The sequence below is a fragment of the Pituophis catenifer genome, unplaced genomic scaffold (genome assembly GCF_029215685.1).
Source record: "Pituophis catenifer annectens isolate HBS135680 unplaced genomic scaffold, rPitCat1.0.hap2 SCAF_12, whole genome shotgun sequence".
In the NCBI taxonomy this organism is placed as follows: Eukaryota; Metazoa; Chordata; class Lepidosauria; order Squamata; family Colubridae; genus Pituophis; species Pituophis catenifer.
In genome coordinates, this window is record NW_027256892.1 from 13297347 (window position 1) to 13439971 (window position 142625).

The window sequence follows — 142625 nt, forward strand, 5'->3', positions numbered from 1 at the left end:
GGGAGTGGAGGAAATGGATAGAGTGGAATAAGTGTTAAACTAGATTTGACGGGGAAGGCTGCTTTGAAATGTCATAGTAATATACATAGAAGATTAAATGTTAAAGTAGGACTTATTGTATAGTTTTAAAGTGGAGAAGTTATTTTATAATGTCATAGTATAATGTCTTTTTTTTTTCCTTTTTTTCCCTTTCTTTTCTCTTTTCTCTTTTCTGAAATGTATGGATAAAGGGGGATGTTATAATATTAATAATATTTCTAGTAGGTAAAGGTCAATATCTAGAGGAGGGAGTAAGTAATCTGTTATGAATTAGGTTTTTTTTTGTTATGAAGAAGCCACAGGGGGGGATGGGTGGGGTGGGGAGGGGGGGTTAGGGAGGGGGAGGGAGGGGGGGGGAAAGGGGGAAAAATCTGTATTTGAAAACTTTTTCAATAAAAAAAAAACTCAGTATGACCATATCATAGCTTAGCAATCAGAATTTGTAAACAATAGTTTATTATCTTTTTTTTAGTAACCTTGGTTTAGCTCTAAATTAGTATAATGTGTGAACAGGCAACATATTCCACTTATAGATTATAGATAAAGGATGGGTTCCAAGTTAGAAGAGAAACTTAGCAAAGGGCTATGTGGTAGGAAGTCTATTCTGCATTGGCACATTTACTAAGGAAACAATGGGAAGTCATTTAAATTAAAGTCATAATGCTCTCCTGTGATAATCTATGAAAGCATCATGGGTGATGAATATAGTGACTTTCTGACCAAAGACCAACTCTGGGCTTTGCTAGCTGTTAAAGATACCAAGTGTTCACTTGACAGCTATTCAAAATTAGAGAAAAACAAGGACAGGAAATCTGTGACGAATCCAAAGAGCCATCAGAACATCAACAGGAATACTAGAAAATATTATAGTTCAACAGGCATCTGTCCTTGCAAAAGGTCAGCCTTCTCTATGCATTTGCTACTCAAAACTTCCAAATAAAAGTCAACTTTCCCCTGGTAATCATCATGCTTAAACATTTCTCTGCTCTTTATCTAAGATCATTTGACTGTTTCCTTCAGGTTTCCCAACTCCACGGTAACCATCTGGCCTTCTTTTCTTCTTGGAAAAACTCTTTTGTCTTTAATGAAGTTGCAACAAATAAAAACCTCCTGACGTTTCTCACCAGCAAGCCAAAAAGGGAGTTGCTTGATAAATTGTTTTCCTTCCACTAGTTAATTACATTTGTGAGGCCAAGTATTTAAAAAGGAAGATTCTCAGTTCATACCCTGTTCTTCATTCCTTGTAGAACTTTTGTGTAATTTGTCACTGTTGGCTTTGGTTAATTGTATGTGTTTCTAAACTTTTAAATAGGCATGTTTTGCATATTCTGTTTATGTTTCTCCCATTGTATCCTATTTTGTATATTCTTTTCTTTTCCTTCCTTCCTTCCTTCCTTCCTTCCTTCCTTCCTTCCTTCCTTCCTTCCTTCCTTCCTTCTTTCCTTCCTTCCTTCATTTTGCTATGCTACTTTTCCCAAATGTACATACTGTATCCATAATTTTGCCTAATTTTGGTATATTAGAATAGGTATTTTAAATACCGTATATGCTTGCTTAAAAATTGTGTAGCCATCTACTAGATAGAAAATAGAAAAAAACAAAACAAAAAACAAAGGCCAAAGCTGAAAACCGATAACATATAAAAAATCATAGAGGAGAATATGGGCTTGGAAAAGAGACCCAGATTATTCAGCTAAGTGTAACACCTCACTAATTTTCAGAAATGGGTCTTTGGCTTTGAAAATTGATGCCACAATGTCCCTGTTCATCTTTCAGGTGCCACATAAACCTTCCTGGCTTTTAAGGAGATATAATGAGTACCAGCATCAGTGACCCATTTTTCTGCCTCCGTATTGAATAATTGAGAAGTAGATACTTGAGATGTGCTCTGAGAATGTGTCAGTCTGTTTGATGATAACATACGACCTTCATCCCTCAATGGAGTTAAAGGAAAGCTGTTTCCAGTTTCTCGTTGCCTTGTCCTTGGCTCAGCTTCTTCAGTCCTTTGTAGGCACCTTTACTCCATTCTCACTTTGTGGCAAGATTTTCAACAAGCCCCAACTTTCAACTGCTATTAGCTAAAGGCTGTGTTTTACTCAGTAAAAGCTTCACTTGGTTAATTTTTTCCCCCTCCAAGAACAGCAGTGGATCTCACCGGTTGACAATCCTTCTCTGTGGTGGCACCTCTGCAATGCTAGTTCTAGATGTTTGGAAGTCCTTGGGCAGGATGTGAAGTGGTTCTTCCTTTGGGTGAGCCTTACCAGGTGGCCCAGACAGGAAACACACCAGATAAGCTAATTCTATTTTATTGTAAAGCTACATTAACAGAATCTTGTGAGTCTGAAAGTCCAATTCTCCTGCTCTCACAAGGTCCCTTCTGAGCTTCTTGTGCTGCCCATTATGTAGCTATGGGATATGTTTCCTCTTATCTGACCTGTGAGTTGTCAGTAGAAGATGAAGGAGGAGAGTAGAACAAGATCCTGGACAGTTTTGCCCCTGACATATTCTGCCTCTGGAAATACTGAGCCCATGGGAATGTTGCCATTACTGTAGACAATGTTGGAAAATTGAAGCAAGGAAGCACCAGGTTGTGTAAAAAGCCTCCTTAGGTAGGATGACTTGCTTAAGAGTAGACTGTTCCCAAGCAATTAATCTCCTGTAATCAGGATTTACTGATATCAACTGTGTCTCAGTGAAGATCTTCACTTGGTCTACTAGGGTTCAGGGTGAAACAAAGTAACTTTTATGGCAGCCCAGCCTGTCTTTCCAAATCACATCAGTCTGCCTGGAATTCTCAATCATTTCCCAAATGTTTCCTGCCTTGCACTTTGAACCAAAAATGCTGACTTTTTGAACTCCAGGTAAACTGGGATTGCAACTTTGCTTTCTCACTTCAGCTGTGAATGACATCCACCTTGGGGGGAAAGACTTTTAGCAACAAACCTTAAGGCCTAGGACTTCTCACCTTTCATCACTGCTAGCAAGCAAACAGAATGACTCCTCCAATAATTCAAACTTTACTTCTAACTTTCACCCACTATGGTTTGCTGGTAATGCATTACTTGGAATGACACACATTATTCAAAAGGGAAAAGAACTGTCAGCCCCTGCTAATGGGAACATTCTCCTTTCCTTTTGAAAAACCAGTACTGAGCTCTGAAAAGCAGGACACCAACTTCAGCTGGTGGAGGGCTTCATATAGCATGTCTTTGGCTGAGAAACAACCCATTTGTGGTGTGGTTTCTAGGAGTTTCAAGGGAGAAATGGGTAGTTAAGTATCTATAAGACTCCTTATACATCTCTCAGCCTGCCCCTCACATGCCAAAAGATTTGGTTCCACCCAGTCTGGATAGCTTCTGGGGGCTTCAGGAGAAATGTGGATGGATAGCTCGCCTTATTCGTTATGTTCCAATAACTGGTTGCAGAAGAAATGTGGGTGCCATGAAGACAGAAAAGGGCATGTCTAGATTAGAAAGTAGGTTTTCTTAACCCTGTTCCCTGTTCTCTCTGACTTGATCAGGTCTTCAGCTTATCAAGTTTGTTTTTAACTTACTAAATACTGGCAGCAGCTGACAAGGAGGGCTGGGAGCTGCTGTCCTCATGAAATAGGCTTTGCGCTTCTGTTCCTGATAGGAAGCCGGGGAAGGTAGGGTAGCTCAGGAGCCAGACATCCCTAACCCACCTTCACTCTTGAATGCCACTCCAACTTTACAAAGGCCTAAAGGTACACCAAGACTGCACCAAGTTCTGAACTCTGCAAACATGTGGGCCAGTTTAATCTGAATACAGTAACAAGAGGTCTGCCATCTCCCAGCTGAAATACTCCCAAACTTCTAGGAGCTGGAACAGATGTGCACCTTATCTGGCTTAGAAAGCTAACTTCTGGCTTTATGATAACTTCATGGACTTGGAAGAATTACTGGGTCAAGGCATTAGCAGGGAGGTGAGCTTTCTCTTAATAACTATGCTTTTAATAGATGAGAACAGATTCATGGCATTCCATTACAAATACGCTAACTGGTACTAAATAGAATGGGTGGACTCTGCAAATATTTCTCTTTTCTTTTTGAAACATGTGAAGTTCCCATACTTTTAAACAGCTGAATAACTTGTAGGTGTCCTCTGTGCTTTGGCAGATTTCTTCTAATATGCCAAAGCACAGAGGACACCTGTTAAAAACAATGGCATAATTGGCATTTGACTCCTGGATCTTCAAGAACATATTCAAGTAATAGCAAAATGGTTTATCTTTGCCTTCTTGCAATGGTTCATTTTTCAACTTTCTAGTTTAATTTATTGCCCTGTTTCCTGGTTGTTGACCATCTACATTTTGTTCAATGCCAGTCCTGCATGGGTTTTTTGAGATGGGCCATCTGTCTCTCAGAGGGATAGGAAACAACCAGTTATATTTTAAGAGTCTGTTGCACATGAATTAATGCAGATTTGAATGATGGTGCAAAGAAGCATCTGCCAAAGTCAGGGAGGTCAATTTCTCTTATCTAAAACATCCTTCCTGTGTTATGACTGCTTCTTACACGCTGACCTGACCAAGCATGGCTAGAAGGAGAAAAACAGTCATGGAATGTCATCCTCTATTGAAACAGAGCAGTTCTGGTCATTATGCAGATTGAGCTCAAAAGGAGAGGTGGACATTTTAGAAGAAGATCTGTGTTAGTCTAAGGTGGCAAAAAAGTCAGGAATCTGGTCATTCCTTTTCTGGCTAACAATTTTTATTTACTTTTTATGAGCTGCAACTCACTTCATTGGAACTGTAGGGGAAGAGAGCCAAACATTTCTTAGTGATTCTAGCATTCCTTCCAATTGCTGCTTGTTCCACCATCATCTCCAAGGAGCAAACAACCTTTGCATGCTTTCCTGTTCTCTCTCTCTTGGATGCTCCTGAGCAATAGCCATTGGTACAGAGATGCCCAATCATTCTTCCTGAATGAACTTTTATTTGTTCATGGCTGCAGACCAATAGGGAAAGGACAGAAGTAGCCCTGGAAAATCACTGGAGCGGTACAAGGGAAGAACCATCAGTGATAAAATTCTAAGTATTCCATTCGTGAAGTAGGGAATAGAATGGGAATGGGAATGGGAGTGGGAAGGGGAGGGTAGAATAGAATAGAATAGAATAGAATAGAATAGAATAGAATAGAATAGAATAGAATAGAATAGAATAGAATAGAATGGGACATTGGAGATCTCCTAGTCCAACCCCCTGCTCAAGCAAATGGTTGTCCAATTTCTTTTTGAAAACCTCCAGGAATGGAGCACCTACAAATTTGCAAATCATTCCACTAATTAATTGTCCTAACTGTCAGGAAATTCTGCCTTAGTTTTAGGTTGGTTTTCTCCTTGATTATTTTCCATCCATTGCTTCTTGACCTGACCTCATGTGCTTTGGAGAATAGGTTGATCCTCCTCTTATTTGTGGCAACACCTGAGATATTGGAACATGGCTATCATGTCTCCCCTAGTCCTTCTTTTCATTAAACTAAACATACACAATTCCAGCAATCATTCTTTATATGTTTTAGCCTCCAGTCCCCTAAGGTTGGACAATCCCTAAGGTTGGACAAAACAGAACAGAGTTGTAAGGGACCTTGGAGGTCTTCTTATCCAACCCCCTCCTCAAACAGGAAACTATACTATTCCAGACAAATAGTTGTCCAATCTCTTCTTAAACACCTCCAGTGTTGGTGCACCTACAATTTCTGGAGGCAAGTTGTTCCACTGATTAATTGTTTTCACTGTAAGGAAATTCTTCCTTAGTTGTAGGTTCATTCTCTCTTTAATTAGTTTCCATCCATTGCTTCTTGTCCTGCCTTCAGGTGCTTTGCAGAATACGTTGACAATTTCAAAAGCCATCTTAGTGAAGATTGGGGCATAAAAGCAGCAGTCATAATTGCAAAGGGAAGTAGATGGGGCGTACCAAGGGCATTTGCACAACTAGCAGGCTAATATTCAGTTTCTTGATGTGTGCTCAGTGATAGGATGTTTGGTTTCTGGTTACATCATAGCCATTTATTGTATGCTGCTTTTTAAATATTTTTTCTTCCTTGTTAAAGATAGCCTAGGAAACTGTAATACTGAAGCTTCTGTATCCCACAGTACTGTACATGATCCACTACTTAAAACTTATGACAGCAGCTGCCGGATGTTTTACACAGTAAGCCAGTACTTACATGCATGAATTTATATCTATATGATGGCTGAAAGGAATCCGTTCAACTAAGCAGAGATTTGAATGAACGCCAAATCGGATCTGGCCTAGCAATTCGGATGTGTGAAACTTTAACTTGACATTCTTCAAAGCAAAGATGATCTGGATAAGTGGGAAACGGGCATGGTTGGCATCTCCAGAATAGTTGGCATCCTTTAACCTTCTACTTCACCAAAAGTATGAGCTTACTTCTTCCCCTCCCAACTGGGAATGATGAGAAGTGTAGTACAAAACATCTGGAAAGGGCCAATCATTTGCACCTGATCTGGAGTTCTTCCAAAATGCAAACCCGCACATTGAAAAGTCAATCATTCAATCAATCAGAATAGAGCTGGAAGGGCCCTTGGAGGTCTTCTAGTCCAACCTCCTGCTCAAGCAGCAGACCCCATACAATTTCAGATAAGTGGCTGTCCAGTGTTTTCTTAAAAACCACCAGTGATGAAACCCCTACGACTTCTGAAGGCAAGCTGTTCCACTGGTCAGTTGTGCTCACTGTTAGGAAGTTTCTCCTTATTTCTAGGTTGTTTCTCTCTCTTTGATTAGTTTTCACCCGTTGTTTCTTGCCTTACCTTCTGGTGCTTGGAAAATAAGTTGACCCCCTTCTCTTTGTAGCAGCTCCTCAAATACTGGAATACTGCTATCATGTATCCCCCTCCCCCCGGTCCTTCTTTTCTCTAGACTGTCTAGATAAAAGAATATGTCCCACTCATCTAAAATAAAGTGTTTTAATTTCTTTCCTGTTTTGTAAGATGGAAAAAGGATTCTTAATCCTGGTCCTCTAATTAACAGGGGCTAGGATACGCTTCCATCTCAACGCCCCTTGCAAAAGAATGTTGCTGCTTTTTCCTCCTCTTTCTCTCTCTCTTTTTCCCCTCTGTAGCACAGGAACAGAAATTAGCAACAACTCCCACACATAAACTAAGAGTTCTGTTGGCCCTGTTGTTATTTCATGTTTAGCGCTCCAGTAATTAGAAATGTTTGTGCCAGGCAGAGATGCTGACTCTCGAGATGTCAAGAGGGTCGGGGAAGGGGCTGAAACAGTTTAAAACAAAACACTCAACCTACATTAATTTGGAATTACTACAAATGAAAAAAGCTGGTTGAATCCAATAGTTCTAAAACAAATCAGTCTGTCTGTCTGTCTGTCTGTCTGTCTGTCTGTCTGTCTATCTATCTATCTATCTATCTATCTATCTATCTATCTATCTATCTATCTATCTATCTATCATCTACTTTTTCATGGATACACATCTTTCATTCATTCTCCAAAATGTCAGCAAACTCAAGTAAATACAAAAAAAGACCACCTATGACTCCCACTCTCTAATTTCCCATGTCCCATAAAGGGCATCATAGACCCATAGCCAAGGTGGAGAAGTCTGCTTTTTAGCGACGTTAAGGAAAAAGATTCAGCCCTTAACACCCCCTACAGTTTTGCTGGAAATCCAAAGATTGTTTTCATTAATCTTTTGTCAATGACAATAGCAGCACTGAAAAATCCTGGCTTTTGTTCCTTGACTGTAGTTGTTTGTCCCCTCCTGTGCAAAATTTGGTGCTACACAGTTTTTCTTTTTTAAAGTATAATATAATTTGTACATACATTACAGCAATCCATCCTGGGAGATTGATAGGTGCTCGGAAGTCTGTGATCCGCTTTCTGCTCCACTTCAAAGAAAGAAAAGCTTGCTTTCTTTTCTCCTCCGATTGTCTTCAGATCTACTCTTCAGCAGGTGCTTAAGTTGACTAGAGCTTCCTGCCTGTGGCACCCAGGACAGCTTCTCAAGTCTAACCAGGCAGCTCTGATTCTTGTGCTTTTTAATTTCTCTCTCTCTTTCTCTCTCTCTCTCTCTCCCTCTCTCTCTCTCTCTCTAGCTTATTTTACAGCAACTCCCCTTGCTTCCAACTAACACCCGTAAATACTTAAAGAGACAGGCACTCTAGCATCAAGAGCTCTTTGCCATAGAAACAAGGCAGTGGGGCAAAAACCACACCCAACATTTTAGGGCCACCTCAGCAGGTCACTTTTATTAGTGTGTTGAGACCCATTTATGGCTGGTTTATATTCCCTACCAAACCTCATTCATAATGGACTTATTGGTCTTAGTCATTAACATATGTGGTGTGAACACACATAATAAAGCAGCTTGGTTGCAACATGGAATGTTACAAACATAGGTGAAAAGTGACTTGCAGATGATGGCAGATCTGGCCTTCACGATGGACAGTGAGGCATTTGTCCTCTCTCCCCCCATCCTCCATTGTCTCCCAGAATTGGCACAAATTCATGTTCATTGTGTGAATGGCGCTATCTAACCAACTCATCTTTGCTGTCCCCTTCTCCTTTTGCCTTCAGTCTTTCCCAACATAAGGGTCTTTTTCAATAAGTCCTTTCTTCTCATTTGATGGCCAAAATATTTCAGCTTCAGTATCTGTCCTTTCAAAGAAAAGTCAGGGTTGATTTCCTTTAGGATTTACTGATTTGGTCTCCTTGCAGTCTAAGGGACTCTCAAAAATCTTCTCCAGCAGCATAATTTGAATGCATTAATTCTTCGGTGCTCAGCCTTCATTATGGTCCAATTCTCACACCCATCTATTACTACTGGGAAAACCATAGCTTTGACTATATGGATCTTTGTTAACAATATGATGTCTTTGCTTTCATACTACCGTGTTTCCCCAAAAATAAGACCCTGTCTTATATTTTTTTGAAACCTGAAATAAGTGCTTGGCCTTAATGCCAGGGTCTCAAAAGACCAATTGGGTTTATTATCAGGGGATGTCTTATTTTGGGGAAAACAGGGTAGTTTATATTGTACCCACAGGGTCACATTCTTATCTCATCTAGTTAAATCATGTTCATCTAAGGCCTAACGTATCATCCAAAACAGTAATAGCTATTTCTGGTTTACAAGAACCAAGGACAAGCTTTGGATTCAAATTTTAGTTTCTGCAAAGGTAAAATAGAGGACATCCTTGATTCAGATGGCACACTAAGTTCATCCGAAGACTTCATCCCAAGATGCTGGAGTATCAGGGATGAAATCCAGCAGGTTCTGACAGGTTCTTGAGAACTGGTAGCGGAAATTTTGAGCGGTTCGGAGAACCGGCAAATACCACCTCTGGCTGCCCCAGAGTGGGGTGGGAATGGAGAGTTTTCAATATCCTTCCCCCAGGAGTGGGGAGGGAATGGGGATTTTGTAGTATCCTTCCCCTGCCACACCCACCAAGCCACGCGCACACAACCGGTAGTAAAAAAATTTGGATTTCACCACTGTGGAGTATGTCTATTAAGCAGGCTTCTCATATTGTGTCAACTCAGTCATCCTTTCTGAATTCTGCCAGTTTTATAAGCTTATCAAGAGGAGGCTTAATACTTCACATTATTTTAATGTGATAAGAGAAGTAAATTTTGCTTTACCATCAAACTGTGAAGACTACTAGAATTTATTTCTTGCCAGTTGTGCTGTTGAGTGTCTGTCATGATTTCCTGAGACTCCTGAGTTCATATATAGCATATATAATTAATCACTTAAAGGTCTTGAAGGCTTGTCATCTCTTAAGAGAAAAGTGAGATATAGATATAATAATAAAACAAAAACTAAAATTTCACGCCCAATCTGTGGATAGATTTAACTAATTCTTTCCCCCCTAACTTAAATGAGGCATGGATCAGATGGCATGCCTCAGCAATCCAAAATCTCATTAAGATTGTGCAAGACTTTAAGGAAAGAGGGGAATTCTGTCTGAGTGTGAGCAAAGTGAGAGGGTGTGAATTAGTGTGGCTCAGCTGTGTGTTTTCTTTCTCCCATCTGAGCTGCCTGCCTACATTAAAAAAATGTGCTTCCATAAAATAATGGAAGCAATTGGACGTTGCTATGCAACCTTAGAATTCTCCCACTCCATCTTGCAACTTGTCCTTGGCTTGTCTTAATGTGTTGTGTGTATGCATGCACTCATTAGCAAGGGCTTTAAAAAAGTTTTTTTAAAAAAAAACACGCACAAACAACTGACCATCATGTCTTGAAACATATTTTAAGCACATGCCATTAGTTGTCCAAACTAATGTTTGGACAACTCAGTTACACTGAGACAGAGGAGAGATTGCTGTTATATTTTTCAGAAGGGACCTGTTGAATTAAATCAGGATCCAGTTTCTTCAACATTCTGTTTTCCAAAGTGTCAATCCTGTGTTTATAGGAAATCCTTAGCACGAAGAAAGCAATATATATTTACTGCTTCCCAGAAACTGATACGCAGAAGGAATAATTTCTAGTAAGATGCCAGAAAAAAAGAACTTACTAGTTTAGTTAGTTTAGTTTATTTGATTTGTATACCGCCCTACTCCCGAAGGACTCAGGGCAGTGAACAGCCAAGCAATAAAATACATAAATACACAAAATTTAAAAACCAGATAAAATCAAATTAAATCATTTTGGCCCGGACAGATGAAAACACCCCAATAATTTAAAAACAGATTAAAATTTACATATTAAAAGAGGGAGGAGATTAGGCCAAGCCTGCTTGATGGAATAAAAAGGTCTTCACAGCGCAGCGGAAGGTGCGCATATCCGGGATCCTCCGTATCTCTGGGGGGAGCTCATTCCAGATGGTAGGTGCCCCCACAGAGAAGGCTCTCCCGCAGGGGCCGCCAGCCGACACTGTTTGGCTGACGGCACCCGGAGGAGTCCCTCTCTATGAGAGCGTACTGGCCGGTGGGAGGCTATTGGTGGTAGTAGGCGGTCCCGTAGATAACCAGGTCCTAAGCCATGGAGCGCTTTAAAGGTGGTAACCAAAACCTTGAAGCGCACCCAGAAGACCACCGGGAGCCAGTGCAGCTCGCGCAGGAGAGGTGTCACATGGGAGCGCCATGACGTTCCCATTACCACCCACGCGGCCACACTCTGCGCCAGTTGGAGCCTCCGGGTGCTCCTCAAGGGGAGCCCCATGTAGAGAGCATTACAATAGTCCAGGCGGGAGGTGACGAGGGCATGAGTGACCGTGCGTAACGAGTCCCGATCCAGAAAGGGACGCAACTGGCGAATCAGGCGAACCTGATAAAAAATCCTCCCAGTCACGGCCGTCAGGTGCTCTTCTAAAGACAGCTGTGAATCCAGGAGGACGCCCAAGTTGCGAGCCCTCTCTGTGGGGGCCAATGATTCGCCCCCAATAGTCAGTGATGGCGTCAACTGACTATATCGGGACATCAGAAACCACAGCCACTCGGTCTTGGATGGGTTGAGCCTGAGCCTGTTCCTCCCCATCCAGATCCATATGGCCTCCAGGCACCGGGACATCACTTCAAGGGCATCGTTGGGGTGATCCGGGGTGGAGATGCACAGCTGGGTGTCGTCAGCATACTGATGGTACTCCACCCCGAAACCACGGATGATCTCGCCCAGCGGCTTCACATAAATGTTGAACAGGAGAGGCGAGAGGACCGACCCCTGCAGCACCCCACATATGAGGGGCTTCGGGGTCGACCTCTGTCCCCCTGTCAAAACAGACTGCGACCGGTCAGAGAGAAAGGAGGAGAACCACCGCAACACAGTGCCTCCCACCCCTAACTCTTCTAACCGGTGCAGCATGATACCATGGTCGATGGTATCAAAAGCCGCTGAGAGATCTAACAGGACCAGAACAGAGGAGCACCCCCTGTCCTGAGCCCTTCAGAGATCATCAACCAACGCAACCAATGCCGTTTCCGTGCTGTACCCGGGCCTGAAGCCCGATTGGAACGGATCCAGATACGTCGTTTCATCCAGGTGCTGGGGGAGCTGTTGTGCGACCACACTCTCAACAACCTTCGCCGCAAAACGAAGGTTGGAGACCGGACGATAATTTACCAACGTTGCCGGGTCCAGGGAAGGCTTCTTGAGGAGAGGCCTCACCACCGCCTCTTTCAAGGCGCCAGGAAAGACACTCTCACCCAACGAAGCATTTATAATCCCCTGGAACCAGCCTCGTGTCACCTCCCGAGAAGCCAGCACTAACCTGGATGGACACGGGTCCAATAAACAAGTGGTCGCATTCAGTCTACCCAGAATCCTGTCCATGTCCTCAGGGGTCACAGGATCAAACTCATCCCAGATAACATTCTCAAGACCTGCCCCAGTCCCTCCCCCTGAGACTACCCAGTCAGAGTCCAGATCTTCCCGAATCTGAGTGATTTTGTCATACAGATATTGAACAAAATCCTCGGCTCTACCCTCCAAGGGGTCCTCCCGCGCTTCCTGGTGGAGCAGGGAGTGGGTCACCCTAAAGAGGGCGGCCGGGCGATTATCTGATGACGCAATAAGAGCAGCAAAGTAACTACATTTTGCTGCTTTTATCGCCACTAGGTAATTCCTAATATGAGATCTTACCAGTGTCCGGTCAGATTCAGAACGACTGGCCCTCCACCTACTCTCTAGGCATCTTTTCCAGTGCTTCAACTCCCTCAGCTCCTCAGTAAACCAAGGAGCTAAATGAGATCGGTGCCGGGTCAGAGGCCGCAAAGGCACGACCCGGTCCAGAGCTCCAGCGGCCGCCCTATCCCAGGCGGCCACTAGGTCTCCAGTTGAGGCGTGTGCCAGAGCCTCAGGGAATGGCCCAAGCTCCCTCTGGAACCTATCAGGATCCATCAGGCGCCTGGGGCGGAACCATCTTACCGGCTCCGGCTCCCTGAGGCAGGGTGTAGCGGTTCGAAGGTCGAGACGAAGGAGAGAGTGATCAGACCATGACAAGGGCTCGGTGACTATATCCCCTATCTCGAGATCACTCAACCACTGTCCAGAGACAAAAACCAGATCCAGCGTGTTTCCCCCCATGTGGGTAGGGCCATGAATTAACTGGGTCAGGTCCATAGCTGTCATGGAAGCCATGAACTCCCGAGCCACCTCAGACGCCTCGCCCACAGACGGTAGGTTGAAATCCCCCATGACCATAAGCCTGGGGATATCAACCCCCTCGATCCCGCCCGCCCCCCACCGTGCTTCGCGGCCAGACCCTCCCCCTTGTGGGTTTTCCCCCAAACCCACAACCTGAGTTCTAATTTGACCCTCCCCCTCCTGAGACCCCTTAAAACTTTAACTAAAAAATTTGATAAAAAAGCCCTCAACCCCCTAGTTTTCACATGCCACCTCTCTGGGTCCCAAAGCCCGTCATTGAGTGGGCCCTCGATAACGATGCGGGCCACATCTGCGAGAGGGGGGAATCTCACAGCGCAAGAAGATCCGCAGTCGTGTACATCTCCAAGATACAGCGATGGAGGCACGGAGCTCAAACAGGGGACTTCACAAAAGATGTAACACAGCCATTTGTTCATTGATGTACTATTGGTATCTCTACTGTCCTCCCACGACAGTAGGAGGGTCCTGATTATCTCATCCAATGGGAACGGCCTCCGGCCCACCCTCTCACGGCAGGGCCCCCAAGGGGCCGTAGATCGAAAAAACTTCTCCGACAGACGAGACTCATGATGTAATAGAGGACCCCTCAACAGTTGCATCAATTGGCTGACCCATGGTCAGAGGAAGAGTTTATCAGTCTATCAGTCAGTCAGTGAGTCACTTCAGGGGCAAAGATGGGAAATCCTTGGCATAGTCTTATACTCAAGATCACATCTGAGTAACTCCCGATGAAAAAAGGGGGGGGAGAAAGGAGGGGGAAGAAGGGAAAGGGGGGGAGAGAGAGGACTCACTCAGGGCAAATAATGAGCCCATTTAGGCGGACACAGTACCCAGGAGGGGGAGGAAAAAGGGCTGGTATCCATACGAGGTAAAACCCTCTGTCACCCACCAGCCCCATTTTCCTCAGTTCTTCCAGACCCCAGCCTCCATTAAATGTCACAGGAGGCCTCCAGGTCCTCTGCAGCCACCAGGATATTCCGAGGGGGGTGGTCTCTCTTCTCCAATCCCAAGACCCGTTTATACTCCTCTCAGTTTCTGAGTGGGTTGGTGGAAATTCAACGGGCTGCCACCACTCGCTGCCCCAAAGCCATTCTTCCTCCTTCATCTTCTCTGCCAATGCCTCTGGGCTTATCCAGAGACGAGGGAGGTCTTAAAAAACCCTTGCCCCGAGCTCCACTGACTGAGCCCGCCGCCGCGATGATAAGCCACCATATCTCCACTCTCTGCGCTGCTCTGCTCTCTTTTCTCACCCTTCTCCACTACTAGATCTATTGTCCATGAGATTCTCTGCCAATAGGATTTCGGACAATATCTGTATGACAAAATCGTACAGATTCGGGGGGATTTGGACTCTGACTGGGTAGATTCAGGCAGGGTGGCGAGGAATAGTCTTGAGAATGTTATCTGGGAAGAGTTTGACTCTGTGACCCCTGATGACATGGACAGGATTTTGGGGAGACTTAGTGCAGCCACATGTTTAAGAATTACCTAGTGGCGATAAGAGTAGAGAAGAGTAACTACTTTTCTACTCTTATTGCGTCATCAGATAATCACCCAGCCGCCCTGTTTAGGGTGACCCGCTCTCTGCTCCATCAAGAGACACGGGAAGACCCCTTGGAGGGTAGAGCTGAGGATTTTGTACAATATCTGTATGACAAAATTGCTCAGATTCGTGAACCGCTAGACTCTGATTGGATTGATCCAGAGGAGATGACAGGGGCAGGTCCTGAGAATATTATTTGGGAAGAGTTTGATCATGTGACTCCCGAAAGCGTGGACAGGATACTGAACAGACTAAATGTGACCACATGTTTATTGGACCCGTGTCCATCCTGGTTGGTACTGGCCTCCCGGGAGGTGACACGAGGCTGGCTCCAGGAGATTATAAATGCTTTTTTGAGTGAGGGTGTCTTTCCCACCGTCTTGAAAGAGGCGGTGTTGAGGCCCCTCCTCAAGAAGCCCTCCCTGGATCCAGCTGTATTAGCAAATTATCGTCCTGTCTCCAACCTTCGCTTTGTTGCAAAGGTTGTTGAGAGTGTGGTTGCACAACAACTGCCTCAGTACCTGGATGAATCGAATTATCTAGATCCGTTCCAGTTGGGATTCAGGCCCGGGTACAGCACAGAGACAGCATTGGTCGCATTGGTTGATGATCTCTGGAGGGCTCGAGACAGGGGTTGCTCCTCAGTCCTGGTCCTATTAGACCTCTCAGCAGCTTTTGATACCATCGATCATGATATCATGCTGCACCGGTTGGGAGGGTTGGGGGTGGGGGGCACTGTTCTACAGTGGTTCTCCTCCTTTCTCTCTGACCGGTCGCAGTCTGTGTTGACAGGGGGGCAGAGGTCGACCCCGAGGCCCCTTATATGTGGGGTGCCACAAGGATCGGTCCTCTCGCCCCTTCTATTCAACATTTATGTGAAGCCGCTGGGTGAGATCATCCGTGGTTTTGGGGTGAAGTACCATCAGTACGCTGATGACACCCAGCTGTACATCTCCACCCCAGACCACCCCAATGATACCCTCGAGGTGATGTCCCGGTGCCTGGAGGCCGTACGGATCTGGATGGGGAGGAACAAACTCAGACTCAACCCATCCAAGACCGAGTGGCTGTGGTTTCTGACGTCCCGATATAGTCAGTTGACGCCATCACTGACTATTGGGGGTGAATCATTGGCCCCCACAGAGAGGGCTCGCAACTTGGGCGTCCTCCTGGATTCACAGCTGTCTTTAGAAGAGCACCTGACGGCCGTGACCGGGAGGATTTTTTATCAGGTTCGCCTGATTCGCCAGTTGCATCCCTTTCTGGATCGGGACTCGTTACGCACGGTCACTCACGCCCTTGTCACCTCACGCCTGGATTATTGTAATGCTCTCTACATGGGGCTCCCCTTGAGAAGCACCCGAAGGCTCCAACTGGTCCAGAATGCGGCCGCGCAGGTGGTAATGGGAGCAATGTGGCGCTCTCATGTAACCCCCCTCCTGCGCGAGCTGCACTGGCTCCCAGTGGTCTTCCGGGTGCGCTTCAAGGTTTTGGTTACTATCTTTAGAGCGCTCCATGGCTCAGGACCAGGCTACTTACGAGACCGCCTCCTGCCACCAATAGCCTCTCACCGACCAGTTCGCTCTCATAGAGAGGGACTCCTCAGGGTGCCGTCGGCCAAACAATGTCGACTGACGGCCCCCAGGGGGAGAGCCTTTTCTGTGGGGGTACCTACCATCTGGAACGGGCTTCCCCCGGAATTACGAAACATCCAAGACTTACGCATATTCCGCCGTGCCCTGAAAACATTTCTATTCCAACAAGCTGGTCTGGCCTAACTCTCCCTTTTTAATTGGCTTTTAAACTGGCTTTTAAATTGGGTTTTAAACCTCTTTAGATAAATTTGGATGTTTTTTTTAATCTTTGAGCCTAAATTACTTAATCTGTTTCTTAATAGTTTTTAACTTCTATATGTATTTGTATTTATTATGGCTGTTCACCACCCTGAGTCCTTCGGGAGTAGGGCGGTATACAAATATGAAAAATAATAATAATAATAATAATGTTTGCTGGACCCATGTCCCTCCTGGTTAGTACTGGCTTCCCAGGAGGTTACACGAGGCTGGCTCCAGGGAATTATCAACGCTTCATTGAGTGAGGGTTACTTCCCCACAGCCTTGAAAGAGGCAGTGGTGAGGCCTCTCCTCAAGAAGCCTTCCCTGGACCCGGCAGTATTAGCCAACTACCGTCCCGTCTCCAATCTTTGCTTTGTGGCGAAGGTTGTTGAGAGTGTGGTCGCATGACAGTTTCCACAATACCTGGAGGAAACATCTTATCTAGATCCATTCCAGTCGGGTTTCAGGCCCGGGTACAGCACGGAAACGGCATTGGTCACATTGGTAGATGATCTCTGGAGGGCTCAGGACAGGGGTTGCTCCTCTGTTCTGGTCCGGTTAGACCTCTCAGCGGCTTTTGATACCATTGACCATGGTATCATGCTGCGCCGGTTGGAAGAGTTGGGGATGGGGGGCACCGTGTTACGGTGGTTCTCCTCCTTTCTCTTGGACCGGTCGCAGTTTGTGTTGGCAGGGGGGCAAAGATCGACCTCGAGACGCCTCATATGTGGGGTGCCTCAGGGGTCGGTTCTCTCACCCCTTTTGTTCAACATCTATGTGAAGCTGCTGGGTGAAATCATCCGTGGCTTCGGGGTGAAGTACCACCAGTACACTGATGACACCCAGCTGTACATCTCCACCCCAGGCCACCCCAATGATGCTCTTGAAGTGATGTCCCAGTGCCTGGAAGCTGTGCGGATCTGGATGGGGAGGAACAGGCTCAGACTCAACCCATCCAAGACTGAGTGGCTGTGGTTTCCGGCATCCCGATATAATCAGTTGACACCATCATTGGGGGTGAGTCTTTGGCCCCCACGGAGAGGGCTCGTAATTTGGGCATCCTCCTGGATATGCAGCTGTCCTTGGAGGAATATCTGACGGCTGTAGCCAGGGGGACTTTTTATCAGGTTCGCCTGATCCGCCAGTTGCGGCCCTTCCTAGATTGGGATTCCTTGTGCACAGTCACTCATGCCCTCGTCACCTCTTGCCTTGACTACTGCAACGCTCTCTACATGGGGCTCCCCTTGAAGAGCACCCGGAGGCTCCAGCTGGTCCAGAACGCAGCAGCGCGGGTAGTGACGGGAGCAGCATGGCGCTCCCATGTAACACTGCTTCTGCGTGAGCTGCACTGGCTCCCGGTGGTCTTCTGGGTGCGCTTCAAGGTGTTGGTTATCACCTTTAAAGCGCTCCATGGCATAGGGCCTAGTTATCTTCGAGACCGCCTGCTGCCACCAACGACCTCCCATCGACCCGTGCGCTCCCACAGAGAGGGCCTCCTCGGGGTGCCATCAGCCAAACAGTGCAGGCTGGTGACCCCCAGGGGGAGGGCCTTCTCTGTGGGGGCACCTACCCTCTGGAATCAATTGCCCCCAGAGATAAGGAGAATCCAAGACCTCAGTGCCTTCCGCCGTGCCCTTAAAACCTTCCTTTTCCAGCAAGCTGGGCTGGCCTAATTTTTTAAGTGTTTTTAATTGTTTTCTTTATCGTTTTTAATTAATGGGGCCAAATTTATATATATTTTTAATTGTATTTTAATATTTGTACTTGATGTTTTATGCAGGACTTTTTATCAGGTTTGCCTGATCCGCCAGTTGCGGCCCTTCCTAGATTGGGATTCCTTGTGCACAGTCACTCATGCCCTCGTCACCTCTCGCCTGGACTACGGCAATGCTCTCTACATGGGGCTCCCCTTGAAGAGCACCCAGAGGCTCCAACTGGTCCAGAATGCGGCCGCGCGGGTAGTGACGGGAGCTGCATGGCGCTCCCACATAACACCTCTCCTGCGTGAGCTGCACTGGCTCCCAGTGGTCTTCCAGGTGCGCTTCAAGGTGTTGGTTATCACCTTTAAAGCGCTCCATGGCATAGGACCTGGATATCTTCGAGACCACCTGCTGCTACCAATGGCCTCCCACCGACCTGTGCGCTCCCACAGGGAGGGCCTCCTCAGGGTGCCATCAGCCAAGCAATGTAGACTGGTGGCCCCCAGGGGGAGGGCCTTTTCTGTGGGGGCACCTGCCTTCTGAAATCAACTGCCCCCAGAGATATGAAGAATTCAAGACCTCGGTGCCTTCTGCTGTGCCCTGAAGACCTATCTTTTTCAGCAAGCCGGACTGGCTTAACACATTTTTAAATGTTTTTAATAGGTTTGTTATTGTTCTTTTAATTCTGGGGCCAAACGCATAAATATATTTTAACTGTATTTTAATGTTTGTATCTATGTTTTTTTACTTTGGCTGTGCACCGCCCTGAGTCCTTCGGGAGAAGGGCGGTATATAAATTTGATAATAATTTTTTTTAAAAAAAAATAAAATTCCACTGAAAGCCACTCTTTCAGTCTTGTGATCATGAATTGTGAAGTCCTTGGTGCTCTCTGGGCTTGATGTTTTTCCTGCAGATGTTTTATTACCAAACTAGGCAACATCATTAGGCAGCAGCAAGGACTCCACAGATTAATTTAAACTGGATTACTGCCAAGTGAATACTGGAGTTGGGAGGATATGAGTTAAACTTGTAGCCCTACACTGTTTAACTGATCCAGAGCAACCTTATCAAAACCTGTTAGTTCTATTAGGGGGGAAGCCCAGTGGGATTCAAGTAATTTAACAACCGGTTCTCTGCCCTAATGATTTCTTCCAACAACCAGTTTGCCAAACTGCTCAGAAAGTTAACAACTGGTTCTCCCGAAGTGGTGCGAACTGGCTGAATCCCACCACTGGTTATGCCTCTTTCTTCCCCTTTTTAGTTCAGAGTATTTAGGGGGGTAGGGCTATCTTTAAAATCAGGAAACCGATATGAAAGGAAAGGGTTAATCTTCTCTTATGGCTTCTACTCAGATAAACACAGTGTATTAAGTTCTCAGAACTTGCTTCTCTTCCTGCAGACATTTCATCACCAGACTAGGTAACATCATCAGTGAATGGGGGAGTGAACTTTGCCATGCACTGATTAGTTATCTGACCGGATAATAAAATATCTCCAGGAAAAAAGTACAGTAGCTTAGAGAACACCAAGAATCCAACAATGCAACTCTAAGTTGCATATATTCTCCAATGTTGCAGTCTACCATTAATCTAGCCTCTACCTTTGCAAGTTCATTTTCTTCTGATTTCAATGTGATCTATTTGCATTCAATCCCATCAGCCACTCCTGGCTGAGCAAGAGCCATTTAAAACTGTGGTTCTTTCGGAGCGAAGGTGCCGATTGTTCAGTTGTAGCACATGGCTGAGACAGTTCTCTAGTTCTTCTACTTGGAAGAAAAAGATGTTGGCCTGTAGCCACTCTAAACATCGGGGCAATTACTGTCATGTTGATTACAATACTTGTCAAGTTTTGTTTGAATTTATATAAGGCTGAACAGCATGGCGTGTTGCAGTGGTGAGGATGTTTAAAGACTAAGTGTTGATTTTTCTACAGCAAGCAGATCGCAATAAAGAGAGAGGTTGCTAAGAACAGTTACTGCACCAGCTGTGGTGGATTTATAAGAGATTAGACCAGCCTATATCGATGTTTGGATCCACAGCAGTCTTTCCTCAGCTAGATTTTCTTCCAGATATTCAAAATTACTCCTCTCAGACTTTCAAGCCAAAATCTGGAAAGCAAAAGGCTGAGGCAAAAGAATTGTGCCTAATTTAAAACAAAAATTAAACCAATCTCATTCAAGTGATGAAACCAAAATGTTTTTAAATCCACTTGCTCCAAAGAAGAAGCTTTCTCTGAAATTCTTATGGTTTGGCTTCTTGCGTTAGCAAGCACGACTGCCAAAGGGGATGAAAATGTTCTGCCTTCAAATGTTCTGTCTCCTTTCTAATGGGACTTAGCCTGGTTTCCTGCATTCCAGTTAAATGCTATAGTGATGAGTTCAGGGGTGAAATCCAGCAGGTTCTGACAGATTCTGGAGAACCAGTAGCGGAAATTTTGAGTAGTTTGGAGAACCGGCAATTACCACCTCTTGCTGGCCCCAGAGTGGGATGGGAATGGAGTTTTTGCAATATCCTTCCCCCTGGAGTGGGGTGGGAATGGAGATTTTGTAGTATTCTTCCCCTGCTATGCCCACCAAGCCATGCCACGCCCATCAAGCCATGTCCACAGAACCAGTAGTAAAAAATTTTTGAATTTCACTACTGGATGAGTTCCATTTATAAAGCTTTTGCAGACCAGGAAACAGAGACAGACCAGCAGACTAAAGAGACAGAAAATTTGAAAAATAGAATCATCGTGTTGGGAGAATCATGGAAGTCTTCTAATCCCACCCTCTGTCCAGGGCAGGAGTTATCAGACCATCCAGACAAATGGTGGTTCAACCTTCTTTTGAAAACCCCCAGTGATGGAGAACACCTAACTCCATGACGTTGACTGTTCCACAGTTTAACAGTTATCACAGTCAGGAAATTATTCTTTATCTTAAATTTAGATTTTTTTTGGGGGGGGGGTCTCTTCATTAAGCTTGTGTTCATTGGTTCTTGTCCTAACCTTGGTTCTAATTAGAACCCTTAGTTCTTGTCCTCACCCTACCTTATGCAAAATAAATACACCCCCTCTTCCCTGTACAACCTCTCAAGTGTAAGAAGACTGCTATCATGTCTCACTTTTGCCTTCTGTTGGCCAAATATACCAAGATCTTTTAAACAAGCATAATAGGATTTACCCTGTAATGCCATCTTTATTGTTCTTTATACTTTTTCTTCAGCATCCTTCTTGTTTTAACTAAAACTCAGAACAGTATTTCAGGTAGTCTGACTAGTGCAATATAAAGCAGAATTATTATTCCTCTTGATATTATACCTCTCTTGATGCAAGCCAAAACTACATTGGCTCTTCTGCCAACTGCAGCACATTGCTGGCTCATGTTTAATCTATGGTTTACCAGGATACCCAGATCCTTCTTATAAATCATACTGCTGAGCCAAGAACTGTCTATCTTACATCTTGTGTGTCCCGTTTTTCCTACCTGGGTTAAGAGCCTTTCATTTCTCACCACTGAACTGCATATGTATTTATTAAACATCTGGACAAGGTGATATTGTGGGACAATATCAAATCTAGCTACTGTATATCCCTTTGAACCCTGAACCTTTCTTCTGAGTTCCTAACAATCTGTCCCACTTTTATGATCTGCAAATTTCCTGAGAATAGAATAGAATAGAATAGAATTTTTTATTGGCCAAGTGTGATTGGACACATAAGGAATTTGTCTTGGTGCATATGCTCTCAATGTACATAAAAGAAAAGATACGTTCATCAAGAATCATAAGGTACAACACTTAATGATAGTCATAGGGTACAAATAAGCAATCAAATCATACTAGGAAACAATATCAATATAAATGGTAAGGATACAAGCAACAAAGTTACAGTCATACAGACATAAGTGGGAGGAGATGGGTGATGATTTCCTGAGCATTCTTTCTCTCACTTTGTCAAAGCCATTGATAAAGATATTGAAGGCTTTCATGCCTAAGGCAGGACTAGAACTCACAGTCTCCTGGTGATTGGCTCTAACTCATCCAGCCAGCTTTCATGCTTAAGGCAGAACTAGAACTCACTGTCTCCCAGTTTGTACCCTGATGCTTTCACCACTGCAACAAACTGCCTCTCAATGCCCGTCTTAATGCCCATCAGTATGAATCTCCAATCACCCAGTTTAGAGAGAGACTTTTCACCTGAAAAGGAGGTCCATGCTGTGATTTTTACTTCTTTTTGGTTATTCAGACAGCAAGTCGTGATTCTGAAATTAGAGGTTTTTATAGCCCTTCTGAAATCCTCATTGTCAACAGATCGCTGGTTGCAAAGGTTTTGGTTCTAACTCTTCCAAGAGTCATTCTCCCCTCTGCATTTTTGTCTTGACAATGTTTTCAAGAATATTCATATTAAAATTGGCTTCTAAATAAAGGTTCTTTCATTTCTGTGGCTCGAAGCCCAACAAAAAAAAAAAGGAGAGGTTTGTCTTTCTTTCAGTGGGTGTTATAAACTCTGTTGATAATCCTCCGCAGGGAGTGTGTTTTCTGTTTGATCTTAAGCAGATGCTCTCGCAATTCAGTTTTGGACGTTTCCTAGATTCCTCATTGCTCAATATCTAGTTTCTTTCACAGCTAGATTTCCCCCCTGTTTTTTGTTCAGTGTAAAAACCTCAAGTTCATATTAGGTTGAAGGAAGCCCAAGAGACTTTAATAAAAGAGGACAGTTTTCATCCTCCAACAAAACGAACAGTGTCCTTTTGCCACTGTTTATTTGCATATAGTTCTTTAGTCCAAATGCTCATAAAACAGGAAACAGATCAATGCACAGTTAATATACATCCATAGAAAATTTTGCTGGACTATCCCAAATTTTCCAGGAGACTAGATGTCATTTTATGTTTGGAATTTTCCTGTATCTTCCCACTGCTCTTCTCTTTTTCTTGACCAAAAACATGTGTTGTGAAAAGGGAAATGCTCTCCTCTTGAAAGTTCAGTGTTGTTCAGCAGCCTTATTCTGCATGCATAATTCTATTGCTTTTGTGGCTTTATACAAAGGTGGAAAGTTTCTGGATCTTCTCATGGGGCTAAACTACAACTTCCAGCTGCTCTCGACACTGACCATGTAGGCTGGATGCTATGAGTCCCAGATAATTAGAAAGAATTGTTGCTGGTATCCTTAAGATTTATATTGACTGTTTGCTAATATGATTTGATTGCTTATTTGTTCCCTATGACTATTGTTAAGTGTTGTCCTTATGATTCTTGATGAATGTATCTTTTCTTTTATGTACACTGAGAGCGTATGCACCAAGACAAATTCCTTGTGTGTCCAATCACACTTGGCCAATAAAGAATTCTATTCTATCTGCCCTTCTTTGCAGAGATAAAGTCTTCTAATCTAACTCAACATCTGGTGCCTACGTGTACATTATTTCCATGGATTGTCATTGCCATCTTATGGCATGTATTTTTCAGCTCTATCTAGCTTTGTTGGCTTGGGCTTCCAGGTTTACTTCAAAGTACTAATCAGATCTAAACCTGCTTAGATTTTCAAGATCAGACAGGTCAGATAAGTACTAGTATAGTAGGACCTTTGGAATTCTCTGAGCTTGGTGGTTTTCTTGCAGACCTTTCATTACCAAAGTAGGTAACATCATCAGTGCATTGGTAATGAAACATTTGACCCCACAATTCAATCCTGAGCAAATATTCTCTTCTATCAGTATTACCATCACAGCTAGAGCTTTTTAGTAGTAGATAGTTCTCTATTTAAAAGAATCTATTTTTTCCAGTCCAGGTGTGGTTGAAAAGGAGGACAGACATCCCAAAAGAAAGTAGGGATCTTAATTTGTCCTTCTTTAGCTCAAATCTGGCTCATATATTGGCTGACCATAAACTATGCTACAATGTGTTGTATTTCTATTTAAATCTTAATTATGTCTAGATATTTTTCACCAGCAGATTAAAATTATATGCAAACCTTGGTCCTCTAATGACTTATTTTTAGATATTATTTTTAGTATCATCACCTTAGCTGTGCTTTTAGTCTATTTTACCATTGTGAAGCTACAGCAAACCTTAGGAGGCAAGACATAATTTGGCTGGGAAAGGGTGAACTCTCTCACCATGCAACCTTTTTTAATAGTGAACTATAGGTGACATGTTGCCATGAGAACCACATAACTAGCCAATTGCTTTTTTATACTCTCAGAGAATGTTGAAATGTGAAAACTGAGCTGAGCTGTTGATATAGACTTCCTTCCTTCTCTTCTCAGTTAAAGAAGAAGTAATTCAAGTGTTGCGATGGTTTGTGGGAAAGACCTTGGAAGATATGGAGAGGAGATGCTGCCTAGGGAACGGTTAAATAAGAGGGAATATAGCCTGCAGCTGGGGCAGTGGGTGGGGCAACTCGGAAGGGACCCTCCCTAGTTTCTCAGGCTGTAAAGGGGATGGCAGGAGAAATTTTCAGACTCGTAAGATTCTGTTGATGTAGGTTTACAATAAAGTAGAATTAGCTTCTCCGGTCATGTTTCCTGTCTGATCTACCTGATAAAACCGGCAGGTATTTAACTGCATTTAGAGAGAGATTAATAGGGATATGGTGGCTCAGTGGCTAAGACCTGAGCTTGTCGATCGAAAGGTCGGCAGTTCAGTGGTTCAAATCCCTAGTGCCGCATAACGGGGTGAGCTCCCGTTACTTGTCCCAGCTTCTGCCAACCTAGCAGTTTGAAAGCATGTAAAAAATGCAAGTAGAAAAATAGGGACCACTTTGGTGGGAAGGTAACAGTGTTCCGTGCTCCTTTGGCATTTAGTCATGCTGGCCACATGACCACGGAGATGTCTTCAGACAGCGCTGGCTCTTCGGCTTTGAAACAGAGATAAGCACCACCCCCTAGAATCAGGAACGACTAGCATATATGTGCGAGGGGAATCTTTACCTTTACCTTTAAAGAGAGATTGAACTGAGGAAAGAGATTCTGAAACCTTTGGGAACTTCATCCTCTTAGGAAATAATTGATGGAAATGTGATCTGGGGGAGTTCAACTACCTGTTGAAACATAAGCAATTTCACCATACATAGTTGGTCCCATCCATCCATCCATCCACCTATCTACTTAGTTCTTTAGCCATATTATATGTAAATAACTCTAAATGAATATAAAAGAAATGCCAATTTATTTTTAGGGAGCTCCTTCTCAATGGAGCCAGTCTTGATAATGGTGATGCTCTGGACCTTCTCACTACTCAGAGAAGATAACACATACAAGACAGTGAACATTTTGCACACATCCATTCAACTTTAAATGGAGGACACTTCCAAATGGCATAGCTCCTTAATCCTTCCAAAGTAACGTGAAATGGCTGTGCTGATCATCATATTGATCTGAGAACCTGATGGGATCACAGTGAGTCAGTCGGTTTTCTCCTTCCAGATGTGACAATAGGTGTCTGCAAAAAAAAAAAAAAAAACTTTAAAATATATTCAATCCATGCTATGTCCATGTTGGGACAACAAAAGAGGTTCACCTCCATTTGCATTTTTCTCCTCCATGTTTTCACTACATGTTGTGTGGGCTGGTTTGACTGGGTACAAAACATCTGAGCATTTGTAATAGGCTGAGGAAAGTGGGTACCCAGCCATCGTTCCTTCTGTTTTGAAAAACACCATTTGAAATTGTGAAATGGCAAAGGATCAAGTCCTTTTGTAGCCAAAGGCTTTTCTCAACACCTCCACCATACTTCTTGGAGGTTTTGGCAGGAGTGGGTGAGTGGGGGTGAAAAGTTCCAAACACAGTGTGTACTTTACAAGCTGTAGGAACTGGAAGTAATTGTAAAAACAATTCTACGCCACCACTGATTTTGTTGATTCTATTTGAATAATCCAAACCCCTCCTGGACAAAACCCTTGTCAAGTTCCCCCTTGTTGATCTCAGCCATTATTTCTCTTATAGGACAGGTGAAGTTTAAGAGCCAGCAGGACAGGTGAGACAATAATTCTCTTTGGTGGGCAAATGAACTGCTCACAAGGCCTTTGAGCTTCACCAGTACAAAAAGCAAGATTATATTTTATAATTTTTTTTTTGGGTGCCATTTGAGTAGGATTGCAGTTGAGACAGAAATAACTTGTCTCAGCTGCTGAATTCCACAAACAGCTTTTGAACTGGCACAGAATCCTCTGCGGAAGTGCCCTGAATATGTACCAGCTCCTTTAGTTCAGCCCACATTCTCGGATAAAGTTCCTACTAAATTCCTTTCTGCCCATCTGTAATGGGGTTAATGCCCAATTGGACAGAATGCAGTTTTTGACCTGGAACTACATTTCCCATAATTCTGAGACAGATTATAACCTCAGCCTATTTGGGGTGACCCAGATGAGGTTGTCTGGTTTATTCTGTTCTTAGTCCGTATCAGTTTCACAGATGTTCAGTTTGGCTAGTTTTGATCTGTATCTGTGTGAACAAAAATGTGGAATGAAATATTTAAACAATCAAAATCTAACTGTTTTATTTTCATGTATGCCGTCATAAATGTTCTTTATCCTAAATGATCCATTCTTCTGTTTTAAAATATGCATACTTTTTTGAGCCAAATTCACTGCAAAATTTGAAGACATGAAGAATCCATGAAGGAGTTTTCAGATCTGCCCAGTTCGTATAAAGATCTGGAACGACTAAATCCTCCAAGCATTATTTATGCATCCTTTATGATTTCTACCCATCCCAAAAGCTCTGATAGGATGGGCATGATCTGGAGCTCCTTAATGGAACAGAGTAACCTAGTAGGACCTTGGAAGTATGGCTTATCCATTTCATCTTCCTCATGGAATAGTCTCCCCCCACCCCCAAGATATTTGAAGAGCCACAATTCTGTAGTCCTTCTGGAAAGCTGTTAATATTGTACTGATTTTTCTCCCAAACACTGGAACCAGAATGTTCCAGCATGTGTTATATTGGTAAGGAGTTTAAAAAAAAAAAAATGATGGCCTCAGCTTGGTTCTTCTCATTGATAATTGTGCATCATGTTTTTATTTTCTGTACATCATCCAGAGTTTCATTGGCTAGATGGACGGCCACATACATTTATTTAATATATAGTAAATAAATTCCTGCTAATAAGTCAATTATACAACCATTAACTCTCTGAAAAATGTATTGGAAGCTAAGATCTTAATAGAGCTATGGCATCCTTCACAAATATGGACTTCCATAGAATGATAGATGAACTTTGACCTATGCTAATTATTTGCTGGCAATATAGTCAGGGCACTACTTTGAATTTACCAAGACTGAATTTTCACACCCTATCTTTGGTGCCAATTTCTAAAATTGCAATCTAAACCCTTTTAGCCTTATTATTTGATCTTCTGAATCTTCTGAGATTGAAATTTCCTTTGATAACCCTTCTTCTACCTTTGATGCAAGATTAGCTTAACGTACAGCATAATTCAGAAAGACATCACTATAGAAACCTAATCAAGCACTCTCTCAGCTGAGGGAGGAGGACTTGGACAATGTAGTAGCTGGAGGCAATATGAATTAAGCCAGAATAAGGAAGGAGCAGTGGTGAAATCCAAATGTTTTTACTACCGGTTCTGTGGGCGTGGCTTGGTGGGCGTGGTGTGGTGTGGCTTGGTGCGCGTATCTTGGTGGGCATGGCAGGGGAAGGATACTGCAAAATCCCCATTCCTGCCCCCCTCCTGGCGGAAGGATATTACAAAATCTCAATTCCCACCCCACTCTGAAGCCAGCCAGAGGTGGTATATGCCGGTTCTCCCAACTGCTCAAAATTTCTGCTACCGGTTCTCAAGAACCTGTCAGAACCTGCTGGATTTCACCCCTGGGAGGGAGGTAATTTAGCTAACTTAGAAGATGAGTTGAACTCTCAGCAGCCTTGGGGTTAGAATCGGTACCTAATTTATAAAAACTACATAAACTAATCTTGAAAGTAAATCTTTAAACTTAGACTTTGAATAACTTTATTGTCACTTTGAATGTACACTAATTGGCATACATTAAAATGAAATTTCGTTGCATACAGCTCTCAAAGGGTCTCCACCTTTGACAATGACGGTACTATTGTTTTAATTGTGTCTCCTTCTTGCTATCACCTATTCATTCTTTTCTAGTAAGTTATTTTATTCTGCTCATCCTACATTGACTTCATGTGCAATCCAACCCAATTGCCTTACTTAGTCAAATCACACTCACAGCGAAAAGCTCCTTGTGACCATGTCTGCTCAAAATCAATGACATGGTTTGTTGCTAGCTTGAAATGTAAAACATAAGTTAAGATAGGCTTAATTACAAACAAAACCAAATCAAATGCAGAAAATTCTGGCCACACCTTCAGGTAAGATGGTATCGTCCACTTTTCAGAATCATTCAACTATTATGACACTCCTTCCCCCCCACCCTCTCACATGTTAGATGGGATTGCCATGGTTGGAAAGGTTGCTTACTATTTACCTACAGTATAGTAGGTGTTCAATAATAGGTGGCAAGAAACATTCAGATTAAACTTCAATTTGTTGATTGCTTCTGAAATACACACACACACACACACACACACACACATTCCTATACTCCAATCGTTTGCCCTTCAGTTGCCTTTTGCAATGGAAAAGGAAAGTCAACATCAAAAACCTTCTAATTTGCAGGCTCTGCATGAGCTTGTTGCAATGTGTACATTTTCTGTTATATTAGTCACAGTGATTATGTGGTAGATGAATTCCTACTGAGCAAGTTATTGTTATGTTGTTTGAGGAGGGGCCCCGGAAGAACAAGTCCTGCTGAAACCTCTTTGTCTCCTTAATCCAAACTATTTCGGATTCACTATTAAGTTAATTCCAATTTTCTGTGCTTGCCAAAGAACGGCAAGCTTCCTTTTGTTAAGATCTACTAACAAGGCAGATAGATTAATCCCAGATAAACCAAGATCCTTAAAATGGGGATGTCTTTACCGCTGTCATAGAACACATGACTAATATGTGACTGTCATCTCCTTTATTTCATGGCATAGCATCAAAGGTAAGAACTGGCTGACTTCATATTTCACTTTGATGGCACTAGAGAAGGACCCACATTTCTAGTTGCTTTGGAAAAAGACATTTTCTGATGACTCCCAATCTTCCCTGTCACCTGGGCTATTAGCTTTACTAGCAGTGTTACTAGCTAGAGTTGCCTGAAGAATTCGAATTGAGGGTCCAATATGTCTGGAACCCTGGACAGAAGGGTGAAGTTCAAGGAGTTCCCAAGTACAGTTGCCCTGAAACTATGAGTTCCCCAAATAAAGAATAGATGGGGGAAAATATGGTCAATGATTAGGAAAGAGTTGGAGGTTTCTTAGGGGGTATCTTATACATTGACATTTGCTAACATTACAAATGAAAAAACATCATGTAGTTCTCATTTCTTTCCCTCCAAAAAGAACTTCCTGTACTATGAAAAAAAGATGCAAGGTAGGAACACACAATCATTATAAATATAAGACCCTGCTGTGTAAAACCCTCTATGCAATTCCAAGAAAGAGGCAGGGGGATTTCACAATTAATCATCCTTCTGAAAGTACTTTTGAGTGTCCAGGATATGCAAAGTGATTGTCTCAGTACCTACATCTATTTTTTGGTTTCATTAAGCATTAACATTTCTTGATTCTTCCATCGTTCTGCATTGTTGTTTTTATTTTCACTGTCATGCATTGCGTCTGATTGATGCAAGATCAATCTTTTTAAAACCTGTTGAAAGTGCTGGGTTAGAAGGAAGCAGGACGCTTGGAAAATAAATGACTTCTGATAAGTCGCTTCTGCTAATAAGAGCATATATAATCTGTTTGTTTTCCTTCTGGAGAGTTTCGCTCCATGCTTATTAAAGAGGAATGTCTGGTCCTTCATCCCTTTGGGACAAAGTTATGTTTCCACCTTAGAAGACATCATCTCTATACATGCTCAGAAGCCTTCTCTCCATCTTTCCTCCTCCTCTCCCTGTAGTATTTTACTTCTTTCCATTACATATTCATGAAGCTTGAGATAATAGCAGATGACTTGTTTTTGCCTCAAAAAGAGCTTTAAAAGCCTCCTGGGATGCTAGGAAACTAAATTTAGAACTGCAAGTATCAGAGAGAGAGGGGGGGGAGAGAGAGGGGGGGGAGGGAGGGAGGGAGGGAGGGAGGGAGAGAGAGAGAGAGAGAGAGAGAGAGAGAGAGAGAGAGAGAGAGAGAGAGAGAGAGAGAGAGAGAGAGAGAGAGAGAGAGGCAGATCATTTTTCTCGCACTTCCCCTAGCAGGACAAGGCTCTTCAGATAAGAGTACAACTGTTCCTCCTACCCTAAATAATGAAGCTCTGAGTAAGATCGCTCTCTCGTGCACGTGCTCTCTCTCTCTCTCTCTCTCTCTCTCTCTCTCTCTCTCTCTCAGGTAATCATGAGTAATAATTAGAGAGGCCTCAGGGATATAGCTAATTATTGGTGGTAATTTATTAAGTTTTCATTAAACAAATGTTGTGATGAGCCAATCTTCTGCCCCAAGAGCCAAGGAGCTCCTTTGTTACTCAATTATTGGTTTAGAGACAGACTATTCTGGGGAAAAAAATGGAAAATGATTGTTACTCTTGAAACCTACATCCTAATTTCAGACAGTCTGGAAAGAAAATATCGTGCAGACAAGAAAAAAACAATAGAATCCCACAAAATCTGCTCATTTTTGCTTCTGCCTATCAATTATCCGCATACGATCTTGCATACAATTTCAGAGTGAAACTTTTTTTAAAAAAAAACCAGGTTCAAAATAAGGAAGCGTAATTTCTTCAGAGTTAATTGTGTCTGCTTTTCAAAATGACATTTCCTTTGTTCCACATTCCAGTTATTACCAAACTTCTCAGAGGAATATAATTAAGACATGTTCTGAAAAGAAAAGTACAGTATATGCTGATCTTTTAATTCAGACTGCAACAACTTGAACACTCAAGATGGGGCGAGGGAATAAACTACTCTGATACCAATGAAATGTATTTTCAAATATATGGGCAAAGAATCAAGCTGCAAAATTCTAAAGAAGCAGAAGTACATCTTATAAGTAACATTGACTTCCTTCAAGATATCCTTAGGGAATGAAATCTAGAGACTTTGAAGAAATGTATAAAATAAGGCTGACAAAAGGAGACAGGTTGCAAAAATGGGGACGAACATTGGAATTCTATGCACAAAAAATGTACAGAGGTTTAAGTGTGAATATTTTTTTCTTCAGATTTTTCATTCTCTGTTGGTGTTGTGGCTCCGTCCTCCGAGCCTATCTTATCGGAGGAATAAGGCTCCGAACATGAAGGAGAGGAGCCAGCCAGGCCTCCCTCTCCAGGCCCCTCCTCTCTGGCAATGCCTCAGGTGTCTGCCAAGGGAGAGGAGATTGACCAGGAGCAAGGTGTCTCCGATGACAGTGATGAGGGTGATAAGTCATTCCTGGATCCACGCCAACGAAGGCGAGATAAACATTTGCAGCAGATGAGGAGGCGTGCCAGGGATTAAGCTGAGTCACTGGACCACACCCCACAGGCTATATAAGAGAGTGTGGTGGCCATTTAGACTCTGTGACGGACAAAGCTAAATTCTGGCTAGTCACTTTGTACAACGCCAAATCTGCTGAAGGTTTCATGTTTGAGCTGGACTGTTTTGAAAACTGTGTGTATTCGTTGGTGTTATCTGGTGGAGGAACACTCCCTCTTCTTGTAGTAAAGCACTTGGCAGACGGTTATCGTATTGCTGCCAAGTTCCTGATAACGAACCTTGTGTGTGCCGAGTACTTCTTTAATCCCTGGCTGGCTGTTTGTGTGTGTGTGGGGACGGGGACAGAACAGTTGGAAAGAAACCTGATGCATGTGTATGTTACAAACTGAAATAGTTGAAGCAGCATTAAAAGTGAATACAGTATGAGTGTCTGTACCACTGAATATACATGAAGATAGCATTTGGGAGTGGGGATCAGAGTACACATATTCCCCTCAAAAATGATTTTTAAAATCTGTAAAACAGATTCAGATGTTTATCTCACAATGTATCAAACACAAAAGATTCCCAGTCCAGCTACTGAGGTATCAGCATTGTGGAAACTAGCACCAAAGGCTTTGTTGGAACTCTGTATAGGTAGTTGACTTATGACCACAATTGAGCCCAAAATTTTTGTTAAGTGAAACAATTTGTTAAGTGAATTTTGCCCAATTTTACAACCACAGTTGTTAAGTAAATCCTAGTTGTTAATAACATGGTTGTTATTATTTTGATCACGTGACCATGGGGATATTGCAACGGTTGTGTGAAAAATGGTCATAAGTGCACTTTTTTCAGTGTCACTGTAACTTTGAATGGTCACTAAATAAACTGCTGTAAGTGGAGGACTACCTGTATATGATGCTGTTCATGAGACAATGTTATGATGGCCTGGTGTCATACAAATAAGTCCTAACCAAATTTTTTTCTTATATTGGCAAGGATTAACTAATTTAAGACTCACTAAAGCCGACACCAAAAAGAAAGTGCCCATTACATCAAAAAGTTCTTTCCGCATGAAAACAGGGTCAGTTTATTGATCCGCTGATGAGCACCAAGATTGCATGCAGCTTTAAACTGTATGGTTTATTTAATAAACTTGGCAGGTTGTTTCTAAGCAGACCAGTGGGACTTCGCCGTACGCCTGTTTGAAAATGGGACTCTTGATGGAACTGGTGAGTCTGATTACTGTGGTCCTTTATCAGGCTCACTTGAGACTTCCTCCTTCCCAGCTTCTTTGTCTGTCTCTCCAGGTTCCTTCCCTTCTTCATCTTCTCCTTCTTCTCGGCCTTTAACTTCTTTTCTTGCTTTGTATCCTCGGAAAATGGACTGGATTTTTACAGCAGCTTGTTCTTCCGATAAGGTCCCTTGAATATCCACCTCTGGTTTGTCTTCTTCCTCCTTTACAATTTAAAAGAAAATCAAGTTTACATTTCTCTCCTTTGCATTTTGCCCACCGGGTTTCAAAAAGGGGTGTACAAAGGGAAGAAAGAAAGGAAGAAAAAAAAAATTAAGCTACAATAAATGCCAATCAAATTTGTATGTATGCATAATTTAGAAGAATGATGCTGAAGCTAGGTGGGGAGTAAAATGCATCTTGCTTTTGTTCGGTTTTAAAATATATATTCTCCCTACTCCCTCCCCCCAAAAAATCAGTAGGGCTATTTTCAATATTAAACTCTGCAAATACCACTTAAGCAATTTTTGCTCGGTTTTCAAAGAAAGTTTTGTCTGGTACAAATGCCCAAATTAATGCTTAGATAAGACCAATTGTTCATCCAACAGCAAACGTATACTATTTGGAAAAATAAAAATGCCAATATAAAGATTCTTAGAGTGTACTGGTCAAATTAACCAGTTTGTCCATTCACTGCTATGGAAACTCCCTGCTGAAGCTGAGCTTCATTACTCATCTGGATGGCCAACAAAATCTCTTAATATTGTTTGGGATGAAAAATGGGAAGAGGGAGCACTATTTACATTGCCTGCACTGCTACAGCAAGGATAATATAAATCATAAAGATAATATAAACCTTACAACTACATAAAAGTATATTTTATACTTTTTATACATTTATACAGAATGAATGCAAAGGGTAAAACTGACAAAGTTAATATAGTTTTAAGTTGTGATAACTTCACTGGGTAAATTTAGCAGTGCTTAAGACTGCTAAAATATGCACAGGATTTTGCAATGTGTCTTGATGGTTAAAACTGGTGGTATTTAAGAAACAATTTAAAGTGCTCTGAGTGGGCACCTCTATTCTTTGTTCATACATATTTTCACTGGAAATTCATAGAAAAAGGTGTTGTATTCTCAGCTATATTTTTTCTTTATTAAATCTAAGTGTAGAGTATGAGTAACTTAGAAGAAGCAATTTAAGTCTTCAGGGAATATGTACGCATTTCTTTATGCCAAACAGTTTTGGAGATAGAGTTTTTACTAATTTTACTGAGATAAATTCTTTCAATTGTTTAATTTCAAATGGAAAAATTGCTAATGGGCCTTCATCAATTTGACCCTTGTTGGATCCCATATAAAATTAATGTTGGCTCCTATGATAGTGGACAACCTCACTGCAACTTTTTAGGCACACCAAAGTCAGCAAGTACTATCTACAACAGCTTAGATCTGGCCCGTGAGGCTGCCCTGGAAATAGCAAAGGACAGGCCCGCAGTGCCTCTGCCAGCAAAAACAGAGCATGTGAGGGAGCCTTCCCAAGCTCCGTTTTCACTGCCAGAGGGCTGCAGGAGGCCATCACAGCCAAAAACAGAGCTGGCGGAGTGCTTGGGCCACCACAGGCGTCCCCAACATGAATGAGCTGGCCATGCCCATCCCGGCCCAAACACAACCCTGATGCAGCCCTCAATGAAATCGAGTTTGATATCCCTGATCTACAACAAAGGCTAGTTTAGAAAAGGTATGCAATTAATCTCTGGAAAAATTACTTACTGGTTTTCCAGTAGTTTCTTCTTTCTTTTCCTTTCTAACTCCATCTCCTGGTGGCACAAGTTCCTGAAAAAGCAGGAGGGTATTATTGATGCACAAGAGCCTATTGGTACAGATGATTTTTCCCCCACTGAATTTTGATGCAAGCAAAACCCTAAAGGCAAATCATTGGAGTGGTAACTGAGTACATGGTGACAAAATTACTAAATGTATGCCAAGCTCTCGTTAGGCTTCATATAGAATCCATTGAAATGATGATGTAAAATGATGTTGTAGTAAGGCACTTCTTAAGGAAAGAAGTGATTTCATTCCTTTTTATGGGTACACGTATGCATGATGGGATATTTTAATGCCATAGCAGTCATAGGATAAAGCGAGTGAATCTGAATTTCAATAGTAGGAGAAATTTTAGATTCCCACTCATCATTTTTCAAAATAAGCTTTTCAAAAATCATTGTTGTATGAATTAATTATTGTAAGCTGCCCAGAGTTGCATCACAGTGAGATGAGCAGCAAATAAACTTAATAAATAAATAATCCACATTCCTTTGAAAATATGCCAATGATCCTAATTAACCTCATGGCTATTATTTTTAATCTGGATTTTAATCTCCTATATTTTGTTTAGTTTCATTCAAAGGTCTGCTTGTCAAAAGGGGGGGGGAGTCATTCACTATATAATAATACTTACATTGAAAGCACGGTTATTGTAGAATCGGTCCTCTAGTTTTGCTCCCCATTCAGTTGGATCATATCCGGTTTCTAAAAGACATGACTTTTTTTGAAGAAAAATTACTGACTTCTCTTAAAAAAAATAAAAGCTTCCTAGTCAAATGGTGCTTAATTAAATTGGGAATCATAATGACACTGACATTCCTTTAACAACAGTTGAGATTTCTTAACTGAAAAAAGGTAAACATGCACATGTAGCTCAACAGCTTTTCAATTATCTGTAATAAAGAGGAAAAAATAGACAACTGGCCCTGGCCAACTCACCACATGACAATTCAAAGTGGGATAACTGAAGAGAGGAGGGACAAATGAGTTTCTGGGACTCTACGCTCTGGCTCAACCCAGCCTCAAAGACTTCTAACCTGAAAAGGTTCAAACCTAAAGCAAGACAAGATCTGCTGAAATTCAATTTTCCCTACTGTTGAGTTATCCCATGTTGAATAGTCCCACAGCGAGTCAGCTAGGGTGGGTGGGCCATGGCAAGATGACCATGGCAAGTCAGCCATGGCGAGTTGTCTCATTCAAAGGAAAACAGGTGTAACACTCTTTATAGTATGCAGGATAATAGGTCAAAATTAAAATTTAAATTTAAAAGAAGTGATATATGTACCGTATTTTTCGGAGTATAAGACGCAGCTTAATTTTTGGGGAGGAAAATAGGAAAAAAAAATCTGCCTACCAGGTATTCATCTGGCTAGCATCCTTAGTCTGGTCAGCTTCAGCACATTAGTTTGCTGGTTTTTTATCTCCTGCTTGGGGATAAAAAACAGCTTCTAAGGCACAGCTGAGAGGAAGCAGCAATGAGAAAAGCAGGCAAAGCACCGCTAGCCCCTAGTTAGGGCTGAAAAAAACAGAAGAGAGTTGGAGCAAAGCATGGAGATCACTTCACTCGCTAGCGCCTCATTAAAGCACAGTGGAGAGTCAAGGGAGCAGGCAAAGCTGGGAAGATCACTCACTAGTGCCTCATTAGGGCTGAAAAAAAGCTTCGAAAAAGCTACATTCAGAGCATAAGACACACCCAAATTTTCAGCCTCTTTTTGGGGGGGGGGGAAGGTGCGTCTTATACTCTGAAAAATACGGTATATAGTAAAAAAGGTAACTCAAACCTACCAATCTGAGCATAACAAAAAGAAGGCACTGAGCATTTGAGAATAGCCGATTTCAGAATCTACATAGTGGCTAAACTGGACAGCCCTTCCTCAGTTTTAACAGAGAATCCTAGTTACTTTCTGGATGGTGCAAAAACATTCCTGAGAAAGAAAAATGCCACATGATGGATACCTAAGTGAATAAATAATGGTTTCTTGCAAACCAGATGAAGCCCAAGAACGCAAATGTATGTTAAAAACCTTAAATATAGTCAATTGAAACTTACTTTCTCTTTCAATAAGGAGAGATTCAAAATACTTGGCTGCAAAAGTTGGTATATCATCAGGCTGGTTTCTTAAGACTTCCCTGGCGAGCCCTTCAAGCAGATTGGCAAATCCTGGAGGAATGCGTTGAGTGGTGTTCGAGAACGGAATAGCCATTGTTTCTGGAAAAGTTTCTTTTATACCTAGAGTTCAGTTTACAAGAACAATTAGTGAGATATATAATCTAAATAAGACATTAAATGGTGGTTAAAAAGATAAGGTAAAGGTTTCCCCTGTCTAGTTGTGTTTGACTCTGGGGAGGTGATCCTCATCTCCATTTCTTAGCTGAGGGAGCCAGCATTGTCCGAAAATGCTATATATCTACCTGACAATCTGGTGTTGTGGCAAAAGTATGAGGAAGAAGGAGTATTATATATTCTTGCCACCTTGAGTTACAAAAGGCAGAATAAAAGTATTAATAAATCTGAATGTCAAGCTCACACTATTTAATATTTTTAATTACTACAAAGTATCTAATTGTAACAACATTTTAAACAAGGAATTGCTTTGTTCTGAACCAGACTACTAGTCCACTTATCTCAGTATCACCCAATCCAATTTCAAACAGATAGTGAATTCTCTATATTCTTTAATTTAATTAAGTTTTTTTTTTTTAAATTGACTCTCACATAAACATGTTTAAGTTTAGGCTTTACAGCAGGGGTGTCCATCCAACCTTGGCAATTTGTGGACTTCAACTCCCAGAATTCCCCAACTAGAATGGGGATGGCTGGCTGGGGAATTCTGGGAGTTGAAATCCACAGATATCCAAGTCCCCAAGATTGGACATCCCTACTTTACAGTATTTTACTTTGCCCTTCTTAGCAACATTTACTATTGAATAGACTCATCAGATTTTCCATGAAAAACATGGCACAAAGCAGGGGTACAAAATAGGAGCCTGCTTAAAACACTGAAGCAAGAATTCCCAGCCATGCTTGCTGGGAACGATGGGGCCTGTATTCCTGTACCTGTAAAAGTTGGGGAAGGGAGCAGTAATGGAAGCCTCTTCCTCACGGGGAGAAATACAGATAGCCTTTGACTTATGACCACAATTGAGCCCAACATTTCTGTTGCTAAATAAGACATTTGTTAAGTGAGTTTTACGACCTTTCTTGCCACAGTTAAGTGAATCACTGCAGTTGTTAAGTTACTAATATGATTGTTAAATGAATCTGGCTTCCCCATTGACTTTGTCAGGTCACAAAAAGGGACCACATGACCCCAGGACACTGTGACCATCATAAATATGAGACAGTTGCTAAGAATCTGAATTTTGATCATGTGACCATGGGGATGCTGCAAAGGTCGTAAGTGTAAAAAATGGTCATAAGTCACTTTCGTCAGTGCCTCTGTAACTTTGAACGGTCACTAAACGAACTGCCTGTACTCTGGCAGGGACTACTTGTAGTCTGCCCATGCTCAAAAGCGCTCTTGTTCTGATGCAGTCAGGTTCCTGGCCTGCCTGCGCCTCTTCCTTCCCAGCCTGGAGCTATCAACACGGGGTGAGGTGCTTAGCGCCCCCACGCCGCCGCCCCCGGCCTCTTCAGCTCCCCGGCCCGCCAGGAGGATAATTCCCAGGCCTCCTTTTACCCTTTTACCGCAAGGACAGAGACCAGCGTCCTTCCCGTTGCTTAGCAACTCCAATCAAGACGGCAAGCGTGGAGGGCCAATAGAGCGGAAAATCGCGCGGTTGGCTTCTCAAGTCAGCCCACCCCGTTTGCTGATTGGCTGCAAGCTCCACCCTTCAACGACCAAACCTTTTCCCCTCCTCCTCCTCCCCCCTCTTGAAGCCCGCCCCCAAATAAAATCTCGTCCCGCCCGGTGCCTCAGGGAGGTTGGTTTCTCCTAGGTCGGCCCACTCCGTCTGCCGATTGGCTGCCAGCTCCGTCCTTCAGCCACCAAACCTTTCCCCACCCCCTTACCTCCCTCTTCAGCCCGCCCGCAATTAAAATCCGTTATCGCCCAGGGGCCTCACCGCGTTCTCAGTTCTGTTTTCGGGCGCCGGTGAAGGAGGCGATGGCGCGGCCGAGGTTTTAAGGACCAAGCGGGGAGCCTGCGCTCCTAGTACGTCTTCTCAGGGCCCATGGAGTTGGGACTCTGCGGGCAGGGTGGGCCTGAGGCCGCGCTTTAGACGGGTCCCGGGGCGGTGACGTCACAGAGAGCTCGCGGTGACGTCACACACCGGGCCTCTTGGCAACCTGGCGGGGTCTGATGGCAGGGCCTCCGCCCGGGCAGCTCTTCCATCCCCCGTGGCTTTGCAGATGGGGTAGGCTGCGAGGGCGCCGGGGATGGGCACTGAGGGCCACGCAGCATGGACTTTGTAATACTTGCCATATGGTTCTTGTAGTAGTTACACTGGCCAACTTACGTGGGTTTTCTTGTCTTTGTCAATTTTCCCTTTTCAAAATGTGTACCTCATGATTTGCCCTGCATATATAAGCTTTATAACCTTCAAGCAAAGCCTCCCTTTTAGAAGCCAGGAGTGGCAAGAGAGTATTCAAATGCTTTGTAGATTTATTTATTTTATTTATTTAGTTTGTCAAGCATGTATGAGAAAGCAAGTATAAGTATGAACATACATAAACATATAAACAGATATAGGTATATACATAACCGATACGAATAAATGGGGACAATAGGACAGGGACGGTAGGCACGCTGGTGTGCTTATGCACGCCCCTTTACAGACCTCAGGAATGGAGTGAGGTCAACAGTAGACAGTCTAAAGTTAAAGTTTTGGGGGTTTGAGGATGTAACAACAGAGTCAAGTAGTGCATTCCAGGCATTGACCGCTTTGTTGCTGAAGACCGTAGGTGGCGTAGTTCTAGGTTGTTCAGGTCCAAAATTTCAAGCCTAATGGCATAAGGTACTCTATTGCGAGCAGAGGAGTGGAGGACTCTTATCGTGAAATACCTCTGGACTCACTCAATTCTGTTAATGTCCGTTATACAGTATGGATTCCAGGCAGATGAGCTGTATTCGAGAATTGGTCTGGCAAAGGTTTTGTATGCCCTGGTTTGCAGTACAATGTTTCCGGAGAAGAAGCTTCTCAAAATTAGGTTAACAACTCTTAATGCCTTTTTGGCAATGCTGTTACAGTGAGCTCTGGGGCTTAGATCTTTTGAAATGAGTACTCCTCGGTCCTTGACAGTGAGGGTCATCTACGAGGTCATAGTTTCATTTTCAGCCGTTCTCAAGCCTCCATGAACAAAAAAGAGCAAGTATTGAGGCTCAATGATGGGAAGTGTTGAATCTTACCTATGTCCATTCTGACATTTTTCTTTACAAATGTTTCATTTGCTTTTATCCAGAGTACAGTGCTCCTTTGGTAGTTGCTCGCATATGTTTTAATTCTTACGAACTAACTAGACAGATAATTTTTCCCTACCCAATCAAAAAGCTTTTTATGTATGCAAAGTATAAAAAGGGAAGGTGTGATTTCTCACCTTTCTTCTCTCTCTGGTGAAATCAATAAGAGAATCCTTTTTAGTTGAAATGTTTCAAATAAATCATAAATCAATGTTTCTGGAGGGGGGCACCAGGTTGCTGAAGGGGATATTAGAACAAATATTAGAATGCATGAGGCTGGATTCATCCATCAAGGCACCACAGCATATCCTAAAACGGGTTCCCAACCGGGGATGGGAGACAATATTACAGGAGGTGCAAAAATGTGGGTTTAGAAGTTTCAAAATTATAGTGTATATGCATAATTAGGTGCATATAATTATTTACTTTTGTAAGGGGTGCAAGAATATATCAGAAGTGTTCTAGAGGTGCGGGGTATAGAGAAGGTTGGGAACCCCTGACCTAGAATGTTGTGGGAATCCCTCTGTCATTTCCGTATTAAGCTGCTGGGCAGGTTTAGCCGCTTGGGGCTTATTCCAAAATAAGTTCTTTTTTTATAAGAAAAATATTTTTGTATAGAAAATTAAAATACAAACTTCAAAGGAAAAAATGTTTTTTTTCTCCAGCGTATTTTTATTTTTTGAATAGTTCAAACCATGCATGATTTGTCATTATGTATAAACCCAACACTGCAGATAATAGTGTACTGTCATGGCCAAAAATGTGTGGTCTTTCTCACCATCCTAAGCATTTGCTATGGCTTTTGCCTAGGATGTGTTTTCTGTCTCTCAATCTATCCAGCACTCCTGGGGTGTTCTGGTGGTTGCCACATGAGTTTGCACACATGTCCTTCCTTGAAATGCTTAGCTGAGCTTTCAGAATACTATACAAGCCATTCTTTCAGAGTAAAAAGGGTAAAGTTTCATAGAGGGGTGTCAGGGTGAAGTTGCAAAGAAGAAATGGGCAGGAGGCAAAGGGTGGCTGGTTTACACACACAAGCATTATGTGGTTTATGTGGATTGTATACAACTTGACTACCTAGGCTTAGTGAATAAGCTAGGATTTTTTTAAAAAAAAAACTTTTTAATTGGGGAACCCAGCCCCCTCAATGTACTAAGCCAAAGTTGTGGCTTTGCAGAGTTACAAGTGCCAATAATGTAACACATTTGAATTCAAAATAATTTCTCAGGAGGTATTGGGAAACATTCAGCTGCTTTGCTATCCTTAACAGCCTTTTTTTCCTGCTTCAGAGGCTATTTTTCCTCAAATTCAGGAAGCACATTTTCAGAAGAGGGAGAAGTCATAAAGAGATCCTGTAGGTCAGATTTAGGATACAGTCAAATAGCCTTTTCCATCTCAGCCTAACAGTTGAAATTGTCTGGAGCATTATTAAGGATTCATATCTGCTGGGTGGTGACAAGGTTGCCATACCTATGAACAGCTATGTTACTTTCTCCCTACCAGCCCTATGTTACTTCCTGGCTTGGATCAGCCCAGTGTGAGGTCACAAGGAGATTGATGTCTTTAAGATACAGACTCCGGACATTCTCTGCTCCCAGAATTGCATGCTCTGACTTTCTGGCTTCATGTTATCAAAAAAGATGATGGAGGCGTCCTTGCTATTCATGTTGCTCTTGGCTTGCACAGCAGGTGAGTGAGAAGAGACAGTTCCTGCCACTACTTGTGAATGAGCACAGGCAAATGCAATATGGAGAAAACAGTATCTTGAAAATACAATAGCAGCATTTAGCTAGTAGGAACTTGCTTCCCTTCCACGATGCTAAGCTTCGACCAGATGTTTTTTGTTTGTATCTTGTACAGGCTGAGCTTCCTTGAGCAAAATCCTGAACAAAGTTTGGTTCAGTGTTTGGTGAGGATAAGTCAGTTAATTAGCTCATCTCAGTAGAGGAATAACTTTTAAACATTTACAAAGAAAGTCCCTTGAGTTCAGTGCCCCAACAGAATTTACTCCTGGGTGCATTCAGGATTGCATCTTTTAAGAGTTTTGTTAACAGTTGCTTAGGTTTGTTGCCCTTTGATAAAGGGTTTATTATATTTTCTTGCAATTTTCTCATTGACTTTTCCAATTTTCAACTTTATGTTGTATCCTGAAAAGCAGCATGCAGTTGTTCCTACTACACAACAGTACAAGGAAACTACTTGCTTGGCATCCTGCCCTAGCTCAGCTTCTGTTTCTTATATTGCATATCTACGGTGGCATATATTCTGTAGCATCTGCAAATGTTATAGTAGAGTATGAAACAAACCAGGCTGTAACTCAGTTAATTACTAAAGTGATTCTTGCTAACAGAGATTTAAATGACGGGAGAAAGTTCCTGGAGCCTTAATTTAAATGTTTACCCTTCAATATTTATCAATCTGTATTTCTAATAATCCTCTCAAAACATAGCTAAGGTAGCCTCAAATAAAATATAAGAGGATCAATTCCTCTCCTTCAATTATTCAGTGTTAAGGATATGATGCTATATATGTATCTCTTTGTATTGGTGACTTTCAAGTAAATAAGTATAGGGTTGCCATAGCTGTAAGAAAAGGAGGGGTTTTTTAAATTCTTTTTTTTATGTTTTTGCTCATACAATATGCTGAGCCAAGTTATTTAAAGACTTAACAGCTGGGTTTGTACAAGATGCTAGACTAGACTAAATTGAGGTGTTTGTGTTCAGGACATTGTAAAAACCTAGGTAGGCATTGTCTTCACATGTTAGTTAATCAAGCAGTCACATTAAGCTGTATTTGCTTAAGCATTGTGATAGGAGTACACAGGAAGTGTATTTGATTAAGCTGGGTTCAGCATATTGAATGAAGACTAACAATGCAGTATTTAAATCCATACAAATAATGGCAAGAAGGCAAAGTGGCCTCTGTTTTTCTCCTGCATCTCCTGCAGTGAGGAGGGAATCAGGGACAGACTGTAGACTCAAGTCTCCTCAGTCATAAAGTGACACATGGCAGAAATGGTCTCTTCTCAGAGAATTGGGCTGAAAAACTGTTCACTCATAAAAATACAGACACATATTCTATGTCGTACTTTCCTAAAAACTAGTGCTATAAAAGTGAAATTCCAAAGTTCATACCAGATAGAGAAATCGGAGATTGTATGAATGTATGTATGGGTGGGGAGAGCAGCAGAGAATGGCTTCAGTTGAAAAAAAAATACATGATCACGTGAAAAAGCAACAATGAAAGTAGTTGTGTAATCTTCAAAGATTTTTAATGCATCTGAGATGTATTCTTTCTTTCTCAGTAATATGCTTCCTTGACAATCTCTAATGAATTGCCAGCTATTTTTGCTGTTCAGAAATGTCTTAAGAATTGAACGGTTGTACTCTAGCATAGGCATTGCTGGAATATTTTTGAGAAGCTGAAACCGTAAACCGGATTGTTGTTCCTTTTTGTCTGCCTCAGGTGCTAAGTTTCACTTTGCTTCCTATTATGCTGATCACATGGTACTCCAGAAGGAACCAACTCATGCAATCGTATGGGGCTTTGGAGATCCTGGTTCTAAGGTGATGCTGACACTCTCCCAGAATCATAGTGTTGTGACCAAAATGGTACAGATTGAAGGTAATCCATAATATTAACAATATGTACATGGCTTCCTTGTTCTAATGCCCATGCATAGAATATAGAGTAATAGAGTTAGAAGCAATCTTGAAGACCTTCTAGGCCAACCCCCTGCCTGTGGCAGAAGACCGTACACCATTCTGGACAAATGGCTGTCTGATCTCTTCTTAAAAATCTCCAGTGATAGAGCACCCACAACTTCCAGGTAAACTATTCCACTGATTAATTGTTCTCACTGTCAGGAAATTTCTCCTTAGTTCTCAGTTGGATCTCATCTGTTACTTCTTGTCCTTCTCTCAGGTGCTTTGGAGAATAGATTCGCCAGTTGCGTTCCTTTCTGGATCGGGACTCGTTAAATACGGTCACTCATGCCCTCGTCACTTCACGCCTGGACTACTGTAATGCTCTCTACATGGGGCTCCCCTTGAGGAGCACCCGGAGGCTCCAGCTGGTCCAGAATGCGGCCACGCGGGTAGTTATGGGAGCAGCATGGCGCTCCCATGTGGCTCCCCTCCTGCGCGAGCTGCACTGGCTCCCTGTGGTCTTCCGGGTGCGCTTCAAGGTCTTAGTTACCACCTTTAGAGCGCTCCATGGCTTAGGACCAGGGTACTTACGAGACCGCCTTCTGCCACCAATAGCCTCTCACCACCCAGTACGCTCCCATAGAGAGGGGCTTCTCAGGGTGCTGTCAGCCAAACAGTGTCGACTGGCGGCCCCCAGGGGGAGAGCCTTTTCTGTGAGGGCACCCACCATCTGGAACGAGCTCCCCCCAGAGATACAGAAGATTCCGGATCTGCGCACTTTCCGCCGTGCCCTCAAAACATTCCTGTTTCAGCAGGCCGGCCTGGCCTAACTTTCCCTTTATATTGCTTTTTTGATTTTATTTTAAATTGGGATGTCTTGAATTATCTAGGACCAGAGTGTTTAGTATATTTTAATTGGTTTTTTATTAACGTTTGTATTACATGTATTTTTATCGTTCGCTGTTCACCGCCCTGAGTCCCTTAGGAATAGGGCGGTATATAAATTTAATTAATTAATTAATTAATTAATTAATAAATAAATAAATAAATAAATAAATAAATAAATAAATAAATAAATAAGTTAATCCCCTTGTCAGGTTTTCAGGCTGTCTTCAAATAAATTGCATCACAAACAAAGTCTTTTATAAAACAAATTTCCATTTTATTAAGCACAGCACTTTTTACACTGACTCGTTGCAGCCGGCACTGACATGTTGACCCAAAACCCCTCCTCTTCCTTCCCCCGCTCCTCTGCATTCATTGGCCATCTTCCCAATCATTCACCCCTAATCTACTGCTCCAATTCAAAGAATTTCCCCCCTCCCATCCATCTCCTAGGGGACATTATCTCCAGAGGAAATAAGTAGGTGAAAGGCAACCGTCCCGTTGCAGACGCCTGCATTCTCCTTCTTATGTCAGCATTAGGATAAATGCATCTTGACATGCTGACACCCCTCTTTTCTGTGCCACTCAAGTCCTGGAAGACTGCTATCATTTATTTTTTTTATTTTATTTTATTTTGAATTTGTATACCGCCCTTCTCCCTGAGGACTCAGGGCGGTGAACAGCCAAGTAAAAACATCAAGTACAAATATTAAAATACAATTAAAAATATATATAAATTTGGCCCCATTAATTAAAAACGATAAAGAAAACAATTAAAAACACTTAAAAAATTAGGCCAGCCCAGCTTGCTGGAAAAGGAAGGTTTTAAGGGCACGGCGGAAGGCACTGAGGTCTTGGATTCTCTTTATCTCTGGGGGCAATTGATTCCAGAGGGTAGGTGCCCCCACAGAGAAGGCCCTCCCCCTGGGGGTCACCAGCCTGCACTGTTTGGCTGATGGCACCCCGAGGAGGCCCTCTCTGTGGGAGCGCATGGGTCGATGGGAGGTCGTCGGTGGCAGCAGGCGGTCTCGAAGATAACTAGGCCGTATGCCATGGAGCGCTTTAAAGGTGATAACCAACACCTTGAAGCGCACCCAGAAGACCACCGGGAGCCAGTGCAGCTCACGCAGAAGCAGTGTTACATGGGAGCGCCATGCTGCTCCCGTCACTACCCGCGCTGCTGGACCAGCTGGAGCCTCCGGGTGCTCTTCAAGGGGAGCCCCATGTAGAGAGCGTTGCAGTAGTCAAGGCGAGAGGTGACGAGGGCATGAGTGACTGTGCACAGGGAATATCGATCAAGAAAGGGCCGCAACTGGCGAATCAGGCAAACCTGACAAAAGGTCCCCCTGGTTACAGCCATCAGATGTTCCTCCAAGGACAGCTGCGTATCCAGGAGGACTCCCAGATTGCGAGCCCTCTCTGTGGGGGCCAACGACTCGCCCCCAATAGTCAGTGATGGAGTCAACTGACTATATCAGGATGCCGGGAGCCACAGCCACTCAGTCTTGGAAGTGTTGAGCTTGAGCCTGTTCCTCCCCATCCAGATCCGCACAGCCTCCAGGCACTGGGACATCACTTCAAGGGCATCGTTGGGGTGGTCCGGGGTGGAGATGTATAGCTGGGTGTCGTCAGCGTACTGGTGGTATCTCACTCCAAAGCCACGGATGATCTCGCCCAGCGGTTTCACATAAATGTTGAACAGGAGGGGCGAGAGAACCGACCCCTGAGGCACTCCACATATAAGAGGCCACTCCACATATAAGAGGCCTTGAGGTCGACCTCTGCCCCCCTGCCAACACGAACTGCGACCGGTCGGAGAGAAAGGAGAACCACCATAACACGGTGCCCCCCATCCCCAACTCTTCCAACCGGTGCAGCATGATACCATGGTCGATGTTAGGACCATGTTACCACTGAGAGGTCTAACAGGACCAGAACAGAGGAGCAACCCCTGTCCCGAGCCCTCCAGAGATCATCAACCAATGCGACCAATGCCGTTTCCGTGCTGTGCCCGGGCCTGAAACCCGACTGGAACGGATCTAGATAGGATGTTTCCTCCAGGAATTGCGGAAACTGTCGCGCGACCACACTCTCAACAACCTTCGCCAGGAAGGTAGTTGGCCAATATTGCCGGATCCAGGGATGGCTTCTTGAGGAGAGGCCTCACCACCGCCTCTTTCAAGGCGGCGGGGAAGTGACCCTCACTCAGCGAAGCGTTGATAACACCCTGAAGCCAGCCTCGTATAACCTCCCGGGAGGCCAGTACCAACCAGGAGGGACACAGGTCCAGTAAACATGTGGCCGCACTAAGTCTCCCCAAAATCCTGTCCACATCATCGGGAGTCACAGCATCCTCTCAGGTAACATTCTCAAGACTATTCCTCGTCACCCTGCCCTGATCTACCCAGTCAGAGTCCAAATCCCCCTGGATCTGAGCGATTTTGTCATACAGGTATTGTCCGAAATCCTCCGCCCTGCCTTCCAAGGGATCCTCCCGCGCTCCCGGATGGAGCAGGGAGCGGGTTACCCTGAACAGGGCGGCCGGACGATTCCCTGATGACGCAATAGAGGTGGAAAAGTAATTAAACTTTGCCGTCTTTATCGCCACTAGGTAGGTCTTAATATGCGACCTTACCAGTGTTCAGTCAGATTCAGCGAGACTGGCCCTCCAACCGCTCTCTAGGCGTCTTTTCCGGCGTTTCATCTCCCTCAGCTCCTCGGTGAACCAAGGAGCCGCGAGGGATCGACACCGGGTCAGAGGCCGCAAAGGCACGACTCGATCCAAGGCCCCACCAGCCGCCCAATCCCAGGCAGCTACCAGGTCCTCGGCCGAGTCGTGTGCCAGATCTTCAGGAATTGGCCCAAGCTCCATCTGGAACCTATCAGGATCCATCAGGCACCTGGGGCGGATCCATCTAATTGGGTCCGCCTCCCTGCGGCGGGGTGTAGCGGTTCGAAGGTCCAGACGAAGGAGTGAGTGATCTGACCATGACAAGGGTTTCATGTCTATATCCCCTATAATAAGACCACTCAACCACTGGCCAGAGACAAAAATCAGGTCCAGCGTGTGTCCCCCCCGTGAGTGGGGCCATGAACTAACTGGGTCAGGTCCATGGCCGTCATGGAAGCCATGAACTCCTGAGCCATCTCCGACGTTTCACCAACGGACGGCAGGTTGAAATCACCCATGACCATAAGCCTGGGTGTATCAACTGCCACCGTGGCTATCACGTTGAGTAGCTCGGGCAGGGCCGTTGTCACGCGGCAGGGAGCCAGGTACGTAAGCAGCAAGCCCATCTGAACCCCATGACCCCATCTCACAAAGAGGGACTCACATCCCGCAATCTGTGGCACAGTGGTCTCCCTCGGACCAAGACCTTCTTTAATAATAACCGCCACTCCCCCCCGCCCCCTCCCCTGGGCCCTCGGCTGATGGAATGCTCTGAAGCCTGGTGGGCACATCTCAACCAGAGGGACCCCTCCCTCCGGGCCCAACCAGGTCTCCGTAATACCCGCCAGGCCCGCTCCCCCCTCTTGAATAAGATCGTAAATGAGGGGGGCCTATTTACCACGGACCTGGCGTTGCACAGCATCAGCCGGAGGCCCAGGTCCTGAGTATCTGAGCCACCTAGTATCCAAGGGGAGCCTTGAGGACCGGGGCGCGCAATCGCTCTCAAGTAGCGAGTGTGCACCCCCGGCACAAGATAAGGTCCTCTGCTCCCGCCATATCTGCCCCTCCCATCCACCGTGCTGATGATATCCCCAATCCCTCGTCCTGCGCCCTCCAAACCGTTACCCTGTGCCGGGCTGGGCCCTGACCTAGGTGGATTACCCCCCCCCCCCATCCCCTTTGGTCGCCCTCCCAGTTCCCCTTAAAAGATTATTAAAAACCCTAATTAAAAAACCCCTCAATCCCTGCTTTAAAACATGCCACGTCTCGGGGCTCCAAAGCCCGTCCTTAAGGTAGGCCTTCGATAAAGTGGAAGGCCATCGCCGCGAGAGGGGGGCATCTCGCAGCGCGAGCAAATCTGCCGAGGTATAAGCCATACAAGTATGATGAGATGGAAAAGGGGAACTTTGGATGTCAGCGATATTTAAAGATAGTCATTGAGGTGAGAGATGGCAAAAAAGGCTGGCCAGGATGAAGCTGGAGCCCCTTCACTCTCTCACAGTGATGGGGGCGACCAGATCAGATAGTTGCAGTACAGGCGGATGGCCACAACCGTTCTCTCACAGCGGCTGGATGTCAAAGTCCAGCAATAGTCACTCTCTCCCTGCAGATGGAACAGCAGTCCTTGACCTGGACTCTCAGCTTCTCCCTCCAGCCTGCAATCTCTCCTCCCCCGAGCCAAGGCCTAAAGGTGGTAATCGGGCGGCAGGAATAAACTAGCCAGCAGCAGAAGGAGATAGAGATCAAACATAAAAAATCCAGGAGGGTGATAATAAAGTCCCAGAGTCAGTAATGATAGGAAAATGGGCCGACCTAATAGAGAGTCCAGGCAGCAACGGGGGGAGGCCATTTTCATAGGGGGGTGGGGAGCGAATCCAAGGGGGAAACCAAATGGTAATTGGCAATCCCCCTCTATCACTCCCCAACTCCCTTCGATGTTCCGGGCCAAATCACCCCCAATAGTCCTGCCCGTCTTCTCCGAGCAAATTCTGCCACGATCTTCCCAGGTCTCGGTCCATATGGGGGTTTTCAGGCGCAGCTGACCACTGGACATACACCCCAACCTCAAATCTGGGCTAAATAACTGTTTGAAGCGGCCTACAGGCCTCCGAGCCTCCGGGTGCCGGATCCATCGCCCTCCGCTTCCCGCACCCCCCCCCCCCCCGGCAGCCCAGCTCTTTTCCGGCCGCCGTCAAATCAAAGGGAGGCTTGGGTCGCTATAGATGATTCCCTCGGCTCCCTCAGTTCTCCATCCGGCTCAGTTAGACTCCCCGGACCACCTTAACTCCTTCACCTCCTGCAATCGGTCCGTAGGATGAAATGCCCGATCTCCGGGGCTCCGCAGCTGTGGAGTCATCGTGGAGGTCGCCATCGCCGCCGCCGCCCTCCTTACAGTGCTCCGATTACATCTCCTCGCTGTAGCTCTGCCATCCCTGGGCCAATCCCAATAAGGGATGGCACATCCGAGCCGTCAGACCATCGGCATGCTGACCGTGGGGCTCAGTATCATTAAAACGGCCTCCGACGTTTCCAAAGTTCTCCTTTTCCCCATCAACCTCAACAGCGAGCCCCTCGGAGGTCCGCCATCTTGCGCATGCGCAAGATGCATCCCTAGCATCCCTACTCCTTCTTTTCATTAGGCTAGACATCAGGGGTGAAATCTAAAATTTGTTACTACCGGTTCTGTGGGCGTGGCTTGGTGGGGGGTGTAATGTGACTGGGTAGGCGTGGCTAATTTTTTTTTTTTTACTTTTAAAAAAATGCAGAAAAAAATGCTTTTAGAAGCCTCTGATGATCAGGCAAGTCAGCTGGGATTGCCAGAGGCTTTTAAAGGCATTTTTTTTTCCTACAACCTCTTCGGCTGAAGGGGTTGCAGAAAAAAATGCTTTAAAAAGCCTCTGACGATCCCAGCTGAGCCGCGCGATCATCAGAGGCTTTTTTTTTTTTTTACTTTTAAAAGCATTTTTTCGGCTGAAGAAGTTGTAGAAAAAATGCTTTTAAAAGTAAAAAAAAAGAGCCTCTGATGATCGTGTGGCTCAGCTGGGCGGGGGGGGGGGGGGGGGGCTGCAGGGATTTTTGCTACCGGTTCTCCGAACCACCCGCCACCATCACTACCTGATCGGGCGATCCGGTCCGAACAGGGAGCATTTCACCCCTGCTAGACATGCCTAGTTCCCTTAGTTGGGAATGTTAATTGCCAAAATGAGGCTTCCGTCTAGGATCATTCCATTCCTGTATGGGTGGCTGTATATTTCCTTCTTACATTTCAGGCCATCAAGTTTAACTGCTGCTCTGTGCAGGAATCCAAATAAAGCTATGATTGTGGCACCTAGATGAAGAGAACTGCTCTATCAAATGTTTAGCAGGATGCCAGGGAGAAGAAATATGGCAATAAATCATCAGTTTCTTACAAGAAAGTTAAACTTTGGTTATAACACAATAAAGAAACTGTCAGGGGTTTGATCATTTTAGGAAAGATACTGCTCTCTAGTGGGTAGGCCGAACTACTCAAAACCACAAGAAGCTAGAATGGGAGTACCTTTTGACCCTACACTTTCTATGGATGACTTGATGGTGACAGGAAAGGTGCCATTTGCCAGCTTCATTGCATTTTCTAGCTGCATTCCTTCCTTAAGATAGCCAACTATCTCCCAGTGAAGGCTCCAATCTGTTTTATGTAGAGCTGCTTTTAAAACAGTCCAGTATAAAATGTTGCTGTTTAACAATCCACTAGGAGTAAAATTTGTCCTTTGTTTCTGTTCGTTGCCATTTGTACCAGGCTTGTTTAAAGAATTGGCATTGCCCTTTCAATACTCTGAATCAGTGTTTTTCAAAGTTGACAACTTTTAAGATGTGTGGACTTCAACTCCCAGAATTTCCAAGCCAACCAAGCTGCTCTTAATCAAACATCCGAAATTTGAGATCCTTCAGATGTTTTGCTGGACAATCTACAGCAGTCTCAGTCAGCCAGGCTAGTATTAATGGTTGCTAGAAGGTATTGCAGGAAACATCTGGAGAGCCAGGTTCCAACCAGGATTTTAAATTGCTTAGAAAATATTCCCCAATCAGCTAGTTTCAGCCTTGGCAGTTCTGTTCTTTGCTTTTCACATATGAGTGAATCGGCAGGTGCAAATGAGTGGGTCTTCTCAGCAATGAGATCATATATGTTCCTCATCATCTCTACTGTAATGATGTTTTCTCCCCAATTTTATGGTAAACATCAATCTATAAGCAAATAAAATTTGACTTGATATTAGTACATTCATTACTTCTGAATAGTTCCATGTTGATATCAAGCCTGGGATTTAATCTGGGTTTTTTTTCTATCAATATTATCAGAAAACTCTGAGACTTGGAAAATTATGCTGGATCCTGTGGCCCAAGGAGGCCCTTATACTATAGAGGTACACCAGTACATCAAAGAAGAAGTGTCCAATTTGTCATTAAAAGATGTCTACTTTGGAGATGTTTGGATTTGCAGTGGACAGAGTAACATGGAGATGACTGTTTCACAGGTGAACCACATTTCTATAAGTTCCAGGTATGGTTTAAGGACCATGCAAGAGAGGGATCAGATAACAAAGCATTCTGGGAACTCATATCAAACCTCTTGGTTCTGCTTATGGAGATACAGGCGGAGAATTACTTTTGTTAAAAGGATATTTTGGGCTTATGATACTTAGGCTCTCAGCCTAAAGTCCAGATTGTGATTTAGACATTCTGCCTTAGCCATGATCTATAGCAATAGCACTTAGACTTACATGCCACTTCATAGTGCTTTTATAGCCCTCTCTGTGGTTTACAGAGTCCAAATATTGCCCCCAACAATCTGGGTCCTCATTTTACCCACCTCAGAAGGATGGAAGGCTGAGTCAACTTGGAGCCTAGTGAGATTTTAACTGCTGAACTGCAGCTAGCAGTCAGCTGAAGTAGCCTGCAGTACTGCACTCTAACCACTGCGCTACCTCAGCTCAATCTATACTTATTGATTGTTTTTGGTTTGCTTGCTCTAACCCTTAGCTCTGTGGGTTATAGAAAACTAGATTGAAAACTACCTTACAACTTCTAATTTCCAATAAAAATGCAGCAGGGTTTAGGAGTGGCTGCTTCATTTTTTTTTCATTCAAGGACATGTGGGAACATCTTTTAAAAAAACAAAAGGGAGGGGAGGATTATACAGGTGGTCCTCACTTAACAATCCTAATTGGGACTGGTGATTCCAAGTGCTGGTCATTAAGCAAAACATCACTTGACTATGGTGACATAACAGCAGTTCCAGGTATTCCAGTTTGACTGCAAAATGAGACATCACGTGGTATATCATACCAGCTTCCCCATTTACATTGCTTGTCAGAATCTGGCTGGGAAGATCACAAATAATGATCACATGAGTCACTTTTTTTTAGTGCCATCATAGCTTTGCTCACTAAACAAACAGTTGTTAAGTGAGAGCTACCAATACACAGTAGCTTATGACCGCAAGCATATCTATGCCTAGTTTAGTTTTTGTTTTTTTTAAAGAAACTGTTGGGACACTATGTGCTAGAATATCAACAAGGCAGGAGGGAGACCAAAAGATCACAGCTGATCCTGGCTTGCTCTGTTGCCTACTCTGTTGCCTGCAAGTATGGACGTACTTTATTACTTTTGTTTTTAATTGCAATTTTCAGTGGAATCTTCTCTGTTTCCTAGATATTCAATGCTAGCAAGGAGATGGAAGATGCATTCAAGTTTCCTCTTGTGCGGATATTTTCCACTGCCCTTATTCAGTCAGAAGTGGAGCTGCAAGACCTTGGAGGCGTGAACTTGCAGTGGTCCATTCCAACGGCCAGTAAGAGCCTGACTTACGTCAAACTTCTAGCAAGAAATCAGCAGGATCAATAAGATATTTTTCATGTTATGGTTGATTGGTGGGCTAAGAACTGGCCATTTTAGTTGGATAATGGCAGTGTCAGTTTTGGAAGACAATTTTCTTTTTGCTTCTAAACTGCCACATATTTTAGCTGGGGAAGTTGGGAGGGGGTTGTTGTTGGAGCGATAGAAAGTTAGTCATAACAACATTCCATACTCAAGGACTTTTGCCTATGTCTGATGCAGACTGCATTAAGATTGTATCCGGTGGAGTTTGAAGAGTTGATTGGACAATGTGATGAACTTGTGGGGGTGGGGCAGGGCTGTGAACTCTTAGCTGGGTGGGGGAAACCTGGAAGCTTTCAGATTCGGGTTTTCCCAGATGTGCCAACATGACATCTCTAATAAATTGGAACTTTGAGGAACCTCAGGCCTCAGGGCTTTATTTTGTTGGGGGTGTTCCTTGTACCCTGACAGGCAGCTTGGCCAGCATAACATATTTGGAGGAACAGCAGGTATCGGAAGGCCAAATGGTGTGAAGGTTAGGCTTAATTATTTTAATGGGTCCTTCATACTTGATCTTTTTACAATGCATATTTTCTAATCAATTTAAGGTAATAGTTGTATTATTTCCGCAGCATCAAAATGTTCTAAACATTCAGAAAAATATTCCATTACACAGGAAACCTGGGCCATGGAGACTTCAGCTACTTTTCTGCAGTATGTTGGCTGTTTGGCCGGTATTTGTTCGAGAAACTCAAGTACCCCATAGGGCTGATAGATACCTCCTGGGGAGGGACTCCAGTTGAGGCCTGGTCCTCCAAGAAGGCTTTGAATGAATGTGGTCTGTTAGAGTATATTGAAAGGTAAGGAAAACTGACTCGTCTGTCTGTTTTTTAATTAATCTGAGATTTTCCATCCTAGAAAATGAGTTTGCATATTGGCTGAGCCATGGTTTTTTTCCCTGTGATTTATCTCCCAATTGGCCAAGATTCTGTTCACATACTGCTATAAACCTCACTTTGCAAACCATCCTAGCTTTGTTTGCACATCGCATTAAGCTAAAAATCATTATGGCTTAATACTCAGAGTTTTATGACTCTACAACAGAGGTCTTCTAACCTCTAGCTGGCTGGAGAATTCTGGAAGTTGAAGTCCACAAGTCTTAAAGCTTAAAGTATGAAGGCTATTGCTTAACACATTGTAAGCTGCCCTGAGTCTCCGGAGAAGGGCGGCATATAAATCAATTTAAAAAAAAAAAAAAAGCTGCCAAGTTTGGGGACCCCTGCTCTACAATCTCCTAACATTTTTTCTCTGTGTAACTATGACATTTTCCCGTTCTAGAAGTTTACTGTACTGCTTAATTCAGGATGAGTCCAATGAAATTAAAAATCATCTTAGGTGCAGTGAAAATGTGTAATACATATTTCAACCCATACCAGTTAAAGGGACCAGTTTTCGTCATAAATTAGAGTGCATAAGTTAATTATTATGTGTCTCATTCCTCCAGCCCTAAATCTTTTGAGTGCTGGATTCAGTGTGTGTGTGTGTGATTATGTGCCCTCCTTATGTTGCAAATGAACTACTGCACTTTTATGTGTATTTCAAGAGTTAAAGGACCACATTCCAGAACAACATCAGTTGGAGAATGCTATTTTACTAAGCAAAGCTCTTTTTTTTCTTTTTTCTTTTTGCCATAATGAAATAGGTCTGATCCTTGATGACATTAGTGGTCAATAATTCAGGACCCTGTTTTGGATGTTTTCGATGAAACAGAAAAAAAAAATTAGGATGTAGGAATTTGACGATTAGAAAAATACTACATAATGGAAAAAATGAAAGTCATGATGTAACATTACAATAAGAGGTCAATTCTAGTATATAATTGTATCTGTTGTAACAAACAGTTGGAAGACATTTATTTGTATTTCTTTTCCCTTTTTTTGCACTTTAAGCCTTGCATTTTCTTTCTGTTCTTTTCTTTCTGTTTCTAATATTCTTATCCTTTTACTTTAAAAACTCATAATAAAGTTATTTGTAAAAATAATTCAGTAATTGTGACTACCAAGTTATCTTTTTTTTACAGAGAAAGCTCCCAATCTTTCAGAATCTACCTGGTGAGAACTCTTTACTCATTATTTTTCCTGCTGTCTTTCAGAAGTCCTCCCTCGTACCTTGTTGCTGGTCCCCGAGAAGCATCCGTGTTGTGGAATGCAATGATTCACCCTTTCGTCAATATGACCATCCAAGGAGTTATATGGTATCAAGGTATGTTTGAGTACCAGTGCAAGATTGGACTGGAATGATGCTGCCCCTGCTAATGTATTGGACCTTCGTCTACTGCAGGGGAAGCCAACACTCTTATGAACACTGATATGTACAATTGCACCTTCCCTGCACTCATTGAAGATTGGCGAAAAGCCTTTCATGAAGGATCCGATGGTCAAACCAACAAGCAGTTTCCCTTTGGTTTCGTTCAGGTAAGCGTACAATGGAAATGCACTCCTGAACAGGTTATTTGGGCTCATTTAAATCTATCCTTTTAAATTTTGATGTAATCCTTTTCAAGATGAAGAATCTTCCTATCTAAATAGATGTCCTGATCTCAAGCTTTTGATGTGAATGTTTTATGGTAGGTTGTCATCATAAAATGCAAGGGACATGGTAGAAAAGTGGCATTTTGCTAAATCAGTCAGATCTAGCCTTAGACTTCTGTTCCTAATTATTTCTGAAATCCTTAATCAGTGATAGATACTGGTTCGTATTTCCAGATTCATGCTTTCCTCTTCCAAGCATTGGCTAGATTTGCACATTGCTCTTAAATTGTAGTGGGTTTTAGTCATAGATTATTGAAAAAGTCAGTGGGCTTGTTTAGATGACCAAGCACATGACTGGATTTACACATATAGTTAGCCAAAACTAAACAGATGATGACTCATTGTGATGCATAGATCCATACATGCTATGTAAGACCTCAGACTTCAACCCCTGCCTGTTTCAGCCGTAGAGAACAGTGCATCAGGAACCGTTAAGCAGCAATCCTAACCGTTAGGGCTCTAATAATGCATGTGGTTTTATGAAGCCACTGCTTTGTCATTCCCCAGTTTGTTTTCCAGATGCATTGGATTTTAATTCTCATAATTCTTCAGACAGCATGTCATTTTCCTGACTATAATTCTTATTCCTGAGAACTATAAGAGTTGATCCAGTACATGTTGAGGAAGGCTGCCTAATATTGGGACAATGGAATTATGCAAAAGGTTTGATTTTCCCACTTGTTGCTCTTATAGTGTAGAGACCCAAGAATTTTGTGCCTTTTGGGCCAAGAAGGATCATTTGTTGGTGGATTATAATACCCAACTATGGACTGTTTCCATTCTCAGATTGTGTATTTTTCTACAATCGTAGCTGAGTGAATGATGGTTATTAAGAGTAAAGATTAGGTCTTCCATAGCTGTTCTGTCCATGATTTGTAACAGGGACTTTCAGTTTTGAGTAGGAACTGACTAAAATGACAAGTTGTGAAATCTGTGGCTACCTTTTCTTGAAGATCTCCATTCTTTACTCACTTTCAGTTATGTACAGATCAGCATGTGCAGATAAATGACAACTTTCCACGTATTCGGTGGCATCAAACTGCAGACTACGGCTATGTCCCTAATAAGAGAATGTCCAATACTTTCATGGCTGTTACCATAGATCTTGGTGATGACGAATCTCCTTATGGCAGGTACATTTTAAAATTGCTTGAGATCTGTCCTCTAATCTCCTGGAAGTTTTATTCTCTCATTAAAAAACACTTCTGTTTTCTTTGAAAACTGATACTGCATTGTGGTCACATCAGTCTTGGTAGAGGGAATCAGAGATGACAGCATCATAGGGAGAGGGAGAAACAAGCAGGTGGAATGTGTGAAGAAACAAGTGATGTGTACGTGGGAGGAGAAGAAAGTAGATGGGAAAACAGAGAAGGGGACTGTGATATTAATTTGGAGGGTGAACTAAAGCTGGTTGAAAGAAGGATGGGTGGGATTCCTGTCTGTTGATCAGAAACAGAGACTAGAAAAGCAGGCTACCTAGTCCAGGGATGACAACTTTTAAGACTTGTGGATTTCAACTCCCAAAATTCCCCAGCCACCATGGCTAGCTGGGTAATTCTGTGAATTGAAGTCCACAGGTCTTAAAATTGCCAACGTTGGAGATCACTGATCTAGTAAATAGTACTAATTGGCAGTTCCCAAAAAAGTGACTGTTACCCTATTCTAGTAAAAGTGCTGAAAGCTCTTGGGCCACCTTAAAGATTTTAACAAATTCATTTTGGGCACAATCTATTGTGGACTAAAGTACTTGTCATCTGATGAAATGGATTTTATCCCATGGGAAAAAGGAATTGCACTATAGTTTATAATGTCCCAAGCCTGAGATTGACTCTCTACAATGTGAGCCGGAATCAAGAAGAAAGAGTGATGGCAGATTGCAAATCTGAAAAATACAAGTCAGGTAAGTACAACATGAGATGGACTCTAGAAGCTTTTGGCTGGCATTTATTAAATTTGTATGCCATCTATCTCTCTACTAAGCAGCTCTGATATCCATTCAGACTTCTTGTTCTTTATGAAATGGCACCTTTACTTCCAGCTTTCACTTGCAATATTGAAAGCTGCCAGCTGGTTAGCCTTTTAAAACGTGAGCATGAAAAAAAAGGGGGGCCTTAGTTCCAATTGACCTCTCTCATCCCTTTTCTTTGTCCTTCAGCATCCACCCCCGGGATAAGCGGACTGTGGCCTACAGGTTGCATCTTGGAGCACTGGCAGTGGCTTATGGGGAGAAAAGCATAATCTTCCAGGGACCCTATCCTCGGAAAGTGCAAGTGAATGAAACCCATAGGCTTCTTAATATCACCTTTGAGGAATGTGTTCAGTTGCGTCACATGGACAACAAGACTTTTGAGGTAAAAGACGAGGAAGAGATGTTGATTTAGGATTACAGCAGTTAGCGTCCAATACATCTAGTTAGCTACCTGAATACAGGAGGATTCTCTATGCCAGTGATGGCTAACCTTTTTGCTGTCGCGTGCCAAAAGTGGGGGGAGCGCGGGGGGGTCACACGCACATATGCCCACACCCATAATCCAATGCGCCCCATGCATGCGCTTGTGACCCCTCCCCCCGTGCTTTTGGCGCATGGTGGGCCCGGTAGGCCCGTTTTTTCACCCTCCCCAGGCTCCAGAGGCTTTCTTGGAGCTGAGGAAGGGTGAAAACTGCCTTCCCCACCCCCCCAGAGGCCCTCCGGAGGCTGGAAATGGCCCATTTACCAACTTCTGGTGGGCCTGGAAGGCCTGAAAATCAGCTGGCCGGCGTGCGCATGCGCACTAGAGCTAAGCTAGGGCAACACTCACATGCCCACCGATATGGCTCCATGTGCCACCTGTGGCACGCATGCCATAGGTTTGCCATCACGGCTCTATGCCTTGAATTATAACCTGCTTGCCATTTATTTAAATGTAGCTACTAAGACTATATGTATGCGTACAGTGTACATGGCCTTGTTAAAAGTTAGAGAAAGAAAAGATGGGGCTAGAGCAGTGTTTCTTAACCTCAGCAACTTTATACAAGATACATGGACTTCAACTCCAGAGTACCACCGCCAGCATATGTGGCAGGGATATTTTAGGAGTTGAAGTCCACACATCTTAAAGTTGTAGAGGTTAAGGAACATTGGGCAAGAGAAAGGGAGAAACAGCACAAGAAAGAGTGAATTTCAGCCCAAATTCTGAAAGTGTTGTCTACTATCTTGTGCTGTGTAGGAATCAACATACTAAACCATCATCTACTTGTCATCCTGTTAAGAGGCATTCAGCTATGGCAAGCTTTAATGAATTATAATAATACATTTTCTTGCACAAGTTCCTCTAATCCTTAAACATAGAAAGTCATTTCTGTATCTTTTCCCCAGTGAGATTAATAGAAATTTCAAAATTAAAAGGATGAGATCTAGACTGGGGGAAATGACACGGGTAGAGGGAGTAACAAGGACTAAAACATCTCACAAACCTAATGCCAAGCCCTCAGCAGTTGTTGCTTTGAAAGATGCAGAATCTGCAATTGAAGCAATTGCTCTCTCTTGCCTTTTTGCAGGTGTGTTGCTCTAATCAGGGAACGTGCAGTTGGAAACCAGCATGCATTGTGTCATCCTCTTCCTACTCGGTAATCCTGCAGAACCCAACCTGTTCAGGTGGCATAAAGGGCTTGCGCTACGCCTGGTCTGAATGGCCTTGTGAATACAAACAGTGTCCCGTTTACAATCTACAGGAATTGCCTGCCCCTCCCTTCATTACATTTTCCCAAAATAACCCTGCATGGATTTTGCTGTGAGAGCTGAGAGTGAAAAGAGGAATCAGCAGCTTATTTTGCAGACGGAAAAAAAAGAAGTGTGGCGTACACAGCTACAGCTTACTTTTCTTAAAGCAGTAAACCTCTCAGGTTGATGACTGCAGAGAAGAATTTTAAAATGAGCAACCCAGTTACTTACTTGCCAGAAAGGTCATAGTAGGGAGGGTGGATCAGACATTGACAATTCTTACTCTTGCTACCTGCCTGAGGTGCTGTAATAACCAGAATTATTTTGTAAGTACTTCACTAGAAATCAAACCACTTCTAAAACAATCCCTGGTTACCTGCACACAACCAGGAGAGCCAGGATTCTGAATGACAAGGCATGATGGGTGATCAATAAAAGATTCCTCTGGGAACATTGACATTCCAGTGCATGTTTAAACATAAGTCCTCCTGAATTTAGCAGGCCAAGCTCCCAAGTACAGATACGAGTTGGATGGGCCAATTGTAAGATGCCGTACTGGTCCAGCCATTTGCTCTTCTCTTGTCTCCAGCTGATCTGAAGAGGAGTGTTATAAGGAAAGCAGGGAACAAACACTCAACATTCTCCTCCCACTCTCCTAGGCAACTAGAGCAGGAGTAAGCCTAATACAAGCCACAGCTTTATGCTAAAAGGAATGGCCAAGCTATGGCATTCCAGATGTTGCTGGATGTCAATCCTTGGCAAGGTGAGTGATGTTGGCAGATGCATTAAAGCGATATATATCTAGACTGTGTATCTTGTCTGCCCTGAAGTGAACTACTATTGACCTCCAGATTAAAATAAGGGTCTTGGGTTTCATTGCATTCCAGATCTACATTATGTGGTACTACCACTTGCAGCAAATAATTCTTGCAGCAAAAAAAAAAAAAAAAAAAAAACCCTTTCAAATATGAAATGTTACATTAAAAGTACAATATCACTTTATAAAAATAAGAACATAGAAGTATATTTCTTTTTTCAAGCAAAATCTCTGGCTTCAGCCAAAAGCCAGGAGGTTTTTCCTATGTTGGGCTTGGATCAACTTGATTTCCTCATTTGTGTATGTATGTTGTATGTTTACCTTAGAGGAGCAACCTGCCAAATGGATAGATCTGGTTGTGTTAAACCAAAGTAGAAAACGGGAAACAATTGATTTATAGAGCTGTGAATCAGAGTGAATCAGTTCCCTGGATCAGAGTTAAGTGCTGTCGTTAGGCATAGTGTTTAGACCAGAGGTCTCCAAACTTGGCAATTTTTAAGACTTATCCAACTCCCAGAATTCTCCAAACAGACAGTCAAATACCCAAGGTTTCCCAATAATGTATAAGAAACAATAATAATGGATTGACCTGTGTTAAATAACACAGACTTGAGGGTAAGAGAAGATAGATATTTCATGTGCTAGATTTATTTCAGCTAGAGGATTCCAGATGGTAGAGATTATTTGACTTTGCTCTTCAAGAATTAACTTCTGGCATTGGATTGTGGAATATAGATGGGTGAATCTGTCAGCTTCAGTGTGTTGTGGATTCTTTGTTTCATTGATTTAACAATTTCAAATGTCCCATTTCCATATTAGGTATTTTTTAAAGCTGGAATCAAAATTGGTATTTTATTTTTAAAGGCGTGCAATCATTTTGCAATTTGAGCTATAGTGTGTATTTCTGTACAGTAATTATTTTTTTCCTAATAACTGGTGTTTTCGCTAATACTGGCATTTTGGTATACTTTCCCCTTTTTATAAATCGATGAGCTCTGCAAAATTCAGAGAAATTGATACTTCAAAGGAGAAGTAAGTTTCAGCTTGTCTCTTGATCTGACAGTGCAGAATTAAGTTCATAATTAAATATGGACCAGGTGACTTCTCCGTCCATCCTTACTGTGGAACAGCTGTCACTCTTGGATTGATCTTGTTGTCCCTCATGTGGCAGAATAAGATTGACCTATGACAAGGGTGGCTGAATGTAGATGGAGGTATACTTCAGATTAGCTGTAGGAGGGGGTTTCTGAAATTCATGATTTAAATGGGTTGTTTCCTAAATTAGGAGCAAGTAGGAGATGTGTCTGTGAGAATTTCAGTTGTGATGCAGTGCTGTGCCTATATTTTTGAGTCCTTGTATGGCTCTGTTCTTTGTTTAACAAATTAGAGTTGGAATGAAAAAGCACAGTGTTAACATTTCCTATAATTACATGGCTGTTTGAGACAGCCAGGGCAAATATGGCAATTTAACTGCAAATGAAAGGATATGGAGTGTTTGCATGTAATATCCATTTTTTTAAAAAAAAAATCAAGTCATGCTTAATTTAATGGAAAATTTTACCTTAGAATAAAAATACTTACTTTAAAATGAAATCTCTAAACAACAGCAAGATATATGTTTGTCTACATAATCATTTTTTGAAAATGAATCTGTAAGCCTCCGGCAGGCGTCTCAAATCAATCCCCAAATTTCCATGCAGAACAACTTCCAAGGGAAAAATTTATTCATCATTTGCATTCATTCATTCAAAAGTATGCAGTTATTCAGCACAGACTTATGCGTAAGTTAATATGCAAGGAGTGATGATTTTCTATCCAAAAGAGCATGGATATTTGCCTAGCAGTTAGAATCACATTATATGGAAGATTCTAGTCACTTGTCCCAAACTTTCTAGTAATTTGTGTGTATCTGGGAGTAAACACCAAACACTGTACAGGTAGTCCTTGACTTACAACAGTTTGTGTAGTGACTGTTCAGTGTTAACAATGGTACTGAAGAAAGGGGTTTAAGACATTTTTCATACTTAACAACCATTGCAGCTTCCCATGGTTACATGATCAAAATTCAGACACTTGGCAACTGACTCATATTTTTGATGGTTGCAATGTCCCAGGGTCATGTGATCTACTTTTGTGACCATCTGACAAGCAAAGTCAATGGGGAAGCCAGATTCACTTAACAAAGGTGTTACCTAACAATTGCAGTGATTCACTTAAATGTGGCAAAAAAGATCATAAAATGGGGCAAAATTCATTTAACAACTGTCTCGCTTAGCAACAAAACTTTAAGACTCAATTGTGGTCATAACTTGAGGACTATCTTTTATGTATTTAAGAGCAAACTGGAGCAGGGCCTACATTTGATAAAATCTTTACAAGTGTACAGAAAGAGCCAGACAAAAATTCTTGGTTTACAGTTGCTCCTCTTTTATAGTTCTAGAAATTTATGGGTGTTTGGATTGCTGTTTGTTTGCATAGGTAAATATTTTGGATAATGATCCTGTATGATGTAAAAATGAAGGAGTTATACTTGCATTGTTGTGCCAGTTGGTGTGCTTTTGTTGTTGCTGAGGAAATCATCTGAAATAGCAAAGTGGAAAGTATGATTTCCACCCACGATTAAAAATTACGAATTGTCTTTCTGATTTAAGTGGTCTCAATTAAAACAATCATTACTTCCGTGTTTGGAGAAAACTACTACCAGCAACGTCTGTAAGGAGCTCTCCCAAAAGCAAATTAGGTTTTTCTTTTTTAACGTTTTTAAAGTATTTTTATATTTTTAATTCATTTTTAATCTATTTTTAATTTATACTGGACTTTTACAAAGCACATATAGTGTGGCTACTGTTTGTTTTAGACATATTTTAACAATACTACAACCTGCATTCCTGGCTTAGGCTACTCCTGTGACTTCTCCTTGCAAGGCCTGAAATTCGGATTACAGGACTTGTTGACAAACCTCAGAGGAGGCCCCTAACCTTGGAGGGGATTTTGAGCTGTTTGTTTTTGGAACGAGTACAGTAAGGAACTGGCTGGCTGCAGACGCTCTCGGTAGGCCTGCTTTTAATGAAACTCTATCAGCTTTTTAGTCTCTTTCTCCCACATATTTCCCCTGTGAAATAATTTAAACAATTCTGAAAATAGATGATAGCAAAGAAGTGGGAGTAAAAGACAAGCCGTTGTTTGGAAAGGAGATTGGTTTTTACCTCCGTGGTGCCTCGGCTGAGACCATCATTAAGGCCTACCTTAACTACGATTGCCGAGGGAGGATAAATTGTTGCGATATTTAATTTTGCTGGGAGATACTGGATCAACTATCTACCAGAATGGTAAAGAAGAGTAAGAGGCAGAGAGCTTACTCTCTCTCTCCCCAAAATCTATGACAGAACTTAATTACTCCAAGCCTCTTAAACAGCTTAAATTGGATGACTTTAGGGAGAGATGTAATCCAGAACCCCAATCTGAACTTCGAACTTTGTCTCTGTCGACTGTATCATTGGGAGAGGGAGATACAGAAGGGGAGTTTTCTTCCCGGATTTCAGATTCAAACTCGCCTGCTAGAATGGGTGATTTTTCAAGCTCTATCCCCTCTCCTACTTCTAGCTGTTTAAAAGAAGTTCCGACATATTCAGACCTCAGAGAGATGGTCTGTACTCAGAGTATGTTAACTGCGCACACAGTAGATTCAATATATGACGACATCGATCAAAAGAGACATCGAGAGGATCTTCCAATTCTTAAATGGCCCTCACCCTGCAGCTAAGGAGGGTGAGACTGCACACCATCCTGACGCACGGAGAGAGTGGAAGGGTTTAAGGCCTCAACCCAAACAACAAAGCATTGCAAGCACTGACGCTAACCCTCATCAAGGAAGAAGGTTGTTAAAGAAACAAATTGCTTTAAGGATAAGGAAAATCCCATGCAATAGAGGACGATGGACTTCAAAGGAAAGGATAATCCTCTCACTTGCACAGCTATTGAAATCTGATCCTTTATTAATAGATCTACTCAGATACGAAAAACTTCCCCAGCATAGCAATTGTGTTCGACTAATACTGCATTTTGACAGCAATACTATTCCGAATGCTGTAATGAAAAGAAAAGGATCCCTGCTCAGATTTGAAGTCATTCCTACAAGAGTCTTCTTGAGTGGGCCTATTAAACCGCTTTTACAAGGACTTAACCAAACATCAAAAATGGTACCTAGGAACCACTCTGCTACCTCCAGGTCTTTCCTCTAGAATCCGGAGAAGCTATGGAGGCAGGCCAGACCAGGGAGGTCCCACATATGAAGGCAAGCACCGACAAGCCAGAGGATGTTATAATCAGCGAATTTGTCTCCTTGTCTCCAAAGGAGCAAAGGTCGATATTAATTGAATTTGACTTATTAAGATCTTCGCTAGCAGAAGCCTGCAGTTCAACGAGAAGGCTATCCAAGTTGGAAGAACGGGGAAAACATGTTCAGACAAGGCCTAAAGTTGTTAAGTCCGTCCAGCGGGATAGAAGGGAAGGCAAAAGACTTTTCAAAGAAACAAAGACCATGAATGTAGCGGCAGAAGTTCACCCTCCCCCAACTGTGCAGCTGCCCTCACCTGTCTCGTCTTCCTTAAGAACGGGGGAGGCACTTCCGCAACAATCAGAGGCCACTTTTGACTCCTTTGGCACTCCAGAGAAGGCGGTGGTAGTAATTTCGGACCCCTCCACCAGAAGGGGAGTAGTGCCTCGGGGTGATTGAATAGACAACAAATGGCCAATAACTAGGGTATCTTATATCCCTAGCCTTTCCCTCCTGTCCTGGAATATAGTGGGCTGGAAAGGCATTGCAAACCGGATGGATTTTATAAAACTGATTTCAACACATCATCTCATCCTCCTTCAAGAAACCTGGCTGACTACTAATGATCCACAGATCAGCTTACTGGGCTTTGCCTCATGGCATAAACCGGCAGGCAAAGTCAATTTAAGAGGGAGGGCAATTGGGGGCTTAACCACGATGGTCAAAAGGGATACGGGATGGAAGGGTGAAGAAATTTCTTTAGACCCTCAATTCCAATATATTCTGCCTATTAGATTTTCGTTCAGGGGGATGGACTTAATCTTAATTAATGTATATATCGCTCCTTTTTCATTCTACCTTCTAGGAAGGGATTTGTGGGATGAATTAGATTCAGTATTAGCTACCTTAAAGGGACGCTTTCCCCAAGCAAAAATTATATTAGCTGGAGATACTAATGCAAGACTAGGCCCCTCAATGAAGAGCTATGCTAACCGAGGCCTGGTACCAACTGGATACTTTTATAATGAGTTCACCTGGTCCTCAATGGACAAGAGGACCAATAAATATGCCCAGAGGTTAATTTCCCTGCTGTTTATGAATTATATGCAAGTACTTAGTGGCTTGAGTGATGGGTATATATATCCCTATACTTTCTTGTCCAACAAAACATCAACCTCTATCGATTATATCTGCACTTCCTCTAGTTTAGTACACCATTTTTCAGATGTAAGAGCTATATTTAGAGAGGAAAGTGACCACTTTCCCATCACGGCTCTGGTTTCACTCTCTTCAGAAGTTAGGCCTCATTCAAGAGAGGAAATTGACACCTTAGTAAACGCCCGGGTTTATAACTACAAAAGGTTATATTGGCACAGACTTGATGTCAAATCTGTGACCACTTATTTGGGCTCAGACGAAGCCAGGCAGCTAGCAAGGGAAATCTCCCAATCTAAGCCCAGAGACAACACCCCAATGCCAGTTTATATAGAGGTAACTTCTACTCTTAAGAACTTAATGATCCAGAATGATAGAAAAGTAGATGGGATCTCTAGAAAGTGGTTTGATGACGATTGCCATAGCTTGAGATCAAATCTAAGAGCCACAGTTAGGAAAGTTAACCGGTCCAGACAGGATGGTGATTATTCAAATATGGTTCAACTCAGGAGAGCATACAAATCCCTCCTGAAAAACAAGAAAAGTAGCTATAATACTAAGATGTGGAAAGAGGTAGAAATGGCAGCGAAATCCCAATTCCCTACGATATTTTGGCATAAGATAGCCGGTATATTAAAACAACGTTCCCCATTTATGGACACTGATATATCAGCAGTAAAATGGGAGAAGCACTATCTTGCTTTATTTGATGGTAATAATACAACAAATGTCTTGCAACTGGATATTCTCCAGCAGGAATTAAGGAAATGTCCAGAATGGACACCAGTTACCGAAGTTAAACATATAATTCAATCCTTAAAGGCCGGGAAGGCCCCTGGAGAGGACTTGCTGCCTCCTGAACTCTTTAGGTCCAACATTGACTTTTGGCTACCGGTGCTGGTAGCACTGTTTACTTATATCGATAAAGTAGGGATAATCCCTGAAGGGGATTATCTTAGCTATAGTTTTTCCAATTTTCAAGAAAGGTGACAGAGCCGCCCCATCCAACTACCGACCCATCAGTCTTCTTAATATAATTTCAAAAAATGTATACGAAACATCTGCTAAATAAAATAGAGGACTGGTGCTTGGATAAGGAAATTCTGGCAAATGATCAGGCAGGTTTTAGATCAGGTAGGTCTACCCTTGACAATTGTTTTGTCCTTTCCCACTTAATTAATAAATACAAGACCCAGGAGAAAAAGCTGTATACCGCCTTTATTGACCTTACCGCTGCTTTTGATTCTATAGATAGGAACCATTTGTGGAGGAAACTACAAGTCATGGGGATGGACCCCAGACTTATTTTGTTGATCAGGACTCTCTATACTAATACGGCAATTAGAGTCAGATATGCAGCAAATGGGGCCTCAACAAACAGCATACCGACAACTAGAGGAGCGAGGCAGGGCTGCCTGCTGGGCCCTACTCTTTTTAACCTTTATATAAATGATATCCCAGCACAGCTGGAAGATCTTCTGATGCATAGCCCCCAAATAGGCTCTAGATTTATTAACGTATTAATGTACGCTGATGACTTAGTGCTGTTTTCTAGAACCCAAATAGGAATGAGGAGACTTCTTGCCAAGCTCACACGTTATTGTACTACAAACCACTTGACTATAAATGTAGCTAAATCAAAAGTTTTAGTCTTTGGCAATAAGAATAAAAAGCACAATTGGCAGATTAATGACACAAAGATTGAGCAAGTTACCCAATATACTTACCTTGGAATTGTTTTTTCCAGTGCAGGAGGTTGGACTCCGCACCATCAATACCTTTCTCAAAAGGTCAGAGCAGGAGCAAGCCTTGTATCCAAATTAAGTAAACGTATCCAACCAACCTCCATTTTACCTCTTCGTAAAGTCTTTCAGGCTAAACTTGTTCCGATCATGCTCTATGGTGCCGAAATTTGGGGTCTTACAGAGGCCCCCATATTGGAGAGAACTCAAAATAATTTGTTAAGGAGGATGCTCGGGGTAAACAATTCCACTTCAGCTGCAGCTGTCAGAGCTGAATTGGGACATTTCTCACTGTACACCTATACAATCACTAGGGCGGTAGCCTACTGGCTAAAAATGACTCAGATGGAAGCCAGCAGACTCCCCAAAATCTGCCTAGAGGAACAGCAGATTTCAAATCCTCAAAGGTATTCCTGGCTAACCTGGCTGTCAGAAATATTGAACCCATATGGCGTAGGGTTCCCGTTGTGTAACACACTGAAGCAAGTTAAACAACGGATTAAAGCTATACATGGGCAAATGGACATGGCAACTCTTTCAACTAATCACTCCCTTAAACTGCTGACAGCAGTTAAGACAACTTTCACCCTGGAAAAGTATTTACATTTAGAAATGCCATCAGTGGAGAGACAGTTATTTGTTAAGTTTAGATTCGAACTTTTAGATACCAACGTTAAATTTGGCCGTTACCGGAAAATCCCGTATGATAAAAGAACATGTATATGTGGGGTAAACGTCGTGGAGGACACAGCGCATATAATATTCGAATAGGCTGTATGAGGAAGTAAGAAAACAATATCTGTCCCCAATTATAAATAAATTTCCCCACTGGAATATAAGGCATAAATTAGCATTTCTGTTGAAGGCTGACTCTCCTCCCATGGTAAGGGCTATCACTCGCTATCTTAAAAGGATGACAGCAATACGAGCCAGTTATATCGAAAAGAATTTCATTGATTGTAAGAAAGATGAGCTGAGTTAGAGAGGAGCTATCTTATTTGGGTTATCTAGTCTTGGCAACTTAGCTATTGAAATCTGATATTGTAAAATTTTAATGTCATATATCATATATTTTTAGATTGTTATTTCTGTAACTGTTTTGCCTTTTTCCCTTTTTCTTTTCTGTTTTGTTTGAAAAGGCCTTCTGGCTATTCAATAAAATACAAATACAATTAAAACAATCCCCTCTTGCCTGGAAGTTTGATTATTTAATAATTCACCCTGGCGGGAATTGTATAAAGAATTTGATGCCACAGATTTAAGTTTAGGCCTTCCCTCTAATAATGTGTAGGCTCTAAGAAATAAGAAACATTTTGGATCAGTTTGCCCCAGCATCATTTTTCTCACAAGCTCTAGACAAATGCAGATAGCTTCAGGATGCTTCCAATCAGAGCTATTTGCAAAAAAAAAAAAAAAAACTTTAAGAGAAAAAAATTTCAGGCTAAATACAAAGGTGGCAATCTTGATCCTGAATTGCCCACTCTGTAGTTCTTGCCCTCCTCTAAATATGCCCATCCTGCTATAAATAATATACTTCTGTGTTTTTTTTTCTTGTAAGTCCAAGATCTTATTTTCTATGTAAAAAAAAGAGAAAACTAAGCTGTGGTGAATTTTGACAGTTGATACATACATTCTTTCTTTTGCTTAGATCATTTCTAAGCAAATGCTTAGAATAAAGCTTGCCTTTATGCTTTGATATCTTACATGGGAATGTAATTAATATAAGCTATAGAAGGTTGCACCTTTCTCTCCATGTTGTCATGTTGCTTTATATTTTGCCTTTCCACTAAGCATTGAAGGCTGTTCGATTCAATTACCTGTGAGATTCTGTTAATTGATTTGCTAGACCATTGATCTTCCTTGTTAGTGTTATTTATGCCTGCTATAATTCACAATCACTGCAGCAATCTGCATATGTGGCTGCTTATCAAAACAGAACTATCCATCTAAAACATAGCACCCCAGGCTGCTACTGAATGCTGAAGAGAAGAGCATTAGCTTAATTGTATTGGATTTCTGTCTTCACTTCTTTCCAGGAACAGTTTAAAAGGCTGGTCTTAAACTTTAAGAAAGCCAGTTTGGTGTCAATGTTAAAGGCACAGAATTAGAAATTGGGAAGTCTTAGCCCCACATTAGGAACTAAGCCAGCTGGAGGAGATTTTGGACCAGTCCCTCTTTGTGATACCTGGAAAGAACGTAAGAGAAAAATCACTTCCAAAATTGGTACAAAGAAAACATTTTCAGGAAGAAGTCTCTGCAGTCTCCAAGATTCAAGTCTGACATGGAGGCACCAAGTACAAACTCCCTCAAACCCAGAGGTGGGCTGCTGCCGGATCACACTGGTTCAGGCAAACCAGTAGTTAAGATTCTGCACAGTTCGGCGAACCAGCAAATCCCATCACTGGCTGGCCCCGCCCCCTCGTTTTTGGGCCTGTTTTCTGGGCCAAAAACAGCCTGAAAATGACCTGAAAAACGGGTGGGGGCAGGGCCAGTCAGTGGTAGGATTAGCCCCAACCGTCTGAATCCTACCTCTGCCTTTGAGGCAAGTGGCCAGGAGGCAGGGCTGGGTGTGATGAGTGATGTCATCCACCCAATCACATGACCAACTGGCCACACCTACCCAGCCAGAGAACCGATAGTTAGGTCCCACAACTGCCCAAACCCACAGCCCCTAATATTTAAAACCGTAAATTATTTAGAACCACAGAATTTTCTCTGAATACTTTGCTTCTGGTTGAACTTGCTGCTCAGATCTGATAAGTCAACTAGTAAGTAGAAGAAGTGTAAGCCTCATTCATACATAGTACTTAAACCACCACGTTCAGCTTCGGCTCAGCATGTTTTAACACTTTTTTTAAAAAAGGAGGGGGAGCTTATCTGATTTTAATTTTATGTAATAAACAGTGAGTGACCTGTGAACCTAATCACTGGTGTTTATGATGATAGTGCCAAGTTTAAAGAATATAATTTTAACTCAGTTATCCAAAGTTGTATAATATTGGAAAGATGATTCAGCCAATCAATTTCAACCAGCTTATAAACTTCACTTTATAAGTGGAATGTGGAATAAATGGAAAGGGAAAAATAGAATATAGTTGGTTGTGAGATAAGAAAAATAAAATAGTCTGATTAAAAATGGAAATGTAATGTTTAAATTTTTTCATGAAGCTTGAATATTAATAGGAAGTGTTTTTCTTTCTCCCTTTTTCTCTTTTTCTTTTTCTTTTCTTTTTTTTCTTTTCCTCTTTGTTACCTTTTTCTTTCCTCTCTTTCTTGTTGTCTCTTGCTTTTTTACTTTTTATTTCCATTCCTTTTAAATTTGACTATTTAGATATACATATATCAATCTGGTCATGAAACAAGAATATAAATGATTAAAAGAGAATAGGATGTTTTAAATATTTAAATGAATTTTGAATATGAACAGGAGTTATTTATAGATTTAATAATTACAGAAAATTGATTTCAAGGCGGATAAAAATGTTGCTTTCATAGAATTAAGGTGCATTTCAAACTGTCCCCTCCATGGATTGTAACTCCCCACTATTTTAAAAATGCATGAGGTTTATTTTTTATATACTTAGTGATTTCAGAGGAGAAAAGTTGAGATAACAAAGGTCTACTTTTAAAATGAGGATCTTATAAGCTTAAGGAAAGTAGCAGAGATCTGAACGGTCAGAAATGTTGAAGTTATCATAGAGGAAATATAAATCTAGCTTTATAGAAAATCAGACTGTAAAAAAATGCAGAATTTAGGATTCAATTAGGTACCCTGTACATTTATATTTATTATAAGGGTGAAATCCATGGATGTAATACCAGAAAACAAACAGTGTTAATGGACAAACAGTTGCCTCCAAAAAAAGAATGAATAAAGATGATCCAAAATACGCCCAGGGGAATGTCCTAGTTGCCCTTTTTTATGCTCAATGCTCTTCACCAATTCCGATTTTTCTGCTATTTGCTGATGTATCGAATCCATTCCTGTGTCAGTTTTCTTTGGCTTCCAGAGCAGGTTTCATTTCTGGTATAAAAGAAAGAAAGGACTGTATTAAAATGATTTAGCAGTTCCTAGATTGGAATTGGATATTATAATTCAGATATTTGAATTGTTTTCCTCCAGGAGTTTAAAGTGGAACATATTTAATTATTTATTAACCAAATTTATACGGCTTTCTATCTCAAGGAAAGTGACTCTGGTAGCATATAACAATCCAATAGCCTTGAGTTATGACCAGCTACTTAGTGAGTGTTCATAGTTATGATGGATCCTCCACAAAAGGTCTTCATGACCTAAGTTCCAACAGGCCCCACCCCCTGCAGTCTTATGATTGCATTTTCGGCATTTGGCAACCGACTGCCAATCCGCATTTATGACATTTTTTGCTGTGTTTACTTCTGGCTTTTGGCAAAAACTCTCCATAGGATTTGCTTAATGACAGCAGTGATTTGCTTAGCAACCACCACAAAAAGGTCATAACGTCAGGTCAGTCATGTGGGAAATAAATGATTCTACCCCCAGCCGTCCCCACAGGAATTACAGAAAGTGTTATTGCATACAATTTCTCCTTCCCCTTTCAAGGAAAGAAAATTCCCAGAGCTTTCCACAAAAGTAGGAGAATTGGAGAAGAGGCGTTCACGGTAGGACCAACGCCCTGCCTATCTAATAACAGCAAGTGTTGATTAAAATAACACCTTGGCTTATATAAAAAAAAAACGCACAACCTCAGACTGCAGTAGTTTAGGTTATATTCCAAACAAAGACACAGCACAAATACCCAGTGGAGATTTTTGCAGCTCTGTAATGGAGCAGCCAAAGAGGCTGCAGAGTATTGGAGCCACAATTTATATGGTTGCCTTCTGCTCCCTTGGAACGAAAGGGAAGGTAGAGATATCTCATCAAAAGAATACACCTTGAGCATGAACTAGAATAACAAGAAATATATTTTGCTCAGTAAAAAAAAAACCACCCTGAGAAACCAGCAGATTTCAGCACAGCTTTCAGTAAGTGTTACTTACCAGCTTCATTCTCAAGGTGGAGCAAATTCTCGTTGGCATTGGAATTATGCTTTGGCTTTGCTAGCTGCAGGCCAGCAAAGAGGGTCATAAAATCTACAACTGTGTCTATGCTTTCTTTGTTGGGTGAAATATCCTTGAGAGTACTCAGTACGCTCAGTCTACTGAAAGATTTGACTTCTGAGATGTTGGCCCGCAGGAAGAGCAAGATGATGTTGAGATCATTAAATGGGCAAGTCAGCATTTTCTTGCTGAGGAGATCAAATGCCGGCAGCATTTCATAAATGGACAGAAGCCGCTTGTCCCACTGACACAACTGAAGCAAGTGGTAGAGGACAACTGGGCCCAGAAGGATGTATACAGACCCAAGAGAGATGCTGGTAACTTGGAAAACAGAGAAGAAAACCAGCTTGCAAGGAATCCAGTCTGGAACATCAGATTCTTCTAGAAGCCCTTCCTTGATTGAACATCTGAATTTATCGTGAAAAAAGACCTGCACGTGACAGTATCCCAAGTAGAGGCAGCTGAAAGCCAGAAGAAAGAGGAGGAAAAGGTTCCTCAATACGTAAATGATGACCAAGTAATGGGAACGTTGCTTACAAGTCAGGTACCTCTCCAGGAGGGGGAACTCAAAGTATCTCTCACTGCGAGCCCTTGGGGGGGAAAAAAAACAAAACAAAAATAAGAATAAACTAGAATTCTTCTAGTGATGTGCTACTTTTCTTGTGTGGGACATAAAAACAACCGACCCAGAAGAGGACAGTCCTGGAGATTAAGGAGGAATAATTCCCAGAATAGCCACTGCTATATACGAATGCAGGAAGAAATTTACAATGTAATGCTTTCCTGTTACCTATGGTTTTGGAAGTGAAAATTATGGGAATGGGAATGGAAATTTAGCAATAGCAATAGCACTTCAACTTATATACCGTTTCATAGTGCTTTTAAAGCCCTCTCTAAGCGGTTTACAGAGTCAGCCTATTGCCCCCAACAATCTGGGTTCTCATTTTACTGACATCAGAAGGATGGAAGGCTGAGTCAACCGTGAGCCGGTGAGATTTGAACTGCCGAACTGCAGCTAGCAGTCAGCTGTAGTAGCCTACAGTGCTGCACTCTAACCACTGCGCCACCACCTCGGCTCTTTAGCATGCAGATCACCCATCCGTCTGTCACTTACAGGTCAAGCTCCTCCCAGAAATCATCTGGATCCTCTTCCGATTGCTGGAGCTTCACCATGTATTGCACCAAGCGGATGGAACGGTTGTAGGATTTATCTAGTTCATCAATGATGAAGAACAAATCGCAGTTGAGTGAGGGGGCAGCTGCGTACTTCCACAGCAGATAAGGCAGGTACATGGCAACTGCGATGACCAGCAAAGAATATGGGAAGACCTAGAAAAAACAGAATGAAAGGAGTTGTGGTCAGTTGAAGGGTAGAACAGTGTTTCTCAACCTTGGTCACTTCAAGAGGGGTGGACTTCAAATCCCAGATTTCTGGGAGTTTATGTTTTATGTTTGTTTTATGTTTTATTAAATTTGTATACCGCCCTACTCCCGAAGGACTCAGGGCGGTGAACAGGCACAAGATAAAATAGAGAAATACAAAAGTTAAAAACAATTTAAAACCAAATTAAATAATATTGGCCCACGACAATTAAAATCCCAATAAATTTAAAACAAATTAAAATTTCAATTTAAAATTTAAAAGAAAGGGGAGAAAAATTAGGCCAGGCCGGCTTGCTGGAATAAAAGGGTCTTAAGAGCACGGCGGAAGGTGCGCAGATCCGGGATCCTCCGTATCTCCGGGGGGAGCTCGTTCCAGATAGTGGGTGCCCCCACAGAGAAGGCCCTCCCCCTGGGGGCCGCCAGTCGACACTGCTTGGCTGATGGCACCCGGAGGAGACCCTCTCTATGAGAGCGTACCGGCCGGTGGGAGGCTATTTGTGGTATTAGGCGGTCCCGTAAATAACCAGGTCCTAAGCCATGGAGCGCTTTAAAGGTGGTAACCAAAACCTTGAAGCGCACACAGAAGACCACCGGGAGCCAGTGCAGCTCGCGCAGGAGAGGTGTTACACGGGAGTGCCATGTTGCTCCCATAACCACCCGCGCGGCTGCATTCTGCGCCAGTTGGAGCCTCCGCGTGCTCCTCAAGGGGAGCCCCATGTAGAGTTGAAGTCCACCCCTCTTGAAGTGGCCAATGTTGAGATACACTGGGGTAGACTACTACAAATTATGCCCAGAGATCCACATAGTGTGCAGCCAAGAGATAACAGATGGCATTCTTCTCCACTCCAATACCTTGAAGACCCAGAGGGAATTGGATGCAGCATCTCTGGCAGGTTCAGAATTGTAACGAAGCAAGGAGTCCCAACACACGGCATCAACAAAATGAGACTGCTCTGTTGTGAAGTTGCTAGGAGAGAAGCAGCTGATTTGGGATCCTATCAGAGAAAAAGAAACATACTCATCTCCATCCTTCTTCCTAACACAGCAACATCCATCAGCTTCCTCTACTGTAGTAAAAACTGCTGTGTTTTGAATCACCTCCAGCAAGGATGGTCCATGCCCAACCTTAAACTCTCTAAGCCAGCATCAAAGTACTCCCCATTTTTTAAAAAACTAATTTAAGAAATTGGGCCCATTATGCTGTCCCTGCTATGGTGGTTGTTGTAAACTCTTTTCTTTTCATCATATCTGTAGCTGGGTGCGCTTAAAAAAGAAAAGAAAAATATTTTACAAACTTTGAGGCAAGCCAAAGAGAGAAATAAGTTTTGTTTATTCCATCTGGATCGACTAAACCTCACACAGACATTCTTTTCCAGAAATAAACTCCTGAGGCAGGCTGTGAATTGCAGCCATGAAACCTCATATAACCAATGTCAGATTTGTGCAAAGCCACACACAGATCATCCTGTTTTTGGTACATGCTATCAAACGAGACACTGTTGCTTCTGGAATGGGTACCTTTGTATCCTCCCTCAGTCAGTGTAATGCTGATTATTCTGAATTATCCTTTTTGTGGTGTTTAATGGAGCATGTTCCCAAGGAAAAATACCTAGAATTGCATCTACCAAACTTAATGGGAGTTATTTTGAAAAAGAAACATCTGGATGTATTCCAGTGTCTCTTTTCCAAGATACATATTTGGATTCAGCCCTTGCATCACAAAAGTCTCACTGAAAGATAGCAGTGATTGTTTGAAGGCCACCCAATGAACTTCATGGATGGATGAAAATTTGAAGCTGGATTTCTCCAGACTATTCCGACTTGATATTCTCTATGTCTGTTGGAACTGTCATTTCAGAACTTCCCCCTATGTTGGTTGGAGAACCCCATTGGGCAAGAACTGTAATCGGCAACTACCTACTGCAGTGAAATCTGTATACGGAATAATTTTTAACAGTGCCTCTGAAACATCTAATTTTCTTTATGTAAAAGCATCACTCAGCTGATGATTGACATGTTTTTTTCATCACTGTCTGCTAGAAGTAAAATATCTAATGTCACAATTTTAAGTTCAGAGAATATTTCGCATTTTATATATTAAAATTGTAAGGTGTGGTTTGAATGTGCTTCATAGTTCAAGAAGTCACTGTGGGACTTACTACTAGAGAGGCCAATTCAAGGCTTCAGATACAAAACTCCTGGATTGATTTTGCAAATGCTAAATTCAATCTCAAAGTCTGTTTCAAGTTAGCATACTGGGCTTGCAGTAAACTCATTTGTTAAAGAAATGAAAATTTCGTCCTTGCCCCCTCTGCTGGCATCTCCCTCAGCCCCTCCGAAGGACTCGAGAAACAACATGGTCACCCCCCTCCCCTCTTCAAAGAATAATAAATTGACCTACCAGTGGAAAATTCCTGGGCAAACATGAGAGACACCAAGAAGAGCGGCAGCCCCACTGTGACAAACTTCATGATGCGATCGCATGGCAGCTCCAAGTGAAGCCCTTTTGCTCTGGACCTGTTTGGGTCTGGAAGCAGTGCATCTGAGAGCATGTAATTGCCAGCCGTGTGTGCAATCGACATGGTTCTGTTCTAAAGGGGCCAAGCGTGCAGACAGAGAGGAGACAGCTTCTCCAAGGGCTCAGCTACATCTAAAGCAGGAGGTGGCTTGACGATGGATACTGTAGGTTTTCTCCATGGGGAATTAAGCATCAGGCAGTTGTAAATGACCAGCTTGGCTGTTTGCTAAACAGAATGATAATTACAGGGCAACCTGTTCTCTACAACTACCCTCAGCCCAGAAATAGAGCCGTTGACTGGGGGTATGCTATGATTGGTAAGGGCTCCACTGTTTCTGGCCAACCACAGGCTTAAGATGGCCAGGCTGGGCCGTGTGGTTTTATCTCCCTCTTTCATAAGCAGATGTTATTTCTAGCCACCACTGGTAAAGAGGTAGACCAGTGTATTCGATTTTCAGATCCAGCAATTTCCATGGGGGGGTGGTATCAAATGGCTGGCCAACAGTTCATATTTTTAAAGGTGACGGTGGGAGAGAGAAACCCATTCAGAACACCTAAGAATTTTATTTTTGTGGTTTAGTAATGTGGATCTGCAATGCTTTCTTCTGTATTTGCTGTAAAACCAAATGATTCTGAAATTTCGAGGATTTCGTTGCATTTTCCCCTTGTCTCAACCTCCCCATCAAATTAAATACAGCCCAGTTCTAAAACATAGTTATAAGGATCTGCAACATAGATAATCCGTAACTTGCATGTAACCATCGGACAAATTGCTGCACCTCCTAAAGCATGTTGCTTGAATTGGTGGCAAAACCAATTCCCAGCTGTGTGATTTTCCTTGCTAAAATAAGAAGCAAAATAACATGTTAAATCTCCAAAGCTTAACATATGGGAAGATTTCGGGCAACCTCAGAAAGTTTTCGTGGGTTACTGCACATTTTTAGCACACTACAATTGATAATCTATCTCATACATATACTGTCTTCCCCTTCCATATTATCTCAGTTAAAATACTATGTCAGTTTAGCCATTCCATGCATCTGACGAAATGAGGTGTAATTCACAAAAGTTTATGCTTTGATCATAGACTAGCATAAATCCTGTAAACTACAGTGGCTGAATTCACATATATGTGGCTTTCTAGGGCTACGAAGACCTCCAATTTTCTTTACACGTAAATCAGTATCCTGTTTTTCCCCTGAAATACTTCTGATTTTTATATAGTAGTAATCCTTTAATAAAGTTTCTTTAGTGGGCATCCAACATATTTTTGCAGTAATACAGTCAAGCCCAGTTTGTTGTTCTAATTTTTGTAAGAACCATTCTAAATTATTTTAATAACAATGTGAGATCACTTTATAGACCACCCTTTAGAATGAAAAATGGGCACCTGTAGAAAAAGATGATTCTTAACAACTTTTAAGACACTGACAAACTAAAACACTCATTCCGAGATTAGCTAATATCCCCATGTTCTGAAATTTGGTATTCCCCAATATTATGCAACAATTATCCCACCTTTCAGAAATACTGTAATGAAATGCCATTTACAGTTCTACTGGCTATCAGCCATGAAGCTAAATAATCCTAAATTTGTAACCACACGATGTTTTACTCTAATTAGAAAAAAATGAGTAATCAAAAGCAAGTAAAATGGAAGTGGCCTGGGGTTGCAGTTTTTGTAATGCTAAGCCCAAAAAGACAGTGTATACATAATACATTATAACCAAAAGCGATACATACGGTAGGAAAATATGGGAATCAAAAAGATACTAGAAATAAGTCTGTAGAGTGTCTCTAGATTCTTTTACTGAGTTATTTCCAATTCTCAGTGTATGTGCATACCACATACACCCAAATCAACTGATATTTTAAAAGTCTTAGCAGGATACGGGGATTGTGCCTCATTGGCACTTATACAATACAAAAGTATAATTATACTTTAAAATTACTTTTTTGATGGGGCATTTAACAGACAAAAAAATGTTTATAAAGACTTGCCACTGAGTAGCAAATCTGTTTGCCTCTTAAAATATCTTCCCAGAATAGATTCTATTCTTCAACAAGGCACACAGTCCAGCAGGGCCCAAATGCTAAAGGAAATTGTGTTCCCTTAGTTTAGGGTTGTGCTTCCCAAATCCTTCATTATCCAAGACCACTTATCAAAAAGACCTTTTTACCCAATGTAAGTAAAACATGTTAAGCCAATTTAAATGTCCCAGTTGTAATTGGGTAATGGTTTTTTTGTGGTGTTACCTATAGAAAAAACACTTTCACTCAATTTTGGGTTAACCTAGGTTTAAGGAATGCGATAACCAGAAAAATCCAGTGAAAGTAAAATAAGATTGGCTTGTTGTAACTGGCAACTGAAAGGATAAAAGAAAGCAACAGTAATGATTCAGTGATGCATTAAAACCATCCATTTGAGAATATGTAAGACATTTTGTGTAGGCTGTTTATCTGTAATCTTTACAATGCCTTTACAATAAGAGCTGTGGTGGCGCAGTGGTTAGAATGCAATACTGCAGGCTACTTCTGCTGACTGCCAGCTGCCTGCAATTTGGCAGTTTGAATCTCACCAGGCTCAAGGCTGACTCAGCCTTCCATCCTTTTGAGGTCAGTAAAATGAGGACCCAGATTGTTGGGGGGGGGAAATATGCTGACTCTGTAAACCTCTTAGAGAGGGCTGTGAAGCTCGGTGAAGCGGTATATAAGTCTAAGTGCTCTTGCCTATACTTCCAGCTTTAGGGAAGTGTGCTTAATCTTTGTCCTTTCCAGCTGCCATTCAGAATTGATAACACTGGGGTAGACAGCAGATCAGTAGTCAGAAAGCAGCTTCGTGTTCTATTGCAGTTGCGAGAGAAAGTTGAGGTTGACTTTCCTAAGACCGTCCTGTAAGCTCATGGCAGAAGTGAGATGTGAACCAAGAACTCCCCAATTCATAGTTCCATCAATTATTGCATACCCCAATCCTAAGGACCCTCTAATATCTCTGTTCCAGTTATATGAATGTGATATAACACATTTACACAAACACAAACACATTTAATTCTGTTTGGCTGAGCATCAGGTATATGTTGACTCTCAAATACTGAAAAAAATGTGCCCAGCTAACTCTTATTCCAGATATAGCAGCTCATATAAACTGTATGAATCCTTCCAAATCTCCCAACTTCATCTGAAACCAGCATACAAGCTCTGGGAGATCTGTGACCATTCCTCAGTTCTATTTTCAGCTGCCAGGCAGGAAGATTTCCCCTGAAAGGCTACAAGCTTCCAGAGAAGCGTATGTTGTGATTCCACAGCTGAGAACATCTGGTTCCAGGTGTTTCCCTTTCACGGGATCCTCCCATGGCTTTATAAAGTCAGGAGAATGAGTCCCATTAACAAACTAGCATAGCTAATCAGTCTTAGTTTCTTTTTGTTCCGATTTTGGAAATTCTAGCTTTAGCCGTTTTAAGGAGAGCTTGAAGAAGACGGGTGGCTTGCAAAATAAGTGGATTTTCTGCTCCTCATTGCCATTTATCAGAGGCAGGGTGAGCTCGCAGGCATGTAGGTGGAGAGGGAGGTAACGGGCTTTGACTTGTTCCAAACCCAGTTTCTTCAGTGTACCTAGAGAGAGTTTCTATATGTGCATAAAAAAGAAAAGAAACAATGACCCACTTGCATTTCTAATTATGCTGAGTCCAACAAAATATTATTTGACAATCCTAACTACTGTGAAGCCCATTTCACCCTACCATCTTCTTGGATTTTAGTTCATGGCCATATCCGCCCAGGTTCTTCTTAATACCCCTCTTACCATGGGTGAAATGCTCCCGGTTTGGACCGGATCGCCTGATCTAGTAGCAATGGCCACAGGTAGTTCGGAGAACCAATAGAAAAAATCCCCGCGCCCCTCCCCCATGCCCAGCTGAACCGCGCGATCATCAGAGGCTTTTTTTTTATTTTTAAAAGCATTTTTTTCTACAACCTCTTTGGCCAAAAAAATGCTTTCAAAAGTAAAAAAAAAAAAAGCCTCTGATGATTGCGTGGCTCAGCTGGGATTGTCAGAGTCTTTTAAAAGCATTTTTTTTCTCTACAACCTCTCCGACCAAATAGATTGTAGAAAAAGAAATGCCTTAAAAAGCCTCTGAGATCCCAGCTGAGTTGCCTGATTGGCAGAGGCTTTTAAAAGCATTTTTTCTGCAACCTCTTAAGGTTGTAGAAAAAATGCTTTTAAAAGTAAAAAAAAAAAAAAAAAAAGTTGGCCACGCCCACCCGGTCACATTACCCCACCACCACCAAGCCACACCCATAGAACCAGTAGTAACAAATTTTACATTTCACCACTGCCTCTTACCTGTGGTGCTAGCTTGCTCCAGTGGGAATACTTGTGATCCCCAAGGATTGGGCAACCTAAGCCATAAGCCAAGTGGACTCTGAGTTGATGCTTCACTCCTGCATAATGAACAACATATGGAGAAAAATAAGAAACATAACCATTAAATATATTTGGTTGGTTTTGATCAGGTTACATAAAATGACTTTCATATGCAATTTATCCTGAGGGAAAATTTAAGCTTTGTTTGATTCAAACTTCATATCCAAATTTTAGCAGAAAAAAAAGCAGAAAGGGATATCACTAGTTTAATAGTACAATGTCTTTCCTTGAGGGACATGCCAAGTATAGAGATATTTCTCTTCCACAAAGCAGTTTTGCCTATTAGCTTTGACCGTAAGTGTTATATTATACTAGGATAACAGTCTTTATATTTTTTTATTCTATTGTTCTTCTCAATTCTTTAATGCTTTTTCAATATCTACCATTTTATTCATTGTTGTAATGATGCAAATCCTTGGTTATTGCATACATCAAAAAATAATTAAGGCTTCAATCCAATAGCATTTCATTTAGATTCAGTGGGAAAAAACCAAGAAGATTTTAAAAAGGTCAGATTCTCAAGATGTTTGAGGTTTATGGGTATTGATTTGATGTTTCTTAACACCAATTATTAGAGAACAGGATAGGCAATGGGAAGCATCAAAGAAAGGGGCATGTAATTGCTTACCTGTGATTGGTTCCAATTCAATGAGAGAACAAGTGGACCAGTTGTTTAGCACATGATACCGGGTCACTGCTAAGTGAGCATCTTTGTTGCGGCGCACTTTGCGCAACTTTTTGTCTTCTAAAGATACACGATAATTTGGTGCAAGTGTCATCTAAGCCAAAAATGTACATGATTCAAAATCAATTCTTCGTAACATCCAAAAAGCCAATAAGACAACAGTTGAGAAGATTAATAGGTTACATAGAATGCAGAAAACTGTTGAATTGTTCCACTGGTAATCTAGAACATCCAAACTTACATTATTTTGGTATGGCAGCTAGAGAGGAACAGGCAACATAAGATCTGTTGGCCTTTTAGAGGCCAACACTTGCTCTCAATTTCAAGTGGGCCCATCAATTATACATAAATATTATATGTATAACAGGAAAGCCAGTTTGGTGCAGTGCTGAAGGTATCAGGCTAGAAACTAGGAGACTGAGAGTTCTATTCCTACTTTAGGTGTGAAGCCAAATGAGGGATCTTGGATCAGTCATCGCTCAGCCCTAGGATGAAGGCCATGGCAAACCACTTTTGAAAATGTTATCTAGAAGACTGCAAGGACATGTCAAGCTAGTTGCTAAGAATCAAGATTGGTTTGAAGGCACTAACCCTCCTCAAATAAAGCACCCCACAACTTAGTGCAATAGTGATACTTAGGGTACAAGTTGTTCAGCATTTTTTTCAGGAACTGGTATCCATGTTGGTGAAGATGCTGATGAGTTCCCTGAATCGAGGGTGCTAATCCTAAATCTGCCTAAATGCTTTCCAGTAAGCAATAACTAAAACAGAGGTTTCCAAGTGGCCACAATTGGCAAGTCCCTGCTGCCAGGTATACTTACTTTGAAATGTGATTGGTGGCTCTCCACTTCTTTCTCCATAATGGGAATGTCTACCAGTCCCTCTTCCGGCTCTGGATTTCCAATACAAATTGCCCTATGAAAACAAAAGGGAAGGATTTCAGTTCTCTCCAATCAACACTCTCTGCATGAAGACCAAGAGCTTCTGGGTTCTCCTTATACTATAATTTATACTACAGAAATGCAGTCCTTAGTAAATTCTTCTGAAAGTCAATATTATCAAGTCACAATAACAACTTACTCATTTGTAAGATTTCTCCTACCAGTATTTCTTTTCCACCTGACGGGTTTTGAACATCTCTTGGACCCGGTGTGCAATCATCTCATCTTTTGCTAAGACCATCACTCCAGTAGTTTCTTTGTCCAGCCGGTGACATAAATGCAGAGGTTCAGCTTTCATGCCATCTAACATCTTGGACAGTATTGGCAGCGCATCTGTAATGCATGTCTTCACCCCAGGGCCACCTGAGAAGCAGGAATAATTTAGGTTCACCTATAATGCAAAGGCATAAACCCCAGCTTAGAAATAATTGTTAGGTTCATTTATTCCACTAAGCTAAACCAAACTATTTTACACTTAACACAAATCACATAATTTCCAAAGCTATGTTTTTTTATTTATGCTACAGCATTTTCAAATTTGCACATCAAACTCAAGTTGGACCAATTTCAGGGAAAAAAAATACTTTCATGTTAAACTACTTGGAAAACACGTATCAATGTAATCTGAGTGTTGGGCGGTCATTTTGCTGCCACTCCAATATCTTCAAAACAATATTATCAAAACATAGATGCTCAGACAGATGATGACGCTCAGGTTATTTCTATTGCTTTTAATAGCAGTCTACGCAGTGTACAAAAAGAAGAAAAAAACCTGGCAGTGTTTGCTTAAAGAATCCACAATAGAAAGCATCTGCCCATATATCGCTAGGAAGTCTCAAGCTACATTCTGAAGCAAAATAAGACCTAGTTCCACAGAATGAATTCCTATACAGCCTCAGTAACAGATACAAAATCATTTGACTTCTCAGCAGGACATTTATTACCCAACTAGTCTAATACATTTTTATCAACACTGCTAGAAAATCAGCATTATGCTACACTTACCATGGACAGGAAGTCCATAAGGCTTGTTTATTACTACAATATCTTTGTTCGAATAGAGGATTCCCTTTTTGAGAACCTTGGCTAGGACATTAGGATGGAGCTGTTGGAAGCATCGGGTCTGCTGAACATATTCTTGGACTCGTCTCAATACTCGGTCTTTTGGAACCTTTGAATAGTCAATAAAGAACAAGTCAGGTAGTTAGTCTCTTTATCACTCAGCTTTGGTGGCAACAGCATACAACAAAGCAGAAACACATAAAAGACAAGGTGCCAAACAAGGTGCTACACAGAAAATATGTATGTTGGAGGGATTTTTGTTTTTTTGGGAAGGGTGAAAATTGATGTGAAGGTGCTATAGGACAAAACGATAGGATGGTTTAAGAGGGGGGAGAGAGACAGCAGTTCTTCCATCTCATTTGTTAAAAAGTCTGCTTTTCCAAGGTTGGAGAATCCACTAATTGTTATTCAAAGATAGATTCAAATAAATCTGATGGAGCAATACTGAACAGCTAAAGAGAATTTATACTCTAGCTATGCTTCTTTTGAAAATTACTGCAGCTTGTTTTGATGCAAACATTTTTAAGTCCAGGGTAGCCTAAACTATAAATATTCCTATAAATATAAAATATGAATGATTTTATCGGTTACCTTTACAAGGTTAACAGGATGGCGGGCAAAGGATAGTCACATCTATGTGTCTGTACGTGGGTCTATGCATAATGGTTATCTTTTGAGAACTGAATGCAACGAAATTTCCTTTTAATGTATGCTGATTAGTGTACATTTAAATCAGAGGTCTTCAAACTTGGCAGGTTTAAGACTTATGGACTTCAACAATGTCCACAGCATATAAGGAAAATCAATATAAAATATTTTATAGCTGGCATATGCCACCGGATAAGTTAGCAAAAATGTTTAAAGATAAATCAGCTAACTGCTGGAAATGTCATCAAACACCAGGATCTTATTATCATATGTGGTGGACTTGTCCCGAAGCCAAAAATTACTGGTATAAGATTAAAATCTGGCTGGAAGAAATTATACAGCAACGTATTGAATTTAAACCAGAGTTGTTCCTATTGGGTATCTTTCCAGAAAAAATTAGTAAGGAAAATGTATATTTGATTATACATGTAACAACTGCTGCAAGAATTGTGTATGCACAAAATTGGAAATCAGAGAAAACACCTATGGAAGAAGAAGTAATAAAAAAATTTTTAGACTGTGCAGAAATGAATAGATTTAACTTTGATGATTAAAGATAAGGAGAAATCAGAATATTTTAAAACATGGAATTATTTTTATTGTTGGTTGGAAAAGAGACATAAATGACTGATACTATAACTGTGCATAAATGATGATTATAATATTGATTTAGAAATGAAATGTTAGAATGGTTTGGATGAATATGAAGATAGAAGAAACTTATGGAAGATGGAGAAGAAGCCTAAAAGATAACACCGAGACATCACAGGGAAGGGAGGATTGATACATTAAATGTTTGTTTGTCTTAAAAATTAAAAAAAAATTACAAAAAAAAAAAACCTTGTGGACTTCAATTCCCAGAATTCTCCAACCAGCATAGCATCTCGGCAAATCCTTCTAGGATTTTGCACATCACAAAACTTCCACTGCAGCATCGCATATAATTTTCAGCGTTCCAGCCACCAATGCACGCTGGGAAATGTAGTTTCTCCGTGGTGCATGCCGGGAAAATCCACCCCCCCCATAACCCCCCCTCATGATTCCCAGTCAAAGCTACAGATTCACCTCCGGGACCGCTTTTGGCTTCTTCTGTTCCCGCAGCTTCTCCGCCATCTGCTCGGCGGTCACCGAAGTGGCCGCGGCTGGACTGTGGGCAAAACTCCGAACAGCCGCTCGTAGAAAAGAGCAAGGAACGTTTTGGGCGGCCATTTTCCTTCCTGCCCGGATGACATCAGAAAGGGGTGGGTTCAACTCTTCCACGACCCGCCTCTTTCTCTCGCGGGCTCGCCTCGCGCCTTGCCCGAAGAAGGCCCACCAATCGCGGCGTTCGGGAGAAGAGCCCTCTCCTTCCAATGAGACGTCGGTGCGACGCTTTATGCCGTCTCTCTCGCTCTCTCTCCGTCCAATAATCTACCCGGAGGGGCGGAGCAAAGATGGGCAGGCCAATGAGAAAGAAAGGAGCGGAGCCCTTGCAGCCAATAGCAACGTGCCGGCGGGCGAGGTGGGTCTTGTTTTCTTTGGGTTTCAAGAACGACAGTTGAGGAGCGGCTTTAACGGTTTGTCTGGCAACCGGGAAGGCGGCGCGGGCGCGGCGGTGGCCAGGTACTCGCGGAGGGGGAGCGTCGCGAGGCTCAGCACGCTCGGGAGGGAAGGCTGGTGGATTCGGAGCCGGTTAGAAGAAGGGGAAGCGAGGAAAGCACGAGGCTGAGGAGAAAAATCCCACTTTCTGAGGAGTTTAGCCCTTGCTCTCAAGCCTCGCTTTTCAAGTGGTGGACTTCAACCCTCAGCATGCTGATTGGGGGGGGGGGGGCAATTCTGGGAGTTGAAGTCCTCACAGAGTTTCCGAGGTTGAGAAACGTTGCTTTAAAAAAAAACTCCTTCTGTGAATGGGAAAGTTACAAACTCGCACCTCAAACCCAATTCGGATAGGAGTTTCCTTCGCTGGCTCCGGATTAATATAAAGCGGAGAACGGTTTCTGACATACCTGAATTCTCTATGTTCCTTATGTGATCTATGTGAATAAGTAATCCGACCCCTACAGTAAACCAGGAGTCTCTTGGTTACACGATAAATGGCAGAAACTGGGACAGGAATTATAAATTAACGATGTCAACTGCATATAAAGAGAATTTATATAAGATGTTTTATCGATGGCATCTTCTACCGGCGAGGTTGGCCGGTGGAAGATGTTTAAAGACAAATCACCTAAATGTTGGAAGTGCCACCAGATACCTGTATCTTATGAGGTGGATATGTGGAGAAGCAAAGAAGTATTGGACAAAAATAAAGATGTGGTTGGAAAAGATGATAAAACAACGTATTGAGTTTAAAGCAGAAATATTTTTGTTGGGGATCTTGTCTGAAACTTATAACAAAGAAAATATATATGTAATTATTCATGCATTAACAGCAGCTAGAATTGTATTTGCACAATATTGGAAAAGTGAAGAGATTCCTACTGAAGAGAAGGTTATTAGGAAAATATTAGAATGTGCAGAAATGAATAGACTAATGCTAGCAATTAAAGAGAAAAGAACAAACTGATTATATGATATGGGAAGTATTTTACCAATGGTTAGAGGGAAAAAAAGGAGATTGGAAATAAAGGAAGAAGACAATAAGAATAGAAAATATATTATTTATTTATTTATTTATTATATTTCTATACCGCCTTTCTCCCGTAAGATTCAAGGCGGTGTACAGTCAAGAAAAATATAGACACACAAACATCATAAAATTGCTAATTAAAATTATTACTTAGTTTGGTCAATTAAATAAAACCCAGAATTAGATAACATTTAAAAAAAATCAAATTTAAATTTAAAATATTAAAACAGCGATAAGAATAAAATGGCAATTGATATGAGTGTGATGAGAATAACTATGCTTAATGTTATTGTATTTGTACTAGAAGATATGTTATGGAAATGAAGAATTGTTTAATGTATATAATTTGTGGAAGGATGTTGCACAGAAATATTTGTACTCAAACGACACACTGCTTAAGGAGAGATGGATTGTTTATGTATGATTTTAATGAAAAATAAATAAATAAACTTATTAAAAAAAGTAAACCAGGGGTCTCCAACCTTGGCAACTTTAAGCCTGGAGGACTTTTAACTCCCAGGAATTCTGAGAGTCCCCCAGGCTTAAAGTTGCCAAGGTTGGAGACCCCTGCAATAAAGGGTGTGACCACGAAATAATTTTATTCTAAGCGATAGCTTGATAGAGGTGGATCAGAGAAATGGACCGAAATAGATTCAGTGAGGGCTAGAATTTTCAACGCACAACATTTTTGCTAAAAATATTAGCAAAACCTGTGTCCTGTATCCTTTTCTCCATTTGTTACTACCCACACTTAGTGCAGGTTTTAATATTTATTATGTTGATTCTTTCCCAGGTAAATTCATGAACATTTTGAAGCAATATTACTTGCTAGAAGATATTACAGGTATGAGAGCCCTTTTTCATTCTTGTAAAAAAAATGACATCAGTTTTGTGTTATGAAGAGGTTGATTGCTGTATCCAGTTAGGGGTATAGTTACTACATTTGAAGACTGCATAATTTCCCTATTTATTTAACTAATTCTATCCTGTATTCATAGACACACTAAATCATGGCTTACTTTGATTTATTAAATAACCCATCAACTTGCTCGGGTAAAAATGTATGCTAAATTATGGTACACATTGTCTAGTTTAGACATTATGCTAAGCCACAAAACCAGAAGCCACTTTTGGCTTAGTGAGTGTTTTAGCCAAACTAATGGTGTAGGGGTGTACTGCATGCCCCATCCCTGTGGTTTATTTTTAACTAATTTTGTACAATCTCAAAAGAAAATTTTTGCAGTCTATTATTGTATAGCCATGGAAACTGGTTTCAGGTGCGATAAGCACCATGTTGAGCATGCACTAATTTGTATGCCATAATTTGCAATCCACAATGCCTGAATTCACTTGTTATACTAAGAAGAAACCATATCCTGACTTAGCAAAATGTATGAACTCAGTTTATGATTTGAGAGTTTAATAGATGCAGGCTTTTTATGTCTTTGACCACTGATTGTTGTACATCTAAACAGATGAATATTTTAATATTTCATATGGCATTCTGTAAGGCTGAGACAACCAGGTGATCTACTAAATCTCCCACTAGACTTGTCTGGGTTACATCATGCTTTCCATAAAGTGTATATAGTGATTTCTAGGGAAGGTATCCTCAGTATCCAGAGTTTCCACACTGTTTATTTTTTTTCTTTTGTTTAATGATCTCCGATTCTTGGAGATGTTTGGACAAAGCCTGCTATTTTCTTGGCAAGGTTTTTCAGAAATAGTTTGCCATTCTGTCCTTCCTAGGACTGAGATAAAAAGACTTACCCAGCTGGCTTTGTGCCCAAGAAAGAACTAGAACTCATAATCTGATTTCTAACCTGATACCTTACCCTCTATGCCAGACTGATTCTCATGAATGTACCAAATGTTTAAAGTAGTTCAAAAAAGTTAGTTTTTAAAAAATATGAGAAAAATATAAAGGACTGAGAAATTTGCATAATTAGCGAAGGTATTTTCTGGAGAAAACTAAACTATTAAAATACAATTCCCTTGGAAGCTGTACCTACTTGTCTAGCTTCCCCCATATTCCCTGAATTACTGCTTTGGCAACTATAATTGTTATAATCATTATTTACAATTGTTTAAGTATTAGATACTTTCCATATGCAGTTATAAACAAAAAACACAGAACCAATATTAGTATCTGCTTCAGGTTTTTTAAAAATAATTAGATATCTGCCCATCACAGTTATATAATGAAATGTTTTATTTTTTGAAGGTTAAAGGGAATGTGTGTAAGTCTATATGTAATCCAACTATTTACCATTGTAACTTTAGATGTCTGTAATAGATAATTTCAAGATAATTTGTTTAGAGATAGCAAGATAGCGTCAAGAAACTTCAATCTGTACTAATACATATCCTTTTTGCAGCTTGTTCTGGAATTTCCTTGTCCAATTGAATAGAATCCACTGGGCTGCTTTTAATTTCCATTTGATCATCCAATTCCCTTTCAGGATGTTTTGTTTTTTCCAAATTTGGTTGTTCAATGCGTCCTCTGCGCACAAAATGACTGATACGAGATTCTAGATCTTCACATTTGGGCCGATCCATTAACGGTTTGTAATTGCGGGCTTTCACTCCCTCAATTAAAGCACTAATCTGGTTGTGGACTGGTGGTGTTACCTCTCTCCAGAGTATTGTTGTGCTGTTGCTTGAAGCTGTAATCAACAATTAGTCATCAGAACAAAAAAATATATATCAGCATTTAATTTACTAATTGCTTCTGCCCTTTGAAGTATTCTAAATATATTGGAACTTGTTAGAACCTCTCTACCCAACAATATAGTTTTAACGTATTGCTGGATATACCGTGTTTCCCCGAAAATAAGACACTCTTACATTTTTTGAACCCCGAAATAAGCGCTTGGCCTTATTTTCGGGAAGGTCTTATTATTTTGGGGTGTGTGGAGCAAGACGGGGCTCCTCTTGCCATCTTACCTGATTTCCAGCTCTGTCTCCCTAACCAGAGGAAATGGCGGGGACTGTCTGCGCATGCATTTAAATATTTTCAGGGAGGACTTATTTTTGGAGAGAGCTTATTTTTTTGGGGGGGGGAGTATTTTAGCGCATGCGCTCAAAAGCCCGCTTGGGCTTATTATCCAAGGACGATTTATTTTCAGGGAAACATGGTAGTAAACAAATAATATATTTTGTTTAACATATGTTAAACAAAAGGAAATTGTTCTTCAAAAACAAAATGTTCATTAAATATGAAGTGAGTTATGACTACACCACAGTGTACCAAGGAGATAAAATATCTTACCATCCACATATTGACAGCGGCACGCATAGTGTACGCTCAGAATTGGAAATCCGAGATAATACCAACAGAAGAAAAAATAATAACAAAAATAAATGAATGTGCAGAGATGGATAGGCTCACAAAAGAGCTCCAAGATAAAGAGAACACTGACTTTTATTTAGTTTGGCAAAAATGGTACACATGGTTAGAAGGAAGGATAGGGCCAACAATATAGGACACTAGGAGAACATAACTCAAGAATCGCAGAAATAGATACATGAGATGAGCCGTAGGATTGTATAAATAAATGGTTAATATGATTGTAGAAAGATACTGCTGAACTTCTATGAATGTATTAAGGTATGAGCAAGTAAATTTGTAAATAGTATGATTAAGGAAAATTGTTTAAATGGACATTAATCACCGATGCGAAGATTTTCTAGAAGTTAGTCGATGGACTTTTCGTTAATGTATAAGTGTTTACATGTATTTGTGTTTTACGTTTGTTTGTTAATAAAATTTAAAAAAAAAAATGAAGTGAGTTGTATGCATGTATAAAATGACAAAATTGAATTTTACAGATAGACCGAAGTATACAGTATACCAGCAGTCTACCACATGGTAAATTGAACATTCGTTTAAATACAGTTTTTAAAAATATCATTCTTCCTACCTGGCTCTGTAGGTATCTTTGCAAAATCCAGGCCCCATAACATGCTGTAGAGCATCTGAGTTTTAATAGCATGGTTCGTCCAAAGCTGCTGAAAGCGTGTAACATTAAATTCCTGGACTTGATGATCATAGATCCACTGGATGTTTTCAAACTCACAATCATATAAAACTAGAGGAAATTCCACTGCCATGCTGCAAGGTAATCAACTTAAATTAGTACAAATCAGGTAATTCCAACAGAGTGCACACTGAAAATGTTATAGCTCTTGACAACAGATCAAAATGATAAAACATAATTTTAACAAGGCAAGCTGAAATATAGAGAGCCATTGCCAATACAGTAAGATTGTGCATGCTTTCAGGAATTCCTACCTGTACTGTGGTTTCCTAGGATTAGTTTCTATATCAAACAGTTCATCAATAATGTCTGGCTTCTCCATCCTTTGTCCAATCAGAAAGAGAATGGCCATCATGCAGCGGACTTGGTGATAAAGGAATGCTTGGCCTGTTACTTCAAATGCATATATTTGGAATTGGTTTAGTTCTTCTACTTTCCTTTCTTGATCTGCAAGCTTCACTTCTGCAGTCAGGATTGTCCTCTGAAAGTTGATCACACCGTTGGCTACGTCCATTTTGCAGAAATTACGAAAATCATGGGTCCCTATGAATCTTTGAGCTGCTGTATTCATAAGAGTGACATCCAGATCAGCACGGGGAAAGAAATAGTGATAGGTCCTCTTCAGGCAACTAAATCTAGCACTGAAGCTAGGAACTACAGGGGCCCATGCCAATACTCTTATGTCAGGAGGGAGTATCTGATTCAAAATATGGGTGTAGCGGATCTCCTCTGAAATATGACTTTTATCTTCTGTGTAAACAACCCCAGATTTATTTTCTGAAAGGTTTGACCGGAGATCCAAAGAGATCACCTGAAAATTGCAAAAAAGTTGTGATTCTAGAATTAGGTGCATATTTCTTTTCTGTTGAACTATCATTAACAATTTTCCTGTTAGTCTAGCTAACTAGCTGTGGTATAATTTTTTGATATACTGATGTTTTCATAATTTTCCTGTTTATTTATAATGTATTCCTAAGTGACTCTTGTGCCAATAAAATATAACCAGAAAAAAAATACTACTATCATTGAGATTGTAATAGAATGAATTTTGATTTAGTGGAGCTTCATACAACAGATTCTGCATGCAGTGCAGTGAACTACATTTCCATGACAGTTTATGTCATTTACAGAATGATGTTAGGCACGTAATACATTTTGGTCTAAATGACATTACTGTAATTGAAACGACACCATTTCACAAACAATGTAGTGCTTTTGCATTTAACAATTATGTATAACAAAATTTCCCCACAATCCACTAAAGCATTTCACTGCATAAAAATTTTGAAGTAGTTTTTCCTGGGAACTCTGGATCTCAATTGCTTTGATTAAAAAAAAAATGTTGCTTGTAATAATAGATATTTTCTAAAGAGCTAAATCTTTTTTGCAGAAATAGAAATCAGTAGTTCTTGTTCTTATGTTCAGAGTTTTCTAACAGTTCAGTCATCATGCTGTATAGCAAAATTACTGAGTTCTAACTTATTGTGCAGTTGACTAAATATCAGCTTATAGGATGGTTAATAGCCCAAATCTAACAAAGCACTTTAAATTATATGGGTTGTAGGAATGATGGCAAAAAATCAGAATTCTGAAAGTACTTTTTATTGTCTAAAAATGTTATTAACAGTTGTAAATTTTTATCAGGTGAATATGATCAAGTGAACTGCACCTCAGAAAAGCTTATGCCTTAATATTTATTAGTTGGAAAAAATGCTATCAGACTCTTATATTACAGAAGAGATTGTTAATGAAATTCACTAAGCATTTTTGCACAATCAACTAATATAGCCTTTTAAACAGTTTGGGGGGGCATTATTAGTTGCAATAACACATGTTGTGTCACCCCATCCTCATTTTAGTGTAAATTAAATATTAGACTTACTTGTCCAAATGCACTGACTCCCTTGTCTGTGCGTCCACAGCGATGATAGTTAGAAGTCTGTCTGTTGACCACCAACCGAGTTTTTCCTAGAGCTTCAAACAGTTTCTCTTCTATTGTATTGTTGGTGTTCGCCTGGCTGGCAAAGCCCTGATATTCCCACCCCAGGTAGGCGATCTTGAGTGCTACATGCCTCTGGCCATACGCACTGAAATTGAATGGCCGCTGTGGCCGTTTCTTCCCTTTTCCTGATGCTGGGAAACCATTCCCCTCACCTGGGCTTTTTCTGTTTTCCAAGAGCCTGTCTTCTAGCCTTTGCACTGTCTCTTCCAGCTCCTGGATTCTCTTCAGTAGCCTTTCTGTTTCTTCTGTGCCTTTGGCCATTGGTAGAATGCTATTTTAAAAAAAAAAGAATTTGACAATATGAAAATGCAATAGTAGTGGAAAAGGATCTTTCTGCGAATAACCAAACAAATGCAATCTGTATTTGCTACTAGAAGCTATTCAGCTGAAAAAAATTAACTAACTTACTTGCCAACTGTTTCTGCAGAGAAAACTTGTTGGGATTTTATGAATTTCATAAAATACTGAGAAATGAATGGCTGTTTTTGTTCACTTACAGAAGAATCTGTTTTAAACCACCTTTATACTTGGATCCTCCATTTCTAAGCTGGCTAAAGAGGAGCAAAAAATACCTTTTCCAGGTATGCATACTAATTTATGACCAAACTAAGCCCTGTTGGCATCCTGATAGTATTGTTTATTCAAAGGCATCCAGAGCACGCCTTCAATTAAGCAATGCCATTTATCGGGACTCCAAAAGCATTCCTTCTACGTCATGGTGTTCTGGAATGAGTCCGAGGGGTTCCGATCCTAATGGCATTCCAGAGAGCCTTAAAGACCTGATCCTTCTCCCAGTCATGGGCTAGACTGGTGGGTATATGATATGTTTATCTTCTTGGCTAGTTCTGCCATCTTCTTGTTGTTGTCTTTTTCCTATATTTGTTATTTATTTTTATATTGTGAATTGCCCAGAGTTGAAGTCAGGAAGTATGAAGTTGAATTAAATAAGATTTTTAAAGCTGTTCTAAGTTGTTAAGGGAGAAGTGGTTAAAAAGAAAAGCAAAACAAAAAAACCCCCACAAATTGATTTCATTGGAAAGTGCATCATTTTGCTGTCATTATTTAGAAAATAGGTAGGTATTGCAAAATCATTTTAAGGGATGAAAGTTATTTTAAAGGAAAGCTGAAGTGCTGATAGTTACTGAGTTGGGATGGGGGGACTTAAAGAGCATTGAGAAATAAATAACAAGTACTATTGTACATTCCTTCTTAGACTTATATATATTCCTTCAGAAATAAACTCCATCCTTGCTCTTTAGTATAATTGCAGCCACTTATCAAGCTGTTGGGAGTTACTACACTCCACTTACTTTTCCAGTCTAGGCACAGGGACGTCTTGCTTTGTGACCCTGAAGTCTGCCCTCCCCACACCTCAAACATCCCCCCCCCCCAAATAATCTCTAGGAGAGGAAGGGATTGGGGCAAATATGCCTTTGCCGAAAAAAATGGGTTTGGGATGTGCAGTAGGTGTGTTTCATTTCTACCTGGTCAGAGGAGCTGGGGAGGGGCAGCCTTTACAATGTGGCACAAAGGATGGAGTTTTCTAAACTAATAAGAAGATCTGATAGAGATGGAGTTGATAAATAAGCATGAGTTGTAAGGTATTTATGACTTAGCAGACAGTACAAACCTAGCTTGGTATCTCTTTTCCAGAATTCATAACTACCCCGACTGAGAGAAGCAATGCAAGCCCTGGTACGACCCAACCGATACAGATGGAACTCTATGAGCAGGGAAGAACGGCTCAAAGAAGCTGCCATGGACTTTATTCGCATGTGTGCAGAACAGGGTGATGGTGATAGCCCGAGACAACTTCAAGTGGCCCCTCAGCTGGACCCCTACCCGAGAGCCTCGGTGGCCTCAGTGGCCAGACCTATGCTTCCTACGATGATCAGGCAAGGTCAGACTGAATCCAGCTTCCAGTCAGACAACCTCGAGAATTCCAGAGTTTCTAAGAAACCTGTGATAAAAAGGAAAGTTCTGAGGCGAACGCCTGACGGAGAAGTGCAGGTGACAGATGAATCTATCATTAGTGAGACAGAATCCAACAATCCAAGTGTCCACCAATCCAGTCCTGAATGTGAGAACTTAAATCAGAGAATGTACCTTCTGAATGCTCAGGAGAAGGAGGAAGAGTGTAATGAGGAGAACCAGCCCCAAAGTTCCCCTGGGTCAGTCTGTTCCTGGAGTCCTTCGGAGGAAAGCCAGAATCAGTGTTCCCGAAAAGAAAGCCAGAGCCTCAGTTCTTCGTCCTTTGAGCAGGACTTCATCCTAACTGGCTACCCCAAGTCTTTCATATTACCAAAGCTGGAGCAGCTCAATCGGAACAGAATGAAGACTGATCGAGTTGCCCGTTACCTGGAACACAAACACGACTGGGAATCCCTGCGGCTTCCAGGAGAAGACCCCAGGAAAGGTGTGCGCTGGAGCATTCGGGAACAGATGCTCTACAAGTCAGAATTGCCTCCTAAGGCTCAGCCTGTTTATATCCCCAACAATTATCTGGTGCCTACAGAGAAGAAGAGATCTGCCCTGCGCTGGGGAATACGCTGTGACTTGGCAAACGGTGTGGTGCCTAAAAACATCTACTCCTCCTAAGAACCTGGAATCTTTAAAATGTCATACACAGAAGAACTTAGTAGATCCCAAAAAGCTAGCTACCTCAATTTTGCAGCTAAGCTATTTCTTTCCAATTCCAAACCCTACCCATTTAATCTTAAATTCTATCTTGGATCTGAATGCCTACTTTCTTGCAAAAGATTTTTTAAAAGCTACTGTTGTCTCAGATCATATTATTTGAATGTAAATATTACCTTATAAAAAGGTAGGCAGAAGATGAATCAAAATCTACTGAAGTAGTCAAGAAAAAGGATCCTTGTTTTTCCCCCCAAGATGTTTTACACACAGTCCCTCTTTGAACTCCTGAACTTTTAAAAAGTTTTAACTTCTGGATGTATAGATTAAATTAAATTTATGAAGTGAAATGATTATTTTATTCTTTCCAAGGGCAAACTTCCTTTCTCCTGCTTTTCATCATGCATTAGAGTTGCTGGTCAGAGCTACAGAAGTAAACTTTTCTCTGGAATGAGGTACTTCCTTGTATATGAAAGTGATGTTTTACAGATACATATCAGAAAGGCAGGATATTTCCTTAACTGATTTTTAGCAATATACTTTCTACACATGAAGGTCTTTATATTATGTAGTTTGCCTACTGAAAAATACAAAGAACCAAGGTGGCTCAGTGGCTAAGACACACTGAGCTTGTCGATCAGAAAGGTCGGCGGTTCGAATCCCTAATACAGGTCTCCATGAGCAGGTGGTTGGACTAGATCAGTGGTCCCCAACCCCCGGTCCGCGGACCGGTGCCGGGCCGTGGAGTACCTGGCACCGGGCCGCGCAGCGGCCGGGGGACATGAACGCTGCAGCGCAAAGGCTCCTGGGCCGTGTGCAAAAGCTCCTGGGCCGTGCGCAAAAGCTCCTGGGCCGTGCGCAAAGGCTCCAGGGAAGAGAGCCCCGCGCAGGTACGCACGTGTGGCCCAAAGCCCCCACCCCTGCGCGCGCTCAGCAGGCCACGGTAAAATTATCAAAGGCTGATTGGTCCGCGGCGATAAAAAGGTTGGGGACCACTGGACTAGATGACCTCCAAGATACCTTCCAACTCTGTTACTGTTAACTTAAGAAATAATAATTGAAACATCTGGGTTTAAGACACTACAAAACAATTTGTAATGGGGATGTTTTACAAACTAGATAAAAGGGGGGAGGTAATTCAGATAATGAAGGGTCCTTGGTACTCTGAGCTTGGTTGTTTTCTTGCAAACGTTTCATTACCCAAACTATAGGTGTCATAATCAGTGCTAAATGATATTGCCTAGCTTTGATAATGAAACGTTTGGAAGCAAAGCTGCCACAGATATTCTCCTTTGTTAATTCACATAACTATTAGCAAACGTGGGTAAACAAAACTGCTCCCTTCTACAAAACGTACATTTTGCAGCGTGTGCCCCTCTGCGTGTATAGAACAACAGCGTACAACAAACTTGCACAAGCCGTACATTTCTTTATAAGACGGCAGGCAGGCCGTTAGCTGCGCTCAGTCGACCTCGCAGATGACAGCCAGCACCCGCCCCCCGCCCAGCCTGGCACTTGAGAGCCCCCGTATGCTGGCGTTTCTTAGAAGTTGCCAAGTTCGAGAAATGTTACAATATGGGGAACGCTCAAGATGTTGGTCGGAGAAGCTGCTTTAAATGAGGTGCCCCCGTCCCCCCAAGAGATCCTCCGGTGCCATCTGTAAGATACCAGGAGCAAAGCGATCCCTCCATCAATTCTGGAAAGGCGTGCGGGGACCCTTCGGCGCCAGAGCCCATTCCTACCTCCGCGGGGTTTCCACGCGCACGTGGGTTGGCAGCAAAGCCTGCCGACCGATATTCCACAGGCAACGTCCATACAGGAAATGACGCATCTTTCCCCTGTCCCGATACAGAGTGGAGGTTTCTGGGAAGTGGAGTCTTTCTGGCCCCTGCGTGGCCTGCCGCAGAACGTCAAGAATTTTACGTACCAGCGTTTCCCTCACCCAGCCTAAAACGGGCGCCCCTCGGCAATCTGTAGGCGGGCGGGGTGGGGCACGTGAGGAGGCCCCGCCCCTCTGTGAGATTACCCTAGCAACAGCGCGGTCGCTCCGCCCCATTCCAGCGGTTATAAAGCTGAGCGGTCGCGCCCTCGAATCAGGCCTCGTTTGTTCCCGCAGCGTTTAGCGAATCTGGTTGCGGCCTAGCCGCTGGATCGCCCTCAGCATGGAGGGCAAGATGTGGGAGAAGCCGATTTACTTAGCGATGGGGCTTGGGGGGATGCCCAAGGGGCACCCCGGGCACGTGGAACACAACGTAAGAGGCAGGCGAGGGACGGGGCTTCTGGCACCCCGGAGCCCCCATCAGAGAGTTCCCTCTTCGCTCCAGTCCTTTGCCTCCCCCCCCCTCCGCATCAGGGGTGAAATCCAGCAGGTTCTGACAGGTTCTGGAGAATCAGCAGAAATTTTGAGCAGTTCGGAGAACCAGCAAATACTACCTCTGACTGGCCCCAGAGTGGGGAGGAAATGGGGATTTTGCAGTATCCTTCCCCTGGACAGGGGTGGAAATGGAGATTTTGTAGTATCCTTCCCCAGGAGTGGGGAGGGAATGGGGATTTTGCAGTATCCTTCCCCTGGAGTGGGGTGGGAATGGAGATTTTGCAGTATCCTTTCCCTGCCATGCCCACCAAGCCACACAGAACCGGTAGTAAAAAAATTGGATTTCCCCACTGCCCACATACAGGCACAGTGCCTTCCCGAAGGCCTCCCCCCACAGCTGCATCCTGAATAATGGTGGGGGAATAAAAGGTGATCATTGCACATGCCCAGAGGCACTTCTGTGGATGCTCCCTGCTGGTAGGCTGAAAGCTGGCTAAAAACAACTGACTGGATTAGGGCTAAATTCTCAGCTTCAGTGGCTGGCAGGTATAGTGTCCCTATCCAAGGGGGTTCAAATTGGCAACTTAAAAGTATGGGTCTTCCATTGAAGACTTACTCATTCATTTATAGTTTTTTTCATCAAAGCATTCCCAGTGAGGATTATTTTTCCACTCTATATTACCAAATGTTTTTGTCATTGCCTCTTCTCTGTTGTGATGTTTGTCTTCTAAAGCAATATCCCTGCAGAGATTCATATGGCTCCAATTCTGATATTATAAAGATTTTGGAATTAAGGCGAATAATAATGAAAAACCTGGCTGTTTCCTGGCCTTGGGGTAGAGTAGGTGCTGGTCCCTTGTGGGAATTTCCATAGATATAATGTATGTGGTTCCCAGACTCACTGACATACACGATATCTTAGGACATCGTATTGTCCTGCTTTTTAAAGTGTAAGCCACCCAGAGCTACTGAAATAAACATCAAAAAAATTGTAGTTGGACGGAGTTGATCAAAACCTGAACAAAAAAGGGGGAAAAGTTTAAAAACAAAAGGCAAGGTGTGAGGCAAGCTTTGTAAGAAGGCATTGAGAGCTTTACATCAGTATAAACTAGATTTCTTTTTCTTATCTCATTCCTTAATTCCTTATGTATTTATGGACTAATGTTTATCTGCTTTTTTTGTTACAATATACTTAACTGTTGTGTGGACAATTTTGTTTGTGAATATATTCTATATTCTACTATTCCAGAGTAGATGTGATCCAGCAGAATTTTTTTTCCCCCCAGTTGTCCAAACCTTTTGGTCATAAACTCATTAGTTTCCTACCAGGGCTGTACTTCTCTTTGCTCAGTTTCTTGTCTATCAATATCTGAACTCTCCTTTATCTGGTTCTTTCTGGTTATCTCTCACCAAGTGCCTTGCCTGTTCCTCCATTGCTGGCATAAGTAGATATTTTTCTCTTTGCCAATCCCTCTATTATACACAGCTTGGTACTTTGCCAATCCCTTCATCTCATTCCTACTTTTCTTGTATTTTACTTGTGGTTTTCCTGTCTTTATCTCCAATTTTTTCTTGGGCTTAGAAGTATAGAACTTTCTCCATTATTCACCCAATACCTCAACTACCACACTATACCAATCTCTGTATCATCCATGTACCATCCATCTACACCCATTTACTATCAGATTTGTTGAGAATCAGTTGGCATACAAATTTAATTAAATTATTAGCTAACCATGGTAAAATTACACCATAGCACTTTGGTATCAGATTGGCTGTGTAGCACTACTGAGTCTCAGATGGTTTGTTGTCTGCCTTTTGTGCTCATAGCTTTGCAGGCCAAGCATCCCTGGAAGACTTCTCCAACATCCTCAGCCTTTCTCAGGGACAGGTAAGAGGTGAGCTTGGGTATTTACTGTTTAAAGACCACAACAGCGCTAAACTGTGTGCCCTAATATGCATATGAGAAATATTTTATTTGCTAAGTTATAAGACATAAATTTATAAATCATCATATATCAATATTTTCAAGGAACATTATTAGTCCCTTGCATATATTGGTATGATGATATTAAGTTAGCGTATCCCAACCTTTCTGGCACCAGGGACTGGTTTCGGAAGAAAAATTGTCGTCTATGAACCAGGGTGGTGGTGGGAAAAGATAATGGTTTCATACACAGATGAAATTTCACTTGCTCTCTTGCCACTTGTGCGGCCTGATTCCTAGCAGTCCACGGATTGGTACTGATCTGTTGCCCAGTGGTAGGGACCACTGATCTAAGTGATGTGTATTTATCTGATGATATCTGGAGTTCATTGCTTATTTACAGCAGTAGTTCTGAACCTGTAGTCCGTGGACCCCTGAGTGTATGTGTGTGGTTGTCACGGGGTCTGCAAAGGCTTGAAGAAATGCTATGATTTAAATCTTGAATTAGATCTTGGTGGTCCATGGCCACTAAAGGTATTTGAAGGGGGGCTATGGTGAAGAAAATGTTGAGAACCACTGATTTACGCTATTAACTGAAACTGTACTGTTTTAAAATTTTTGTATTGATCTGCGTTGTCCAGATCAGTGGGTCTCAGCCTGTGATCTGGGAACTATTGGTTGACTATCCAAGTATTATAGATGGTTTCTAATGCAGGTACCAGAAACATGTGTTTGTATAATTTCAAATGGCCTCCCAAATGGAGTGATTTTATTTTGAACCCATTCATTCTCATAAAACCATGGAATATAAGAGCTGGAAGGAAACCATTTGATCCAATCTTTTCCAAGACATTCTTTAAAATTTATTGTAAAATTTGTTTTATTAATTAAATCACAATGAAGCAAGTCACGGTTTCATGTAGTAGATGCCCTGTCTTCCTCCCATCCCTTCTGTGGAATGAAGTTATGAATGGGTCTGCAAGTTAATTCATACTATTTTTTAAAAAAATCCTCCGGAACCATAAATATCTAAATTGGACTTGAAATGTTTCTTAGCTTATTTAAGTTTTTTAAAAATAGCATGGGCCAATCTAAAAATGTTTGGAAAATTCCTTTTAAGGATGCATCGTTAGGAGGAACAATGTGATCATGGAGACACAGGATGAGAAGGATGATGACAGAGGTAAGATGATGGATGATGGGAAGCTGTAGTTAGCCCTAGCTATGGTTGAAAGAGTATGCCGATGTCTGGATTGGCTCCCTTCAGATTGTGGGCACTTTTTCCTGGGAATCAAATATTCCTACATATTCCAAAGTGCTCCCCCCCCCCCGATAAAATTGGCTACAAGTAGTCTTTGTTAAACGACCAGTCACTTATAACAGATCTCCCCAGGAATACAGGTAAGCCCTTGACTTACAACCACAATTGAGCCCAACATTTTTGTTGCTAAGCGAGATAGTTACGTGATTTTTGCCTCATTTTATGGCCTTTCTTGCCACGGTTGTTAAGTGAATCCCTGCAGTTGTTAAATTAGTAACGCTGTTGTTAAGTGAATCTGGCTTCCCCATTGACTTTGCTTGTCAGAAGGTCGCAAGAGGAGACCACACGATCCCCGGACATTGCAACCATCATAAATATGAACCAGTTTGCCAGGCATTCGAACTTTGATCACGTGACCATGGGGATTTGGTCATAAGTGTGAAAAACAGTCGTAACTCACTTTTTTCAGTGAGTTACGACTGTTTTTCACACTTATGATGATTGCAGCATCCCCCTTTTCAGTGCTGTTTTAACTTTAGTCACTAAGTGAACTGTTGTAAGTCAAGGACTACCTGTACTTACAACCTGGATTTGAAGTTAGGCATCCCCTCCCCACCACCCCAGGGTCATGTGATTGCATTTCAGAGCTTGGCAACTGGCCCACGTTTACGGCCTTTTGCAGTAGCTTGCGGATTTACAACATTTTTTGCCAGAAACTAGTGTTTACATCCCATTTGTGGCAATAAAAAACCACCCATTGTGGACAATGTGTGAGGAAGAAGATGGTGATGGCAGAGTGCAGGGTGGGCAAAAGGACAGAGGTTGGGGGCAGTTGAAGCCCCTTGTGGCCCTAAGTGCAGGTGAGCTGCCAAAGATCCGAAATTTCATCATATGACAGCGAGGGTGCTGCAATGGCCGTAACTTCAGGGACCGGACATAACTATTGTACCATTTGTTTGGTGGTGTGGTAACTTTGAACAGTTGATGAACAAAAGGTCATTAACCAAAATCTATCTGCATTCAGATGTACATCCTTACCCAATTTATGCAGATTTACATGTTGGAGTCCGTATATCAAGGCAGTATTTAATCAAGTTTTACAGATCAATCCTTATCTGCTGACCAACAGTCCCTATTGTCTTCTTGCCAAAGATGAAATGGAAATGCATATACAAATGCAATTCCACTTGATGCTTAGTTCATTTTCTGGTGATTGATATTCTCCCGCCCCCTCCCCCATCCCCTAGAGAAAAGCTGGCTGCTAAAGTTTCACATTGATGAAGACATCCATTCAGTACACTAAGATTTCTCATGGGAAGATGCGATTTCTGAACTGTAGGAGTTTGGCGAAGAAATTGTGAAACCATTCCAATTGAAAGGAGCCACTCCTTCACTTTAGGAAATAAGTTGAAATAGTTTCGGTTCTCCAATCAGAGAAGCCCATTTTTATTCTCCAGGCTAACTTCTCTGCTGTGGCATTTAAGGCACCTGCACATGTGGTTTATAATCCAGCTGATACGATGGGAAAGGAATAGAAAGTGGAACAAGGCAAGAAATATCAAGCACCAGTACTTTTCAGTCGGTACAATCTTGTCTATAGCCTGGTGAAAAAGCCACTGTCCAGGCAGTTTTGAAAAGAAAAGTCTTCCCTCGTGAGGGTTGTATCGGTAGAGGGTATAAGCAGCACCCTCTTGGCTTCCGAGTCCATTTCTTCCAGCAAAATGCTTAACTGGTTTATTTTTCTCACTTTACCCAGTGAGTGTGGCAGAAATGTCTCTCCTGAATAAACTGATCCGGACATCTCTTGTGGAATCGAGTCATCACGTGGAGATTCTACAACGGGATCCCAAATCGCCACTGTTTTCTGTAACCACCTTTGAAAAGCTGCATTTGTGAGTAACAGAAATTACAAATAGAAAGTACATAGAAAACACATAGAAAGTCCACAAACAGGTTCCAGTCTCTTATAAAGCGGTCTATAATATATAATAGATGGTTAACCAAGGGATTTGAAGATTAGTGTATTGTTCAGCTTAACCTGTTTTTTCTACTTTCTTCATATGTATATGTACCAGTATGTATGTATGTGTGTGTGTGTAGATATATATATCTACCAGTGGTGAAATGTAAAATTTGTTATTACTGGTTCTGTGGGTGTGACTTGGTGGGGGAGGGTAATGTGACGGTGGGCGTGGCCAACTTTTTTTTTTATTTTTAAAAGTATTTTTTTTTCTACAACCTCTTCTGCTGAAGAGATTGTAGAAAAAATGCTTTTAAAAAGCTCTTACAATCCCAGCTGAATTGCCTGATCATCAGAGGAAGAGAGAGGAAGGAAGGAAGGAAGGAAGGAAGGAAAGGAAGGAAGGAAGGAAGGAAGGAAGGAAGGAAGGAAGGAAGGAAGGAAGGAAGGAAGGAAAGAGAAAGAAAGAAAGGAAGGAAGGAAAGAGGGAAAGAAAGGAAAGAGAAAGAAAGAAAGGAAGGAAAGAGGGAAAGAAAGGAAAGAGAAAGAAAGAAAGAAAAAAGGAAAGAAAGAGCAGTAAAACAAATAAAATGAAACAAAAGAAAATATACATTCAACCCTAACAATAACAACAAAGAAAAGAAAAAGCAGTAAATTCATATATATGAATTCAAAAATATATGAATTTACTGCTTTTTCTTTTCTTTCAGCAACCAGCCAGAGTGGATCCTACATGTTGAATGTTAAATTTAATTGATCACTTTTTCCGCTCCTTTTTTTTTTTGTACACTATTATTTTTCTCTTTTGTTGTTGTTGTTAGGGTTGAATAAATGTTTATTTTTGTTTCATTTTGTTTTGTATTTTATTTGTTAATGATAAAGTAATACATAATATTAAAGAATTTCCAAGTCATTTACCTTGATGCATTCATTCTTAATTATTATTAATAACACTAACAATGTTATGAATTGTTATTAATTGTTCAGCAGTGCATTTGAACCTTTTGCTGTTTTGACAGAAAGCCAGAATTATTGCAAGGTGTTTATGGCATGGGATTTAACAGGCCATCCAAGATACAGGAATCCGCACTGCCAATTATGCTTGCTGATCCGTAAGTTGCTTTAAAAGAAATTAGAAGGACCTTGCTTGTGTTGTAGCTCAGGAAAACCCTATGCCAATTAGGCAGTGACTTCTATCAGCTGATTGAATCTGATGGGAATCTGTTTATCTGCCTTGAAGCTGAACTATTGCATTTCTTTCTTGGGGTGTTAAAGATGGTAATTGTATAAAAAGAATGTTGAACTGATTGACGAGACTTTGGGGTTCTTATGAGCTAAGATAAATGCAAAACAGCTTTTTTTTTGGATGGGGCTGTGGTGATGATGAGGTATTGTTCCAAAACAATACAGAGATTTATGTTTGCTTTATATATAACAATCCTGTTGCAGAAATCTTTTTAGCTTGTTCAGTTTTGTTCATCCTTTGAAATTGTATACTTTCATATATTATTATTTTTGTATCTTTTCTTAGTCTCTCAGGCTTGGTTTATGTAATGTTCTCCTGGTTCTCCTTATTTAAATGCCATTTCCACATTATTTTTTGTCTGTTTAAAAGAAATCCTGGGATGGTTTCATTCTTTCTCTTGTTAAGTCAGTTGCTCTCTGTTTGCACAAATGTTAATTAAGTAATTTTGTATTTCAGACCCCAAAATCTTATAGCACAAAGTCAGTCAGGAACAGGCAAAACAGCTGCATTTGTGCTGGCTATGCTTAGCAGAACAGACGCAAAGAAGGAATTTCCACAGGTAAAAGTCACTGATTTGCTCAAACCTTGCTGCTTTCTTCAAGGACAGTTCACCAATGCTGTTTTGTGAGCAGAATTTTTGGTCTTAACTCGAGTAAGACTGCTTCCTTGCCTTTCCTTGACTGAAAAATATGATAGCAAAAGCTTTAGAATCTGAGGTTTTGTAAAAAAAATAAAATAAAATAAAAATACTTTCCACTCAAATTTTAATGCCCTTGCTTTTTTGGCACACATTTAAAGAATATAGCTATGTGGGCAGTGACGAAACAATCCACCCAAACATTATTTTATTGGACCAATTCAATGCACATACACATACACAAACATGCCAGTACACTTGATCTCAAACACTTTCCAAAATTGCCTGCTAAAAAAACAATAAGGTATGAGTGAGAAACTAACTAAGGTAATATCTGCCTTTTTAAAAAAAAATGCTCTAAAGTTGTTCATATAGAAACAGCAAAAATCTTTACAAGTTCAAGTACATATTTAGTCAATGTGTAACCAGTCAGAAAAGTACAGGTAGTCCTCGACTTACAACCACAATTGAGCCCAAAATTTTTGTTGCTAAGTGAAACATTTGTTAATTTTGCCCCATTTTATGAACTTATGGGCCACAATTGTTCAGTGAATCACCACAGTTGTTAAGTTAGTAACATGGTTGTTAAGTGAATCTGGCTTTCCCCATTGACTTTGCTTGCCACAAGGTCGCAAAAGGGGATCACATGACCCTGGGACAATGTAACGGTCATAAATGTGAGTAGTTGCCAAGCATCCAAATTTTGATCATGTGACTATGGAGAATACTGCAATGGTTGTAAATGTCAAGAATGGTCATAAGTCACTTTTTTCAGTGATGTCATAACTTTGCACAATCACTAAATTAACTGTTGTAAGTTGAGAACTTCATGCAAAGGTGGGGGGAATTCAGATGTGTGATTACAAGACTCATTCCAGTATGAGTCTGTCTTTCTTAAAATACAGAAGAATGGCACCAAAATAATCCACATTTTATGAACGTCCTGCAGTTCAGCTCCTTTTGAATGGAACTGTTCTGCCCCAGCTATGGACCCCAAAGAATGCAAAGTCCGTACAAACCTTAGTTTACTAATTAAGGACTACTAATGAGCTTTCTTAGTAGTTGTTCGAACACATGTACAGTTTAAATCAGTCTTTTCTGAACAAGGGCTGTTAATTTAACATCATTTGGACAAGAATCCAAAGAATAATAATTCTGAGGCACAGTATTTCAGAAAACCGTAATCTTACTGTGTTTGGCAGAATGTCCAGAAGCAATTTGCAGGAAAACTGACGAGATAAACAAGAGCCGAATCAAACGTTTCTGGAATCAAGACGCGAAGGAATATGAACGAAGTTGTTTCCTGCAAATTGCATAATTCGTTGTCCTTCCTTAAATAGGCTAGGGGAATGGCCAATTAGCCCCAACCCTTACTCTCGAGGAGACCTCCTTCTGAGGAGCCACTCCTGCCTTTTAACAGATCTGCGCGCTCGTGGATCGAGAAGAGGCTCCTCCTTCTTCTTCACTTATGGGAGCTTCTGGAGGTTCTGAAGGCCCTGGCTGAATCCCCGCCTCTGGCACCACATCTTCTCCAGCCTCCTCATTGTCTGACTCGAGCGCCAGCTGCACAGGCTGCTGGCGCAGCACCACACCAGCCTCCTCACTGTCGGAATCAACTACTAACTGCACAGGCTGCTGACGGGCCACAACAGGAACATGGAACAATTGCTGGGAGATAGAGATTTCATAAGAAGTAGATACTTCGTTAGTCGTACCTGTGTTTCCCTGAAAATAAGACCGGGTCTTATATTAATTTTTGCTCCAAAAGATGCATTAGGGCTTATTTTCTGGTTAGGTCATATTTTTGTGGAAATACGGTACTAAAAGCACCCATCTGGCTGGCAGTCTTAACGGGGGCTTATTTTGGGGGTAGTGCTTATATTACAAGCATCCTGAAAAATCATGCTAGGGCTTATTTTCCAGTTGAGTCTTATTTTCGGGGAAACAGGATAATTACTCCCCAATTAAGTCATAATTGAAAAAGCACCCCAGGAAGTTGAATCAATGAATGTGAAAATGTGCATCTCTTGTTGAAAATTAAATTTAAAATGTGCTACAGACTATATAGATAAGTCATACATTTCTCTTGTGCCTTGAAGTGCCTCTGCCTCTCTCCCACCTTTGAACTGGCTGTTCAAACTGGACATGTTGTTGAGAAAATGGGAAGATTCTGTGTCAACATCAACGTTAATTATGCTATTCGAGGCAACAGAGGTAAGGATTTCTTACATACTGTACGTGCTAGATGTTTAACCTGCCTTTCCTCCATCACCTTCTGGAGGTACATCTTCTGCCTCTTCTAGTTTTGGCTCTAATCCAGTGTTTCTCAACCTGGACAACTTTAAGATGCGTGGACTTTAACTCCCAGAATTCCACAGCCAACATTTAAGCAACTTTAAGCCAACATCTTAAAGTTGCCAACATTAAGAAACACTGCCTCCTAAGCAATAACTCTCTGAAGTGGGTTGGACTGAAAGGAAATAATTGGTCCAGGGTCATCCAGTGAATTTTCATGACTGAAGATCTACTTGATCCGGGGTCCTCCAGTAAAAGTCCATCATCCTAACTGTCAGGGTCTCTCTCTGTAATGCATCTCCACCCTCTTTGTTATGGTAATGCTTCTGTACTTATTTTGTAAAACATAATTTTGCCAATCTCCCTTGATGCATACTCATGACCGCATCTCCACTTCATATAGGGGATTCTTTCACAGGTTTTTTAAAGTTTTGTAGGAATCTTTTCAGTCGCTAAGAACAATATTACAGTTCCATTTTTCATCCTCCTAGATGATTTTTGCTTCAGGTCTGGAAATTTTCTGTGGTGTTCATGTTAATTTGTCCGAATCTTTGAGTGGGGTGGGGTTGTATTGGAGGAATGATATTGCTGTAATTTACAGAATAATGGAGTTGGAAGGGATTTTGGAAGTCTAGTCCAACCCCCTGCTCAAATAGGAGACCTTAAACTATTTTCGACAATGGTTGTCCAGTCCCTTCTTAAAAGCCTCCATTGTTGGAACACTCACAACTTCTGAAGATGTTCCACAAGTTGATTATTCTCACTGTCAGGAAATTTGGTTTTTAGATTGTAAGCTACTCAGAGCTGTGATGGCCTTGTCCAGCCTTACAATTTTAACTAATTTAATACATTGTAGATAAATATAGAAAATAGTCATACTTTTTCTTACAACCAGAATATATTAGGAACTACTTTTTTCTATATTAGCTATTGCAATATTTAGTTATTTGTACCCCACCATGGCATTTGGTAATGTTGGCTTAACCATACTCCAGAAATGTCAGAATGAACTTCCAATAGATGCATATATATTGAGAAGAACTTGTCAGTTGCTTATTGGATAGTGTGAAGGCCATGGTGTAAACTCATTCTCTTTGTACTTCTTTTTGTGAGGTCCAGAGTAGGTAACACAATGCCCTCCATATATTCCATACAGCATTATAAATCCTATGAGTCTCAGCCAGCAGACCAGTAGTATCTAATTAGGTATGGGTGACATTCCAAAATATCTGGATGGATGGCACCAAGACCTACTTGCCTGACTACCTTTTTGAAAAAGAAGGCATGAAAGCTCTGCATGGCTCTGTTTCTCTTTTGGGGTTCAATAAGATTAATAATGTTTATTCTCACATTTGTTTTGCCTTCATAGCAATCCTATAGGATGCCCAACATTCTCTTTGATTTCTTCCTTAAGTATGAAATTGACCTGGAGACCCTAAAGAGAAATTTCCTGACAGCTAGAACAATTAATCAGTAAAATGAGTTGCCTCCAGAAGTTGTGGGTGCTCCAACACTGGAAGTTTTTAAGAAGAGACTGGACAACCATTTGTCTGGAATAGCAGAGGGTTTCCTGCTTGAAGATGGGGTTGGACTAGATGACTACCAAGGTCCCTTCCAATCTGTTATTCTGTGATTTGAGGTTCCTAATTATCCAGCCTATTCAATTTCATATTTCTCTCATTCTGAACGAGACTAAAGAAAAACAATTTCACAAAAATACTACTACATAGTCCTAAGTTTTTTTCATTGCAGCAAATAATGCTTTTTATATAAATACGTTTTTCTTAGTTCCCAGGGGGACTTCAATAAGAGAACAAATAATAATTGGAACACCAGGGACCCTGCTAGATTGGTGTTTTAAGCTAAAGCTTTTTAATCTGAAGAAGATCAAAGTGTATGTGCTGGATGAAGCAGATGTCATGATCGATAAACAGAATTTCTTGGATCAGAGTGTTCGTATCCAGAGGTAAATCATGTTTTTCTTCTTTTTGTTTCTGAATAAGATTCTTTTCCACTACTAAACATCCTGATTATTTAACTTTTCCCAAGTTGCCTCAATGCCACGCATCATCCAAAAGACAGTTCTAAAAATACAGATCATGTAAATAATAATAAAAAAACTTTTATGCATTTATATTGAGAAAATCATTAAGATTCTTTTGCCAGGGCAAAAGCAGATCTCAGGTTAAACAAATGCTGCTTCATGTGATATGGAAGAAAAGCATGGATGTGTTGGTGCTTCTTTTTACAAGCTTTGCAAGAAGCTGGATTGATTGACAACTTTTGATGCCTACCGTTTGTCATGGTACCTGCTGCAAAATCACCCAAGTCACTGGTCGCTTCAATTATACAATGCCCTCTTAAAATTCCTGTACCTGTTTTCCGTGCATTGTCTTCCTAACTCCAATTTGAGAGCTCTTCTACCCCCATGGAGTCAACAAACCATTGCTCTGTTTATCCCAGGACCATAAAACGTAGGGACTTCCAGTTGTTACTGAGTTCTGGTTGCCATCAACTGAACCAGCATGGCCCATACGGAGGAATCATGGATGCTGCAGTCCAAATAGACATTTGCTCATCTTTGAGCTATGAAATTACCATCCTCAAGGGCCATGGTGGTTAGAATGCAGTATTGCAGTCTAATTCTGCCCACTGCCAGGAGTTCGATCCTGATCGGCTCAAAGTTGACTCAGTCTTCCATCTTCCTGAGGTCGGTAAAATGAGGACCCAGATTGTTGGGGGCAATAGGCTGACTCCGTAAACTACTTAGAGAGAGCTGTAAGGCACTATGAAGTGGTATATTTATTTGGAGTTTATTTATTTGGACAATTTATATTGCTGCCTACTCACTCAAGGCAATTTAAGGCAGCTTACAGGAAATAAAAACATAATATAAAAGAAATAAAATAATTAAAAATAAAAATAATAAAATAATAACCCCTACCCAACAACAACAAATACTCATACCAACCATTTAATGGGCTCCACCCTGTTCTGGGTTTCCCAGGCCTGCTGACAAAACCACATCTTGAGGGCTTCTGGAAGAGTGTCAGAGTAGGGGCCAGTCTAATTTCCAGAGGGATGATGTTCAGAGGGAGGGAGCCACCACAGAGAAGGCCCTTCTGGGTCCCACCAGATGTATCTCCTTGCGGGTTGGGCCCCGCAACATTCCTTGCCTCCCCGCTCTAGTGGGTCAGATGGATGTGACTGGCAAGAGACGATTCCTCAGATGACCTTGTCTGAAGCCATGAAGAGCTTTAAAGGTGACAACCAGCACCTTGAATTGCACCCAGAATCGGCAACCAATGCAGCTCCTACAGGAGAGGTGACACACGTGCACACCGAGGTCTGCACAAAATCATGCGGGCGGTTGCATTTTGCACCAACTGAAGCTTCTGCATGCTTTATATATAGTCTAGACTACGTCCAAGTGCTAAAAGTCTTAAGTGCTGTTGCTATAATGCTATTAGTTGAATATGGCCCTGGGTCTATGACAATTCCCCATGTCCAACTCACTGCAGGACAAGAGTCACTCTAATATCAAAGAAATAGTGGAACAGAGTCCTTGAAGAAAGGATGCAAAAGGAGGGACAGAATGAAACGTGAATGGCAAAAATCAAAATATTTTTTATTTATTTTAAGTAATTAAATAGAATTGTTAAATTGTCCTGCAGTGAGTTGGCCACGGCGAGTTGTCCCAATTCTGCCTTGCAGGTCTGTGCTGATGAGTAATTTTCTGTCGTTGGAAGCACTGAAGATCCAGTCTGGAAACCTTGTGCATGTAAAATCACTTGAGCTACAGGCTCTTTGAAACAAAGTTCCTTCCTTTATGGGACTGTTGGCCAAGGGCCGATGCAGAACGGTTTCTTTGGGTATTTAATATCGGCTCCTTTCATTCCTACAGTATATGTTGGAACTATTCTTTCTTTAAAAAATTTCCCGTAGAGCTTTGTCTTCAGATTGCCAGCTGCTTCTCTTCTCAGCAACCTTTGAGCCGCCTGTACTAAAGTTTGCCCAGCGCATCATCCCTGAGCCCAACATCATTAAGCTCCGACGAGAAGAGCTGACCCTCAGCAATATCCGGCAGTATTATTTTGAGTGTGAGAAGAAGGAAGAGAAATTCAGAGCCCTGTGCAACATCTACGGCAGCATCACCATCGGCCAGGCCATCATTTTCTGCCAGGTAAGGTGCTCTGTGGTCCTCCCTTCAAAGTAAAAACCATTCTAGGAACCCAAAGTCATGCAGCCCAGTTCCCACTTTTATGATAAAGTTATGGGGGCAATAAAACCTTGCAAGTCTGAAAGTGCTTTTCCCCTCCCCCCAGAGAACCAGGGAGGGTTTTATCTGAGACTTTTATACAGGGAGTCCTTGACTTATGACTGTAATTGGGCCCAGCGTTTATGTTGCTAAATGAACATAATTTGTTAAGGAATTTTGCCCCATTTTACGACTTTTTGCACCACAATTGTTACGTGCAGTTAAGTTTGCAATGTGGCTGTTAAGCGAATCTGGCTTCCCCATTGACTTTGTTTGTCAGAAGGTTGCAAAAGGTGATCAAGTGATTCTGGGACACTGCCAACGTCATACATCTGAGTTAATTGTCAAGGATCTAAATGTAAAATCATGTGACCATGGGGATGCTGCAACAGTCATAAGTGTGAAAAATAGTCTTTTTTCAGTGCTGTTGTATTTATTTATTTATTTATTTATTTATTTATTTATTTATTTATTTATTTATTTATTTATCATTTATTATTTATTTATTTATTTATTATTTATTTATTTATTTATTTAACTAACTAACTAACTAACTAACTAACTAACTAACTAACTTATATGCCGCCCTATCTCCAAAAGGACTCAGGGCGGCTCACAACAATAAAACACACAAAGTTCATTTTTTAAAAAAATACCCAATAAAACTATAAAAACCATTAAAATCCCCTCTAAAACCCCATCAGTCCAAGCCGGCCAGGTGCAATAGCCATGTTTTAAGGCCATGGCGGAAAGAGCGAAGGTCAGGGGCCACCCGGAGCCCCAGGGGGAGCTGATTCCACAGGGTAGGTGCACCCACGGAGAAGACCCGCTCCCTAGGGGTCGCCAACCGACATTGTCTGGCCGACGGCACCCCAAGGAGGCCCTCCCTATGGGAACGCACCAGGCGATGGGGAGCGGTCACTGGCTGCAGATGGTCCGCCAAATACCCCGGGCCTAAGCCATGTAGGGCTGTATAAGTGATTACCAGCACCTTGAATCTCACCCGGAGGGCAACCGGCAGCCAATGCAGGTCCCGCAGGAGGGGTGTAACATGAGAGTGTCGGGACACTCCCATCACTATCCGCGCGGCCGCATTCTGCACCAGCTGAAGCCTCCGAGTGGTCTTCAGGGGCAGCCCCATATAGACAGCATTGCAGTAGTCGATCGAGTTGTAACTTCAAATGGTCACTAAACGAACTGTTGTAAGTCAAGGACTACCTGTACATGTTACAGTTCATTTCCTGGCTCAGGTTTCTGTTATCCAAGCATTGTCTTGGTAGCAGCTTTTCTTCCTGTCCCTTCTTTTCTTCCGCCCGTCACATCTGGCCAGCATTCGGCTGGATTCAGGCATCTTCCTGCAGATGTCTAACCACTACATCTGGGACATACCCATCAGCTACCAAGCAGCCAAAGAGGGAATAGCATTTTCAGTTGATTTATATTGATGCAGAAATGCCATGAGATACAGAAGAAGAAAGAAGAGTGAACTGCTGTAGTAAGTTTCTCCTTGGCTTCCGTGTTTTTATTTATTGCATCCTGAAACCTATTTCTTTTGGGTGGGTTGTGAAGGAATACATGACAGTACCTCAAAAACGCAACCGATGGACTGTCTGTTCCAGCAGGCTTCCCTTTGTGACACGCTCCTTTCTTGTACTCTTTTGACAGACTCGTTACAATGCTAAATGGCTGTACCACGCCCTAAGAAACGATGGGCACCAAGTGTCCCTGCTGATCGGGGAACTGACGGTTGATCAGCGGGCAGAGGTGATCCAGCAGTTCCGCGATGGGAAATTCAAAGTTCTCATCACAACCAACATCTGCGCCAGAGGTATAGTTCTAGCTGTTGAAGCTCTCCCTGTGTTATGACCCAGGTCGCCTAGGCAGAGTCCTCAGAGCATCGATAAGAGTTCTTTATTGCAGGGGTCTCCAACCTTGGCAACTTTAAGACTCAGTGAGGCTGAGGAACTCTGGGAACTCTGCTTTATTGCTCTGTTAAATGCCACAAGAAATGTCTCCGCCCCACCCTTCCCCGAAGGCAGCCACCCTCAGTCCCACAAACAAAAACCAGTAAACAGCAAAAACTAATTGGCAAAGGCAGAGAAGAGGTCCAAAGAGAAGGTGTGCGAGTCCACAAGGCAAGGCACAGGCAGAAACACTTAAGTCAAGGCTGACATTTTCCAAAGCCAGGGCAGTGTAAGCCAAAGCAAACAATTGTTCTTGACAAAGACAAACTCCCCCCCCCTTCTTCTTAAATCAACCCACACCAGGTGTTCCTTGTGAGGAGGGGTGGGGCGATCTACTCCCAAGTAGCCTTGCAGCCTTCCTTTGAGCTTGCCTCTTCTCTACTCTCCGTGCCCTCGGATTGAGTGGGGGAGTCAGCTGTTCTTCATCAGAGGGGATCTGCTGCCTTTTGGCACCACTGCCTGTCTACAGCTGATCCCTACCTATGTCTATGAGGCAGTGGTGAAATTCAAAAATTTTCCCTACCAGTTCTATGAGCGTGGCTTGGTGGTCATATGACCGGATGGGCATAGCTGCACAACTGACTTACATACAATGCAATGCAATACAATGCAAAAGCAGCTGGACTTCACACAAAATGGCCCCTGCAACAAACAGGAACCTCACAGAGTCACAGAGAGCTCAAAAACAAACTATGATACTTTACACAAAAATATGGAGTTCGGGCAATAGATAGTAAAAAAAATGCTTTAAAAAGTAAAAAAAAAAAAAAAAAGTCCCAAGGATTGCTTGGCACAGCTGATTGTCGGAACCTTTTTTTTTCTTTTTTAAAGCATTTCTTTACTACCTATTGCCCAAACTGGTATTTAAAAAATGCTTTAAAAATATAATAAAAAAAAAAGTTCTGAGGATCAGTTGTGCCGGGTGACCATTGGAACTTTTTTTTTTTTATTTTTTAAAGCATTTTTTTACTACCGGTTCAGGCAAACCAGTAGCATTTTCACTACCGGTTTTGGGCGAACCGCCCCAAACTGGTAGCATTTCACCCCTGCTATGAGGGCAGGCAGCTCTTCATCTGGTCGACCACTTCCCCCAATGCCTGAGTGGCCTGGGACAGCATCGTCCTCAGGCCCTGGCCTCTCCAAGCATTCCAAGGGAGACATGCCATCCCTGTCAGATGGTCCCAACTCTTCCTCCTCCTCCGAACTGGGTTCCGATGAGGCCACGATACCCTGGTTTTTGCAGCTGCTGTCCAGACAGGTCAGCCATACTGATCCTCTCTGTTTATATTTCTCCCTAGGCATTGACGTGATGCAGGTCACCATCGTGGTCAACTTCACTTTGCCTACGACAGTGTTCCGGGGGCCTGACTTTGAGGCCTACCTCCACCGCATCGGTCGAACAGGCCGGTTTGGAAAGAAGGGTCTGGCGTTCAATATGGTGGAAAGGAAAAACTTACCTCTTCTGTTTGAAATCCAGAATCACTTCAGTGAGTGTGATACGTCCCCTGGGCCAAAAACCCCTTAATATATAAACGTTAGTCAGAAGCTTCATCAGCTTTTAGTTTGCACCAGAGCTGTAGAGTGGGAAACTCTGAAGGCTGCAGTGCTTGGAAGATCAGAGGCACAAAGAGGTGGAATCACCTACCTTTAATTTGACAGTAATTCTTTATATTCACTTTAAATCAAGTGGCCATTTTTCTGAGCAGGTGAACCTCTCCCAGACACACCATTGTCTACAGCCATGCACCGTCTGAATTTCTTAGAATGCCTACAGAGGACCCATCACAAGGCCTATCACTAGATTCATCACAAGAGCCTCACCTGATGTGTTCCACATCTGATCCAGGGGTGATATCAGTGGTGAAATCTAATTTTTTTTACTACCAGTTCTGTGGGCGTGGCTTGGTGGGCATGGTGTGGCTTGGTGGGCATAGCAGGGAAAGGATACTGCAAAATTTCCATTCCCATCTCACTCCTGGGGGAAGGCTACTGCAAAATCCCCATTCCCACCCCACTCCTGGGGGAAGGATATTGCAAAATCTCCATTCCCACCCCACTCGGGGGCCAGCCAGAGGTGGTATTTGCCAGTTCTCCGAACTGCTCATAATTTCCGCTACCGGTTCTCCAGAACCTACTGGATTTCACCCCTGGGTAAAATGCTATCGGTTCGGGGTGGTTCGCCCAAACCGGTAGTGAAAATGCTTTAAAAAGTAAAAAAAAAGTTCCAACGATCGCATGGCACAGCTGATTGTCTGAACTTTTTAAAAACTTTTTTTAAGCATTTTTTTACTACCGGTTCCAGCAAATAGGTGGTAAAAAATGCTAAAAAAAACTTTTAAAAAGGTTCCGACAACCAGCTGTGCTGCACGATCCTTGGAACTTTTTTTTTTTTTACTTTTTAAAGCATTTTTTTACTACCTATTGCCCGAGCCGATATTTTTGTGTAAAATGTGATAGTTTGTTTTTGAGCTCTCTGTGACACTGTGAGGTTTCTGCTTGTTGCAGGGGACATTTTGTGTGAAGTCCAGCTGCTTTTGCATTGTGTGTGAGTCAATTGTGTAGCTTTTGTGTTATTTTTGTGTAAAGTGTGATAGTTGGTTTTCCTGGTCACATGACCACCAAGCCACGCCCACCCAGTCACATGACCACCAAGCCACGCCCACAGAACCGGTAGGGAAAATTTTTGAATTTCACCACTGATCTGATCCATCACAAGATCCTCACCTGATGTGACTCATCACAAGACCTATCACTGGGTCCATCAAAAGGCCCTCACCTGACGTGACCCTCCCATCACAAGACCCACTGACCACACAAAGCCCTGACAGCAATACTGGCATCCCCTAAACTCCGCTGAAGATGCTACCTAGCCTCGTAACAAAATGTTCGGAAACCACAGGCTCAGAGAACAAACCTCCACCCTCCGCCTACCTACAGCATTTTTGCTGGGGATAGAGGCATTCTTGAAAACAGCTTACCTTAGCCGCAGGTGTCTTTGTTTTGCAGATTTTTTTAATCAGAAGGGTGTTAAAATAGAATTTGGAGTTCGGCAAGCAGAAAGGTTAGTGTAGGCAGTGCTGTGTCACAACCTTCAGAAGATGTACAGTTGGTTCTCAACGATCACAGCTGAACCCAAAATTTATGTTGCTAAGAGGAATCAGTTGAGTGAGTTTTTTTCCCTGCTTTACGACTTTTCTTGCCACATTTGTTAAGTGAATCACTGCAGTTCTGAAATCACCAACACGATTGTTGGGTGAATCTGGTTTCTGACTGCAAAAGGGGATCACATGACCCCAGGACACTGCAGCCGTCATAAATGTGAGTCATTTGTCAAACATTCAAATGGGAATCACGTGACCGTGGGGAATGCTGCAAACGGTCATAAGTGTGAAAACTAGTCATAAGTCACTTCTTTCAGTGCCGTCGTAACTTCGACCAGTCACTAAGTGAGCTTTTGTAAGTGGAGGGCCACCTGTGCCTACTGCAGTTCAGTGGCTTAGGTGCCTTTCCAAAAAATCAACTGCAAATTTATTTCTTCTTTTCAGAGATCTTGATCCAACGCCTTGATCCAGAGGATATGGAAGCGCTAGAAAAAATAGAAGACTGAAGCCATATAATTTTGTACAAGAGACTTTTGCCCACATCTATTTTGCTTTGTCAGATTAAAGGAAAATTGTCTTGTTCCTCTATTTTTCTTCTGCAAACTGCTATGGTGGTACATAGAATTGTTCACATGATGAGCAGGAAGAGCCCTGAGCTTAACAAACCATTAATCTCAAAAGTCCCTTATTATCTACCTAGATCAGGGGTCTTCAACCTTAAACACTCAAAGAGCCATTTGGACCTGTTTCCCACAGAAAAGAAATCACCGGGAGCCACAGAACCTGGGTGGGCGTGGCCAACTCGACATTGCTCACTCCCACCCAGTCACATGACACACACACACACACACACACCAGCCACACCCAGGTTTTGTGCCTCCTGGTGTTACCTTAGGTCAGAGGTCTTCAAACTTGGCAGTTTTAAGGCTTGTGGACTTCAACTCCCAGAATTCTCCAGCTGGCTGGAGAATTCTGGGAGTTGAAGTCCACAAGCCTTAAAGCTGCCAAGTTTGAAGACCTCTGACCTAAGGTAATCGCCCTTACCTTCTTAGGCCAGGTGAGGATTGACTGGGAGGGGAGGGTGAGGAGCGGGGCCAGCCAATGGTGGGTTCAGCGGACAGGGAGCCACAGCAGAGGGACGAAAGAGCCACATGCGGTTTCGGAGCCACAGGTTGCAGACACCTGACCTAGATGCACTGTGCCATTTTTTTACACTGATGGGACTACGAGTATGCAATCATTTGGGGGTCTCTCTTTCTGAGAAAATGGAGGAACTTGGCGATCCACAGTGTTGAAGTTGTTTTTACATATATGCCTTAGTTCCACATGTCCAATATTTCCATCACACAGTTGGATAGTATTCCCCAATCACGTGTGTACCAGGATCATGGGTATCGTCAGATCCAAATACATACGATATTTGACTCTGAGAGTGCTAAATCTGTACCATGATTTGAGCTAAAGTTTAGGTTAATAAAGTGACTTGTTAGAAGAGAGCATAAGAACAGGCAATTATTCTGCTTGCCTCTAGGAGTCAGGAGCTGCTTGTATTAAAAGCCGAGTTACAGGCGAGTTTGATTTAAGGAGATTATTTTTTATTTTATTTTTTTTAAATTTGATTTATATGCCGCCCTTCTCCGAAGACTCAGGGCGGCTTACAATGTGCTCAGCAATTATGTACTGTATATATGTTTTTTTTAAAAAAAAATCCCTTCTCACTCATGAGTGGCCGATGTCTTCCTCAATCTTGGGTTCTCTCCCACAGGCCTGAGAATTTGAGGGTTCTGCATAGGATCTTAGCCGTTCCTAGCACTGTATTTCCATAGCTTTCCACAGCTTGCCAGGATAATGGGTAGGTATAAGCAACAAATTTCACTTCCTAAATGAAAAAATAGGCAAACCCATCGTTTTTTCTCTAACGCTGCCCTCCAGTAATGTAGAATTGAGCCCTACCTGTTGATGTCTTGTTGAAATAGACTAGATAGTCATTTGACCGGGATGGTAGAAGGCAGGGGACCCCAAGCCTCGGTTCCATGGACCAGCACTGGGCTGCAGCATGCCAGAAACGGCCACGCAAACCAGCGAAGCCCCATCCACAGGATGTAGGTGGCATGCAAAACCATGCCCCCTCTGGTCCGTGGAAAAATCTCCACGGAACCGGTCCCTGGTGCCCAAAAGGTTTGGGGCCACTGGTATAAACTTTCTTGCCTTAAGTAGGGGGTTGGACTAGAAGACACCCCTCCCTGCCCCCAGATCCCATCCAGCCCTATGAATATGTTCTAAATAAATGTAGAAACAAATGGATGCCAGATCACCTTGATGGGTATCCAGAGCATCACTGGAGGAACAACTGAATCAAAAAGAGACACATGGACAGTCCATTGGTCCTTCTTGCTTAGCAGTCAATACAGGTACTCCTCGATTTACGTGCATAATTGAGTCCTAAATTTCTGTTGCTAAGTGAGACAGTTAATACCCCATTTTATGATCTTTCTTGCCACAGTTAGGTTAGTAGCAAGGTTGTTAAGTGAATCTGGCTTCCCCATTGACTTTAGAACAGGGGTGTCAAGCTGGCAGCCCGCAGACCAAATGCGTCACATGCAGGCCATGCCCACCCCAACTCCGCAAATGGGAAAAACGTGAAGCGTCATGTGACAGCGAGTTTGACACCCGTGCTTTAGAAGGTTGCAAAAGGTGATCACATGACCCCAGGACATGACATGCGTCATAAATGGCTGAATTTTGATCACATGGCCATGGGGATGCTGCAACAGTTGTAAGTGTAAAAACAGTCTTAAGTCACTTTTTTAAAGTGCCATTGTAACTCCAAACAATCACTAAATGAATGGTTGTAAGTAGAGGACTACCTATATTTATTATTTGTGGTTCTCAGATGTCCATGCAGAGGTTTTCGGGCTGCATTTGCAGATAATGAATATTAACTTCTCTATGCAAGGCCTGTTTTTCTCTCTCTCCAGGGGATTCCTTGATCTTGCACTCTGCTTTCTGAAAAAGAAACTTAAAATATTTCATGGCCTCTGGGATGATTTCCTGGAGACTTTAGGAAGCAGCCAAGATGTTATTTAAATACTCAAAAATACGTATTTATCCCTTGCATTCTCTGCTATTTTAACACAAGCACCAAATGAAACGTGGACTCTGGTTGCTGCTAGTGTGTTCTGGTCAGCACTTCAGTTTAAGAAATGTGTATGTCATCCCACTATAAAGCAAAATTAGAAAAGGATTCTTTGAGCATCCTTTCCCCCAAGGACAGCGTTGTGTTCCCTGCTTGTTTTTAATCACATCGATGGCAGCGTGGGCTATAAAATCAGCAGAAAACAGAAATCTTTTCCCCTCTGTATTTTTTCACGTGGAAAATGTTCCACTTTGAGCAGCGCTTTTCTCAGAAGATAAAGTGATCCTGGCATTCGAATGCATGCAAAGTTGCACTGGACGTGCTGGTCCTTCCTAGGCGTAGCTGGAGACTTGAGTTGCATCATGCGGGTTCTGCTGCAGTGAAGCAGGAGCTGGCATGAAGAAAGAGAACAATTTGAAAGTCTTGCAGAGACAAGTTTGCATAACCCCATACGCACACCCCCAAGCCCCGGGGAATTGGATCATTGGCACCAGGGCACACACATGATACAGCCAATTGCCTGCTACATTGGTGGCCTGTGAATAAACATGGCACAGGAGGCTGAAAAACACAAACCCCAGGACATTTTCCCATCCCCCTTTCTTTTTTGCACAGAAAGAATGTTGGGCAATAAAAGGGAATGCGATCGCGAGGAAAGGTTTGGCGTGGCACAACTCTATTTCCCGCGGTGTGAAAAATAGAAGGAAAAAGTTGTCCAGAAGAAAAAGAGTAGCTAAGGGAAATATATGAAATATTCTGCTTCTACCAGGCTGAGTTCACCTACTTTGCTAACTTGTGGCTTTGAAGAAGCCACAACTGGTTGAGGTCACACATCTTTCTACATCATACACCAAGCGGGACCATTGTGCTTAGACCCACCTTCTCCACTCTGGAATGCTTCAGCTGGGTGGATTTCATTTTACAGATTTTTCTCAGCCGGTGTGCCCATTGCTGAGAATTTGGACAGTTCATGTGGGTGTAGCTGGGTATCAACTCACTACACCCATTTCAACTGCTCAAGCTTGGAAAAGCTGCGGGAAATTCAGACTAGTCAAGGAGACAAGTCAGACCATCTCCATCCGTGATCTGCCTTCGCCCATCTTAACTCTTCGGCGCTGAGCCAGAAGAAGGGTATTAGGAAACAAACTTCACAGCTAGTCCTACCATTAGGTGAGACCTTGATTCATGTTCTATACATCGTTAACTCTTTCAGAATCATAAAGCAATTGGATTTGTCAAGTTCAGGGGTGTCTACAAAGGAAGTAAAATAGTGAAAATGGCAGCCACAGCCATGCATTCAAAGGCCCAATCTTTCTTACCTGCATTGCGAAGAGTCCACAAAGTGGTAAAAAAATTCAACATGGTGGCAATCACCACACAATCAAACCTCCGTCCTTGATTGTGCATTGTGACACATGTAAAAAGGGCAGAGTTTTGATTGCATTGTGGTGGCTAAAGCAATGTAACTTTTGTCCTGCAGTGAGTTGGCCCTGGCGAATTGTCATGGATCCAGTGGGGGCTTATCCCACACAGCATGGCAGGAAGCAATCTGAGACAGCCATTTTTAAGGATATATAACCAGCTGCACATGACCAGCTTCTGCCCAGCTGGAATGAAAACAGGAAACTGAACTTGAACGAACAGCTGCTAGGGAGTTGACAGCTCAGAGATCTCCTCACTTTGCATGGCAAATATTTTGAGTTTGCCCTTTGTACATGAGTTGTGCATTCTTTGCGCTAAACACAGCTGGCTTAGCCATATTTGATTGAATAAATCACAATTAGATGGGTTAACATATCAAACTTGCTAAAACAACCCACCAGCAACATTAAGGCTTAGTGGATCTATTTGTCCCCAAATAGTGTCGCTTTCTGTAGCTTAGCACAATATCCAGAAGTTTCTCCCCTGAAATCAAGCAATGGGCCCAGTTGTAAACACTGCTTAAAAGATATTGCAAATAGATGCTCAAAAACTCACCCTCTTTAACGGGGGTGAAATCTACTTACCTTCCCCACCAGTTCGGAAGTGCACGCACCGCATGAGCTTGCTCCGTGCGCACCCATCTGCACATGCACAAATCCTTCTGCACATGCACAGAGGGTAAAAAAACATGTTACTTCCTGGTTAAAACCAGGAAGTAACAACAACCTGGTGGGTGGGCGGAGCCTTGCGCTGCCATCGCTACCGGTTCTCCGAACTACCCGCTGCCATCGCTACCGCTTTGGCCAAACCGGACTAAACCGGTAGCATTTCACCCCTGCTCTTTAAGTCATGCACACTTATGCTCTTCCTACAACTTCCCTTTACTTCTGCATCTCCCTTCCCTTTCTCCTCCCACTTCCCTGCTATATTACTTGAACAATTCCTGCCTTTATATTGCCAGCATCATTTCCACAATTGGCCCTTGTAGCTAATATGTAGCTAATCAGCAGGCCTGCGGCAGAGCAGGAATGATAAATTGTTTTTTTTTTTAAATTCAATAAAGTTAGTGGAGAACATTGGAACCAGCTGTAGGGTCGAGTCTGCAATTCCGGCTGGAATGGACAAGATATTGCTAAGCTTATCCCGTCCATGCATTTGCTTTGGATGATTGAAGGAGCATCAGGACTTATTAAATACGTGAGGAAGTCTCAGATTCAGATTTTTTTTAATAAAAGTTTTTTATTTTTATTTTTTATCAACATATTCAAATGTACAGTCTTTTGTCCATCCAGTCATTATTCATTCATCTTATTCTTTAACTTCCATTTGCTAGTTAGTTGCTCGGGTCTGCTCTTCTATCATCTCCTTTTATTTTAATACAACCTTTCCTTTTCTTCCCTTTTCTCTCCTCTTCTGTTTCTTTCTACTTTCTTCATTCCTCCTCTTCTTCCCTTTTCTACTTTCTCGCCTCTTTCCCCTCTCCTCTCTTCTTCTTCCCTTTCTTACCCTCTCTCTTCCTCTTTCCCCCTTCTTTATTCCCCTCCTTTTCCCATTCTTCTTTTCTTCTCTTCTCACCTCCCAACTCTCCTCCCTCCCCCTCTCTACTCCTCTCCCCCTTTCCACTCCCTTGTTGTTTCCTTTTTCAATTCAATCAGATTCTGTCACAAGTAAATGCCTTATTCTTCATTATGTAAATAGTACATGACCAGGGTATCAGGGGTTAACTTATTCTTCACTACTTAATATATTCATATTTCACCACTCCCATATCTAGCTCCACCCCTTGTATATATAAGGAGCTGTATGCATTCTTTCTGTGCTTCTATCTGTGATTATTCAGTGAATATAGAATGCCTTCTGTAAATAAACAGTGCTTTATTTGAACATCTAATTCTCAACTTATTTATTGAGTCTGATCCTGAAAATATCGTAACAATCTGGTAGCAGAGGATGGTTGAACTGACTCAATAAAATTTTAAATATGTCTGAGAGAGAAAACTCCAGAAACAAAAGAGAAAGGCCCAACACCAGGGCATACAGCAAAGAAATGGAAGCAGATCAAGAAATAATCGATGAGTCCACAAATGCAATATCGAGAGAATCTGAAGACTGCACTACTGACAACGAAGAAATAATGGATGAAACTGATGACCAAGAAGAAAACGAAATAGAAAACAACGAACTCAGGTCAGAGATACTAAAACTCTTAAAAAGCCAAAAGAACGATGAAAACCTCATCGCGAACCTCCAAGACATATTAAAAAACAACGGAGCAGCGAGAGAGAAGCACATCGTTCCGGACAAATCTAAAGATTCAAAAACGGTGAGTGATCTGCCTGCAGATAAAAATACAGCAAAGAAGAAAACTAACAGTCCCGCGCAAAATTTCGAATGGCAGCCATCTTGGTTTCAACAGACCCCTAAGATGAGCGAAGCAGAGCCAATCAGAAAGCGGGATTCAAAATATCTGGCGCGAAAAGACTTACTCGATGCAAGAAATGAAAGAGAGAAAATTTACACCTCAGAAGAATCAGACACAGAGATCGAAGAAGCTTCAATAGATATGCGAGTAAAGTCAGCAATGAAAACGCTCTTTGCAGCATTTGGACCAAAATTGAAAATCACTAAAGAATCAACGAAAAGACAAGCAAGCAAGCAAACACCTCAAAATCTACCCGCTTCTATCCAAACAGCGAGAGCACCGACGCCTGAACCCAGAGAGCCCTGCAGATACCACCCCACGCCACAGACGATCCCAAGGACCAGCATCCTCAACGAAAGAAAGCGAGCGCCCGCTATCACCAGGACTCCCAAGATCGAGCCGGAGACCAATTCCTCGGAAGAAGAGCAATGCGAGGGAGCTGCAGCAGCGAGAACCTCTCACGACGGCTTCAGGAACGAAATGAACAACGCGCATGTGCAAGACTACGCAGACAGCTTCGGAGGACATGAGGAACGGAGAGAACCATTCAGACTCGTTGCAAGCATTCCCACGCCATTTTGCAACTTTCAACATTTACAAGATCACGGACTACCCCCAGTTGTAAGTAATGGATCCAACAATATTGGGAATTTGCCCAATGACTTCCCAAAACTGAGAATAGATGGTATTAATTTGCAAGAATGGTGTCAGCAGCTCCAGGTTGTCTTTCTAAAAGAAAACTTATTGTTTTTTATTACTAACCCCCCAAAAAGACCTTGGACTCTAAAATTGGACTGCCTACACCATAGAGCATTTTTCTTATTAATTTCCAGTATATCTCCTGCCATGTATCACAGTATTAAGCAAAATCTGACTGTCTCAGAAATTATTCAATGCATGTTTAAATTGTTTCACAGTGAAAGTGTAGCCACTACAACAAGAATGTCTAAAGATTTCTTCTCATCTAGGATAAAGCCAGGGGTTACCATAAGTGAACATTTAATATCTTTAAACAAAATTAGAGCAGAACTACATTTAAGGGGGGAGATAATTTCAGATCAAACAATGAAGAGTGTTATCATTAACTCACTAGACCCATCGTGGGATAACTATATATCACATTTAGACACAATCAATTTAGGATATTTATCCATAGAAAATCTTTCTAATAAGCTAATAGCTGAAGACAATTCAAGGAGGAGTCGTTGTAACAATCACATGGAACATAAACAATATAAGAAGGTAGCATTTCAAGAAAGATATCATGAACCAATTGGATGCCACAACTGTGGATCCAAGGAACATAATAGGAGAGATTGTCCTAAACTCCTAAGAGAAAGACAAAAATCAGACTATAGAAATAGATACCACAACAGACAGTCATCCATTGATAGACATAGATATAGAAGTCCACCCAACTATAGAGAACATAGAGGGGGCAGGGATAATTCAAAGGATAGAAAGTCTGGTTCACTGAATGGGTTAAACAAACATGACAACACTAACATACAACAGCCAGAGAACAACGATTGGCTTATCGATTCTGGAGCAACTAATCACACTACAAATAATAAAAATATATTATCTTCATTTGTAGAAGATAAATTTGTAATTAAAGTAGCTAATCAAGAAAAAGTCCAAGTCATAGGTAGAGGGAATATAATCTTACCTGGCCTAGGAAAAATAGAGGGGGTATTGTTAATACCTGAAATACCTCATAACATACTTAGTGCAATAAAACTAAGCAGAGATTCTGACATAAATATTGTGTTCTCAAAAGGAAGAGCAACATTAGAGAAAAACAGAATAAGCATAGGTACAGTGGTTATCAAAGGAGGTCTACCTTATTTAATGACAAAAGAGAGATGGTTACACAACATTGATTCCAACATGGAAGATAACAATGACATAGATAATGGAGACAATAGTAATAGTGACAATGAGGAACATGAGGTAATTCATAATCACAAAGACACACCCAATGACAAAAAACCTAAAATTGGTAAACCAATTCATGATGAGTGTGCTCATGTCTTACATAGGAAATTAGGACATGCCAGTTTTCCTGTAGTACAAAAGATGACTGAACATGCTGAAGGTGTTAAAATAAAAAATTGTGAAAACTATTTGGAATGCTCAGTATGTAAATCTACAAAACTCAAAACTAGTCCCAAACCCAGAAAGTCAACAAGATCAACCAACAAAATTTTTGACTTGGTACACATGGATCTAGTTGGTCCATTAACACCATCAATCACATATAGAAAACGTTATTTTCTAACCATTGTGGATGACTATAGTCGTTATGGGTTTGTCTATACATTAAAGCACAAAGATGAAACTTTTCAGAAATTTAAGGAGTTTTACAAACGTGTAGAAATGCAACATAATATTAGAATAAAACAAATTATGACAGATAGGGGATGTGAATTCATGTCAAAGGAATTCTCCCAATGGCTAAAAGACAAAGGAATGTTACATTACACATCTAGCCCTTTCTCTGCATTCCAAAATGGAGTGGTAGAGAGAAAGAACTCAACATTACAAACCATGATTAGATGCACATTAGAAGATGCTGGCTTAGGTAAACAATTCTGGTCAGAAGCTTTACAATATTCCAATTATACACAAAATAGAACTTGGTCCAGCATTGTAAACAAGACACCATATGAAGTAATGTATAGTAGGAAACCAAAAATAGCACACATGCACATATTTGGAGTCACTGCAGACGTACACATACCTAAGCAATTGAGACGTAAAGGTGAGAACGTATCCAGAAGACTTAGGTTCATGGGATACGAAACAGGCACAAAAGGATACAGATTTATCGATAATAATAACAAATTTATAGTTTCCAGAACGGCTGTGTTCCATGAACAGGCCAACTGGTCTAAAATACATCTTAATGAAATATTCCCAAACACTAATCCAGACACTAAACATCAAGAAAAAAAGACTAGAGAAGAATACAATCACAACTCACATAAAAACAAAATCAAAACATGGACAAACAGTCAACACAAAATAAAGACAGATTCATTAACTAAAAAGGAAGCAAGGTATTTGCATGACAATGATAGTAAACCAGAAAGAACGATCAGAAGTAACAGAAATCAAGTGCCAAACAAATACAAAGATTATGTAATGTATATGGATGGAGAAACATCAACACCAAACACATATGAGGAAGTGTTAAAGCTTCCCCCCGAAGAAAAGAAAAAGTGGGAATCAGCCATGACTAAAGAGATGGATAGTTTACGAGAACTAAATGTATTCACACCTACACCTGCGCCTAAAGACAAAACTGTTATTGGCACTAGGTGGATATATAAAATTAAAAACTTAGAGGGAGGCAACACCTTATACAAAGCTAGACTAGTTGCACAAGGTTATGCACAAAAATATCCCGAGGATTATACAGACACATACTCTCCCACAGTAAGAACTGAGAGTGTTAAGACAGCTCTGGTTATAGCATCAGCACTCAACCTTGATGTATTCCAATACGACATACAGACTGCATATCTACATGCAGATAAAGAAATATATGTAAGAGCACCTCATAGTCAATACACAAACAAAAATGAAACTTGGTTGCTAAACAAAAGTTTATACGGGTTGAAACAATCTGGCAAACGATAGTACTCAAAACTATGAATTTCAATGCTACTACTGCTGATAACTGTTTCTTTGTCAAAAAAGAGGGTGATTCTCTAGAATTTGTATTAATTTATGTGGATGATATTTTGTATATAGGTAAACATAAAGGGAGGAGAGAGACATTTGTAACAAAACTAAATGAACATTTCTCTTTGAAATCATTAGGTAAGGTAAATAAGTATCTTGGAGTTCAAATCAGTAAAACAAAAAAGGGATTCAAACTTTCTCAAAGAGACAAGATTATAGAACTTCTGAACAAATGTAATTTAAATAATGCTAAGCCCTGTGACACTCCCATGCAAACTGATTTTTTGAAGAACACAGACGAGTCATCCCCTGAATTTAAAGATAATACACTTTACAGATCAGTCATAGGTTCCCTTCTATATATTTCCAATTGGACTAGACCTGATATTGCTTTGCCTCTCAACTTGTTGTCTAGGCACGTCAGCAAACCATTACTATATCATTGGGAAGCTGTCAAAAGAATATTAAGATATTTAAAGAATAGTTTAGACTTCTGTTTACTATTGGAACCCAATAATGTCAAAGAGCCCATCCTCACATGTTACGCCGATGCGGATTGGGCTGGCGATACCACATGTAGAAAAAGCACATCTGGCTATATATTTTTCCTTAACGATTGTCCAGTTTACTGGTATACTGGTAAACAAGATTTAGTAGCCACCTCAACGACTGAGGCAGAATATGTTTGTCTGTCTAAGGCCTCAAATAACCTTATATGGTTTAATGACTTATTATCAAACACTTGGAAGAAACCTACATTACCATTTATCATGCATGAAGATAACAAGGCTGCTATTGAAATATCTAGATCTGATGCTATTGGACAAAGGTCCAGACATATAGATATAAAATTCAAACATGTGAGGCAGTTATCTCAGGATGGATTTATTAAAGCAGTTCATTGCGAAACATCAGAGCAAATAGCTGACATATTAACAAAGCCTTTGCCTTCTAAGCAGCATAAATACTTGACTTCTAAGTTACAAGTTTTATATTGTTCTGAATCTGAATGTAATTGTTGTAATATATCGAATCGGCATTTAGAGGGGGATTTGTCACAAGTAAATGCCTTATTCTTCATTATGTAAATAGTACATGACCAGGGTATCAGGGGTTAACTTATTCTTCACTACTTAATATATTCATATTTCACCACTCCCATATCTAGCTCCACCCCTTGTATATATAAGGAGCTGTATGCATTCTTTCTGTGCTTCTATCTGTGATTATTCAGTGAATATAGAATGCTTTCTGTAAATAAACAGTGCTTTATTTGAACATCTAATTCTCAACTTATTTATTGAGTCTGATCCTGAAAATATCGTAACAGATTCAAAGCTTGTCACTGCTGTAACTGACAAAGTGGCTTCAGGCGAGGTGATACCTCTGAGGATCAGGACCTGCCTCCCCTTCCCAAAACCGTCTGCCTGTTGTTCCTTTGTTTTAAGGAACAACAAAGCATAGTATGGCACCTTAAAGATTAAAACACTTATTAAGATACATGTCTGTTATTGGTCATGAAACATTAAGATAAGGGAGCTCAAGGAAAAAAATAAAGAAGCCAAAATAATGTACAGGGACAATTATCTGATTGGCCACCAGCAGTCATGAAACAATTGTTGAGTGCAACACCGACATTTTAACATAATTGAAAGATGGACCCATAGCGTGGAGGGATTAAAGGAATTAAGGGGAAGGTTTGTCCCTGTTCAAGATGTAAAAGGAAGACAAAACAGTTCACGAAAGCTGATGTTTTTTGACAAGATTTATTAGTTGGAAAAGGTGCAAGTCAAGGTATAGGTAGTCCTCGACTTACAACAGTTCATTTAGTGATCGTTCGAAGTTACAATGGCACTGAAAAAAAACCTAACTTATGACAATTTTTCACACTTATGACCGTCGTCTCATCCCCATGGTAACATGATTTACATTTGGATGCTTGACAAATGACTCATATTTATGACGGTTGCAGTGTTCTGCGTTCATGTGATCCAGAGGTGAAATCCAGCAGGTTCTGACAGGTTCTGTAGAACCTGTAGCACAGTGTTTCTCAACCTTGGTAACTTGAAGATGGGTGGACTTCAACTCCCAGAATCCCCCAGCCAGTAGCGCTGGCTGGGAGATTCTGGGAGTTGAAGTCCACCCATCTTCAAGCTACCAAGGTTGAGAAACACTGCTGTAGCAGAAATTTTGAGTAGTTCAGAGAACCAGCAAATACCACCTCTGGCTGGCCCCAGAGTGGGATGGGAATGGAGATTTTTCAATATCCTTCCCTCAGGAGTGGGGAGGGAATGGGGATTTTGCAGTATCCTTTCCTTGCCACGCCCACCAAGCCACACCACGCCCACCATGGCACGCCCACAGAACCAGTAGTAAAAAAATGTGGATTTCACCATTGATGTGATCATTTAACCACCTTGTTATTAATTTAAGGGTTGCAGTGATTCACTTAATAAATGTAGCAAAAAAAAGACGTAAAATGGGGCAAAACTCACTGAACAAATTTCTCCCTTAACAATATAAATTTTGGGCTCAATTGTGGTCATAATTTGAGGACTACCTGTACCAAATTCTTCCTGTTTTTCTGCTACCATGGACTAACAGGGCTGGCCTCCTGTCTGTTTCATAAGAGTCACTGAAATGAGATTTTTTTTTCAGGAAAAAAAGTCAAAATGTATGTTTTAAAATTAGATATTGAAGAAAAGTGCCTTAGATCCTTGTTGTTTTCGAATTGCTCTGGGCTCTCTAATCAGCTAGTATAAGTGTTGTTTTACATACCATGCAGTCAGTGGTTCTAATTGAAATGGGTGCTTTTGATCTTCATATTATACAATTATCAACATCATCACCTTCAACCTCATCATCAACATCATCTCAAGAAACATCCAAATCAGTGGTGGGTTCCTCCCGGTTCGGCCCGGTTCAGCTGAGCCGGTAGTGGTGATGATATGACGTCACTGAACCAATTCTCTTTGTTCGGGAGCTGCCCTCCCCCCCCCGCATTATTCTTACCTTTTATTTGGCCCCGCCCCCAATCTATTCGCTGCCTCCCAAGTCCCAGCTGATCGGCTAGTAAGAAAAAAACTGTTTAAACTCTAGCGCGGAGCTTCAAAGAGCCGCCCTACAGCTGATCAGTGTTAAAAGGTAGTGTGGTGGTAGACCAATGCGCTCGAAAAACAAATGGATAGACTGGTGCCTCCAAAAACAAATGGGTAGACCAGTACAGCTCTGCAAGCAGTTAAAAGCCTGGTAGACCAGTATTTATACTAAATCCTAAAGAATTGTTACATGACCATTAAACCACGCCCACAAAATAAGCCACACCCACAGAACCAGTAGTAAAAAACTTTAGAACCCACCCCTGATCCAAATGACCCATCACCATCCTGATTACACTTTACTTGGTAGATTTATGAGGAACTAACGGATTCCTTTTACTAAAAACTAGATGTTCCCAAGCTGGAACTTTCTTTTTCAGCAAAGGAGAGGCACAATTTATGTGACTGCATTCTTCCAGCAGCTATGAATGACAGCTCCTTTGTCTCAACTTGTGTAATGCTTCTTCATCCTGTATCTACCTTGAAAAGAAGTTCTTAACAACCGGAGATAAATGGACAGACATTTGTGTCTTTGTCCATATTCTCACCCAATAGTGTTTAAAGGAGGGAGGGAGAGAGAGAGAGGGGAGGTATGTTTTGTGAATGATAGCTCATGCAAATTAACTGAGGCAGAGCAAAATATCCAGGTTACCTCTCTCCCCATTCTCATCTGTAGGAGAACATTTGAGACCCAACTCCTATTTCAATATCAAGATGATTTGATCCTTGAGGATGATCTCCCTTTCATGTCCGCATTTTAATTATGTCCCTGGACTTCATGATATTTTGCCCTTTTATCTTCCGAGAAACCTTTAAGGCTTCAGTGGATGGCAAGGAAGCTCCCTGTGTTTTCTAAATGCCCTTGTGATTTCAATCAAGGGGGTGGATTTTCCTCTAATCTGTTTTCACATTGAGCTCTTGTGTCTGAAAAAAAGTCAGTCCTGGTTTTCTATTTATTCCAAGTACCTAAATAACATCTGTGCTCTGCGAATGATATTTTAACTTTTTAATATATTGGATGGAGGCTTTGCTTTCTATTGCTTACTAAACAAGCAGATTAAGACAGTCAAAAGAAGAGGAGAATGAGCTGTTAGGGAAAAAAAGCTGGATTCCAAATTCCTAGGTGTTATTTACCCAAAAGAGTGAAGAAAGAAGGCATGTCATCACTGCAAATCTGCCTTGGCGTGGCCCTTTCCTTACCGCAGACTTTCTAGCTGTTCAATTGCACCGAAGACAAGACAACCATTAGTCTCCAGACACTGACAGAAGTACCTTTAGGGGAGCCAATGGCTGCTTGTCTTGTCTTTTTTAACTTAATTAATTCCCTGCATATCGATCTGCTGAGATCTGATGTCATTAATTTCTTGGAGACATTGACTGTGCTTGCAAGCCCAACCAGAATCTCTACCATCTCGATTGACAGAAAGGCAAATTATCTCTTCTTTTTGCCAATTAATTCTGCTAGTTATGAGCTGCTTCTCCTTTTGGATTCCCTCCAGTTAAACAGAGATAATTAACAACTGTTGATTTGGGAGGCGGAGAAAGAATGCTTCGACAGGCACGATTATAGTCTGGTGTGCGTCAAGGTGGTGACAGAACTCGACAGGAATTTCTTCTCTATGAATTTCAATCAGAAGTTATTAGTAATAATTAAAAATCACAGATTGTTTTCCTGAAAAGAAAGAAGGATGCTGAATCCTTGCATTGTATCCTGCACAAAGATACAGTAATACATCAAGTTTCCCTTGTTGGGCAATATAATTACCTATGTATTCATTTGGAAATACTGTGATGAGCATTTTATAAAATTACCAATGCTACCAGCCATGCAATTTCAGTCTTCAGAAACAACAAACACCCATATAGTCTCCCATGATAAGGAACAGTTTGGGGATACAAAGAAAATCCTTGTTATATATGCGGCCTGATTGATACTGCTATGGGATTCTTGGCTATCTCCTACAGGGCAGTTAGAATCAGAGCTACTACATTCATACAGCAGAGTAGACTCCTTGATGTGCTGAACTTGTGTATGTGTGGGTAGCTGTGTCACCTTTTGTGACATTAAAGGTGTCCATTGTTCTCTTCTGCGTGAGTTCTGCTGTCAGCGAACCAACGGAAGATGAATACATTTAGAATGTGTGTGTCTGTGTTTCTTAAACTGGAATCTCAGCCTAAAATGTATTTTTATTTTATTTATTTATTTATTTATTTATTTATTTATTTATTTATTTGTTTGTTTGTTTGTTTGTTTGTTTGTTTGTTTGTTTAAATTTCTATACCGCCCTTCTCCAAATAGGACTCAGGGCGGTGCACAGCCTAAGTAAAAACAAAGCATACAAAATTTAAAAAACAGTATTAAAATAATTAAATATTCTGGCCGTAAATTAAAACAACCCAATTTAAAAATCAATTTAAAATTTAGCTCAAGCCAGCCCAGCTAGTTGAAATAAATAGGTTTTCAGGGCCCGACGAAAAATCCGGAGGTCTGTTATTATACGTAACTCTGGGGGAAGGTTATTCCAGAGGGTGGGCGCCGTCACAGAGAAGGCTCTCCCCCTGGGGGTCGCCAGCCGACATTGTCTGGTGGACGGCACCCTGAGGAGGCCCACTCTGTGCGAGCGTACTGGCCGGTGGGAGGCTATTGGTGGCAGCAGACGGTCTCGTAAGTACCCCGGCCCTAAGCCATGGAGCGCTTTAAAGGTGGTCACCAACACCTTGAAGCGCACCCGGAAGACCACCGGGAGCCAGTGCAGCTCGCGCAGGAGAGGTGTCACATGGGAGCGCCTCGTCGCCCCCATAATCCCCCGCGCGGCCGCGTTCTGGACCAGCTGGAGCCTCCGGGTGCACCCCAGGGGGAGCCCCATGTAGAGAGCGTTGCAGTAGTCCAGGCGGGAAGTGACTAGTGCCTGAGTGACTGTGCGTAGAGAGTCCTGATCTAGAAAGGGGCACAACTGGCGTATCAGGCGAACCTGATAAAAAGCCCCCCTGGCCACGGCCGTCAAATGGTCTTCTAGAGACAGCCGTGCGTCCAGGAGGACGCCCAAGTTGCGAGCCCTCTCCGTGGGGGCGAGTGATTCGCCCCCAATAGCCAGCGATGGCGTCAGCTGGCTATATCGGGACGCTGGAAGCCACAGCCACTCGGTCTTGGAGGGGTTGAGTCGGAGCCTGTTTCTCCCCATCCAGGCCCGCACGGCCTCCAGGCACTGGGACATCACTTCAAGGGCATCGTTGGGGTGGCCTGGGGTGGAGATGTACAGCTGGGTGTCATCAGCGTACTGATGGAACTCCACCCCGAAGCCACGGGTGATCTCACCCAGCGGCTTTACATAAATGTTGAACAGAAGGGGCGAGAGGACTGACCCTTGTGGCACCCCACAAGCAAGGTGCCTCAGGGTCGACCGCTGCCCCCCCGTCAACACAGATTGCGACCGGTCAGAGAGGTAGGAGGAGAACCACCGCAGAACGGTGCCCCCCAACCCCAACCCCGCCAACCGGTGCAACATGATACCATGGTCGATGGTATCAAAAGCCGCTGAGAGGTCTAACAGGACCAGGATAGAGGAGCAACCCCTAGGTTGCAAGATAGGAATTACCCCTATGTAATTCCTATCTTGAATTCTTGATATCTATTTTGTGTAAACTGAGGGAAAAAATGGAATCAATACTAAGACAGCCTTGGCTGTAAACCAGTAAGGTCATTGTGATTTACCTCAAAAACATTTGGCAATATTAAACTCAATGACTTGTTCAAATTAATCCAAGTCTATGTTTTCTTAAGCCAAGGTGGTACTCATTTTACCCCCACCCCCACCCCCCTCCCTGCAACTCCTGAATCCACCACAAGAAATGGGCTCTGGCCCTACTTAATTTTTGGAGTGTGGATGAAATGTGCCACAGAACATGTGGTTCCTGACAGACAGAATGTCTACAGCTCATGCTGCATTTTTGGGTAGTTTTGGTTTTTCATCCAGAGGTTCATCTCAGCTCTTGTATCTGAACATCTCTTGACCAGTGATGAAATGTAAAATTTGTTACTACCGGTTCTGTGGGCGTGTGTGTGTGTGTGGGGGGGGGGGTAATATGACTGAATGGGTGTGACCAACTTTTTTTTTTTTTTTACTTTTAAAACCATTTTTTCTACAACCTCTTCGGCTGAAGAGGTTGTAAAAAAATGCTTTTAAAGCCTCTGATGATCCCAGCTGACTTGCCTAATCAGCAGAGGCTTTCTTTTTTTTTTTTTTTTAAAGCCTCTGACGATCCCAGCTGAGCCGCACGATCATCAGAGGCTTTTTTTTACTTTTAAAAGCATTTTTTGGCCAAAGAAGTTGTAGAAAAAAATGCTTTTAAAAATAAAAAAAGTCTCTGATGATTGCACGGCTCAGTTGGGGAATTGGGGGGGGGACAGGGATTTTTGCTACCGGTTCTCCGAACCATCCATCTCCATCGCTACCAGATCGGGTGATCTGGTCCAAACCGGGAGCATGTCACCCCTGCTCTTGACTCTGAAATTCTTGGTGAAGGGTTACCTTGCTGTCTTTCTTGCTTTGTGGAATCAAGCACCACAGAGTTTAAAGGCTTGGGTGTTACTCTTAAAGCCATACTGACATTTGGAGGTTATTCTGTGTAAAGCCCAATATGCAAAGTTTAAAGATTTGTTCCAGGACATTACAGATGTGTTCATTCAACTCTGGTTCCAATTACACCAAGAGCTTTTCTGTGGTTGATACCAGATTCTCCAAGCGGCTACCTTCCAGATACGTTCACATGGCTGTATTCTTGCTAGGCATGATATAAGGTGCAGTCTCACCCATCCAGGTCATCAGATTGGGGACAGTCCACCAGCAAAGGATGACCTTGACAAGGACCTTCTGCCATCTGGGCAACTTGGATTATCTTGGATGGAGAAAAGACAATTTCTTTGCAGCTGTCCCAACGCAGAACAAATCCTGTTGATTAGATCAGGGGTCTCCAACCATGGCAAATTTAAGCCTTGGTGGACTTCAACTCCCAGAATGTCCGAGCCAGCTGGGGAATTCTGGGCGTTGAAGTCCACCAAGGCTTAAATTTGCCATGGTTGGAGACCCCTAGATTAGATGATCAAACTAACTAAACTAAACTGGAGGTTGACTTTCCTTTTCGGTCCAACCTGTCTCGCCAGACTCACGGGAGAAGCAATGGCTGCTCCCGGCTGTTTTTCCAGCTGTGGCATGAGAAAGCAAAATCCAGAGTGAACCTCTTGTAAGACACTGGAGTTACTGTGTAGCTTAGCTATTGCTTCACCAGGATAAGATCCTTGAGAGGTAGACTCACACTTTTCTCTGTATTCCTCAGGATTATTATTTAATTGGGGGGGGGGCGGGGTTGTTAAGGCAATCAGCAATTAATTTTAATTAAAATATTGGTTGTTTGGAAGGGGCTTGATGTGTAAATGCTGGAGAGGAAGAATTTGCAGGTAATTTTGTATTATTTGCTTTGGCCCCTGCTCCCTGCACGAGTACAGCTAATTGTCATTATTTAGTTGTTTGTTGCTATGGGAACAGTGCAGGGTTTCAGGCTGCCAGATCTCCCCAACAAGCTCAAACAAGGCAGCTTTGAGAGAGTAATTCTTTCCCTCTCTGCTTGCCAAGGAAACCTGAGGCATGTTGTAGTGGGAGGCGGTCCAGACTTCTCTCCTTGAGAGCTCACCCTTCTTCTTCAACTGAGAAGTTACAAACGCCACGAAGGGGATTAAAAATAGCCCTGGGGCAGGCGAAAGGGGAACGTAAATCTGCCCTACTTTAATTGCATATGGGATACTCATTTTAGGATATGGCTTCACCAACTTTCCTCAAACTGGTACCCTTCAGACGAATGGGACCACAAGCCCTGCTATTCCGAAGCCAAATGGAGCCTCTGGTTATGGGAATGGCTAATCTAACTGATTTGCCAGCTCCTCCATGTTGCAAAACATACTCTTGTTGTGGAGCCTTTTAAAAAGCAGGCTAAGACACATGATGGGCCAATAGAGGTTGGAAAAAGTACTTGTAGAGTTGATTGATTGAAGTTTTTTTCTGCAGGCGTGCAAGTGCCTCTTCCTCAAATGAAAATTTCTTCCAGATATTTGTTCTGGTTAGCGAAACTAATAACGTGCACTGTGACAACGTAGATTAGGCACACAGAATGGAGAGGTGGGACTATCACTAAGCAAATTGGTCAGAACTGAAAGCAGTTGCGTAGTCTTCCAGGAGACGTTAGGACTGAAAGAAATGTTAAGCAGACCCCTGGCATTAAAGCCCCCTCAGTTAATCCACACCAGAAATTTTTGGGATGGATGTTCTTACTGTTAGCCAGAAGCTTAAAGGGAGAGGATACTCTTCTGATGCTAGATAATTGGCTGTTGAAAATGCTGATTGATTCCCTGTGTAGTACTTATGAAAACAACCATCTATTTAGAACATAGAATTATGTTCTATGTTCGAGAGAGGAAGGGGCCAAGGCCAGATAAGGGATAATGGATGGAAACTGATCAAGGAGAGGTTCAACCTGGAAATAAGGAGACATTTTCTGACAGTGAGAGCAATCAACCCATGGAACAGAAGTTGCCTTCAGAAGTTGTGGGAGCTTCATCACTGGAAGTTTTCAAGAAAAGATGGGACTGCCATTTGTCAGAAATGTGTAGGGTCTCCTATTTGGGCAGGGGGTTGGACTAGATGACCTACAAGGTCCCTTCCAACTCTGTTAATTTAATTTAATTATAGGGTTGGAAGGATCTTAGAGGTCTTCTAGTCAAACTCCCTGCTCAAGCAGAAGACCCTCTGCCATTCCAAACCAAATTGCCATTTCTTGGCAATTTGGTGGCGCAGCAGACTAAAGTGCTGTTAAGTAGCACTTAGCTGCCAGCTGCCTGCAATTACTGTGAGTTCAAATCTCACCAGGCTCAAGGTTGACTCAGCCTTCCATCCTTCCAAGGTAGGTAAAATGGGGACCCGGATTGTGGGGGCAATAAGCTGACTTTGTATAAAAAAGAACACCGCTGGGGGGGGGGCGAAAGCTCTACTAAGCTCAGGTATATACAAAAGTATGAAGGCTATTGCTTAACGCATTGTAAGGCGCCCCAAGTCTCCAGAGAAGGGCGGCATATAAATCGAACCAATAAACAAACAAACAAACAAACAAATAAATACATTTATTAATTTCAATTTCTTCTTGAAAACATCCAGTGATGCAGCACCTACAACTTCTGAAGGCAGGCCATTCCACTCGTTAATTGTTCTCACTGTCATGAAATCGCCTTTCTAGTTTGAATCTCTCTTAAATGATCTTCCACCTGTTACTTTTTCTCCTGCCCTTGGGTGCTTTGGAGAATAAGTTGACCTCTCTTCTCTTCTCACATTCTGCAAGACTGCTATCATATCATCCGTGCGATGTGGCTGTGTAATGTGCTGATTGGCTGCAGTTGGTGGAAAGAGATAATTCAATAGAAATATAATTTATCAGTGACAATTACATAGCTTCATGAATTCCTAAAGAGACCAATAGGAGTGGGTCTTTTTCTTCATTTCAAGGTAGTGATCTTGTTAGGCCACATTGATAATATAATTTTTTGCTTCAGTTCAAAATATATTGTTCTTGAATTAGAAAACATTCCCACTCTCTCTATTTCTGGATTTATACAACCAGGACTAAAATAGTTGTATTCTTGGAGCTAATTTTTTCTGTTCAGAGGCTTGTGGACAAAACACTGTTTCTAAGACTACAGACAATCAAAAACCTTCCAAGCCAAGTGACAATGTGTGATAGTCTCCATGATGTGGTGGTGACGTATTTTTCTTTCCTTTTTATTTCCAAAGGAAAATGACAGCTTTTAGAAAAGCACTATTCTAAATGGAAAAGAATTATAATTAGCATCTGCTTCTTTTAGTAGCAGTAAAGATTTTGATTTTACTTTTAAAAAATAAAGTATGGATGTTTTTTGAAAATCTCAATCTTTCCTCATGCTGCAGTTTCTAGCAGGCACCCTGCTAGAAGCCAGGAGATTGGGAGTTCTAGTCCTGTCTTAGGCATGAATCCAGCTGCATGAACTTCAGCCAGTCCCTCTCTCTCAGCCTTGAGAAGGAGGCAATGGTAAGTCACTTCCAAAATCTTGCCAAGAAAATTGCAAAGACTTGACCACCAGGAATCAACACTGACTTGAAGGCACTAGAAAAGCTCTGAACACCATCCATTATTCTTTCATGCTGATAGTATTCCTTCTTTGCCAACTGTTAGTTGGGTGAATGGTCTTAAGCATTCAAGGAATGTTGTTTCTAACTGCTTAATTTAGTAGCCTTTGTGAGGTGCTATGGAATACCTGCTGCCATACATCTTGAGATGTTTGGTTCAGTGGCTAAGACACTGAGCTTGTTGAGCAGAAAGATCAGCAGTTCGGTGGTTTGAATCCTAGTACAGGTCTCTTGCGTGAGCAGGGGGTTGGACTAGATGATCTCCAAGGTCCCTTCCAACTCTGTTACTGTTACTGAGTGGGAGGAGATCCTCCCTGAGTAGCTTTGACTTCCTTGAGGTCTCCTAAGAAAATCCTCCTCTTCTTCCCAACTTCTTTCTCCAATCTGTTGACAAGAGCTAAGGAGGACTTTTCCTGACTCACAAAATCCAGCATTTTTTCCCCTCTCAACTGCTTCTCCAGTTTTGGCACACTCTACACCAAGTGACTTCATGTCCTATCCATCCTAGCACCATCACGCCTTCTCTGAGGATAGCAACCAGCATTGCAAACAAGAGCATAGCGTACAAATGACACAAATTGACAACCCATACTTGCCAAGATCGGGAGGAAAAAAAGATGCCTTAAACTGTAGGTCTTGAATATATTTGAAAACTGCTGCAAGCCCTCTATCCTAATTTAGCATTTTTTTCCAGGCTGCCTCTGACTATGGCTCTCTGTTTCTTTTAAATATGGACAAGCCTAGGGACATGGTGGCTCAGTGGCTAAGATGATGAGCTTGTCAATTGAAAGGTCGGCAGTTCAGTGGTTCGAATCCCTAGTGACGCATAATGGGATGAGCTCCTGTTACTTGTCCAAACTTCTACTAACCTAGCAGTTCGAAAGCACGTAAAAAATGGAAGTAGAAAAATAGGGACCACCTTTGGCGTTTAGTCATGCCGGCCACATGACCACAGAGACATTGGACAGCGCTGGCTCTACGGCTTTGAAACGGAGATGAGCACCGCCCCCTAGAGTTGGGAATGACTAACACATATGTGCGAGGGGAACCTTTACCTTTGCTCATAGTTATAACTACTGCTGTAGAATAGCAAATTTACTGATATTTTTAGAATGTGCCTTGGTAGACTGAAGCATTCTTCTTCCAACTTAGATCGTCTGTATATGTTAAATGATGTTCCTGCTGGGACTGAATTTGTAGTCATCTTCCAACTTAACCACCCTGCAACCATGTGAACTTCAGCTCCTAAAAGTCTCATCTCATGGGGAATTTGGGAGTTTGAAGCCTGATACATTTGGAGGATACTAGGTAAGACATCCTTAGGTACAAAACTGAATGACCTTGGATCGGTCATTCTCTCTTAGCCCTAGGAGGGAGGCAATGGCAAACCACTTTTGAATACTGGCCACAAGAAAACTGCATGGATTTGTTCAGGCAATCACCAGGAATCAACACTGACTCAAAGGCACAAAATAAATAATGTTCAGAAAGCCTAAATCCAGGATAAAGAAGAACTACGTTGCTGAAAGGCCAACAGAGACCAGGGAAGCGATGTTATGAGGGAATGACTTTTGCACATGCTCCCTTGACAGGGCTAGCAGCAATTTGTCGAAACTAGAGATTGCATTTCTGGAGAAGGCAGACCATAAATTAGGATTTGTGCAGATAACACAGGAAACATTTGATTGGTAAGGGGTCAGAGGCTCTTAAAACTGACATAGCAACTAAGGACAGGAACATATATTTACATCCACACAAGAGGACGAAGATGGAAGCCGAGGGGGACTTGGGAGATATTTCCAAGGTCTGGCTTGTTATGAAATGATCCCCAAGGATGGAGGAGTAGCTAACTCAATTCCATTACCCCATAGAACGATGTCTGGGGATGTCAGCGGAAATCACAAACCAGTTTGGTTTGACAGGATCCGTGGAAACCCTGCAAGAGCTACATTTAAGCCCTTGAAAGAGGAAACTTTTAGGAATTAAAGCCTTGCAGGATCTCAAGAAAAGGACCTGACATTGTGCAAGGGATTGCAGGAATATCAACAGTCCGTGACCATCCAGAGAGTATTGTACAGGCACCTAGGACAAATGGAAACATGTACAGAGAAAAGAAAGCGAAAAGAACAACTAAGATGATTAAAGACCTGGAGACTAAAACATATGAAGAACGGTTGCAGGATGTGGGTTTGGCTAGTCTAGAGAAAAAAAGGACTAGGGGTGACATGATAGCAGTATTCCAGTATTTGAGGGGCTGTGATAAAGAAGAGGGGGTCAACTTATTTTTCAAACTACCAGAAGGCAAACTACCAAGAAGCAAAGGATGGAAACACATCAAGGAGAGAAGCAACCTGGAATTAAGGAGAAACTTCCTAACTTGAGGACAATTAACCAGTGAAACAGAAGCTGCCTTCAGGAATCGTGGGCGCTCCATCACTGGAGGTTTTTAAGAAGAGACTGGACAGCCACTTGTCTGAAATGGTATAGGGTCTCCTGCTTGAGCAGGGGGCTGGACTAGAAGACCTCCAAGATCCCTTCAGCTCTATTCTATTCTAAGTTCAAGGAATGCTTGGAACAAAGCTATAATTAGATGACTCTCAGCCATATAGTGTTGTGAATTATTCACCAATTTCTCAAAGGGGTTATTCTTCCTAAAAGGAGACTTTTCTCATTTCTTTCACTGATGATTGTGAAAGTCCAATAAAACTGCTAGGGGGCAGCAGTGTAATCTAGATCAGGGGTCTCCAACCTTGGCAACTTTAAGACTTGTGGACTTCAACTCCCAGAGTTCCTCAGCCAGCTGGGAGTTGAAGTCCACAAATCTTAAAGTTGCCAAGGTTGGAGACCTCTGATCCAGAGGGGCTCTTTTCCTCAATTCCATTCTGGAGGGCACCAGGATTCTTCCCCAGAGAGTGAGATAGTTAATCTCAATTTTAATTTCTCTCGCTTTCAATTTAATAAGCTTCAGTCTATTGAAAAAAAAAAACTTTATATGTGTTTTTATGCTTATTTCTCAAAGTCTGCCAATGATGGTTAGTCCCTTGGGTGAATATTCACAATTTTTGCCCATAATGATAATTGTGATTAATATAATAATAAATTAATAATTTTATAAGTTCACATTCTATTGTTCTAAACCACCCAGAGTAGCTCCACAGTGAGATGGGCAACAAATAAAATAAAATAAAATAAAATAAAATAAAATAAAATAAAATAAAATAAAATAAAATAAAATAAAATAAAATAAAATAAAATATTTATTTATTTATTTATTTACTTATTTATTTATTTATTTATTTATTTATTTATTTATTATATAAAATTTTATACCGCCCTTCTCCCGAGGAACTCAGGCGGTGCACAGCCATAATAAAACACATATATCCATAAAATTTAAAAACAGTTTAAAACATATTAAATAATTTGGCCCTATATTAAAAACTAAAACACCCATTAAAATCCTTTCTTAAGCCAGCCCAGCCTGTTGAAACAGTAAAGTCTTAAGGGCACGGTGAAAGGTGTGCAGGTCGGGGATCATACGTACATCTAGGGGCAGCTCATTCCAGAGGGCAGGTGCCCCCACAGAGAAGGCTCTCCCCCTGGGGGTCGCCAGTCAACATTGTTTGACCGACGGCACCCTGAGGAGCCCCTCTCTGTGGGAGCGTAAAATAAAATAAAATAAAATAAAATAAAATAAAATAAAATAAAATAAAATAAAATAAAATAAAATAATAAAATAAAATAAAATAAAATAAAATAAAATAAAATAAAATAAAATAAAATAAAATAAAATAAAATAAAATAAAATAAAATAAAATAAAATAAAATGTAAGTAAGTAAGTAAGTAAGTAAGTAAGTAAGTAAGTAAGTAAGTAAGTAAGTTTTAAAGAAGAGACCGGACAACCATTTGTATGAAATGGCATAGGATTTCCTACTTGATCAGGGGGTTGGACTAAAAGACCTCCAAGGTACCTTCCAACTCTGTTATTGTGATAAACAAACAAACAATTTTCTCTGATGAAAACCAAGGAGAGCTTGTTTTGGTATAGATGATACAAATCAACAAAATAAATGGATTTTTCCTGTCTCTACAATTTGGAGCATCTTACCCTCCAGTAAGAATATGAAGAATCATTTGAAGAAACCAAAGCTGTGGGCTGTTTATGCTATCAGTAAATACAGA

The 142625-nt window shown here is 41.8% G+C and overlaps 7 protein-coding genes across 13 annotated transcripts; 3 read left to right on the forward strand and 4 right to left on the reverse strand.

Moving 5' to 3' along the window:
• Positions 1-32756: 32756 nt before the first annotated feature.
• SPA17 (sperm autoantigenic protein 17) lies at positions 32757-38984 on the reverse strand. 4 transcript variants are annotated; one of them, XM_070952457.1, is made up of 5 exons: positions 38811-38984; positions 36796-36975; positions 35380-35450; positions 34692-34754; positions 32757-33139 (listed from the first exon to the last, which is right to left on the reverse strand). In XM_070952457.1, the coding sequence occupies exons 2-5, from the start codon at positions 36947-36949 to the stop codon at positions 32924-32926; spliced, it is 504 nt and encodes a 167-aa protein (XP_070808558.1). In that variant the 5' UTR covers positions 36950-36975; positions 38811-38984; the 3' UTR covers positions 32757-32923. The 4 variants fall into 4 exon arrangements, with proteins under 4 accessions (XP_070808558.1, XP_070808560.1, XP_070808559.1 ...); XM_070952459.1 differs by lacking the exon at positions 38811-38984 and adding an exon at positions 38434-38502; XM_070952458.1 differs by lacking the exon at positions 38811-38984 and adding an exon at positions 38426-38487.
• Positions 38848-59947, forward strand: SIAE (sialic acid acetylesterase). Its single transcript, XM_070952456.1, has 11 exons — positions 38848-38899; positions 41648-41833; positions 43610-43768; positions 51686-51861; positions 53039-53177; positions 53880-54063; positions 55356-55465; positions 55544-55677; positions 56773-56927; positions 57950-58145; positions 59332-59947. The coding sequence occupies exons 2-11, from the start codon at positions 41770-41772 to the stop codon at positions 59566-59568; spliced, it is 1554 nt and encodes a 517-aa protein (XP_070808557.1). The 5' UTR covers positions 38848-38899; positions 41648-41769; the 3' UTR covers positions 59569-59947.
• An 11357-nt stretch (positions 59948-71304) lies between these two features.
• Positions 71305-77544, reverse strand: PANX3 (pannexin 3). The gene is made up of 5 exons (XM_070952442.1): positions 76348-77544; positions 74799-74941; positions 73678-73892; positions 72504-73153; positions 71305-71508 (listed from the first exon to the last, which is right to left on the reverse strand). The coding sequence occupies exons 1-5, from the start codon at positions 76526-76528 to the stop codon at positions 71474-71476; spliced, it is 1224 nt and encodes a 407-aa protein (XP_070808543.1). The 5' UTR covers positions 76529-77544; the 3' UTR covers positions 71305-71473.
• A 585-nt stretch (positions 77545-78129) lies between these two features.
• Positions 78130-85441, reverse strand: RPUSD4 (RNA pseudouridine synthase D4). Its single transcript, XM_070952243.1, has 7 exons — positions 85289-85441; positions 83519-83684; positions 82675-82876; positions 82394-82487; positions 81516-81666; positions 80807-80904; positions 78130-80089 (listed from the first exon to the last, which is right to left on the reverse strand). The coding sequence occupies exons 1-7, from the start codon at positions 85430-85432 to the stop codon at positions 79865-79867; spliced, it is 1080 nt and encodes a 359-aa protein (XP_070808344.1). The 5' UTR covers positions 85433-85441; the 3' UTR covers positions 78130-79864.
• A 310-nt stretch (positions 85442-85751) lies between these two features.
• HYLS1 (HYLS1 centriolar and ciliogenesis associated) lies at positions 85752-95857 on the forward strand. 4 transcript variants are annotated; one of them, XM_070952366.1, is made up of 5 exons: positions 85752-85825; positions 87625-87675; positions 90663-90702; positions 93373-93454; positions 94527-95857. In XM_070952366.1, exon 5 carries the CDS (start codon positions 94557-94559, stop codon positions 95469-95471), a length of 915 nt encoding a protein of 304 aa, XP_070808467.1. In that variant the 5' UTR covers positions 85752-85825; positions 87625-87675; positions 90663-90702; positions 93373-93454; positions 94527-94556; the 3' UTR covers positions 95472-95857. The 4 variants fall into 4 exon arrangements, with proteins under 4 accessions (XP_070808467.1, XP_070808466.1, XP_070808465.1 ...); XM_070952365.1 differs by lacking the exon at positions 90663-90702; XM_070952364.1 differs by lacking the exons at positions 85752-85825; positions 87625-87675; positions 90663-90702 and adding an exon at positions 90864-90952.
• Positions 89026-97338, reverse strand: PUS3 (pseudouridine synthase 3). The gene is made up of 5 exons (XM_070952363.1): positions 97250-97338; positions 92754-93144; positions 91126-91682; positions 90755-90945; positions 89026-89497 (listed from the first exon to the last, which is right to left on the reverse strand). Exons 1-5 carry the CDS (start codon positions 97336-97338, stop codon positions 89178-89180), a joined length of 1548 nt encoding a protein of 515 aa, XP_070808464.1. The 3' UTR covers positions 89026-89177.
• A 331-nt stretch (positions 97339-97669) lies between these two features.
• On the forward strand, positions 97670-117002 carry DDX25 (DEAD-box helicase 25). The gene is made up of 12 exons (XM_070952257.1): positions 97670-97759; positions 99652-99712; positions 100869-100931; positions 102766-102901; positions 103989-104081; positions 104672-104774; positions 106952-107066; positions 108936-109113; positions 111093-111330; positions 113071-113233; positions 114668-114856; positions 116915-117002. The coding sequence occupies exons 1-12, from the start codon at positions 97670-97672 to the stop codon at positions 116974-116976; spliced, it is 1491 nt and encodes a 496-aa protein (XP_070808358.1). The 3' UTR covers positions 116977-117002.
• The last annotated feature ends 25623 nt before the right edge of the window (positions 117003-142625 follow it).

Bases quoted from the DNA above. Each gene is read 5' to 3' on its own strand.
- SPA17 (XM_070952457.1), bottom strand. From the start codon at position 36,949: ATGGCTATTCCGTTCTCGAACACCACTCAACGCATTCCTCCAGGATTT. The intron at 34,755-35,379 runs GTAAGTATTATT...CTGCTTTTTCAG, and splicing joins ACAATAACCGTGCTTTCAAT to GAACTTGTGCCACCAGGAGA. The intron at 33,140-34,691 runs GTAAGTAATTTT...TAAATTGTAAAG, and splicing joins AAGAAACTACTGGAAAACCA to GAGGAAGAAGACAAACCAGA.
- SIAE (XM_070952456.1), top strand. From the start codon at position 41,770: ATGTTATCAAAAAAGATGATGGAGGCGTCCTTGCTATTCATGTTGCTC. The intron at 51,862-53,038 runs GTGAACCACATT...TCTGTTTCCTAG, and splicing joins TGGAGATGACTGTTTCACAG to ATATTCAATGCTAGCAAGGA. The intron at 53,178-53,879 runs GTAAGAGCCTGA...TCCATTACACAG, and splicing joins GTGGTCCATTCCAACGGCCA to GAAACCTGGGCCATGGAGAC.
- PANX3 (XM_070952442.1), bottom strand. From the start codon at position 76,528: ATGTCGATTGCACACACGGCTGGCAATTACATGCTCTCAGATGCACTG. The intron at 73,154-73,677 runs GTAAGTGACAGA...TTCCCCCCCAAG, and splicing joins TTCTGGGAGGAGCTTGACCT to GGCTCGCAGTGAGAGATACT. The intron at 71,509-72,503 runs GTAAGTAACACT...CTTTTATACCAG, and splicing joins CCACCTTGAGAATGAAGCTG to AAATGAAACCTGCTCTGGAA.
- RPUSD4 (XM_070952243.1), bottom strand. From the start codon at position 85,432: ATGGCCGCCCAAAACGTTCCTTGCTCTTTTCTACGAGCGGCTGTTCGG. The intron at 82,877-83,518 runs GTAAGTGTAGCA...CCTGCTTCTCAG, and splicing joins TTATGGACTTCCTGTCCATG to GTGGCCCTGGGGTGAAGACA. The intron at 81,667-82,393 runs GTAAGTATACCT...TTTTTGGCTTAG, and splicing joins GCCACCAATCACATTTCAAA to ATGACACTTGCACCAAATTA.
- HYLS1 (XM_070952366.1), top strand. From the start codon at position 94,557: ATGCAAGCCCTGGTACGACCCAACCGATACAGATGGAACTCTATGAGC.
- PUS3 (XM_070952363.1), bottom strand. From the start codon at position 97,338: ATGCGTCATTTCCTGTATGGACGTTGCCTGTGGAATATCGGTCGGCAG. The intron at 91,683-92,753 runs GTAAGTCTAATA...TGCAATTTTCAG, and splicing joins GAGTCAGTGCATTTGGACAA to GTGATCTCTTTGGATCTCCG. The intron at 90,946-91,125 runs GTAGGAATTCCT...ATTACCTTGCAG, and splicing joins CCTAGGAAACCACAGTACAG to CATGGCAGTGGAATTTCCTC.
- DDX25 (XM_070952257.1), top strand. From the start codon at position 97,670: ATGGAGGGCAAGATGTGGGAGAAGCCGATTTACTTAGCGATGGGGCTT. The intron at 100,932-102,765 runs GTAAGATGATGG...CACTTTACCCAG, and splicing joins TGAGAAGGATGATGACAGAG to TGAGTGTGGCAGAAATGTCT. The intron at 102,902-103,988 runs GTGAGTAACAGA...CTGTTTTGACAG, and splicing joins ACCTTTGAAAAGCTGCATTT to AAAGCCAGAATTATTGCAAG.